Source organism: Amblyomma americanum, chromosome 8 (genome assembly GCF_052857255.1).
Source record: "Amblyomma americanum isolate KBUSLIRL-KWMA chromosome 8, ASM5285725v1, whole genome shotgun sequence".
In the NCBI taxonomy this organism is placed as follows: domain Eukaryota; kingdom Metazoa; phylum Arthropoda; class Arachnida; order Ixodida; family Ixodidae; genus Amblyomma; species Amblyomma americanum.
In genome coordinates this window covers 95,123,633-95,267,811 of record NC_135504.1, presented here as the reverse complement: position 1 = coordinate 95,267,811, position 144,179 = coordinate 95,123,633, and the positions used below count along the sequence as shown (strand labels likewise).

The following is a 144,179-nucleotide window of genomic DNA, read 5'->3' as shown; positions in this document are numbered from 1 at the left end:
ATTGAGAACAGCGCAATTGTGGCGCGCCAATGCACTAGTCACGTGATTTTTTCATATTTCGCGGGCTTTTTTGGAGCTCCGAAAAAAAAGATATACATTACGCTTTCTTTATCGCAAGTAAATGGAATGAGGGTTTATGAAGGTGCTGTCCAACTTTGCTATTCACTTTTGGTTTCTAAAGTCAATATTTACGCATTTAGAAAAATTTGCTTCATTTCTAATTCATTAATTGCAAAACAAAAATTGCCTACGATGAGCAAGCCCGTTGGTAGCTGTATGTAAGTGGTTTTCCTGACCTGCCTAAAATGTTTTATCTTTTAACCGTCGGCTAAAGTTATGCTGGACACCCTGTATATGTATATATATATATATATATATATATATATATATATATATATATATATATATATGTGTGTGTGTGTGTGTGTGTGTGTGTGTGTGTGTGTGTGTGTGTGTGTGTGTGTGTGTGTGTGTGTGTGTGTGTGTGTGTGTGTGTGTGTGTGTGTGTGTGTGTGTGTGTGTGTGTGTGTGTGTGTGTGTGTGTGTGTGTGTGTGTGTGTGTGTGTGTGTGTGTGTGTGTGTGTGTGTGTGTGTGTGTGTGTGTGTGTGTGTGTGTGTGTGTGTGTGTGTGTGTGTGTGTGTGTGTGTGTGTGTGTGTGTGTGTGTGTGTGTGTGTGTGTGTGTGTGTGTGTGTGTGTGTGTGTGTGTGTGTGTGTGTGTGTGTGTGTGTGTGTGTGTGTGTGTGTGTGTGTGTGTGTGTGTGTGTGTGTGTGTGTGTGTGTGTGTGTGTGTGTGTGTGTGTGTGTGTGTGTGTGTGTGTGTGTGTGTGTGTGTGTGTGTGTGTGTGTGTGTGTGTGTGTGTGTGGAAGCAGTCAGGGTTGCTCAACGGGCCAGTGAAAACATGCACAGTGACAAGGTGAAAAAGGTCACAACTGGTTCGATTATCTAGGTTTATTCACCAACGGTTTCAGACGGTGGACCGTCCTTCATCAGGGTTAAGTCGAATGAATACACACATGTGCGCATATCCGGTCCTAAATGCAAAGAGAGAGGAAGCACTTTCTCTCTCTCTCTGTCTGTGTCGGCGTCCACAAAGTGGAAAGGAGAATGGATGTGAAACAAGTTAAAAAAGCTAGTTAAAATACAGAGGTGACAGACATGCAGCAGAGCTTAGAGGGTTGGATTTTCGCCGATAAGACTTAAGCAAGAAAGGTTTCCTTCTGCGGAAGCGAGAAGTTCGAGCACAAGGGGAAAATAACGAAAACACGGAAAACAAGAAAAGAACAAAAAGGAAAACGCGAGAATACACTGAAACAAAATCGTGTATATATATATATATATATATATATATATATATATATATATAATATATATATATATATATATATATATATATATATATATATATATATATATATCAGCAGACAAGAGCACCGGACGCGATATTCGGAGGTCGTGGGTTCGGATCCCACCGGCGGCATGGTTGTTTTTTCTGCTGCTTTATTTATAAGTAATTTTGATTAAGCGATTTATTATTCTAAGAATTATTATCCTACTGATAAGCATAACACATTAAAAAAAAAAAAAATTAACGTTCCCCTATGCACCTTGGTTTCGGTGACTGTTGGCTCCCTTCATAAATTTGTCAAACGGGCCCCTCATTTCCTTTAACTTGTCTGCTGATAGCTCAACGAGGGTCTCGGTTCTGGCAGTCTTAATGCCAAAGGTAGTATAAGAGGGCTCTCGCACAGTTTCCAGCCTCGCCGTTAGATGACGTTCTACGTCACGCTCGCGGTATTACAGGACGTGCTACGTCCGCCGCTATGGTCGAGGGTGGCGCTGGTGAACACTCTCAAGGCTCGCTTACACCCAGTAAACATAAATACCCACGAGAGCAGCAGATTGGACAGCCGTCGCCGTAGCTCAGTTGGTAAGAGCACCGGACGCTATATTCGGAGGTCGTGGGTTCGGATCCCACCGGCGGCATGGTTGTTTTTTCTGCTGCTTTATTTATAAGTAATTTTGTTTAAGCGATTTATTAATCTAAGAATTATTATCCTACTGATAAGCATAACACATTAAAAAAAAAAATTAACGTTCCCCTATGCACCTTGGTTTCGGTGACTGTTGGCTCCCTTCATAAAAATATATATATATATATATATATATATATATATATATATATATATATATATATATATATATATATATATATATATATATATATATATATATATATATATATATATATATATATATATAAATATATGTATATATATATATATACTGAAGAAAGGGTGGCAGTTCACTGACAGACAGAAATCGGCAAGCCAGCGCAATACACCTCTACATCGTCATTTGCAAGCGGCACCTGAGAACACCACTTGGAATTACTCCCCCTCTTACAAAACAAAAACATAAAAGCGAATGGAGCACGAGCAATGGAATGGAAACAGAGAGATGAGCACCAGAACAGAATGGAAAAGAAAGAAGTTCAAGAAGTTCAATTCGTTTATTTTTCAGAGTGGTACAAACACAAATTCTGAATGGTCTCCTGGACTAAATGTTGCACTAAGCAACTTGACGACGGCCCAGGGGCCACCTTACAAGACAGCAGTCGACGCAGATTATTAAACAAAAGAAAGAAAACCGCACTCATCAAAGGTATCATTGAAAATATATATGCAATAAAGTAGGTCTCAAATGCGTATATAGGCACGAAACAAAGAGTTAGACAAAAAGAAAAAATCATGAGATGATATAGAAACACACGGTCAAAGGACAATTAGTAAGCTGAAAACCAAGGCAAGATACATCAAATGAGGGTGACGGGTAAGAGTTCAGTTGATGTTGCAGAAATAATTTTTACATTATTTCTTAGATGGAAAAAAATTCCTTTGGATATTTGTTTACAAGTGATGGAACATTATGCTTTAATGACTGAAACTTGTTTTCATTCGAAAATAGGGAACTAGCCAGTGTGGGTGTTTCTAGTGAATACATCTATTATTCACTGTTGTAATGTTGCAACAGTTTTAAGAGAACTTGCAGACTCAACGGACGAAAAATAAAGCCGGTTAAAGAGTTGATATTTATAACTGTGCAGAAAACGAATGATCCAATACTTAGGAAATAGGCTGTTTGTAGATGTTTGTGTTCCAACATTTGCCACATAGCGCAAGACTTTCTTCTGGAGCACATTATGTTATCCATATTTCTTTTTGTTGTTGAGCTCCAGACAAGACTGCAATAATTTATGTGGGGCGGAAATAACGTTTGGTACAACTGAAGTTTAACTCTTTTGGCAATGAGGTTTCTGAAGCAGGACAGAGTGCCTGCAACTGAAGATAGCTTTTTGCAGACGTGATTAAAGTGGTGATCCCAGTTTAGGTGGGAATTAAAAGTAACGCGAAGGACCTTATGCTCATCTACTATTGTTATGTCTTTATTCTTATAATTAATCTTATTATGCAGTGTGAAAACTTTTTCTTGGTCTTAATAGTAAAACCTTAGTCTTAGTGGGATTAATTACTATGCAGTTAGTGTGGAACCACCCTGATAGTGATTCAAGCGTTCGGTTGCACTGCAGAGCTAAATCGTTTGGATCTTCACCCTTAAAAAGAATCCTACTGTCATCAGCATATATAAGCCATTTAGCTGACTGAATAATAAGAACCATATAATTATTGTATAGATTGATTAGTAGCGGACCTAAAACACTACCTTGTGGTACTCCGGTTTGTAGGGGCAGCAGAGATGACTCCGGATTATGTATACGGACGCAGTGGACCCTGTCTTTCAAGTATGATATATTGAAATTGAGGGGTCCACCACGTATTCCATACTGTGATAACTTATCTAACAAGACATTGTGGTTGACGAAGTCGAAAGCTTTTCTGAAGTCAATGAACAGACAAAGAGTAAAAAGCCCAGAATCTATAGTTTGAAATATCTGTTCTTTTAGTAGAAGTAATGCTATTTCTGTCGACCGTCCTTTCCTAATCCATATTGGGAGTCAGTTATTATATTGTTTTTCTCGAGGAAGTTATTAAATCCTTGAAATGTAACCTTTTCAAGCCCTTTTAAAAAAATCGAGAGAATGGATATTGGCCTATAATTATTCACGACATTTATATGACCTCCTTTGTGCACTACAGTAATTCTAGCCTTTTTCATGTCATCATGTAAATTTGAATAATGGGCTAAAACAGGAGCAATAAATTTTTTTACGAATTTTACTGGCTTCATCTGAATATTATTGGGATCCAGCGATTTACTAATTTTCACGCTAATAAATGTGTGGTAGACCTCCTCAGTATCCGTGTGCTCAAGAAACAAATTGTGAGGAGGACTAAGGCTTACTGTGCTTATCATTGGGGGGCTTAAATTTGCTGCTTGGGCAATATTAGCAAATTCCAGTTGAAAGGATCTGCAAGTTGTACACCACACAAATCTACGCCATTATGAAGTATCGTTTTGGGGGGAGCAATCTTCCTTCTTCTGCCAAGAATATCATTTACATTGTTCCATACGGCAGATGGATTCGTAATCATAGTTTCAGTGAAAATGTTTTTGTATTATAGATGTATTGCCTGTTTAAGCGTAGATTTAGTTTGTTTCGCACATTCTTAAATTCCTTTACCTTTTCTTGAATCGCGAACATAAAAAGGTGTGATAAAGTCTGTTCTTTTCTTTGATACGTCACATATGTTCTAAGGTCACCCATGGTTTCTTACTTTTCCGGGATCGCTTTGCAGTTTTAAGCGGGAAATGTTTATTATAGATTAAAAGGAAAGTTTCAAGAAATGCAGAATGAGCTTTGTTAGCATCTGTCTGATTGAATACAAATTTCCAGTTTTGCGCAGTAACATCCTGCTTAAATTATTCCAAAGCACTTTCAGAAATAGGCTGATAGGTGAACTCACGGGTGAAATGTTTTTTGTTCGGACCAGGAAAGGTCATGAAAATTGGGCAATGATCGCTTATGTCGGACACGATTGTGCCCGCACTCCGGATATCTGTATTGAGATTGGTGGTAAGAATGTCAAGTGCTGATGAACGGGAAGGTGTAACACGCGTTGAAGTCATAATGACATTTTTTTAACCGGCTGAGAGTAGTATAACATCGAAGTCGTAATTGTTTTTTCCGTCCACGACATCATTGTTAAAATCACCGCCATAAGTAAAAGTACAACTATTTTGAGAAACGTAATCCATTAGGTTGTAAAAAACGTAAAAAAAAACCTTCCACATTGCCACACGAAATTCGGTGCACCGCACTGATGATTTCGTTACCGGCTTTTCTCGTAAGCACTTCAAAATTTGCAGTTATTGTGGAAAATTCGGTCATTTCTTCACAATGCAATCCTGTGTCAACGTAAAGTACCAAGCCACCGCCACGCCTGCCGAGGCGATTTAGAAAGAAATGTTGGTAGCTTTCAACTGCAACAATGTCAGATGCATGACTACATCATGTTTCAGATATCATCAGGATTCCAAACTTGAATGTAAAACTTCGCAACACTTCATCAATCTCGTCACGCTTGTTGCGCATGGAACGCGCATTAAGGTGCAAAACAGATATGTCAGATTGACTGGCCAGTTTAAGATCAGCTGGATAAATAAATTCAAGGTACTCCATTTTGGAAACTGTAAAGCCACACTATACAGTATTTCTTTACAGAATCTTGCACAACTCTGACTCATGCTCAATTTTGATGACCAGGTCGCCATCCGACTTCCTTGCAAAAATCTTGCCGTTCAGCGTCCAAACCGATTTCCACCCCTGTTTACGCTTCCTACCGATAGCTGCGCTGAGAAGTTTTTTTTAGGACAGGGCAAAGATGTTCGTTGACATAGATAGGGTCAGACATGTACAGATTTATGTCAGAGTTAAGAAGTCTTGCCTTTAGAGGCCCCTACCAACTCGTCATACATGAGGCGACACCAACGGCTCAACCAAAACCTCACCGAAAGCAGATAGAGCGCTGGAAAACGAGCTATTGCAAGACAGAACATAAAACCCTCGCCTCGGCAGGACACAGCTGAACCGAATAAGGCTCGACCGGGGCGGATGGGAAAGTCAGGCAAGCGCCGATTAACCTCGTCCGAGCGCATGGATGCGTAAGTGTAGTGGCTAACTCTGTGGCAATATACTGTAGCGCCTCAATGAGACGCCGACGAAGGGAAGTCGCTGTGCACCGGCAATGACATTGCTTATGCTGGCACTGCCTATTTCATGCCTTCCCCGCCTGTTTTGAGCTGTTCTAAACGGCCCGATTTCTAGGTAAAGCCGTGACTATATATACCAGGTGTCCCTGCACAATCGAACCAATCTTAAAAGAAAAACCAAGTGTGCACGCCCAGTGAGGGTCATTCAGAGTCTTGTTGTTTAGTCTGCACTATGTTTTTAATTTTTAGAAATTAATTATTAAATTAGTTAAACCTTATTAGCTTACTTTTTAAGTATTCACTTGAGGAGCAAGTGTCAATGGGTAACTTGTAGATCGTCTGGAAAAGCCACTAGCAGCGCTGTGTCCGTCTAGGTAAGATTTGCATAGCTTTATTCATTGGAATAAAAAATGCTATCAGGTTACCACCCACTTACTCACGCCTCCACCCCATAGTGCATGCAAAGGCTCATCCGGGAGAGCGCTCAAGAAAACACCGGATGTTGTTCTCTAAGACGCGTCTTAGAACTTTGAAATGACACCATTGTCACGTGGAAGCTTTTTTTATTGTGACAATTACGGTTTAAGGCCGGTGAAAACTACTTTACGTAAACGGTGCATTATACAAACGTTTCTTTCAGCTGTTTACCGAAGTGATCTACAACTATTTTTATTGACACTTCTTTCTCAAATCAATAGTTACAGAGTTAGATAATTATGTTTAACTAATCAATTATTTGTTATGAAAGAACACTACTGTATACTAGGTCACACAACTCTGAACAACTTTCAGTTGGTTTCACGCGGCTAGGCCATTCCGTGTTTTTTAACAGCTTTCTTAGTTAGCTGGGACACCTGGTACCTATGCTCACAAAGTAGACTGACACACGCTTAAAAACAGAAAAGGCTTCACTGACGACTGCAATTGGACCAGTATTATTCAGTGGTACACGATTGTTCAAGAGCACTATTCATAGAGATTGCAAAGAAGCTGCTAAAATGCACGGGAGTTAAACGCGAAAAAAGCTGATGATGATTATGGAGTTTTATGGCGCGAGTGCATCTTTGGCCAAAGAGCGCCATGGCACAAGGTATTCTGGACTTCTCAAACTGAGGTCAAAGGCCCATTTCCCAAGCATTTTACCCTAAATAAGCTGAGCACCAGACCAGGAGAAGAAAGCAAGTAAAAAGGAAAACACGGCCGTGGCCTAGCTTGGTTAAGCCTGGTGATTGCGAAGCAATAGTGTGTTATTCTCGGATCAGCTGGTAGTACGGCTGGTGGTAGTCTTGGGTTATGCTAGTGTTACGGCTTACACTGAATCATCTAAGAGGAGCGGGAGTTAGGCCGCCGTTGGTGGCTACCGCCTCGCCTCGCGACGGCGTGAGATGGGGCCCCGTTTTTACACAGCTGGTGTGACGTCACACCGACCGTAGCGCCACTGGTGAGAGGAGCGGGAGATAGGCCGCCGTTGGTGGCTACCGCCTCGCCTCGCGACGGCGTGAGATGGGGCCCCGTTTTTAAACAGCTGGTGTGACGTCACTCTAGGTCACGTGGTGTGACGTCACGCAGCGAGGTCACGCTAAATGTCAATGGTGCCTACCACCGCCTCGCCACGGAACGGGCTGAAGTGCGACCTAAAGTCGTATTGCTTCGCAATAAAATGAGGTACAAAACTCGAATGTGCACGAACACGACGAGACACAGTATACACCATGAGCCCAGCGCCGCCTGCGTCGCCAGTCGTCGCTCTTGAGAAGCAGCGACGCGGGTGCTCATGCTGGCTTGCTCCTTGCCGCTGGCCTGTTGCTGCTGTTGGCTGGCCATTTGCTTGCGCGTCCCTCTCAAGAACTCTACATAATTACATTTGCCGCGATATGCACACTTTATTGAAATAGTTCGCTCTTTACATCTGCTGTACTTAATATAGAATTGTATAAGATAGCCATGAGGCATTTTAAGAGTTTTTTGCATTGTTTCACTGCTTCGTACTATTCTCTTCTGCTGTTGTGTGCACGGTTCGGCTTGTGCTATGAAATGCAAGTGTGCATGTTTTATTGAAATATTAACCTGCCGTTACTGTATGCCATGAAAAAGGGGGCTCGAACGCAATCAAGTGAACGTGCTTCATTCTTTGCTCCAGCCTACTTCTTTGTTTCTTTCGACGGAAATAGATTGAAATTGAATTCGGATTTCCGGATTCAAGTGACAATCGGACAAGCAGTCTATTAATGACAGAGCCAGGTTTAGCTGTGGAGATAACGATTTTCCTTCCTGAGCAATTCAAGCGCGCTTTCTTGTTTACTATATAAACTTAACGAATAAAACTGCGCTTTAATCAGATGCGGCTCTTATATCAACTTGTGTTTCCTATCTTTCAGCTTGTGGACTGCCTGGATAGAGCCGCTAGAAACAAGGTATGTTCTCATTGCACAACCCGTACACACCAGAAATTTTCAACACGGCACATTAACATCAAGCATTGAGTTTAGAGGTATGCTATAAACAGCACTAAATCTGGACAGCTGTTCTCATTTCGGCTATGCTGAGACCTTTAGCACATTTCTCCGCGCTATACCTGCCGCACTTTCAGCACATTGTGCTGACGCGGCTTCTGGCACACAGGGTTTGAGCAGCCGTGATCTAAGCGTTTTAAAGAAAGTTTCTAGGAGTATATGAGCTGGACGTGGTACTGTAGCCGACATCCTCTTAAAATGCACAGTGTTTCTTTATAAGATTATGCTGCATGAATTGATGAAGCACAAGTAAATTAATCTTTAATAATAAAACGATATCATTTTAAGCATTATCGGTGAAACCGCGATGTGAAAGGTTCTGCAGGCAAAAGCAGTAGTGATTTTATGGTTGGAAGCAGCTAGTGAAAAGACATCTGGCTAGTTCGTATTTTTAGGAAACAGAAAGGAGCACGCACTTTGTGATAAGGGGAGACGGTTCCAGTTACATATCACAAGACTGCATAATAAATGAGTATGCGCGGCCAGGCTGAAGTGTGCAGTAGAGTGGTAGAATGTAGCAGTGCTTTGTTGTCAAAGAATGCAATGAGAACAAGTCATATTGCGCGTAAGAGATGCGAAAAACGCGGTAAGGTCTAGAACAACATGTTCCCATGAGTGGAAGAGGTTAGTCTGCAATCACGGACGACAGAAAAAATTCAAAAACATCGACAGTTGAAACAACAACTTCCAACCGAAGTAAATGTGCATTGCAGACACCTCCAGTGAGCATCCGTTCATAAAAGACCAAAATATGTTATTGCAACCTAGGGCGTACGCGGGCTGCATTAATAACAACATATTAAGTCCTTTCGGATAGAGACAACACGCCGATGCATTTTGGGAACAGCACTTTTATGAGCTTTTGTCCATTATCCATTCTAGTTGCGAGCTACAATCTTTATACTTCAAAAAAAAACTGACAGCTTCAAAATTAGCAGGGGGCTAAGGCGTAAATGTTCTCAATATAATTTTTTGACGGGCACATAACATTCAAACTATCTATGGTTCCTACACTCGCCTGTTTCGGAGATAAAATCCTCTTCATCTCTACTCAAATGAGAGGCAAAGTACCCTTACGCAAAGCTTCCACGCGAACGAGATTAAAAGGGCTCTGAAAGTGCTTCTCAGGAGACCAGACAAACACACTCCTTCACTAAGTCTATGTCAAATAATACACTTCTGAACGCAGCAGCAAACATCAACCCCGCCGACCCAACAAGTTGGCGAACCCTTTCCAGCTACTTTTTCATACTCGCACACTCCTCTGTCTCATGCTTTGGCCAATGACGGTTAATATATGGCTGTTGAATAGATTCTTTCAGACGTCGCACTGCTATCATGACCACGGCCATTCATGCGCGTCGATTGGGCGGGTCATAAGGCTCCACCCCGGAGAATTGCATAGTGCGTCCGCAACCAGAAATGGGGCCGAGTGAGTGGGAACGGCGGTGGAGCGCTGACATTTCACCGTACGATAAAGTGACGAGAGGAAATAGAAAAGCTCGAAGACACTGATATTGAAATTTTGACTACCGATAAGTCTGCTTCTAAACGACATATAAATTCCTGCGGGTGGTTATTCATGAAGTGGCGTCTTTAACACCACGGGCATAGCGCAACTTCTTAAAGCACCTTTCACAGCCCCTGTAAGCTGACAATTTTTTCGCTCCCAACGAACTCACCGCCAAGATATACCCAGCTAGATTGCAGATGTTATTCTGACTTCTTTTATGATGCGAAAATTTGGGATACATTTTTGACCATATTTATTCCTTGCTGTTCAGTTTTCAGTGAACAACCATTTTTCATACAGTGGAACATGTCGGCTTGAAAGAGTACCATTTTTCGCCATAAGCATGGTTACTACATAAATGTGTAATAAGGGGTAATTGCTTATTGGCATTCACCCAAGCGCAGCCATATAGCTACAAAGCAAATCTATAGAGCGCCCACAGACACTTTGTAGTTAATGAAAAATTCTTCCTGGTCCGGGGTGTGAACCCGGGAAAATCGCTTCACCGCAGGAGTCGCTCCACCAACTGAGCTAACCGTAACAGCTAGTATATGGTAGGGCAAAAGCGAATTGATCAATTACTCGGAGTCTGAACAGTGTTGGTCACATTTCGTATTCTTCCTTTCTTATTTCCGCCAGCAGCAGCTATTGTGCCCAAGATATTAGATAGCAGCGGCTGCGGGGGCACCCATCTTTTTTATTTATTTATTTTTATTTAAAAAAGGTTTCACTCTAGCAGCTAAAGGTAACCAAGATTATAGAAAAGGCAGACTCTCCTAAGCTACTAAATCACTGTTCTGCACTGAGCACATTTACTGTGGAGTGTGGATCTTTTCGGTTTGAGATGGTTCTCCATAGCAAGGTCAATCGACAAATTATGTCGTGCACACGCCGCTCATTTCTGTGAAAATATTTTGACGAAGGTGCCTTGACTGCGGGAAACATCTCCGAATAAGCAGATGGGTCAGGCGCGTGGCTTCGATTCTATGAAGTGCGCTGCAAGTCAAAAGGGAACTGTTCATGTCGCTGTTCCACAGCGAGTGGCCGCGTCAAGACCGCGACCTGGATAAGGACTGCTTCCACTCCAAAAGGATGATATATGCTTGCGACGACGAGCTTAAAGGGGTCTAACGCCTGAAACCTGCAGCTAAAGCATGCGCGGTCTTTTTGGGCTAGCATTCGCAATCGAAACGTAATCAGCGATTACAACCAAAACGGCACTCAAAAATCTCCGTAGAGCACAGCACCAAGCGGGGGCCATATGATGGCGCTATCTACAGCAGCACCACATTTTCAACTCATAAATGCTGGTTGGAAGAACAATACGTTCGCCACTAAGGACAGAGCCTGCCGAGCGGTTTTCGACTGCATCCAACGACGCACTGCTGGGTATGGTTGACGGAAGCGGAAATTCAAAATCTTACCGTCCGCGACGCCATAGAGACATTGCGCACTGCTCCCGTATTGTGAGAAGCCTTAAATTTAATCGTCGACTACGTGATCACTTTTAATGCTAAAATCCTGGCATGCTTTACGCACAGTCTACAGACATTTGGATCTTCGAATAACTCAGAATTCTCAAAACGAGGTGCACGTGACCATTCAAAACTATGGGATACAAAAGATCTAGGTAATACAGCGATCGCATAGCTAGAACAAATTTGTAGTAGAGTGCATTTATCAGTTACATTCCGGTATTGAGCAGGATTTATGACTATCCCTAATTAGAAATGGTGATAATTGTAGTATGCTGGCCTTGCTCTCCTGTGTGGTACAAACTTGGAGGCAAGCGAGACTTGAAATAAATTTAAGGACAACACAGTCAGCTGCAGAAAGGAAAATCATTAGGGCAACGTTAAGACCACGAAGGCACCACATTATGGTAGAAACGAAAATCTAGTTATTTTATGCTAGCTGAAAGCAAGATTAAGTGGACATATGTAGGGAGGTGCAGCGCGCAGAGCAACAAACGGAGGTTGCCTACAGTTACGGTGTAGATTCCAAGCGAAGATAAAAATAGTAGGGCTGATCGGAGGTCAAGCAGGCTGGAGATATTTGGAGTTCTTGTGGGATAGGTTCGCGGCATCTGGCGCAAGAGGTGGTTTACTAAACGTCAGTAGAGAGTGAATTTAGTCGTCCAATGGGCACAGGTATGCTGTTGATGATGTTGACGTGCATTAAATTAGTCTAGTTTGCGTCTGATAGCTCATAAAATGCATAAGTCTGCTGGGCCATCCTACTATTAACGACTGAGCATCGTAACCATAATCGTAATAACCACGACGTTGACAACTTTCCTGCAAAACATATAAACCTTGTCCTGGGCTGCGGCCAACTCATCTGAGCAAACTTCATAAACTCATTCGCAAACCTGACTCTCGGCCGCCCCCCGCTACGCTAGCCTTCTAAAGGCAATAATTGCGTTATATTCAAAGATCATTGGCTATGTTCTATTCGAATTACATGCAGTGCCCATACACATTCTTTATTTTACCTACTATAATTAGTTCGATTTGCACACTGCTCTCAACCTGCCTATAAAGGGTACAGTTAGCATTTTCTCTTCCGGACCAAAATTTGTTATTAAGATTTACTCAACTTCTTAGCATTTTCACCGGATAATTGATGAATATGCTTGTTTCACCGGCTTCAAGCTAGAAAAATCTATTCTTACTGTTGTAAGATCATTACTACGTTCTGGTGATAGACTAAACTAATGTTTACAAATGCAGGGGGCGCTCGCGTAAACAAGAGGTGGCTAAGGATGCCGTCTGCTACGGTGTCGAGTTCGCATTCATTCGCTTATCATGCCGTTTAAGCTGAGCTGTCTTTAATGTCTTGTTCCGACCATTGTATGATTGACCAAACCTAGCTCACGGAGCAGCATGTTTGACTCACTAAAAACTGTTGCAAGCACTTGGGTGATAGAGCACCTGATCCGATGTCGGCATGGCGGCTTGTTAGATCGGTTTGAACAAAGTGTAGGGCAAGAAAAGACGAACGACACAGAAGAGAAGAGGCAGAGCTTGGGCGAAAACGCTCGACAATGTTTGTCTTTCTCAACCACCACATATATACGCCAGACGACAACGTACTATTGAATGTACGGACAAGATCAATTTCGTAAAAACGCTACATTTTCATTAGATAGGAATAGGGATGGAGTGTCAGCGCTCATGTTTGTCCTGATTTATGCTACTTCTCAGCTTGAATTATTTCCCTCGTTATCTAACCTTTCCTCTTTCATATCACAATTGCAACACATTGCTCCATATTGTCACTTACATCAAAGAATATCCTCGATGAGCGATGTTTCTAAAACGTTGCTAAAGTTGCAAACTCGTTCATTAAACGCCCAGTCAATCTTCTCCCAGTCTTGCTGATATAACTTGGTACCGCATGTCAAAGCTGATTTGGTACACGTCACCTTCATCCCTAGCTGTGTTCCAAATCCCCTTGTCAAGCTAGTGCCAGCGTATCGAAGTTAGAATGAGTAATTACTAAACTTTTCGCTCAACATATATAATGTTTTAGAAGAATGTGCTGCTCGAGAAAAAGAAAACTAGTTTGCCTGTAACTCCCATCGAAGTTCACATTTATTGCGACCTTTATAAAAATATATCAACGTCGAAATGACGGAGCATCATTTCTGCTGTCCTTAAAAGTATTGCAAACGGTGAAGAAACGGAGGAATTAGAAGGTGTTGTGTGAGAATAAAATATTTTCTAATGCTTTGTTTAGATTGGCTTGTTTGCACTGCCTTCCTGCCCAGTACCACTACTGGCAAGAGCCCGCACAGACATATTGCGGATTTTACACTCACGTCAGTTTTGAATCGAAGTGCCTTGCTTATACGGTCTGTTCAAGGATGTAATTGGCTTTTGTAACTATGGCACAACGTTAATGGCGCACTGTGAAGTTAAAGAACTGCTCTAAACGCTTTTAAACAGGCGCACAACTACAGGGCGTGACCTTGGCTTTTAGGTAAAAATGGTGACAGCAGCGCCACTGTATAACGGTAACGTCACAGATTGGTGTTGATCTGTACAGCAAAATAAAATATTCTCATTTGTGTTCCTCATGTTCTCGGGCAGAGTGCTGATGCGTACACAGTGGGCAAGGTTCCCTATGAGCTTGGAGAAGCAGTGCTCGGCCCATTGGTGAGTGTTCGGTAATTGGTTTTTCAGTTTCTGAATATTGGTTCATGCCAATAGAATAAGTACTTTACGAAAGTTGAATTTACATCAGCTTCGAGGTTGCTCTTACTTATCCTGTGCTGTTTGTAGCCCTTGACCTTGAGGATAAAATATTGATTTCACAGTACGAAGGTGCTGATCAGGAACGCATCTATTGTTTAATGAGAAGTCACTTACATAGATGTCGCTTTGAGGACACTTCCTCCACAGAGCTTTCAATGCCATGAAAGGTGACATCAGTGAGGCTGGAGATCGAAGGAACGAATTCAGTAACCAATCCGCAAGTCCTGATAGGCAGTCTTCGCGCATACGGTAGTTCTAACTATAGTGAGTTCTTTGAACGCGTTGAGGCGGCTCAAAAATGGCTGTTTTTCTTTTCATAAGCAAACATGCATAGATCTCTGCACACTTACATGGAAACAATTTACATGCGGGCACTAACAATTGAAACGGCAGTTCTTTTGGATGTCTTCGCACCAATCATGAAATATCGAAGTTTAGAGCCTCAAAGGCAGGAAGGGGAACGCTTCTGGCTCGTGCGTGTAGCGATACACAACCTGGTCGTACAGAGTTTAATCTTAACAGGTGCGCTCATAGTTTCAAGGCCCAAATGTGGAAGTTGAAAGCATCATTGTAGGTCAAAGCGAACCTTCTCGCGATAAAATGTCATGTACAGGCCTCCTTTTTGTTGGAAGGCTATCTGTTGGAATGAAATAAGCACGAATAACTGCACGCGCCAAACTGCACTTGCTGTGAGAAATAGTAATAGTATATACCGCATGTCTTAGCGAACACTTTCAAACATAAAAATTGCATGACACATCGTTCAACCCTTGAAACCCAACACCGATGCATTTGTTGGTTAATCGTATAAATGTTTCTAAAAAACATCTCTAAGTTCATGCGCAACATGTTCACATCCTCTACCTACAACAACGGCCTCCTCAAGAATGGACCTGCACAAGCCCATTCTTAACAACCCATTCTTGGTCAGTTGCCTTCATAACATAAAACCAATTTCAACACTTTCAGAAATTTTCAAAAATAGGCTCCTTGGTGCAAAAATATGGCCTCTGCGTCATATCATTGCCAGTGTTGGCGGACACAAGAAAACTTTGTGAAACGTCCTAAGCAGTAAGCTGGTGACCTATTTTTTTTTATATCTTAGTTTTCAACTAGTAGAATTAGGCGCCTAGTTGCTATTGAAGATTTGTTGCCGCTCGTTAGTAACAGCCACACCAGTTTTCAGAATCTCGGAGACAGATTACCCTTAGTGCTGTGGCCCGACAAATTTTGGCTTTTTTTTACTAGCTACGTGCACTGGAGGGATTGCTTTGCCTGCATGCTTTCGAAAGCCATGTATTTCCGCACGAAGCAGCCAGATTTTGTTAAACGGTAGCAGCGAGCATAATCAGATTTTCGAAATTGTAAAAGCTGATATGGCTATTACTAACGACTGGCTACAAACTTGATTGCAACCAGTTGCCTATTTGTGATATTTAAAACAATTATCCAAAATTAGTTAACCAGCTTACTAAAGTCAATTCACTGCCTTTTACCGTGTCCGCCAACAGTGGTAATGCTATCTCACAAAAGACACGTTTTTACCACACAATTCCTCTTTTAGAATTTTTTGAAGTTTTCCCGAAACATCTTGTAATTCCGCAGGTGAAAAGGCCAGTGGAATGTTAAAGGCAACACAGAGATTTGCAGTCTCCGTATCGAGAATGGTTTGAGGCGTCAGCTGTAAAGTGTTCGACTATTCCTTCCTACTATCAAGATCGCGCTGAGTTGCTCTTAGAGCTAAAACGATGAAATATGCATCTTGTCATTTCCCCCTGCAAAAGTAAACAACATCCAGGTGGTTAAAGAGCGACCTTTTCAAACTGTCGCCTATGAAGTGATGGGCTGCACATACAGAACGGCAAGGGCATGTCTGCCGCTCGCAAAAGAATTTGATGACGACCACTTAGACCAACTCCTGGCAGACGAATCTTCGGAAACAATCTGCTACTTGAGATCCCGAACTACCCGTACGTCTCAGTTGAGCTCCATGATATCGTCTTTGAAAATTTTTGCTCGGCACTCGTCAGTAATTTCCGAACCAGATTCACTCACCGTCTCCAGTTCTGTACTTAGCACCGAATGTCCATAAGCCCTTCATTCTGAGCAGCAAACCTGAGGCTATATCAAACTAAAGCGTCATTTGTGTCTTCGCGTTCTTGGTCTTTAACATGTATGTCGCCCAGCTACCAAGCTCATAGCGTGCTGCAGAAAAGTGGAGTGTCAGCGTTCAAGTATCCTATATTCAAAAGCATAACATATCCCACAGAATCGTCGAGACTTCAGGGGTTTACACCTGGGCACAAGTGCACGATGAAAGTTTAAATGTGAAGGAGGAAGAGTTATGCTACGTTCTGGTCTCAACGTGAATGCAAAATGACTGCTCATCAGCGGTAGTTTCGCTCAATATTTCTGTCAAACCACTTGTCGGGGGTGACATGACGTTCATGGAGTCGCGCAGCGTTCAGCCATTAATGCACTCTCGTATGTCGGTAATGAAAGCTCTGGTACTCCGTAACAAAGAGCAATTCGTTCCAGTAAGAATTATGTGCCTGCTAACGAAATTGCGTACGGAAGACGTGTTTTGACGTAGTGTTTTAGGTAACCAGAAACAAAATAACCTTGTCGTACCTCGTGTTCGAAGTCGGGAACGGCCTAAAAGTGTGCCTAGCTTTAAAATGTTTAAATGTGCCTCGACAGTAGTTCTGCTACCTTCAGGAGATAAGCGGGTTATTTTTCTTGTGCCGAGTGGCGCTAAAAGCATTTGCATATTCTTACATGACATCAGCATCAAGTTGAGGCTTGTAATATTGCATTGGAATCTTCAACGCATACCGTCTACACACTAACGTCCTCAGCTTTGTTCGTCGTCGGAAGGTTGATCAGTTTCTCAGGCAGTTTCGCGCAGAAGCCTTGTACACCTTCCGGAGAAGTTACCTTCGCAGATATTTTTTTTGTCCCCAGATTGATGACAGCGTGCACGTGAAAAACATCACTGCTCTCGTTTTTGCACAACTGAGAATTTCAGTGATGTTATATTATGTGAATGGCGCGCTCTTGCTTGCCAAAATACACTGCCCAGACAGAATTCATGGAAACATTTCCGTTGACAGCGTGTTTGGATGCACAATTCTGAGAAGCAAGTGAGGGCCGAGCAAGTTCTAGCGTTTGGCTTCGTAAGTTACGGTTATGCTACTTTCCTGAAGGCACTGAGTTTATCTCTGCTGGCAGCTGACAGATCTTTCGGTAGCTAGGTGACGGTATGCTCGCAAATTGATAAACTTACTTCGACTCGCGCGCTACGAAGGCGTTTTCGCCGTTGGATGTGTGTATGGACTGGCGATGTATACCTAAGGTGTTGAAAATGTTTGAACTGCTTTTGGTTGCAGTGCTTGCCATGCCAAGGCCGGGTCTGCTTTTGTCACACAGGTCAAATGTCCTGCGATCCGAGAGAAGCTTTTTATGAACCGTCGGTAACCAGAATGTTATGCGCAAAATTAGCTGGCTGTTTATGTCTGTGAGGCAGCAGACAATTAGCAGTATGTGTTTTCTTCGCATCTGGCTGAACTAACTCTTCTTTTACAAACTGTCTTGCCCTAATCACACGCTCGTTATGTTCCAGTGTGGTGAAAAATTTAAAGATTGATGTGCGAATATTTGCAACCCCCTATTTTACAAATATTGCAAGAATGGCTAAATAACTAATAATTGACTCATGGAGCAAGTTCCACGCTCAAGGAATTTCAGCCCTTTTCTTTAAAAAAATTAATAGTAATTGCGCATATATGCGCGATTATTTTTTTATTCAAAGCAGCTTCTGAAACAAAAATCAGCTGTAGTTCCCGTTATAAAACATCCACCACGTGAGAAAAAAAGTTACAGTACTGGACAGCACTTCCTAGGCGCAGCGTAGAACTCCGCGACGTTCATATTTATTTCTTGTTTTAAAACGCAGTCCTTTTGACCAGACAGTATGTGGCGCAGCCATTCTGTGCAGCACGAATTTCATATCCTTTGTGAAAACAGCGCTTGACTTTGCAAGAAATGTTTAAAAAGTCGTGCTTAATCGCAGGCGTCATGCCGCAAAGAGTTAGTAACTTTAGCTTCGTTGTAAGTGCTTTACTCCTTTCTCAGGTGAAGCATAAAAGGTGATCGTTTGAAGCACCTTTTTAGACGCCGATCATAGACATCGATTATTGAGGTGAAGAACACAATGTTGTCAACGTTGACGAGACGTGAGCTGTGCTGATGTCAGAAGCTTGGGAAGTAGATATAGATATAGAGCAGGAGTAGAGAACAAGACAATGTTTTGCATTTCGGATCTGCACTGGCAATGTCCGTGACTTTCTACAATGTTGTCAGTGTAAACCATAGACTGAATATCGAAAACTTCAGCTCATGAAGTCAGTAATTAGTTATTCAATCGCCCTTACCTCAGTCGTTTCTGTTTACCCTGATTTCCCGAGGTTGCTGTTGATTTTGTGTTCTCAGTAGGCTTGTTTGTGATCGGTGTATAGTCCTAAAGAACGCTTGGGGGCACGTTTAATGTCCCTCTTATACTACTAGTTTTGTATTCTACTGCTATTTCTACAATTCTGCAACTAATTGAAAATAGTTGGCCCTAATTAATTTTGCTAAGAGGTAACGGCAAGAGCGAGAAGCCGTTTAGAAGTTGTGCCATGGCTTTGCATTTTGCACAACTTCCGCTATCAGATGACTGCGGTTCGCTTTATTGCACGCAATATTTAACTAGTCCTGCTCCTTTAATCGTACAGAACTTTGATCAGCGGTTTTAGTCAGTCTATTTTCGAAAATCATTTAAATAAGCAGAATAGCGCAAATCCAACGTTTTAGCACATCCAAGCAATATTAATTTTGTGTTACAAAATTAGAAAATAAACTAGACACCTAATGTTAGAAAACCAAACTAAATGCCGCTCGAGGCTAACTGGAAAAGCCACTGCCACCACTCCTTCCTCGAAAAGCTTGCCGATCCAAATATAAAAACCAGTCAGCGTCATTTCGTAACGCAGTCGCACTAGAAAAGGACACTGATGATCCCAAGAAAAAAAAATATAGGGAAACACAAAGCCCTTGTTTTTTCTTTGGCAACTACCGGTGTCTCTGAGCCATGGTGTTTCTTCGACTGAATATAGAGTCTAGGAGAGGTAGACCAAAATCACTGAGTGCAACAAGGTCTCTCCTCTAAAGAGGGTCACGTGTCATTCAGCACAATTGTATGTTCCACTTCTATGATTGTGTATTTGCATTTGTTCTCTGTTTTTATGATAACAGGCCTGTTTTCGGGAACGATATGGCAACACATCCTTCGAGACCGTAACAGACACAAGGGCTTACACGTTGAAGGCCATGAAGGAATTCGGTTGGATGTAAACAAACTTCCGCACTCTGACATTGACCTAATAAAATATGCAAGAAAATATCAGCTGCCACATTATGTTCGATGTAGTATGGTCTCCGGACTTCGCGTCCCGAAGAAACAAGTGGACAGTTAGAGACGCCGTCGTGGACGATTCAGGATTAATCTTGACAAGCTGGATTCTGTCAATGCGTGCTGACTGAACAAAACACGTGTGTTTTTTTGGAATTCGCCTAGATCTAAATGCGGCTTACAGCGAACATTTTTGTTCTCAGGGGAAAAATTCAGCTCCAAAACAAGACGAGTACACAAAAAAACACATGTGACACTGATATAAATATGCGTTTTCTTGTGTGCCGGGTGTTGTTTCATGAGCTTAATTCATCCCAACATACAGCACCAGCTAGTGTCATTTGTGTTTTCATGTGCTCGTAGTCAGGTTTTTGCGGGAAATTCACCCCATCATGCTGGACCAAGTGGAGTAATATGTGTTTTCTTGTGTCAGTCGTCAGGGTTTTGCTCTTAGTTCAACCAATATGCAGGACCAACTAGTGCGTTATGCAGTCAGGTTTTTGCCCCCGTCAGGTTTTTTCGCTAAATTCATGCCATTATGCGGCACCACCTTGTGTCATAATTTATCTTGTGTCCGTCGTCAGGGCTTTGTGCTAAACACAACCCATTATTCACCACCCACTAGCCCTACAGCATGTTTTCTCGAACAACAGTTTTAATTTGACAGTCGTCTGCTTGTGCCGCCGCGCAAGCCCCTCGGGAAGTCTTCGCAGTGCGACATGGCTGGAGACCGGCGAAGGAGACAAACACCAGTCGGCCGACCAGGTCTTCGCTAGATCGGCCGCCGGCAAAAAACATCCACCAAACACGAAATCGATTTACGTTCATAAGAAGCTCTGGGATAGATGAATGTGAAAAATACATCATTTGTGAAATTTCATCGTATACAGCCGCTTGCTGCTGCTGCTGCTGCTGCTGTTGCTCCTGCTGCAACTGCTTAGTGCCGCTCTCCTGGCTTCTGCTAGATCCGCTGCTGAAGGCCTCACGGAAATCGAGCACAACTTTACTTTAATATCGGAGGAGCTCGCAGTAAAGGCAAATTGACTACAGTAGTCCCTTTATTACGGCTCTGGCTAGTTCCTAAGCGCCCTCATCTACGGCATCGATGCGAATCCAGCTAGGCTTAGCCACGACCAAGGCAACCGGAAAGCAGCGCACTTCGTTGCTCGGCGCTCTCGCAGGCGGCGTCGTTGCCGAAAGCTCGGCTCTTGCGCAGGTATGCTATCGTTGCTCGAATATAGCAGACAGCCTTTCTGATAGCATGACTGTTTTGTTTTTTCTTGTGCGAACGTTATGTATCGAGCCTGCTGGCGGGCCGACTAGCCTGGATCCCATCGGCCGCGGTCATAAAAATGAGCTTAAGTGGGTTTTTTCCGCAGATCATAAACGTTGAAAAGTATCATTTTTGAGGATTGTCGATTAGTACCGAGTTGTTAGAAAAAGTAAAAACTGTGATACGGTCACATTTCTTGCCAGAATCGCCTCGCAGCTACCTCTGGCCTGCTGTTGCTGTCCGGCTCGCCTGACGCCCGCAGCTGTCCGTTAGCTCCGCTGCGGAAGGCGTCGCGGAAATTGACCATAGTTTACTGCGAGATTATGCTGTTGACAGCAAAGCGATATTATGCGTGTACCTTTTAATACAGTGCAGGCGACTTCCGAAGTGGCGTCCGCGGTGCCTTTGATCCGAAAGAAGCTATAGGCCTAGCGACGACCAGGGCAGCCAGGCAGCAGCGCAATTCGCCGGCCGGTGCGACCGCGGGCGGCGACGTTTCTGAAAGCTCGCTACTTGGGCAGGCATGCTTTGTCACTGCTCGAGTGTATATCAGGCGAGGCGGTCTTCCTGATAATATGGCTATTATGTCTTTTCTGGTGCGCCCTTCAACACCAAGCCAAGAAGCGGTCGGTCACTGCTGTGCGGTGGCAAACCGTACGCTTAGAGCTTGGGCCAAGCGGCGCATCGATGCTTGCCACACCGAGTGTCCCTGCTTGCAGTGGCGTTGCAGTTCGCAAGCGGCGACCGTTGCAGCGCGCCAGCCAGATTTTCGTAGGTTCGCAGTCTGGAGGTGCCAAGTTCGAGTCCGCGTGCTTGATCATTTCTTGCTTGCTTTTGCTTTATCATTTTTTGAGGAGCGTAATTTTTAATCGTCTATATCTTGGTTGTTATTCATAATAGCTAAAAAATCCTTGCGCTGGGGTGTCGAGTCATGGAATGCCTATCTCTCGTCTGCTTTACGTAACCTCAATTAATTTACTGCATATTCCTTTTAATGGTCATTGGTTATGTTTCCTTCAGATCATGTGCTCTGTCCAAGCCCATTTCTTCTATATTTACATTAGGATGTCATTTACCAGCATTTGTCGCCTGCCCTACTGTGCCTTGTTTTTCTCTCCTAACATTGCCCTATTTTTCTTTATTATTAATTATTCATCAGTCACTGTTCTTTCCAATCGTCCTGCGCTGTCTTTAATTGGAACACTTTTCGTTAGCCTCCACGCTTATATCCCATTGGTGAGTACGGGTAAGATAGAGAATATATGTAATTTTCCTTTGAGGGAGTGTGGTAAACTGCCATTCATGATCTGAGAGAACCTGCCATATGCGCTCCACCCCATTCTTATTCAAATATTTATTTTCTTCTCATGCTTCGAATCTGTAGTTACTACCGACCCTAAGTACAAGTATTCCGTTACCATTCCCAGTTGCTCGCTACCAACTGTAAATTTCTGTTCCCTTTCGAGAATGTTGAACGTTGCTTTTGTTTTCTATGTAATAATTTCTAGACCAAAGATATTGCTCTTCCTGCCAAAATCATTCATCTTGCTTCAGCAATTCATGCCCTGGGTGACTTACAAGGCAATACCATCAGTAAATCGCAGATTACTAACATATTCTCCATTACTCTTATCGCCAGCTCTTCCCAGTCCAGTCCTCTGTATCCCTCAAGTAAACAGGCAGTGACTGGCATTGGCGATATCGTGTCCCCAGGCCTGACACCCGTTTTTATGGGAATTTAATTGATGACTCAATGCAGGACTGTGGTGGCTATGCAGCAGTTATATATATATATATATATATATATATATATATATATATATATATATATATATATATATATATATATATTCAGTATTTATACAAAAATTCATCTACACATTGATTTCGTACTGATTCCTTAGGTTTTGACTGAGTGAAATGCATTCTCACAATCTATAAATCCTAAATACAGAGGATAGTTATATTCTGCGTTACCCCACTGTCAGTGTGATGTGTGAATTAACTTGTAGCAACACAGCAAAGTGGGCAAGTTGGTATTGCATCTTAAGGTACGAAACAGCGCAACTAACACGAAGGACCAGAAAAACAAGAAACACAGACACGCGCTGACTTACAACTGTCTGTCTTAATCGGAAAACCATATATTTATAATCACTAATCGTCGCGTCAAAGTCTTATTTCATCATCACAAACTACAACCTAAACAGAAAGAAAAATATTTGCTGAAACGTTTGCACCTACAGACTCCCACGTTGTTCAATCAGCCATATCTCGCGCTTAGACAAGGCCATCGAAGTGCTGCTCGCACACGAGCCAGCTTCTGTGACGATATTGCCACATTCTCCTCGTCGCGAGTCGCGCTCGCCTTCGCCTCGTCGCTCTTCGCCTTCTGGGCAACGGTATACCGCTGCTGTAGCAGTTTCTCCATGGTCACAGCTTCAGCCAGAAACGCCGCGACTGTGGTGGGCGGGTTCCGCACGAGGCCGGAAAAAAGCTGTTCTTTGACGCCGTGCATCAGGTGCCGCACTTTCTTCTCCTCACTCATGGACGGGTCGGCGCGATGGCAAAGGCGCGTGACGTCTTCAACGTACATTGCGACCCCTTCGTTCTGACGCTGAACTCGAGAGGTTAGGGCACGCTCGGGATTCTCTCGGCGGTCACTGTGGGCGTACGTACCGAGGAGCTGGCTTCGGAAGGCCGGCCACGTAGAGAATGTGGCCTCGCGGTTCTCGAACCATGTCCGAGCAGCGTCTTCAAGGCTGAAGTAGACGTTCCGCATTTTCGCAGCGTCGTCCCAGCCGTTAAACGTCGGGACCCTTTCGTAGTGAGCTAGCCTGTCCTCGGCGTCGTGTACCTTCCCTGTGACTTCAGTCGTGACACTGGTGGAGGTGCCATCGATGATCCCTTCTCCTGCGCACGATCCTACGCGGCCGCCTCTCGTGACCACTCCTGTTCATCGTACCAGCCGACGGCTCCGAGGCTTGCCCCCCGAGGCCTTCGCTCTTGACGAAGAGACCCTAGCTGTGACTCTCTGATCGGAACGGCAAGCCGACCTTATTCTCTGGTCCTCGGCAACGTGTACCTTCCCTGTGACTTCAGTCGTGACAATATGATACGCCTGTACTACTTCTCGTACAAGTTGCTCTTTATGACGATACAGAACCACAGTGTTGTCAAAGTACGGTGTGCACAGGCAAGATTTGCAATGTGCAACCAACTTTGATGAACAAGAGCCTCCTAAAGAATTAGCATGTTCCAACAGGGGATTATTGAGGCACCTGCCTGTTTGGCCCACGTAGAAATGGCCGCATGAGAACGGAATCCTGTAAACCACTCCAACGCTGCACTGCACAATCTGAGTGCCATGACGAACTCAACACCCTTCTTCGGTGTTACCAATTTTCTTCTTGCGTTTCACTAACGCCGGAACCTTGCTCAATTTGGCGCAGAAAACAGGATCTTGCCACCAAACTTCTCCGCTATCTTCTTCCATCTGTGCGATAGGCGATGAACATATGGGATCACCGCCCCTTTGTTCTTACTGCATTTGCGATCTTCAGCTCCCATTTCTTCTTTCTTTGCTTTCATTTTCCGTAGTAGCCTGTTGCACGCAGACACTAGTACATTTCCGGTAAACCTGCCGCTCTGCAACGAGACCATTGTGTATCAAAGCTTGAACCAACTTCATGCAAGCACGACTTCCTAATAGCCGCTCCCAGGCATGCCATGGCGACCCCATTCTTGACCAGCTTGGAATGATTGGGGTCAAAATCGAGAAGTGGCTTTTGCGCTCTTGGGGCGTTGCGCCAACAAACAGACTGCAGGCGGTCTTCAGAAGGTATCTCGTAAGTGAACCTTAGTTCAGGCGCCGTGCTTGAAAATACTTTCATGATGTCATTCACCACTTCAGGGCTAGCGTCCGTCGGTAGTGCCACAAGATAGTCACCCACATATCTAAGGATGCTCAAAGTACAATCCTTGAGTTCTTTTTCAGTGTCCTGTCTACTGCGCTTAAATATATATTGCTCAGAACAGGTGCTATGCTTGAGCCTATGCATATGCCGGACTGCTGGACGTATATACCCCCTCGTCACGCCACCAACGTACTCTGCAGATACTCGCTTAATAGCTCCAGGAATGAATCCACTGAAATTCCGCATTGCATCACAAACCGACTCTCGTCGTTGTCTCCCGTGATACATTCCTTGACATGTTCAATGAGATTTAGATGTGGCAACGAGTAATATAGATCTTCGATATCGATACTGAAGGCGGATAGAACGCCCAGTTCAGTATTCGATAACAACTTGACAACCTTGACAGAAGTTTCCACCAGGAACGGTTCCTTTATGTCCAAAGATGATAGGTGCCTTTTCAGGAATCCTGACACCAAGTATTGCCTTGTTCCGTGTTCATTCACTATTGCTCTGAAAGAGACATTCACTTTGTGGTTTTTCGCAGAGAAAACCACTTCGAGCTGAATGCCTTTTGTATATACCTACAGTTTTTTTAATACCCTCCAAGCTTAGCTCTTGGAGCAGGGCGACTGCCTGTGTTTTGCACTTCTTCGGGCTAACTTGCACTTGCTTGAAGTGTTTGTTAACTGCTTCCTCTGCTTTTTCCCCAAATAAGCTATCAGGTAAGACTACAAACTTGCCTTCTTGGTCAGCTACTATAGCTCGAAGGTTGTTGGCTAGCAGATGTTCCACGACCTTTGAAATAGGTCTATGCTTCCTATGGTCCTTTGAAGCGTCAATTGCATTCCCACAGTCAGCGCGCACCGGAACCGAATTTCTTCCTTCACTTGCCGAGAGATAGCTCTCGTAAGTGCTATTTTTTCTGAAATGCTCAGCCCTGGATCAACTGAGCACTTTGGTCCAAGGCTAATCAACTTTTCATATTTTTTGTCCAATCTTGCACATCCAAGCAGCAGGACGCCCCTTTCTTCCGTCCTCTTCTCTTTCTTTGGCTGGGTACGCAGTGTCAATTTTCAGATGCATTCAGTAAGCTGTTCAGCCATTGCACTCCAATCTCTGTACACACTCACTTGTCTACTCTTTCCTTCCCTGATGTCGCAATATACCCAGAGGCAGTCCTTGAGATATCTTGCTTGTCTCCAGCATTCCATAGAAATAATTTTGCACATCCGTCTGAGGTGTCCTGAGGAAGGTTTAACAAGTCCGCAGATAGTCTGGATGTCCGTTGGGCAGAGTAAACTTCTAGCATACAAAGACATAGTCCGGGCTCTACACATGTAGACTGCGATGAGCGGAGTCAGTACGGCGGGATTAGAAAGATCAAGGTTTTTACACATAAAAGAGCCCTGTGTACGAGAAATAACTTGTAGCAACATAGCAAAGTGGGCGAGTTGGTAATGCATCTTAAAGTAAGAAACAGCGCAACTAACACAAAGGACCAGAAAAAGAAGAAACACGGACACACGCTGACTTACAACTGTCTGTTTTATTCGGAAAAAAACATATTTATAATCCCTAATCGCCGCGTCAGAGCCTCACGTCATCAAAAACTACAATCTAAAGAGAAAGAAAAATAACAATTGCTGAAACGTAAGCACCTACAGGCTCCCACGGGGTTCCATCAGCCATATCTCGCGCTTAGACAAGGCCATCGAAGTGCTGCTCACACACGAGTCAGCTTCTGTGACGATATGATACGCCTTTACTACTTCACGTACAAGTTGCTCTTTATGACGATATGGCACCATAGTGTTGTCAAAGAATGCTGTGCACAGGCAGGATTTGCAATGTGCAACCAACTTTGATGAACAAGAGCCTCCCAAAGAATTAGCATTTTCCAACAGGCGATCATTGAGGCACCTGCCTGTTTGGCCCACGTAGAAATGACCGCACGAGAACGGAATCCTGTAAACCACTCCAACGCTGCACTGTACAAACTGAGTGCCATGATGAACCTCACACCCGCGAAAGCCACTTCTCGATTTTGACTCCATTCATTCTAAGCTGGTCCAGAATGGGATCGCCATGGCGTGCCTGGGAACGGCTATTAGGAAGTCGTGATTGCATGAAGTTGGTTCAAGCTTTGACACACAATGGTCTCCTTGCAGAGCGGCAGGTTTTCCGGAAAGTGTACTAGTGTCGTGCAACAGGCAACTTCGAAAATTGAAAGCAAAGAAAGAATAGGAGCTGAAGATCGCAAAGGCAGTAAGAACAAAGGGGCGATGATCCCATATGTTCATCGCCTAACGCACAGATGGAAGAAGATAGCGGAGAAGTTTGGTGGCAAGATCCTGTCTTCTGCGCCATACAAACTGAACAAGGTTCCGGCGTTAGTGAAACGCAAGAAGGAAATTGATAACATCAAAGAAGGGTGTGGAGTTCGTCATGGCACTCAGTTTGTGCAGTGCAGCATTGGAGTGGTTTACAGGATTGCGTTCTCGTGCGGCCATTTCTACGTGGGCCAAACAGGCAGGTGCCTCAATAATCGCCTGTTGGAACATGGTAATTCTTTGGGAGGCTGTTGTTCATCAAAGTTGGTTGCACATTGCAAATCCTGCCTAGGCACACCATACTTTGACAACACTGTGGTGCTGTATCGTCATAAAGAGCAACTTGTACGAGAAGTAGTAGAGGCGTATCATATCGTCACAGAAGCTGACTCGTGTGTGAGCAGCACTTCGATGGCCATGTGTAAGCGCAAGATATGGCAGATGAAACAACATGGGAGCCTCTAGGTGCTTAAATTTCTTTCAGTTTAGGTTGTAGTTCGTTATGATGACGTGAGGCTCTGACGCGGCGATTAGAGATTATAAATATGTCGTTTTCCGATTAAAACAGACAGTTGTAAGTCAGCGCTTGTCCGTATTTCTTCTTTTTCTGGTCCTTCGTCTTAGTTGCGCTGCTTCGTACCTTAAGATGTGTGAATATTGTCTATTGTCGAGTATACCTTATGAAAGCGAGCCTTATCATTAAATTCATAAGTCTTTGGTTGTCCTCAGTCTATTGGCAATTAGTTTACTAAATACCTTCTAGACAACGGACAGAAACGATGTGGTCGACATTTTTTCAGAATATTCGTGCCTCGTTCCTTCTGGAATAATATGGTGTTGGCATTCCGGCAAACTTCTGGTGCCCTCAAGGTCATAAGGCATTTCGTATACAAGGTGGCTAGTTTTTCTTCCACAATCTCCACAGTGTCTTTAAACAGATAAGCTATTGCCTGATTCCCACGAGCTGCCCTCCCCCTTTTGCATTGCTCCTAAGGCTTTGTTTACTTCTTCTTTTGTTACTGGCGGGATGCCCCATTGCTGTCCGCTAACTGCCTCTCTATCGTTGTGACTACATTTGGCTGCTGTATAGATTTGTGCGGAACTCTTTGGCTACTTTAACTATCTTTGTCTTTTACCCCATAGATCTGGTTTTTACCAATGGCTAATTTTCTCTTCACTGTTTTATCAGCTATCTCTATTTTTGAGAGCATGCTCGACTGTCTCTATTATTAACTCCTTGACCCTTCCGCTTCCGTTTTTAGCCTAGGCTAATTCGACATTTACCTGCCTGCGGTCGCTAGAATGACCGCTTTCGAGGACCTCCACATTCTGCATAATGCCACTATCAGCGCACATTGTGAAATCTATCTCACTTTTACTCATGGCATTGCGGCTCTTGCACATCTCCACTTCCTGTTCTCCCATTTTCGAAAGAAGATATTCATGATGCGTAAGTGATTTCTCTCTCCATACTCTGCTAATAATTCTCCCTTGCTATTCGTAGAGCGTGTGCCATAGGCGCCTACTGCCTGGTCTCCAGCCTGCTTCTTGCCTGCTTTGGCATTGAAGTCGCCCATCAGTACAGTGTACTGTCTTCTTACTTTGCGGACTGCCGATTCCATGTGTTCATAGAAGCTCTCGGCAATCAGGTCGTCGTGGCTGGATGTAGATGTGTAGGCCTGTACTAACCTCAATTTGTGCCTCCTATTAAGCTGATTTGCGACACCTACAGTTGTTCTATGTTGCCAGCTACATCATGATTGATGAAGAATCCCACCCCTATTTATCATCTGTCTGCTAAGCCACGTTAGCGTGACACGTACCCGCCCTTTAGCACTGTATACACCTCATCTGTCCTCCTAAGCTCACTGAGCCTATGATGTGCCATTTAATGCCCACTAGTTCCTGAAGCAGCACTGCTAGACTAGCCTCACTGGCTAAGGTTCTGGTGTTAAACATTGCAAGGTTTAACTTTGATTGGCAGCCTGTCCAGAGATATAGATTCATAGGACCTGCCATTCCTTTCATTTTCATTGACAAGTTGGTAGGGTAAGCGTTTTGAGTTCACAGTATTTGTAACGTCAAGTTTCAGTGGCCATAATTTGTACAGGACTTTGAAACATGGAGATGGCCTGTTCGAAAGTAATTACCTTTGGTTATTGGGTTATATGTATTCCAAACGCTTGTTGCTGTATCTAATTTCATTCTTTGTGGGTGAAGGCATTTTTTATCAATAATTATCGGTAATTTAAGGAGCATTTTATTATACGTGTTGTTTTAATATAGATAGTAACGAGAACAAACTTCGGTTGGCCCAAACAAATAAGTTTCCTATACTTTGATTGCTAGATAGCACCAGAAGGGAGAGTTGAAGCAGAATTTTCTAATTTATAGCCTGTTTTGCAGTTTCATGCTTTATGCTGCCGATGTCCCGAGCTTATGTGTCACGCATTGCCACCTGTCTCATTACAGGAGCTGTTGCCAAGCATACCATCTGTGCAGGTTCTATTGCATTTAAGGCCTCCACTACTAGTTGGTCGTAGGGTGCGGGGAACCGTAGTATGGGATTTGTCATCAAGCCTTGGGCCAAGAGCATAGTGCGATGGAACACTAATTACTCCATGCTACACCACATGAATGAATTGAAAGGATAATGCCTAATAAGATACTCACCTGCAGCTCTCAAAAATTTGTCTCATTTACACTTGACCGGTGGACAGTATGCACAGAAGCATGTCTTAATCACATTGTTTTTTTGAAACTTTTCTCACACGAATCGGTAATGGTATGGCCAAGCCACTTAATGTATTTTGCTCAGCATGTTAACGAACCATAACTGCATGCATTCATGTACTATAACCCAAAAATGTGACAGCTTTGTTTGCTTCTGTGCTACACGAACGTAATAAAAATTGTTGACCTTAGCACTCTTCCTACAATCTACGCACAGAATTCTACACAGTTCTCGGAAAATTATGGCATTCTTGTCGTGGGAATAAAACTTGTGCACCTCTCTAGATGTAGCCTATACAGCTATCATGGGCTTTTTTCAGAGATGGTGGCGATTGCATTATCCTTGAGGTTACTGCTCGACACCCAGTTTCTTTTCTTCTGATGTATCTCCGTCTTCATACCATAGCATCGAGCGAAGGCACAGCAGTAGTTGGAGAATAACTGAAACCATCGTCGTAATCACCCAGGCTGTGAAGGACAGATGCCTATCCCATGCCTGTCTAATTATTTCCCTAATCTCATCCATCGACCTTAGTCAGCTGCCACAGCTGCACTCCTCTTACAACGGTATCCAGTCCAATGCGCTTATATACAGTACATTATCTTGCATTCGGTTCACATGGCTCGTCCATGCGTGTTTATTTTTGATTTCAACTGATATGTCACTTACTCACGTTTCTTCCCTGGCCCACTCTGCTCTTTCCCCATCTCGTAGAGCAAATTATTATTGCAAATTTGTGGTTGGAAGTCAAAAAGCAACACATGAGCCATGAAAGACACTGTAACAGAGGGCTTTGGGCGTATTTAGACCAACTGTGGTTCTTTAACATACATATGTTAGAATGGGAAAGAAAGAGAAAAAGACAATAAAGCGGTAACCACATGGCAGCGTTTTTTCGGCGCCGCGTCAGCGCCTCGTCTACCGGTGTCCTCGGAGGCGAAATTCTGGCGCTCGGAACGAGGCGACGCAGGCGGGCGCAGGTATCTGGCGAGGCCAGATCTCTGCGTCGACGCCGGAAGTGCCTCGCAAGTGGGAACCAGTGAGGAACGGCGAAGCAGACTTCCGGAATCGGGCTTACCCTACTTGCCCTTCGGCGCATTTTGTTTGTGTGGTTGTCGTCTGCATCGTGCTAGCAGTGCGCTGTCGATCATCGACAACGAAACCCTGATAAGGAAGGTTGAATGCAGACCAGTGCTTTAGCAAGTGAAGCACGAAGACCACAAAAACAGGCTGAAAAAGAACATCCTGTGGGCCGAAGTTGCCGCCGCCGTGCTACCGAATGTATCTAACGCAGGTAAGCGTATTTGCATTGCTCTCCGCTTGACCGAGTGTTCGGCTTTGATGAAACTTCTGAATGACTTTATTTCAGAGAATTTAATGCAAAAGCGGTAGACATATTTTAGAGACAAGTCTCGCCGGATTCTCGTTGCGAACAAGGAGTGTCAGAAAAGTGGTGCGGGAGCCAAAGATGCCGAGGAATCGGTCAACGGCGATGTGTCGTGGGCATATTATGACCAAATGATGTTTTTGCGAGACAGCGTGGAAGGAAGCCGTAAGTCTGATGCATGTTTTAATCAGTGCCCGCAAATAAAACCTCATCGGTTTGATGCCTTTCTGTTGTTGGGCCTGATACTGCTTAGTGTTGAGAGTTGTTGTTGCCTGAAATACAGTGGCATATACCCACGGTGGTAGATTGACCAGGGTTTGGTGCAGATTCAAGCAGGGAAAGTGTTGAGAGCAATGTTGGAAGCAATGTTTGCTTCATGTAATGAAATAAGGTGTCTGTCAAACCTTCGCTACACAAGGTTAATTCCTGTCACTGGCGCGGCCTGGTTGACCGAAGTGTAGACATTAGCAGAGGCCCAAACGGGAGCACACATGCACTTGCAGCGCTTTGTTCCATGCCTCGTTGCAAATGCGGCGCCTATCACTCGCTGAAGTTTTTTTCCCCTCTGCACTTGGTCTCCTTTTTTCTTTGTGCCACTGTCACTGCTTAACTTACAAAGAGCCCATTCCAGCCTCCCTACGATAGTGGATCATGATTAACAGTTGCTTTTAGATGTACACAGTAGCACTGTAGAATTTCGCCATGGAAATAAATGAAAGTTTCAATCAGTTTGCTGCATGCTGCAAGTGCGTGCCCAAATTCTTTTTGGAAAATTTCGTAAGCCAGTATGGGGATTGGCTACTGTAGCTTATTTACATTTCTCTCGCATTACACTTACCATGGCATGGGGAATGCCTCAGGGGGAATGCCTGGAGTATTCTTGCCAACAATAGTTCTTCCTTGATTATAAAAAACAGGTTAAGTAGTTGGGCTTCTTTTACTTTGCTGAACAACACAAATGTCGCACATCTCATCAAAATTCTGAATGCACAAGTATTGCAGTTTTATTTTATATGCATAATCACAGAACATCCGGCAACATGACAGCACAGGTTCTGCTTCAGAACATTGTCACAGGCTACTTTGACATGGAGCCTGTGTCGATTCCACCAAGTGAGAACCGCCAGGGCCAGGCAGGAGGAGCCTTTACCGCTGGACAGCGGATAGCCACGGATATGGCTGTCGCGCCAAATAACCAGAGCTTGCTGGACGAGCCGCCGTCGCTAACACCACCACCTCCTCCACCAGAAGCCAGGCCACTACAGAAGAAAAGAAAACATGAGTCTTTCCATGAATACCTGGAACAAGTTTCAGCACAAATTAGAAATATTACAGCACAGGATGTGTATGAACATTTCGCTATGTCATTGGGGCACCACATGAGGAGAGTTAAGCCAGAAAGAAGGATTGAGATGCATCTGAGAGTTCTGCACGTAATGCAAGAATTTTGCCGAATAAACCCAAACTTGTCTCCTACATGAAATCATCTCCGTAATTTCATGTTTCATAATTTTCAACTTACAGAGTATGCATATCTGGGGTGCTAGATAGGCCACATGAGGATGACATTAGGTTAAATGAAAACTATAAAATCATTCTAACAATAACAATTGCTGAAACGTAAGCACCTACAGGCTCCCACGTGGTTCCATCAGCCATATCTCGCGCTTAGACAAGGCCATCGAAGTGCTGCTCACACACGAGTCAGCTTCTGTGACGATATGATACGCCTTTACTACTTCACGTACAAGTTGCTCTTTATGACGATATGGCACCATAGTGTTGTCAAAGAATGGTGTGCACAGGCAGGATTTGCAATGTGCAACCAACTTTGATGAACAAGAGCCTCCCAAAGAATTAGCATTTTCCAACAGGCGATCATTGAGGCACCTGCCTGTTTGGCCCACGTAGAAATGACCGCACGAGAACGGAATCCTGTAAACCACTCCAACGCTGCACTTACGTCGCCTTACGTCGTCTTCGCCTACAACACCGCAGTGCAGGAGACCACCCAGATGACGCCTTTTAGGCTCGTCCATGGCAGGGATGCCACGACCACGCTAGACGCCATGCTGCCCAACGTTACAGAAGAAGAGAACGTCGACGTTGCCGCCTACCTTCAACGCGCAGAAGAAGCTCGAAGGCTTGCCCGATTACGGATCAAAGATCAGCAGCGGTCCGACGCCAGACGCTACAACCTACGAAGACGCAACGCGGAATACAAGCCAGGAGACCAAGTCTGGGTGTGGACGCCCATTCGCCGCCGTGGATTGAGTGAAAAGCTTTTGCGCCGCTATTTCGGCCCGTACAAGGTTCTTCGTCGGCTGGGTGAACTGGATTATGAAGTCATCCCTGACGCAATAACTGCATCCCAGCGACGCCGCGTACGACCAGAAGTTGTCCATGTAGTCCGTCTGAAGCCGTATTATGCTCGCTAAAGGCCACTGCATTTCCATGCTCTATTTTCGCAAGATCCGTTTTTTTCCCTTACTAGTCGCATTATTTGTTTTAATGCATCGGGTCGATGCTTCTTTGAGAGGGGAGTAATGCCGCGAATATTTGCATTGTTTATTCGTTTTTCAAATCTGCCGCGGCACCACCTTATCACTTTGTTTGCGACGCAAGACGCGACTAGATTTATCTCGATTGATCGCAGCCAGGCAAAGCTGATTCTACGTTGTTCCGGAATGTTCTAGTAACTTTGCGCCCTTTATCTCGAATGTTCGCTATCAGCTTTAAATTGAGCACGGCCGACAGCGGCGGGCATTCTGTTCGACGACCGCCGAGCACGCTTGTCGCTTCGCCGCCGCCGAGTGATTCAGTCCATTTTGGGTGCAAGTCAGCCCAATAAACAGTTCTTTTAGAAGATCCTTTCGTCCGTATTCATCGCTGCTTCGACTGCCGTCACCACTACGTGACAATATCTTTGTTTTACTATGAGACGAGGTGCACAGTAAAACGATGACGAGAGCAGCACCTCAGCTATAGCCAGTTTCGAAGTGCACTCAGCTGCTGCATCGATGCGAAACCGGCTAGGCATAACGACGACTAGGGCAGCCAGGGGGTAGCGCGTAGTTCATTGCCCGGCGCGCCCGCGGGCGGCGTCGTTCCCGAAAGCTCGCCTCGCTCACTCCGGCTGGCTCACTGATTGGCTCAACAGCTTGCGACCTTCACTCGGAAGGCTGGAAAATCGAGCAGCGAGCGACTGGCGCTGCGACTGAGCTATACTTTATGCCCACGTTTGCAGTACTGGTGGACAACCTTTAACGGCCATATGCTTGGGTTATCGGCTGCGTTGCGGCGAGTCTTAGTTAAGATCGTCCGCGACGCCATCGTCACCGCCCGTGACGCACAGGCTGAGAACTTCAATTCCATTACGTGCCGAAACAGCTCATATTTATCGTAACGATACGAACTCGAAAACACGGCTGCTTCGATGCGCTAGTGGGCTCTTGCTTGTTAAACTACACGCGATCAGGATGCGGCGAGTGCTAGCCGCTGTTGCATATTAACTAAAGTGAGACGCAAGTATCGACGTAGTTTCGTAACGCAGTTGATATCAAAGCAATCCGCTTGTACTGGACACCGATTAAGCTGTTAAGTTTCATGATCTCCGGTGAGCGTGCCAGTGTCGCGCAAATTAATGCATCGCAGCTACTCTCCATCATCATGCCAATTGTGTTCAACTTATCCACGATATTCGCCACCTTGAGATACGGCGCTTTTCTTCGCTGTTTTTGTCGCAACTTAGTGATTTTATCTGGCATCAAACGAAATTGCATTCTGTCAACACCGTCGTCTGCTCCGTTGTCTGCTAGGGCATCCGAGTCACATCAGGGTATCACAGGATCGCAGCATCTACAAACGACATGCCAGAAAAAGTAACTGAAAGCGCTTTAGTATTCTTAAATATGCTAAAAATAATTTAAAATAAATGCAGTGTCTTTGTTGTGAAGATAATACAAATATTTATGGTTTAAAAACAAATTTTTTTTTGTCGGTTGCAATTTTTCACCGACACGAAAGCGCAGCCGTCGGCGCCATTGCAGCGCAACCGACGCCTCGTGTGTTGTATTATTTGCCTCTTTGAGGCATTGCTTGAGTACTTGTACGGCGGACACGTGTGAAGAACTCATTCAATAGGAAGGTGTGCAGGAGTGTGTTTTGGAAGCCAACGACCAGGATTTCGGCCTGTCAACATTGGCGAGTTTCAACGGGTAAGCCATGAAGAAAGACAGTGCTGCGACGTCTTGACATCTGTAAAGGGAACGAAGGCTCCTGCGCCGTTTTACTAAGCCTGGATGAATCGCATGACCGGTGAGTCCCGCTCTGCGTTTCTTTGCTAACGATCTGTATTCACACGCGCTATTTGTATGCGGCTATATAGGGATGTGAGTGGAGGCAGTCCGCCTTCGGTTGCCGCAGCTAAAATGCGGCGCCAAAAAAGCAGGGCCTATATCCTGCATGAAAAGTGTTGTTCTCACTGTCTTTTAGTACTCTCGTGCCGTGGTAAATAAAAATGGCACCAGATATCACAACAGAGTTACGCTTTCGCTTGCTAGCGCTTCGACACTCGGTGCAAAACCATGGATTTGCACTGCGTAGAAGACGATGAGCGAGAAGTGCCGCGCGGCGGAGCGCTCGCGCTAGGCCAGCTGCGATCAGACACCGCAATATTTTGCTCAGGGTTAGTACTCATCGAATTAGTGCTTGTGCCTTAATATGCGACATACTAAATTATTCTGAGACAGTGACCGCATGCGAAAGGCTAGTTCATATTCATCGCCTTGTCATTTGTAAACTTGTCTGTGTTTCCCCAGTGGAACAGGATTTGAGGCAGTGTTATGTCAAAGATCAATCTTGCGTCTCGTGAGCTGTAAACGTTGATGCTTCCTCTCCTTCTGAGCACTGCGAGCTGTCGGAGATGCAACTGCACACTTATTTAGGATTTCTACCTTTTTGCTATATCCCTCGCTTTTGCGGCCCGCATTCAAGTCGTTCGCCATTGTCGATGGTTTTTTGTTACTTATTTTCACTGTTATTTATTCTTGGTTGCGTGGCATCAGCTGTGGTGCCGGCGATTCTCCGAGATCGGAACTCTTCCCAGACACGGGATCCTACCCACAGGCCTCCCTTCGCCGCACGAGTGTTCTTTGGTATTTTTTTGTTTCTGTTGCCCTTACTTGCATTGCCAGTCGACAAATTTGTGCAGCTTTTAATTGTATGCAGATTTGTTAAATGCGCTAGCAATTTTTCTATGATGCTAAGCTGTGCTGTGAGATATCAAGCTTCTTGCTAGTGAAAGCATGCTTTTTTCCATTCTCTCTTCTCATTTCACCAAGGCAGACTGGTTGCAACTTTCAATTTAACACCTAGACATTGGTGCAAGGCACCAAGGTAGGAATTAATGAAAACCTGCACATCCTATATTCATATTGGTGCGCGGTATTTCAGCCAGCTCATCTTTCACTGTGGTTATAAAAGTCACTGTGACTCTTCTCATAGAATATATATGGGTGCATTACATAAAACCTGTTCATTTCTTTTGTCACGGGCTAGCTCATTGGTTTTTTATTTACTTATATTACGTCTAAGTTTAGTTTTTAAAGCAGTAGACGATTTCCTCTCTTGTCATTCATGACATGGCTACAGCCACTGACAGCTGTTGCTCTGGATGTATTTATTTGCCGTTGCCAGCGGCCAGCATCTATTGGGCCATGCGTGCTTCCTGCTTTCGGCTGTGTCATCCCTCCTGATCCGTTCATGGTAGTTATTCTTTTTCAGTGATGCATATCTTAGCTGCCTATTTAGAAAAATATTTTCAATATAGGCTTGCAGCTAGGTTTAGAAATGCATGAAACTCTACATGCACTTCACAGCAGTACCTCAGCTTATAATTACCGGAACTGTAGACTTGTACAAAATATAATCGCTGATGTAGCTCTTGACGCAGCTGCTGTTAACATAAACGTGCTTTGACATTGCACACCTGTTGCCTGGTATGCATATGTGTCCTCGAAAAGGACATATATGTTCATTTATCTCTTTAAAAACGTTGTGCTCTACAATGATGGTTTACCAGTATTTCTGATACAGAGACCAAATTGTCAATCAGTAATGTAACATTGCACGATGACATCAATCCTTGCATGTCATGGCATCCTTGCAATGCACTGGGCAAGCTGCTGTCAGCACAGATTTATTGCTGGTTTATTGCCATAGCATATGGTTATAGTGCAGTTTTTACCTCTACCTTTTTAAAGCTGCATACTTGAAAAATTTAAAATTAGTTGAAGGAAAATTCAAGGAAATGTAACAGTAACTGTCTCACATTTTGGTGGACACTTGAACCGTTATATAAGGGAGGGATATAGGAGGGAAGTAATGAAGAGCAGATGCCCATGTTAGATTCCCCCTCTTTAGTTAAACATACCTCGCAATTAACACATTTGGTGCAAAACAAACACGGGACTTGCACGCTCACAAGCACCCTCATGTCAGTAAAAGAAAGTGCCAATGTTACCGTACTTTAAAGCTTTGCTCTTAAAAGCGCAGCTGACTGCTGCTCAAAGTTGAGAGCAAAACTATGTCTACTTTTCCTCATGTGCAGTCCGCGGTGCTGGTGCCATTTGCAATGATGATTGACATTGAGTCGCATGATGTGCAGTCCGTTCCTGGAGTTAGTGATTTTGTCTGTCGTGCTAATGTGCTGTTAAAATTAGTGCAGAACAATGGTTCTCCAGTTCATTTTAGGTAACTGTATCCTGTGCCACATGCTACCACGCTTTTTCCTCAAATTTCCTAATCTCATTTACCCATCTGATTGCCACCCATTCATGCATTCACCTACTCTTGAAATCCTCCCACTGTTTTAGTGTGGTATTGCTTATATCTTCTCTGCATTAAACATGCATTGCACTTCCTCTTTTTTTATTTTGTCAAGATATCTCTGTTACTGTTTCTTGCATAAGCGTAAGAGGCAACTCAAGTGCACCATCTGGGCTTGTGATCCAATGTGTAGGGCCCTTAGTTTTTGAGTAAATCCTGGTTTCTCCCTACTAATGCACCAATAAAGATTCTTAAAGATCAGGTTCAACGCACTTTCTGTGCAAATGTGCCTGTAAGAAAGTGTGGTTTTAAGGTACACAAAGCCGAACTGCTGGAGTGTAGTGGATGTCACATAATTCTTCTGACAGATTTTTTAAAAATTATGGTTATTTTATTTCCCTTTAATGTTTATTGTTTGTCGGTTGCTTATTAATTTTGGATAAATTGAAAACTACATGTACTGACTGGTATCTCATTCCAATAATTATACCCATTATTATAAAGCTGTGTTCGAAGGTAGGTGTGCATTTAGTATGCGTGCTTTAAATTTCAGTGATTGTTTCTGCAATGCAAAATGGAGGACAGGCCTCTGCTGTGCGAGTTTTTTGCAATGGAGTGAAAGTAGCTGGAGCAGAATTTGCTACTGTGTCACCCAGCCAAAAGTTCTCCCACAGACCACTGAGCTTCTGAATACCTATGGCTTAAAGCTCGAAGCTCTGGTTGCCCTTTCCGAGGTTTTCTGCATTAACGAGTGCAAGCCCAAGGGCTCAGAGCTAACAAGCATTTGAAACCATAGAGTAGTAGTGCTGGGGCCGTGCAGCAAGTCAGTGTAAAATAGGTCGGGATAAACGTGGTTTACTGTAGAAAGCCAGTGTGAAAAACTAGTTGCGCTCACAGAAACCGCTGTTTTTTCTTAGTCGGTCATTGAAACAAAGCAATGCATGTAAAATTTGATATCTCACTGATCCCTCAATTTTTTCCAGCTAAAGACCAAGAGTTGCATGGAAGTTGTGCAAGCCACCAAGTGGCGTGTGATTTTTGCCAGGGACCTGGAGTAGGCTGGGAAATTAGTGGATGGCCAGTGGTATTCACTCAGTAAGGCAAGCTTTTTCTGTAAGTACAGTTTTTGGCATGGCATTGCTTAGGGATGCATGCACTAATCTGACTTCTCTACGCCCGCCCATACTTCAGGAATAATGAAGTACATGAAAAAAAATTGATTGCCGAAAAAAAAGCCGTTCTGTTAGGTTTTTTCAGGAAAGTATTTGCCATTTAAAGGGCTGTGAAAACCTTATGTGCTTGTTGTGGCTTTTTTTTTCAAATTTCTCCTTCCACGTCTATGTTGGCCTGACCTTGTAGCTTGTCTGCATGAGATTGCCTGCTACCTACAGTTCGCTTTTTTGTTGCTCCCTTATTGCCTGTCACAATCTTTACTTTGCGTGGCAGTGTCATGCAGTTTGGGAAGTAATCTGATCTTATTTCTGCATTGGCCTGAAGTGCAAGCTTTTGCATGTGGGGCAGGTTTATGGTGTCCTTTTGTTTGCTGTAACTGCAGTTTGGCCATGCGGGTTAGAGGCATAGTCCTTTTTTTATTTTGATGCAGTGTCATATACTTCATGCATAAATTCATGAAGTAAGCACTATTTTTGTAATAAATGAACATTCATTATAGCTGTGGCTATTATAAGTGCACTTGACTCTAAAATGGCTGTCTTCCAGCATTCAGTATTACATCTTAAAACCAGCCGGAAGACACAACAAAGGAGAAGAGATGAGCACAAGATGAGGCTGGTCTAACAACTGAAATTTTATTGAAGGAAAGTGGCAAAAGAAGACCTGCAAAGAGATTCAAGCACGCAAAACCCCAAAGCAGTGAGAGGGCAAAAAACAATCGAAAGGCACTGACGTACTAGTAAACCATCTAAAAAACTAATTCCTTACAGTGAAGGTTCACCGACGGTTTAGCCAGGTACTTGTTTTTAGCCTTACTGACGTAGTAAGCCTCGACTATATCAGGACAGATTTACCACTTCCCTAAACCACTGATGTGCCACGGAAATCAGGCGTGCAAAGAGAAAGGTCGTCCTCCGATTGCATTCACGAGATTGAACATGCAGTGTCAGGTGAAAATTCGCCTTCCTCTCTATACAGTGAAAGTGCTCTCAGCCAGGCGCACATTCAGATATCTGCTTATCTGCCCATAGTAATTTCAGCTACGAGGCAGTGGAATGCAAAAAGCCCATTTACTTTTGCAAGTGGTGAACATTTTTTATCTGCCACTGTGCATAGCGGACGATTGCCCGTAGTTGTATCAAGCCTAGTTTGAACGAAGAAGCAAAGCGCTCCTACCTTACTTTTAGCGGTCAAGACAACAGCAACATAATACTTTGGTGCAACTTTCTTGGGAAGGTGCGAAATGGCGTGGAGGTAAGGTATAGAGCTCATCTTTTTGTGCTGCTCAACTACGTCAGCATCATGCGAGAGAGAGTAAAAACACACTCTGACAGGTGCGCGAGTTGGGCAAGTGGGAACCCAGGTGCCATTGGCTTGGAAACCTGCTCCGAGAATGCATTATAAGTACTATGATGGCATGACTTCCATAAAGTGGTCGTGATGCATGTGATTGCCAACCTGTCCTTCACCAGCCTCAAGCGGTTCGACTCATAGCTAAGAGGCTTCCCGATCTTGGGCTGTGGCGCCAACATATGTGGTCGTCCGCAAAGCGCAGGTCTAAGTCAAGAAGCTACAAACGGTTATGCTTAGTGAAAATCAGGTGTAGAAGATAGGCTTTGACCACATGCCTAAAGATTTCTAAAACGTCTTGTGCCAACTTATCTGAGCCCTCCTTGTGCAAAAAAAAATTAGGTAGCTATCAACATAACAAAGTGCTACTATGCCGAGGTCTTCCAAACAGGGCTTTGATGCGGTATGGACCCTGGACAGAAGAATGTTGCGGAGGAACAGTGCAACCTGGGACCCTCTGCATATGCCTTTTTTCTGATGTAAATACCGCCTTGCCAACTCACAAAAGTGGAGTTCTGTGGAGTTCTAGTTTCTTGTGGACAGCAACCTGGGCAGGTGCTCTGCAGTGAGCATCGACATGGAGGGCCTGCACTATTCATTGTCCCATGATAGACCTCTGAGCCATGTGCAAACTGCATCAGGGTGAACAATGAACATGCTTTTAAAGATTATTGCGTGATTTCGGTTGCTGGCTTCATGGCGCTGTTGTCCTTTTACTGCAAATCCGCATTTGTCAGTTGGCAGGGCGGTATTTACACGCAGGTCGTACCTTTGCTTAGCAACATTTTTTTGTCTAAAGTCAATAAGGCATTAGAGCCCGGTTTGGAAGACCTTGGCATAGTAGCATTTCGTTATGTTCATGACTATCTAATCTTTCTGGACATAGAAGGCTCAGATAACTTGGCACAAGATGTTTTAGGAGCCTTTAAGGCATGCGGTCAAGGCCTATCTTTTACATCAGAATTGTCTAAGCAGAACCGTTAGCAGTTTCTTGATGCAGACCTGCGCTCTGTGGACGAATGTTTGTCGGGGCTACAGCTAAAGATCGGGGAAGGCTCTTTTTAGCTACGAGTCGGACCACTCGTTGCTGGGGAAGGATGGTGAACAGGTGTATTTGTCGCTGGTTAAGGTCAGTAAAGATGGAAACACTTGATTGGTGTGCAATCGTGTGCATGACATCAGCTTTACATAAGTCATGCCATCACTGCTGAGGACGCATTCTTGTAGCAGGTTTCCAAGCAGCTGGGTTCCCACTTGCCCATCTCAACAACCTGTCATAGTATGTTTTCACTCGCTCGAGTCATGCCATCACTGCTGAGGACGCATTCTTGTAGCAGGTTTCCAAGCAGCTGGGTTCCCACTTGCCCATCTCAACAACCTGTCATAGTATGTTTTCACTTGCTCGAGGGTAAAGAACACATACTCCGATGATGCTGATACACCTTACCTCCACAGTATTTCACAGTCTCAAGAAAGTCGCAGGAAAGCGTAATGCTGCAGTTGTCTTATCAGCGAAGTGTAAGACAGGAGGCCTTTGCGCCGCCATTAAAAGACTTGATAAAACTGGGTACTTGTCCACAATGGACAGTGTCACAAAAAAAGATTCACCACATGCAAAAGTAATGGAGTTTATTGCGTTCCACTGCCTTATGGCTGCAACTAATATGGGCAGACAGGCAGATATCTGAATTTGCACCTGACTTAGCACTTTCACTCTATAGTGGCAAGGAAAATTCTAATCTGGCACTGCACGCTCAATCTTGTGAATGAAAATCTGAGGATGACCTGTCTCTTTGCACGCCTAATTCACACGACACATCAGTGGTTTATGGAAGGGATAAATCTGTCGGTAGATAGTTGAGCCTCACTACATTGGTAAGGCTAAGGACACGTGTAGCTAAGCCGTCGGTAAACCTTCACCGTAAGGAATTTGCTTTTTTAGATGATTCATTAGTATGCCAGTGACCTTTGATTGCACATCGCCCTTTCACTGCTTTGGGTTATTGTGCACCCGTATCTCTTCGCGGGTCTTCTTTTGTGGCTTTCCTTCAATGATGCCGCCGCGGTGGCTCAGTGGTTATGGCGCTCGGCTGCTGTCCCAAAAAGACGCCGGTTCGATCCTGGCCGCGCCAGTCAAATTTCAATGGAGGCGAAATTCTAGAGGCCCGTGTACTGTGCGTTGTCAGTGCACGCTAAAGAACCCCAGGTGGTCGAAATTTCTGGAGCCCTCCACTACGGCGTCCCTCAGAGCCTGAGTCGTTTTTGGACGTGAAACCCTCACAAATCAAATTAAATAATCAAAATCTTCAATTAAATTTTTGTTAGTCCAGCCTCTTGAGCTCATGTCTTCTTGTGTGTTCTGTCTTCTGGCTGGTTTTAAGGTGAGTCAGTACTAAATCGGCCAGTCATAAGCCTTGTTCAGTATTACAATATTTTGAATAAAGTGAGAAGTTTACTAGGCTATGTTGCCGGGGATCGTGTCCGCAGCAGCTGTGGGCAACTCAGAAGAGGTAGCGTCATACGATTGGTTTTGCAATTGACAGAGGATGATGTGAGGATTCTGCGCAAAAAGAAAATTTCATAATCGGATAATTATTTACAACCAAAAATGTCCAAAAAGTGGCTGGGCCAGAGAAAAAGTGCCGCAAAATTTGAAAACGCTTAAAGTAGGTGGAGCTACAGCGTAGTGCCAAGTTTGAAAAACTGGAAGTATGGACAAAGCCAAAGCTTGGCGCCAATTTTTAGAACTCGAAATGAGCAATCACATGACCAGTGATAAGTGTCCTATACTTACCCAGGAGATAGGAAAAATAATGATAAATTAGAAGCAATTAGGTAATTATTGAGAAGCAAAAGGGAATGAACGGGTGATTAGACCGGGCGGGTATTCAGTGAGTGGGCAGTAACGATCAATGGAGGAAAATTTGAAAACTCGAAATCGTTGCTGGGATGAAATGAGGGTAAAATAAGAGTTAATTGATAACCGATCAAGTCAATGAGAAAACAACCATGGCGCCAAATTTGAAAGGCCAGTGTCGAGGAGACGTCAACGCTTTCACATTGTTTTTGCGCAGGTAGGAGCGGTGATCTCTTTTTCTTTTTTCAGCCAAGAAAAAAAACATTTTTCTTGGCTCATGGGCGATGTATCTAGGAACCTGCGGCCAGGACAACGCTGAACAGCATGCATTAGCAAGCTCGAAAAAAAGCACGAAACAGTAAATAAAAATTGATCATTTTCATTTCATTTCTAGTGGTTTTGTGCACGAATTACTCTGGAATGCACAAAGCTTGTGTTAATTGACAGGCGACCATTAACAAGCTGTGCATTTTTGTGCATTGCCTACTGCGGAACACAAATCCTGTGTTAATTGACAGGTGACACAGTAACGACTGTTACACAGTGTACGAGCGCTACACAAGACACACTACAGAAGACAAGGCAAACTACAGAAGACAAGACAGACTACAGAAGTCAAGACAGACTACAAAATAGAGGACAAACTACAGAAGACTGACTATAAAAGACAAGACAGACTACAGAAGACAGGACAGACTACAAAAGACAAGACAGACTACAAAAGATATGCCCAAAATACAACAAGACTACAGACTACAGAAATTTTCTGTCTTAGAATCCTGTAGCTTGTTTTGACTGGGTTGCCTTGACTTTTGCATGTTTTGTCTCCCTGGAACTACATTCCTTACACAATGCCTGCACTCATCACATTTGTGAGAACATGAAGGGAATGTTCAGCAGTTGTACCCTTCAAATTAGACACATATTGTGTAAACACCATGCAAAAAGTCAGGAACCCACAGTATTGAAAGCACAAGATTAAGTAGCAATTTTTTTACTACTGCAGGCAATCTGCCCACTTCCATAGATAATTATGACAGAAAAAGTCTCAGTTCTCACAAGCCATTTTTAAGATTGGTTCATAAAAAAAAATTATGCACTGTTTCTTGACGCCTGCAACATTACTGCACACATCTAGAACATATTAAATTGACATCATCCAAAACAAATGAGATTACATACATTGCTCTACTCAGCCTTTAATTGAAAATACTCTTCTCATCCTGAAGCTGCTTAGCAGGGAATGGCCGCATGAAGTCCTTCCGCAGCTGGAAAGCCTCTTCTCCAACGAAGGCGTATAGAGCAATCATTCCTGTTCCGGGTAGCTGGGAGCCCAGTGGAAGATTAAGCTCGCCAGCAACCAGACCTTTTCCAAAGTCTGAATTCTTGAGGATGACACCATCGCTCTGGCGGCCTTTGACACCAACATCGATGAGGACGTTCTTACAGCAACTATCTACGATGGCCATTAGGACAATAGAGAATGTGTGCTAAAATACAGAGAAGTAGACTTACCACAACCATGTAATCCAGATGCAATGAGTGCAGTTTTAGCTGCTAAAATAATGAATGCTGCCTATACTCGCCTTAGTACAGCATTAAATTTAAAATTAGTTACAGTGGATTTATGTTGAAAGTGAGCCTGTATTAAAGCCATCCGCGATCATGCAAGCAAAAAGCAGGTGTACGGCAACCTTTCTGAGATAGTTATTACAATAACATCACAAGCCCTCTAAGTGTGTTTACAGGCAGCAAGAATTTTCAGACACTTCAGGTATATTATAGTTCAGTACAACTCTAGAATAAAGCAGCAAGCACTTCTAAAAGGGTCGTCAGGAGTCATGGGGTCTGTGTTCATCCCATTCATCTATCTATGTTCATCTATGTTCATCCCACCTGCTAGCCACCCGTGATGCCATGCTAGGGGAATAAACGCGACATGTCAAATGGTCGACACCACTGGCTGGAGGGCCTGCTCTGATGGGCGTTTGCCACTTTGTTCTAAAGTTGTACCTGTCTACAGTGCAAAAAAAGACAAATAGAAAGGAGGTGGGCAGGAGATATGCCCCCTCCCCCAGTTACTACACCCAGAATGTCGACGCACCAAAAGTGCAGATTAATTTTAAGACAAAATCAAATATGTGAACGATAGTGTAAATGTCATGGTCATCCTCTGGTTCTAAAATATCGTTTTTTTAACACCGAGTACTGCAACAATTTTGCAAATACATATAGTAAATATCTTATTGTCAGGTTTAGTGAAAAAAGTACCGGTAAAGAGTGTGTTTCTTTCATTCTAATGATGTATATCACATTAGTAAAGAAATTGATACAAAGAATTTACCTACACTGGGCAAAATAATTTATAACTGAATTTCCTTTCTCATCCTGTTCTATTCTCAGTAATAAGAGCTGACCCATCGCAGCAGCTTAGGAGTCAGGGCAGTCAGATACTGAGCCAGGGCACTGCAGGTTCAATGTCTCTGTCAGCGCACGTTAAAGAAGCTCAGGTGGTCTATATTAATCTACAGCCCTTCACCACTGCATGCCTCAAAGCTCAAGTGTCGCTTCAGGACATTAAACCCCTTCATTTAGTTCCAAGAATGGCTATAATGTCCTACTGGGCCACAAGGCTTTAAATAAACTGCAATAATATAGTCGCTTGTTTATTTTATGTCATTCATGATTTTGTTTTCAAGATGGAAAACCAGTGAAAACAATGAAGTTCCATTATATTGCAGGCTTTTTTGCAACACCTCAGGTGACCTGGAATACAATTTGCCATAGCCACCGCTCGGGTGTTAAAGCTGAAACTGCATAAGACTAGAAATTGAATTATAAACTATTTACTAGGCATGTAATTCCACATGGTGCTCCATCAACGATTTTGTCTTACATGCCTAGCCAAAGAAAACATGGCACATAAAATTATGTATCCTTTTAAGTGGTTCATATCATAGCGTAAGTGTTATTTAATGGTTGACTAAATAAATCACTGCATTTATGGCAATGCCATCCCATCCGGGTAGCCCCTTACCAATGTGCATGTACCACAAAGGTACTCTTGTGACCAGCAGTTCTAATATAATACCTATCGCACTGACACGTGAAACTATTTGGTCTGCTGCATTAGAGAACCACACTGCACGCCTCAGATACACCTGACCAATTTAAGCTATCACAGCTTTGCTCACAGGTGCAACACTAAAACATGACGATTCACACTCGTGACAGAATGTAAAACCTGTAACTTGTCAACGCACTGCACTGCTCCCCAATATTCCAATCATAAAATAAACTTAATTTCGCACCACTAAACAGCTAGCTGCTTGAAACATTGTCATTGGCAAATCTCTTGAACGCATATCACGGGTATGCTTTCATAACTTTCACTGGTTAGGGAATAAGCTATACATATAATTATATGCAGCTTGCCAACAGTCCTTATGCTGATTGTAAAAAAGGTAAGTTGATTAAATGCACAACGCACTTAAATTTGCTTAAAGCAATATGTTTACCTTGTAGTTGAAGTAAGCACTTCCAGAATTAGCAGGCGCCGTGATCGCAACATGTTTACCATCAACGGCCCCCAAACAGTTCGGAAACTGCTTTCGCTTCTTGAAGCCTTCGGCAATCTCCACCCAATCACCTTCTGATGGCACCTGTGAACAGCACAAACAAAACAGTCTCATTACTGTTGTAAGTGGCTCAACCGTTCCCAAGCCAACTGTAGGCAATGGTAAAAATATTGAATCAGATAGTACCTGCATGCTTTTTTTGCCAAGTAAATTGCAACAGGTACGAGAGGTATGCTACAGTACTAGGACTGCAATGCAAAGAAGCTGTTCCCAGCTCAACCACACGCTCCTTCAGCACATGAGCCATTCACAATGAGCACAGGTTTGCTTGCACTGCTAATGCGTAATGGAAAGTGTGGAAACTGTGCACATGTTGTTACGGCAGTAAGGGCTTCTACACATAAAGCTGACAATGAAACGGGTGTGTATATGCCGGATGGCTGTGCTTGGGTGGACGCCAATGAGTGACGAGTAATTACTCCCTTATTACAAATCTACTCTACCTGGCGGATACCCAAAACATTTGACCAACACTGTTCCCATTTCGAGTTACTGATCAATTCTCTCTCGCCCTACCATAAGCTTGGCATCCCGGTTAGCTTGGTTGGCAGAGCAACTGCTCTGATGAAGCATGGCCTCGGGATAAATTTTTGCTTTAACTACAAAGTTTCTGAGAAAGCTGTATAGCTTTCGTGTCTAGTCATATTGGTGCACTTGGGTGGATGCCAATGAGTACTTGCTCCCTTATTATGCACCAAACAACAATAACAATATACTATTCAAGATAATGAAATCAGAATTTATCCAGATAGTGAAAAAGATGACACCAGTATGCCTATTGCCTGTTATTAATTAGTCACCACAACAACAGCTTCATTACTAAACAGGTTTAATGCTACTAGATGATTCTCTCGTTCATGAACTCGTCCTTGAGTCAGCCCTGATTATCCAACAACAGAAGTGGATGGTGACACGAGCTGTATCAATGCCAACACTGTAGGCCAGGGCAATATCCTTGATGTCTTGTCCTGTCGCTAAGTAGCTAAGTAACAAGGATAAGTTTCACAATATGAATCCTCTTCATTCATTTTTCAGTTTTCTTTTTAAAGTGTTAAAGTGTTTTAAAGTGGCAATGTGCCAATCTCCTGTGCAATTTGCGATGTGACAACAGCGGTCAGGTTTTTTTTCAAAGCCATTTATTGTACGCTGTATACCACAATGCAGCACTAATTTTGGCATACAGTTTTTACATTGCTGTGCATGTGGCCTGTAGGATTTTCACGAAGGCTGCACAAAGCTTGTTTTGCAGTACTGAAGCCGTAGAGGGAATTGTGCTACTGCATCCAGATGACCTTGCGCCACTTAGTGGACAAAAATAAACTAGTCTTTAATTGATTAATACACAAGGACTTCTTTGAGTATCCCTAAAAGGAGAATTAGTCTACTGTGAGCATAAACACTTAATAACATCAGTATGATGTGTACTTTATATTTGCAACTAGGAGTGCTACCAAGCTGCACCACCCTCCTTCTCAGCATATGGGCGTAATCATAACTTCATTAGACAAAACGGTACTTCATTTTTAAGAAATTTTCACTGAAAGATTTTGTGGGTTTATGCACTGTATGTCTTGCATTTTTAAGAGTCAGAGGAAGGTGAGGTGGAGAGGATCATGAATGCCAACCACTGCTATACAATAGGTGTGGGGTGGACATCTCAGGAAAATAGCAAATATTTCAGAGCACTACCAGGGTAGGCACTGCAGTTAGGTGGTGCTTTGTAAATGTTTGGCACAGGTCATATAACACTTTAAAGTGCTGGGAGCATTATAACGCTGCCTTGGCATACTCATGAATTACCTATCAACTAATTTGTACCGTGCATATTGCAAAATACAAACACAAGTCATGTGGGTAGCAGGAAGGGTCACGCTGTGTTCTAGGAGAAAAAGCCCTGTTTTAGACTTAAAAATACCACGCAAGTTAACAGACACCTGTTTGCGCCACGTAAAGCACATTGTCCTCAATATATTCCCCTACTATCACCATTTTTACATGTCAAGCCAGTTGTGAAAATGTGAAGACAGTGTGTTTTGGCCGTTCACTAACCTCAAGGTGATTGCGAGCCGTTTACCCGGCTCAAGCGGCTTCCTCACGACGTACTGCCGCGTTAAGTCATCGGTCAAGAATGACAACAGGGTGTCAAACATCTCCGGTGACATTCTGTAGTATTTAAAAAACAGTCATGGTCCCCTTCCCTCATCCGTTGCATCTGCAATAAAAAGACAGCAGCTTATGAAAAGCATACAACTCCAATGCAAATTGACACTTCTATATATACAAACTAAAAACTTAGAAATGAAAAGTTGGTTTTAATGAAAAAAGGCACAGTAACTCTAATTCAAAAAGTTGGTTTTAATGGAAGAAAAGGCACAGTAACTCTAATTGAAGAGAAACACTTCAAGTTTGTCATGAAGGAAGGGACGAAAAAGTGAAAGATGGAAGAGGCGCCTTAGCGGCTCTTTGTTAATAAAAAAAAGTAATACTGGAAATAAAAGATGTTGCTAACAGCGGCAAGCAATCGAGACCTGAAACACCTGAGCTGCGGCTAGCGTGATAGAAAGGACAGGGAGAGGGGAAAAAAGAAAGAGCGATAGAATGAAAGGATAGGGGTTCGGCGGCAATATGCATCAAGTACAAAAAAATATACAAAACCTCGAATTTCGAATAATGCGAAATTCGAGGCTTATCTGATTATTAAATTCGCCGCAGCCTTGATTTAATACCGCGTCCTCGATGTCAGCAGATGAACGCTACAGAGGGGATTTCATTCACACAGCGCGAAGACGAACACGGACAAAGGGGAGACAACACGCGCTGTGCGAATGAAAGCATGAAATACCAACTGGCCCAGCAACTGATATTGAGCAACAGTTGAGAGCAGGCTTGTCTACAGCACGTTTGCGGTGTGCTGCGGGAGAAATAACGTGAAATCTTATGCCGGTTGATAGCCTTGTTGCGGGCACTGCGCTTCCGATTTTATAATTCGTCCACCTACGTGAAAAGCGCTAACTGCGTTAAAATTTCGCATCTTTGCTCCGCCAGCCGCAGCTCGAGCGCTCTAGGTAAACCCCCTCATGTCTGTACATGTTATCTCCGCCGGCCACAGCTCGAGCGATCAATAAAGTGTGGTCATATATATACTTAATAGAGAAAAGCACCGCATCTATTGGCCGTTTTGCGCACGAGAAAACGCGACTGCAAGTGAAATAGACGAAATCAGTCACTTACCGCCGTAAAATACAGGCCTTCCTGCTTGCGATGCTGAAAGACCGGTCACACCCACCAGCGTCTACGCTGCCGTTGCTTTTTCTGCAGTATAATAAGAAGCAGTACCTTCTTTTTCAAAAGCAACGACTCTAGTTTTCTGTCCATCGTGCGTCTCGAAAAAGAGGGAAGAAGCTCCAAGGCGACTCGCCGAAGCCTGCTGTCTGGTGACTGTGTCGATGGTGCTGCCGATGTCATTCAGCCGGTGTACATAAAAAATAAAGTTTTTTGAAGCAAACTTCAAACAATCTTCTGTTTTAAATCAAGAAGTTTAAAAATTGACATTTTCCGCTTTGCAAAAATTTGTTTTAACTCTTTATTGTGACTTGTTGCAGTATGCGGCATTTGAACGGTTTAGCCAAAAATCGTCAGGGGACACTGCGCTCGACCGGATCGGCGCCAGCCACGCCAATCCGTACGCTCTTATGTGTTTTGCTGCCAACTCCAGCCGGCCCTTGAGGTTGCGGCTTAAAAGTGCCCAGCCCGCGTTGCCGGTTATTACGACGGGCTACTTTGAAGTTGCACAGCAAAGAGGGGCATTGTACAATTTGCCATCATCGAAAGGCAGTCACGTCAGGTGGAATTCAAGCTGGTACCACTGGCTCAGGAGCTGAGTGCTCTAACCGCTTTGCCACCACTAAGAGTTTTCTCTCAACGGGACACCTTTCATTTGCCTTTCCACAGTTTGTGTTGTGTTACTCTGAATTTAAGCTCAGCCATTTTCGTTAGCCTCCATGTTTCCAATCCATGCGGAAATACCCGGTAAAAAGTGTGTACCAAAGGTTAGCACTGCAATTAGATGTATTGCTATACCCTCAATTGTGAAGTTTGGCCGTAACAGCTTTTACTTATGGTGCTCTAGCAGGCAAAGAATAAAGGAAACAGTTGTGTGTTGCTTGGCATGCGTTTGTTTATTGGTTAAAGGAGAACTACTTGTTGGACGAGACGAAGCCTTTCGGTGCAAATAATTCAAAGCTGCAAAAAACTTACACACAAGAGAAGAAGCACTGTTTCCCACTGTCTTATCTTGTGTGGGAGTTTTTGGCACCTTTAGCTATATACACAGAGGACGAAGGACCAGAACAAACAGCGCTTTGTTAGTTCTCACTCTTCGTGCCCCGTGTGTGTTTCTCAGATCGAGCTGTTCACTTCAGGAGCAATGCTGTTCTGTGAAAAGCGAACGCATACACAGGGTCTGGAACCACAGTGGCGCTTACGTTAACCGCTGACCTGTTTATCTTAAGGGGTTACTGAGAACAGATGCGAGTCGTCCTACAGCGAGTGGGTTCCACAGTGTAATCCCAAAGCGATCCCTCTCCCCGAAACGGAGCCTTCGTAAACCAAAAAAGACCAAAAACCAAAATGCAGGTGTCGCCGTCACCGGGTCATTTCGCATGCAAAATGCGAGCGCCGACACCATTCCCTGAGCGCGAAACGGTGGTAACTTGTTCTTTTCTGAAAGGCACCGCGGATTTGAATCGATTGCCGGTAAGATGTGTAATTGTTATCTTCTCACCGCAAAAAAGGGCATTTTACCGCCTGGCAGCCGTAAACATAATCAAAAAGAGAAAGACGACCAATATTGCTCAGGACACTTATTCCAGGAAGTTGTCTTCAGTGAGCGTTTAAGAAATGTTGCCTTCGTTCTTTTCACATGCGTCGCTTAACATTATTCAAGGTACCTTGTAATAACAGATGCCAAAATACAAGTTCGACAGATTTGCTGCACATTTTACCACAGAACAGAAATCGGTCGATGAAATCAAGGTGCGTACACAAATGTATACGCCGTGACTGAATGCCCTATAGAGATATCCAAGTCGATAGCCCTGTGCAAAGCATGCACAGGGTCGTTGCGCTTATTGAACTGCCACACGGTTCCCTCTGTGTACCCAAGGGACCTAATCTGCAATCGCAGTGGTAAATTAAATGTCATGCCATGAGCTATTTATCGTATTAACTCGCGTAATTTGCGCACTTTTTTCTTTCACTTAGGGCGTCAAAAAGAGGGTGCGCAAATAACGCGAAATTTTCACATGTCCTCAATATCTTGACAAATGTCATAACGCGCAATATATACGGCATATTACCGCCTACACATATACTCCCCCTCTCTCACCCCTCATCGCCTACAAAAAAGTTTACTTCTAATAAAAGACACCCACAACCGGCCCACCTCACGCTATGTAGTTCCCCACGGGATGGCACGACGGAACGCGCACAGCCCAAAGCAGTAAACAGGCAACAATACAATCTTGCAATCAGCAGTAGAAGGCAAAAGACATAACGTGTGAAAAAACGGGGCCCCCGCGTGCGGCTCGGCTGTCTATACTCGGGGACAGCTTTCTGTGGCTCTGCACTGGACGCTTCGAGTGCGCGCCGCCAGCTTGAACGCTTCTCGCCCTCGTGAGCGCGTGATAAGAGCTCACTTGTGAAAGCCTTGCGCCTCGCACTCGTAGCTTTCACTTTATAGCCACAGAAAGCTGTCTCCGGGCGTAGCGGCACAAAGAGCATAAAACCGTTCGGTAGCTTCAGTATCGGACACACGTGCAACTGTTCGTCCGGGAATGCGGCCGCCAGCACAACAGAACCGTTCGATCTGCGCAATACTTGCGCTCTTGCCCATCGCACTTTTCGCAACTGCACGCGGGGAGGCGGCCGCACCTATCTTCCCAAATCTGCCTTGCGAGCATCCGTGTAAGTACTAAGTACAAGCTGCTGCTCTGGCGCAGCAGAGAGTACAAAATATTCGTTTTGTTTTGTTCTCAGAATTTGGTTAGCATGTTGGGGGTGGACAAATTATGCACCGGCGCAAATTACGAAAATAAATACGGTAGATTCTTTTTCGAGATAAGTGGACAGATCAGACTACCTCCATCCCAAGGCGGCCAGCATGTCTGGATCTGGCTCAATCTTGACGATGTTTATTTTTTAGAGCGATTAATCTGGAACTCGAGAACCGAGCAAAATATCCTCTTGCGAATACGTGCCTTGTATGTCTAGCGCGAGCGCTCTGCCCGGCTGAACTGCCCCCTCATTGTCTATCGTCTTCTACGTAGCACTAGGCCGGTGTTCTGACCCGAGCAAAATCGTCTTTTGCGCGCCTTCTAGAAAAAAGATAGCAAATGTAATCAGGCATCATGTGTGCCATTCGTGTATGTTAAATCAGTAAAAACAGTTCTCGCCAAAAAATACATATATAGCGTGCTTTTGCACTGAATTAACTGTTGGGAACATTCTCTGTCATTTTTTTTCTAGTGGGTTCTGCAATGCGGATCGCCAGGGTAATGACGATCACGGCAAACAGGCTGCAGCACAACAGCAACAACATGTACACTGTACAGTAGTTGATAGTGAAGTTGTGCAGATTAGATTTCATTTTTTAAAATTCTCGGTCATTTTCACTGTAACAGCTTGATAGCCGACCGCACGTGTTATTTTGTTTCCATAATCAGACCTTATGCCAAAATTATGTGCTTCATGTTCACATGAGATATTTCACCGATCACAATACTACATCAGTAATTTTTTCTGAATACTTTTGGAAACATTTGTGAGAGGCTTAAGCACGCGTAAAGAGTGAAACGCGATAACGTTCGGTCGTCGAGCACCCGCTGATTCAGATGGCACACCAGCATTCAGAGAAGGCGCAGACTCAGAAGATGCGCGCGCTATCTTCCGGGCCAGCGCTGTGCGTGATAAAGGGGCGTTGTAGCAGGTGCCTGCAGAATAGTGCTACAAATATCGCACGCGAAGCTTGGAGGAATTGTACCGGAAGCGCATGGTGCTCGCTTAATTGCGCTATCTAATTTCCGTACTCATAATTACTCATGTATGCCTCAGTACAGATCTGGAAGATACGTTTCTAAGAAATCCGTGATTTCACTAGACGCGCATTTATTCATGATCAAATTCCCGGCCTTCGTGGCGGAGTGGACGCGCCGCTCTCGAACGTTAAAGCCCTGGTTCGATTCTTGGCTTTGATATCGAAGTTTTGTTCACTGAATGTGCCTGCCCTCTGATTTTTACGCAGCCCCCGAATATTTAAGCGCATGCGTAGTACTATATAGGCTGTGCCAGGTACTGCGAAATCGGCTTTACATGGTGTATGAAGCTATCGCTTCAAAAAAAATTGTCAACTGAAGATCCTTCGGTCTTGGTGTATTTACAACCGCTATGAATCCGCGTATACGAATTATCGTGCGCTGGCAATGCCTCGAACGCAGCCCATTCGTGTTTACCATTGTGCTGACAGAGATACATAGTGGGCGGCGCGAAGAAAAATTCACTGGAGGTTTAGCATCGCTGAGACGAAAGATTCCGTGAAAGCACTTTTTTTTTTGCTGGCGCACCGCACCTCCGCTGTTCTAAAAGCATGATTGAGAATGTATCGGTTCTTGCTATCACGCAAGACGACAGCGTTATGACGATAACGAGCCAACGCCTCTTTTTCTATCCCTTGCTGCAGCCGAAGGTTTAAATCGCAGTGTAACATGGCGTTGCTGATGCTAGGCGACAGCAAACGAGCGGTCCAAGTAACAAGATTCTTGGTCGGTCTTTGTGAGTGCGTGAGTGGTTTGCACTAAAGGTCATGACAGATTTGTTTATGGTTTGGTTTATGGGGTATTAACGTCCCAGAAAAACTCAGGCTATGAGGGACGCAGCAGTGAAGGGCTCCGGAAATTTCGACAAACTGCGGGTCTTTTACGTGCACTGACATCGCACACTACACGGGCCTCTAAAAATTTTCCTCCATCGAAATTCGACCGTCGCGGCCGGGATTGAACCCGCGTCTTTCGGGTCAGCGCAGTCGAGTGCCATAACCACGGACCCACTGCGGCGGCACAAAGTCATGGCAAAGTCACGCCACACTGTTATTCACACTCTGCTTCCGACATTGTTACGAGTACTTCATGCTATTAAGATAATTGCGTTTTATGACTCCACAGACACTATATATTCTGGCGCGAATACAAGGTGGTCACTTCAAGCTTAATCTAATCTGATTAAGCTGCTCTGCGCAGCCAAACTGCGGAAGAAGGCCGACAGCAATCTGGCACCCTTCACAGTTATTTTTATCGTGGACTATACATCACCAAAACAACGCGTAAATTGGCCTGTTGAAATTGAAACAGTCGCGGTAACCTTCACGTTTTGCTATGCTGGTCCATATTTAACGCAGAGTTGTAGCCAAGCGGTTGAGACGAAATGCCAGCAGTTAGGAAATGAGCGTAACACCAACAAAGGTGTTGGTCGATTTTGTGCTCGCAATAACTCGGCGGCGGTGATAGCGGAAAGTGAGCTTGGCAGTGGCGGAAGAGCGGAATCAACGCCGCTCTTGGCCGCGCGTAGTGCAAACGCGACGAAAAACTTTTGGAGATAAGGTGCGCACATCCTGAACAATCCTATGGCAATCCTGAACATCGCAGAAGTAGTAGCGTGTGGCTGCAATCGTGCCAGGGGAACTTAGCCGCCTTAATCCGAAATCCCTCAGTAATCTCAAATCGCGAAATTATTCTAGTGTTTTCTTGTCTCCAGCGGACCATATAGTGAAATAGTGAAACTGAAAGCTGTTTTCATATTCTCTCTAACCCTTCAAACATTCTATCGACCCCATTTGCCCCGTCTTAGAATACATTTTCAATCTTTGCTTTCTCCAGGAAGTTTTCAGGAAAGCGATGCAAGGTGCTAGGGTGGCAGTCATTTTTAAAGTAGGCGAAAACAATATTTTTTTCAAACTACCGACCTTTATCGATTCTCTCGTTCTTTTTTCAAAATGTCTCGAGAAACTGCTGTACATAAAGAATTGTGAATATTTGTAATAAGCCTAGCTTACTGACACCTCAACAACACGTGTTTAGAACAGCCCTTTCGACAGATACTGCGCTTTTAACTCAAAAAGAACTAATTTTAAAATCTTTTGAACAACAGCAATTAACTGTTGGGTCGGTGTTGCCCTCACACCTGCCGTCATTCCGAAGTGGCCCCTGTACCGAGATTTCTGACGCCTACCAGTGTCCCAAATCCCACAGGACGCTTGGAGGAGGCCGTGGGTTTCAATCTTATCTCCAAAACCAGCAGCTCGTCATCCGCCGGCTCCCCACCTCTGTGACAAACTCCGGCAGCACCAGCTCTGGCCCAGTGTCCTCAGCCCCTTCTGTTGCTTGTTCCAGAATGCTTCGCCACTGGGACCCGCTAAATGTCACATTGCGCAAGCTACCGTTATCCCACCTTCGTCTTGTGTCCTTGTTTCTATCACCTGCGCCTCTTTTCCTGAGTGTACAGTCACCTTCACAGTCTTCTCTTTTAGTCTTTTAAAGATTGAAGATATATTTCATTCTCCTTATAGTTCAAAGTGGCCACGCCGAACCAACCATCAGCAAGGGCTCTTTCTGCTCACTCACTCTGCACTGTTGTGAATGCATTGGATACGCCGAGCCTGTTCGTCCCAATGACATTGTTCTAGTGCCGCCTCTATACCCCAGTGCCGCCACAGTCTCCGAAAGCCTCAATGCCATCAGCCTGCCTTGTCCGTTTCCCGCCGCGAATCGATAGCCTTGAGCACTTGTTTTTGTTCACAGTATATATGTCACCTTTTACCCACTAAAGTTCATCTGCAAGTTTGCGCGTGTCCTGTCCACTTATGCTTCTGTTACCCGTGTTTAGCGCAGTCATCCTATTCTAAAGGAGAACATTCATGAGCACCAACTACCCCAGCATGCCAGTCTATTATGGGATGACTGTTGGTGGAGCGAATGACAGCAACGTTAGACAGCAATAAACACAAAGGAAAAATTTGTGTGGAAAGTAGAAACACTGTATTAATGTCAGTAATCTGACGAAGACAATAATAAGGAGGCTAACCCACCACCAGTTGCTGCGAGAACTTCGACTAAAGCAGCTTGTTTGTAGCAAGGGTACTGGCGAGGATAAGGCGACTACGCTGGAGACCTTAATCGCAAGTGTTGTAGTTTGAATACGCACAAGCGCATAATGGACATTTTACGGCAAAACCAGTGCTACTGCCAGCCAGAAATCCAGTGTCTGTTGAAGTGAAGCCTCCAGCCAATACTTAGAGGTACTAAGGTATAAATGAAACATCTGTGGTAAACATGCTGCAGTCACGATACCTTCTCCTTGTCATTTCCCTTCTTTTTAGTGCATAAGGGAAGCACAGCTCTTCTGCGCCTGTTTTCAGAGGTGTGGCCTTTAATTTCTTCTGTTTCTGCAAGAGAAAAAGGGTTAGAGATGACAAAACATTGCAGCACTTCCACTGTATTTTTTTTCAAACGACTACGACATATTTTGCACTGATTTAAGATATAATCTAACGGTGACTTCTAAAGTCACTCGCCAAGGTCTCAGAATTGTACTACAGTAATGTAAAGGCGTTCTCTATCGTGCACTGACATCACACAGAACACGGGCGCTTGCGCTTCGCCTCCATAGAAACGCGGCCGCCGTGGCCGAGACTGAACCAGCATCCCGACGATCTGGCTCGGCAGTCGAGAACCGTAACTACTGAGCCACCGCGGCGCAGCTGTGATCAAGGAATCTTGGCACCAAAATACAGCTAGCTGAGGTCATTGAATCTGCACACAACAAAGCCAGAAGGGTAACAGATTAAAAAGTATGCGCTACTGACCGGTCATATGAAGACCCTTCGCGGCGTACTACCCTCCCTCGGTTGTCTCGTTGCCTTGCCAGTACGCCTAGGAAATAGCGGCGGCATCGAAATCAGCCACATTCTGCGGATTAAAATTCTGTACATCGCTGTGCTGCAGCACAGCAGCCGTTGAATCACACACGTATTCGATTAAGATACACATTTTTCGCACTTGTATGCGACAAAGAAACACGATCGAGGAACAGAGGAGAGCAGCTAGTGTGCCAGGGGGATAGTGGAGAGATCAAGGCTAGTAAGGCTCACAGTGCGTAGACCGCAGCAGCCGACACAAGTTTCAGTCGCTAGCATCACTAGCGTGACTTTAACGTAGCTATAACGAAATGATTATTTTATTGATTTTGACCATTTCAGTAACAGCAAGTATGAGCTCAGCTGATGTTTTGTTTTGTGGTTATCACGGTGGCGAGTTGTGTGCATACGCAGTGCATACGTGAAGGCAAACACAGCGATGACAACGCTATAGTAAAGGGCGCGGTTCGGTATGCGCCGTTTACCCCATGAGGACAACAACGCCAACGACACACCACAGCAGCCGTCACGTGCCAATGTCGCCAGCATCGTTAGCATGACTAAAAACAGACCGTTCGTATTCCTTTTGATAGTTTTCGTACCAGTAGGTTTAAACTCCGCTGGTGGTACATTTGCATTCTGATGTCAGTCGCTGTTCCAGAGATTACATCATAGCCTCGAGATACTCTAACCAAAACCTGCTTAACATTGCAGCAATACATGCTGCCAGGCTGCTAGCGTGGAGAGCAGCTGAACAGCTCAGTCATTTACTCATTTTTGCTTCAGATCTCTATTTGCGGACCGAAGCCCCATTCCTCGGTACAACCCGCTTTTGTCTGCCTCTGTCAGAGCTCATACTTAAGAGTTTCTTTGCGCGAATGTGGTTCAAGGCTCGTATTTTGCGACTAAAGCCCTGCATTGCAACTAAAGAACATACATGAAGACAGCTTGCAAGCTGCTGTAGTCGGACACACTGTGCTGTTGCTTGCAAACGGCTTCAGTCGATATATCCATGCCGTATATAATTGGAGTATAGCAGGAAATAAGCGCGCTGATGCAGATCGAGCTAGCATACATATGCATATATGCTGACACTGCAGCTAGGATTCGAAAAAGATAACTGAAGTGCGTACGTCCAAAGCTCTGGCTGCGCATTCCACGATAGCTGCCATACGCGCAGTACGTAGCCATCAACGGGACCGCATCTCTATTCAGCTTGATACGATTTTGCCTTAAGGTCTTGCATGCGGCGCAAAGGGACCTCTGGGTTAGAACTTGGCGTCGCGTACACCACATGTTGCCTGCACAAGATTGCAGTTGCAACAGTCCGAATTGCTGTCAATATATATAATCCACTAGGTACGTGACAGCGACAGGCCTGCAGTGTATTCTTGCTTTGTTCACACATATATGCCTCGTACGCCAGGGAGATGGAGCGGCTGCCGTGGCACCAGCACATTTATCCCACTACTTTTGTACATCGTCTCCGCGCTCAGGAGTAAGCGCGCGCCCACTAAAGCAGCAGTGGCCGATGGCCTATCATTGAGGAAGGCTTGGAATGCTCTCGATGGCCATCATACTTGGCCAGCACCCTGCTTCCTTGACAGGAACTAGCTTGGGTACCATGCTGAATGGAACTTAACAGGACGATCATTGGTCAGGTGGCGAGCCGCCGCGGTGGTTGAGTGGTTATGGTGCTCAGCTGCCGGCCCGAAAGACGCGGGTTTGATCCCAGCCGCGGCTGTCGAATTTCGATGGAGGCGAAATTCTAGAGGCCCGTGTACTGCGTGATGTCGGTGCACGCTAAACAACCCCAGTTGGTCAAAATTTCCGGATGCCTTCACTACGGCGTCTCATAACCTGAGTCGCTTTGGGACGTTAAACCCCCAAAAACCATAAACGAAACCATTGGTCAGATGGCTTGCCAACTCCTTGGCCACCATGCACGATCACACATATATGTTCCATTTCCTGAATACGTAACATACCCGGGCTAAATATAAATGTACGCTGTGAGCGATTGCCTGTCTTGTGTCGTTTTTATTTCGTCGCTCCTTTCGCGCAAGTTCTTCTGTTGCCTGCTTCGAGTTGATTGGACGGCCGCGTTACACAAGGCCTGCGAAGTACATCGATGAAAGAAAAAGTTCTCCAAAAAGATTCAGACCTAATTATCATGAAATCACCTGTGTCTGAACCAAAATTGAGTAAATAAAACATCCACATCATTCCCACGGATAGGTGTAATTTGTGCATGTAAAGTTGGCCTACAAAAGTTTGTTGTCAGGATGATTTTGTTTCCATCCGCCCAGTCCGCCGCACGTGTTGCTTCTGTCACTGCGGTACGTTGCAGCGGTTGCAGTGCTGCAGTCTTTAGTAGCTTCGTTGAATTGCTTTCGTCCTTGTGATAATCTGCAAATTTCAACGTATTGGGACAGTTCTGCGCGGTTGCAATACTTTAGTTGCTCACGATCAACGTGCCTCCGACGACGTCTTTCGCGGCAGATTTGTTGGCCGAATCACCAAGTCGTCTGCGGTTGAGAAAGGTAAGCCTAAAATTTTACTTAGTGTAAGCACGCCATGTGCTGATACTAAACTTATTTTAAGCTTGGGGACAGTCAGTTGGAAGCTGCAACAAGCTTATTTTCCATTCTTCTGGGCTGGCGGTGTTTACAATTGCCACTGTGCAGTTGGCGGGTATGGATTAATGCATTCGAAGTAGTTTTTGATGTTGCGAAGTTGCAAGCGCTCTTTAAGAAAAAACGAAGTGATTGCGGCACGACCACTATAGGTCTAGCGCTTGCATGTCTTTGGTCGTACAGTAATTTAATGGTAGTGTTGTCATGCCATATGTATATATAAAAAAAACAGATATAGCCCTAGAAAAAAATTAGGTGTGCCGAATTGTAATGTGAAAAAATGTTTTCGGATTATCACCGCACTCACGGGGTACTGAAGGAACTATTAATATTAGCGTGTGTGCCAGTGAACAAATTGAAAGCTAGGCCTGCACGTTGGTTTTCTGGACCTCGCATTTAACCTCCGCACTCGGAAGACTGAAAGCTAGTGAAATAACACTTGCATGTAGCAATGCATGCAGCAGAGGGAAGGTGTAGCGTTTGGGACGCTAAACATAACCCACATCCACGTGAGGCCAGAGGACGCTACTGTGTGGCGAGGGTATGGAGGATGAATGCGCTTTAAACAAGATCGCCATATATTTTGATAGAACTGTATGTGTTGCCAATTTAGAGACAAAAAGACACAGTCTCATTCAGCACTGCATGCTGCTGAAGCTGTTGCTGAAGCTTGCACTGAAGGTGATTACTGTCCTGAGAGTTTTTTAAGGAAGAAGCCTTATAATTTTTTACCCAAAAGGTAGGTCTGAAAATAATATGAATTTCAAGCAGAAAAATTGCAAATTGGATGCAATGAATATTTATTGTATTGCTAATTTTCATGGCGGGTGCATGAATGTGTTGTACTTAGATGTGACGTTACAGAACAGAACAAGGAAGTGGAAAAAACTCCAAAGATGTAGCAGTTATGTCTTCGGGCTTTTTGGCCTCTTCCTTAATTTCCATTTCTGCAACGTGCAGGCTAACCTACCTCAGATGTCACTCTCAGTGCTGTGGCATCAAGTGTATCTCCATGTTGAAGTACCTGCTTACTGGTTTAGTGGCATTAATTAGTAAAAGATCAAGTATTGTGTATGCAGAGCCTCCTGACAAAAATATACAAGTGCATTGTTGTGCAGATATTTAGAGTGGGTATTGAACAATTTTTTCAGAATGTGCAGCACAAAATCCTCTGCCTTTGTGAAAGCGGCTGCAATGCTTAGCGTGATGGTATAGGCACGGTGAGTATACATGGCGCCAGCACAACCAGCCCCATGGCATTCTAATTACTGCATGATCTCGTCTAAGGGCCACAGCCATAAATGAGGTGCACTCGTTTTGAACTAGATAATTGAGAAAAACATGGTGAAACTTTTTTGTAATTCATGTATCGACCACACATTCGAAATTCCCACTCAAATTTAAAAACAAAAGTGCCGCCCTTACATGAGTTTCTACAGTATCACAACTAAATTTTATGTAAATGTTTAACACTGACACACTTCATTTTTTTTTCATCGCCTTACATGAACAACAGTTCATCTTGTGTTCTGCAGCCACAGTTTGTGTTCGCAGCTTTTATCTTCAGTGAAGCATTTTGTACAATTTGCAATGTATCTGTTTCTTCTGAAGGGTTAATTATTTCCAATTGGTTTTGATGCCTGTATTTCTTCATTTTATGACATTGGTGCCCATGTACTCTGTTTTGGCAGGTGCTGCGCACAGTCTCTTTGACCTGAGAGAAGCCTGCGTCGCAAGTGCCACCAAAAGGTGGCTTATGTTCGCGGCAGATCAGCAAGGAGACCGGACTTCAAGGCTTCGCGCAGCCGGGCTGGTTGCGTCCAGCGTGCAAAATGACTGTGAATTATAGAGAAATAGATGCATGAAGAGAATGTTTCACCAGAATGTAGCTGTGTATTTTGTAGTGCTCATCTTTTGTGTCTACAGTAAAAAACAATATTAATGACAGATAAATCATCAGACACTGCTTTCTAAACTCCAGCTATATGGCTTCCGTGGCTTTTTTTCTTTTTGGCATACTGAAATCCTATTATCACCTCGCAAACAACAAGATATAATAAACGACAAATTGTCTGATACACATTCAGTCTCAGCGGGAGTTTCGCATGGAAGCATATTCGGGCCTTCGCTTTTCATCATTTACATCAACAACATCGTTTTCATTGATTCACGCCCAACTTGCATAATATATGTCGATGATACGAGCCTTTTTTTCACCTCTAGCAGTACTAATGCCCTTACTGAAGAAGCAAACAGGACACTACGTCTTTTAAGTAACAGTTCAACTATAAATTCACTACCGATTACAAGAAAAAAAACGAAAGTCGTGCTTCTTAGAGCAAGAAATAAAGTGGTGTAGCATACTGCCATTTCACTTCCCATTGGGTCTGTCCCGTTGCAAGTTGTCCCTGTCGTAAAAAGCTGAGGAGACTTTTTCGAAGAGTATTTATAGTGGTCAATACATGCTGACATCACAGCTGACAAGTTATCGAAATAGTCCGCATCGTGAGTAAGCTGCGCTATTTTCTCCCACAACTCATGAAACTGATTCTCTATGAGTCCATGTTAGCTTCTGTATTAAACTAAGATTTTACTGTCTGGGGAACTGCAGCACTCTCCAACCTAAACCTGGCTTCATATAATTCAAAAAGGGCAAAAAGAAGCATTGCTAACATTCCCCGCGACGTCACCCCTAAGCCTCTATTTCATTATTCCAACATGACGCAAATATCTGAACTGCGTAGTAACAGCCTAATAAAGCGGTATAAGAGAGTTAATGCACACAAAAATTTTCTTGAAATTCAGCCTCACCCTAACCGCAGAGAACACACTTATGCCATACGAAATAATGACGAGTGGTTTATTCCACTGATACCTACCAGTTACGGATGTCATATGCTCAGTCATTACTTGCCATCATTACTAAATTCCATGAGTTCGTCATGAAATATTTAGTTTCTTATTTCTGTATTTTTAATGCTTTCATGTGCTTTTTTTCTACACTTTCGTTTATCTTTCCTGAAATGCAATTTGTTTGTTATATGGTTACGAATAAATTATATTTAACAATATCTCTAATCTTGTACGGGGTGGAGGCGAGCAATCAATCCTTTGGGGGAGTTTGCCTGCTGCTCTGTCGTCTGGATGATGGAAATAAAATTTGAATAATTGAATTTCCCCACTCCAAATTGCTTAGAAAACTGGCTAACACACTCTGCTAAGATCGTAAAGGTTTCTCTAGGGCAACTCAGGTTTCAAAAATGGAAAACATTTGCTGCCATTGTTTGATTATCAGGCCTCTGTCTTAGCTTAAGACTGAAGCAGAAAGGTGTGGCATGGTTCACTTCTTCAGGTTCCCCTAAATTAGTGCCTTGCTATTGCCTGCTAGAAAGTGGCGATGCGCTTTTTCTTGCCTTGAAAAGAAATTCAAGGCAGAGTTTTTCTTTCTACCAGACCACTACGCATCCGCTATGTCCAAACAAGAGTTTCGAAATGGGGAAACGTGTGCTTAGAAGCAGTTCGGTGTGTTTGATATATCAGGCGCTGTTATACCTGCAATGACAGCAGACTGATAACGAGGACCAGACGCTGCTATTGCAAACAGCGCGCTAGTCTAGAAAGCGCATTAATAAAAGCACCTCAGCGCGTCCAGCCCCATGCTACACACCCGGCATCGTTTGTCATGAAGCGCTGCGCAAAAAAAAATTGGCACACCATTCCAATAAGTCATGGAAGCGCGGAAATATTCTCTGCCTTTCCTCAATGCTTTTCACGGAGACAGCGTTTCGCTAAACTTAACAAATTTTCTTCACCGAGACTCTTTGCAGTTCAGGGTCTTTGCGATGGCACCACATTGAGTTACTCGGAAGTTATAATGGGCACTAGAAAGACCGACAAAGCTTAAGAACAACGATAAAAAGGAGCGCATATGAAGAAACAAAGATATATTATAGGAATCGCTTATTTAGCGACGCTTGCATCAATGGTAGCAGCGGTCAAACGGGCGTTTCCCTGTGTCGTCGACGTTACTCTTCGCCTTGAGAGGTGGTTGGTTCAAAACCCACCGGTAGAAATGGGTCCCTCTGCCTGGCGACCGGCCGTATTCGGTAGTGTGTGCTTGAGAGAAGCGTCGTAATGCCCGCTGCACCGCTTGAGGGCCAAGCCTAGTTTCGAACGAGCTCAGAGCCTGCTAAAGGCGGTAACCTTCTGCCAGCACGGTTCGAGTGCGAGCACAATCTCGGTAGCTTTCAACGGGTGCGCACACACCCTAGCGCAATGGCCTCTCCTCCTCTGCGATGACAAAGCAGGCCCTTCGGAAGTGCAGAGAAGGTGGCGACCAGAGCATCAGCTATCCTGCTCCCCTCAGCGCAACGGTATCTCCGCACCGATGCCTCCCCTCCTGCGAGACGCACGCACCTTGGCCCGCAGTTCTTAGAGAAAACTCCAAACTCTCGCCTATTAACACCAGCATTAACAGCAGTAATAAAAAGGGCCACGAGTGGGCTTTACAGCAGGCGGAGAATTTAAGTTGTTAGACTGCCGGACAACACCATTGACTGGTCCAAGCTACGGTCTTGAGGTAGCCGGCTGCGCTGGGAATCGAACCCAGCACCTACAGAAAGTGACGCGGGTACTGTTACACAAAGCCACTGTCTCAGTCTTGGAGCTAACCGTTGCGTTCACGGGTCAGTTATTCGTGTCGCCGTCCAAGATTTCAAAACGGCCTCGTGAGGTACAGCGAAGTTGTGGCTCTTTTTTTGTTACTGCTGCTGATGGTGCTGCGTGCCAGCGCATTAACGTTCGTCGAGAATTGTGCGTTCTTTCTCAGAACTGCCGGCCACGGTGCGTGCGTCACGCGAGAAGGGAGCCGCAATCGCGGAGACACCCTGATGCTGAAAGGGTGCTGGTTCATTGATTCTCCGGTTGCCACCTTCTCTGCAATTGTGAAGGGCATGCTTTGTCATCGCAGATGAGGAGAGGCCATTGCGCTGGGGTGCGCGTGAACCCAGTGGCAGTTATCGAGGCTTTGCTCGGATTCGAACCGCATTGGCCGAACGTTACCGCCTTTAGCAGGCTCTGATGTCGTTCGGTAATGCGCTAGGCCCGCGAGGGGTGCAGCAGAATTTACGAAGCTTCTCTAAAGTACACTCCCCCAAGAAAGCGGGCCACAATGCAGAGGGACTCATTTTTACCGGTGGGATTTGAACGAAGGCCAAGATTAGCGGCGAAGACACTAGGCGACGGCCATTTCCCCGGTGTTACCATCGGCCCAAGCGTTGCCAATTAAACCACTGCTATATTATATATTTGTTTTGTAACATGCGCTGCTTTTTCACCATTGATTTTAAGGTGTGTTGGTTTTTCTAGTGCAAACTAAACGCACCAAAATGCTACTCCCGAATATTCCCGCTCCTCAGCGGCTTGTGAGCCATTTATAAACTTTCCGAGTAATTCACAGCGTTGCCGTCAAAAAGCCCCTGAACTCTGGGAAAGAACTTCGCTGAAGAAAGTGTGTTGAGTTCTGCGAAGTGCGGCCTCCGTGAAAAGCAATGCGGAAAGCAGGGAAATATTTCCGCGTCTCTGTGACTGACCCGGGAGTTAGTGGAGCGGCGTGCAAAATTCGTTTTTTTGCAGAGAGCTCAGTGACAAATGATTCCGTGTTTTCAGCAAGGGGCTGGATGAGCTAGGAGCTTTTTATTAATGCGTCTTCTAGACTAGCGCTATATTTGCAATTGCAGCGTCGGTTCCTCGCTAGCACTCTGCTTCCATTTCAGGCTAAATAGCGGCTGCGATGCGATACACACAGAAGTGCATCGAAACACGCAAACACATTTGAAAACTTTCGTTTGGACGGAGTGGATGAGAAGGGGTGTGTTAGAACGGAAAGCTCCTGCTTGAATTTCTTTCCCTGGAAAGGAAGAGCGAATCGCCACTTTCTTGCAGGTAAGAGCAAGGCATTAATATAGGGGAACATGAAGAGCAGAAATATGGCACTCCTTTCTACTTGAAGCTTTAGCTGATAGAGAGGCCTGCTAATGAAATGTTGATGGCGAATGTTTTCCGTTTTGAAAACGGCAGTTGTCCTAAGGAAACCTTACCGATTTTCGCGGAGTGTATCAGCTGCGTGTCATAGCAAATTGTAGAGGGGTCAAAAATAGGTAAAGCGGATAAATAATATATCGATAGGTTAACGACGCTGTCTGTTGTACGAAAACTGTGTACGCGAAAGGAAGAATCAGAATACCAGCGACGGTGTTGCGAATGTGTCGCTCTGCCGCTCACAAACTTTCACTGCCTGTGGGAAGATGCGGAAGCTTTTGGAAGGGGCCCCGTATTGATAAAGGTGGTGATGAGTGATAGGTTTGCTCGGCTATAGAACTGACTGTCTGTGAGGTGAGCGCTGACTTTTTTCTAGCGACCGGATGAGGAACTTCCATTTTTCCACAAGATAAACTAGCTTCACAATTCACCCAATATGCACCTGCTTTCGTGTTTTGTGTAAGAAGAGACTTTAAGGCTCACTCAGGTGTTCGGGGGAACGCAAAAGAGAGAGCATGACTTTTTAAGCTCCCAGTAATGCTGGGATGCATATTGGGGGGAGTGGCTCTGATGAAATACGGCGTGCGTAATGTCCCACACTTGGAGTGGACGTGGGAGTGTCAATCAGTGCCTGATGAGGACGAGCACTGGGTTAAGATTATGACATACCACAACGGCTCTACCACGAGAGCCGGAAAATCAACAAGCAGTAAAGTAGACGGGTTCTCTCTTTGAGGCAGATGAAATCTCTGCGCACAACTTCACTGTAGGACTGAGAAAGTGGATGTCCCCTTCTAATAACGCCAAAATTTAAATGACTGAAAAACAATGGCCAATGTTTCGTCAATAATAGAGGATGTTTAGAACCTCTTTTGAAGCGAAAAGCTTCACTACACTAGCTTTTCGAGCCGTCAACGGGGCCACAATTTTGACCTTCATTTTAGCTATAGGTCAAACCATGCGCAAAACTGGTTGTAGCCAGATTCGACACATGACCTCAGCTATAGCAGCGACACCAGCGGCTGTTACACCATCTCGACTTTGACCTTAACCGTCGGTCAAGCGGGAAAGCATCTGCCGGTATCGCATGCACAATTCATGAAAGTGGGTTCAGCATAAGACGCTGGTGCACTTTGATGCGTTCAGCCTAACTCTAGGTGCGTTCGATGCGAAGCCTGCCGTGGAGACCGCCAGTCGCTCAACCACACACTTACCCAGGGGAGATGTAGCTTTTCGCGTTCGACCAGGGTAACCAGAGCTAAACCACCAAGAATTTTTTCCATGTTTTCACAACGATGTACCTGAACATTGCTTAAGTAATCGGGGCTGCACTTTGTGGCCTGGATTTCTTTTTCTCCACACGTCTGATTTGAATACAACATATTTTTCTGGAAGCGTAACAAAGAACAATTACGGTTAGACGAAATTTATTTTTAAAAAATGAAAATTACCAACGGGTCTTATTGCTATCAGAGCGCAGTCATGTGCCCAATTACGTGTTTCTTATCTACAGTCGCGGAACGTTGTCACTGTGTTTTGCCCGTTTCTTTTCAAAACTTGAAAATTTTTATTGCATCTTTACAGGAATGGAAAACCTTCCCCGCAGATCATTGTTCCTGAAAGTCAATCTTGGCTTACTGTTCTTAGTGGCGGCACTGATAACGCACAATAGCTTTGCTTGCTACTCGCCGATACCAAGTAAGTCCACCACTTTTTTTTTTTGTTGCTCCTGCTTGACTTTCACCTGTAGACAAGTGTACATAGTTGGGTGCTCTAGTTTTTCCTGTGTTTCGTGTGCTTTGTTTTGATGGTATCTTCCCCTGTGAGCAGCCTAAGAGCAAGTTGCTAGAACTATAAAGCTTAAATTTCATGCGCATAGGCTCTTAAACAGCCACCTATGCTCGTGCGTATGACATATTAGATAATGGGCAAAATTGCTTCACAGCAAGGTGCCGGCGCTGCTTGAGCGCCGTCGTAACCATCCTGGTACCAACTCTAGCATCCGCAAGCTCCAGTTGGCATTGGCTAGTTTCCTCGCCATATATATGGGCCGCTTTTACGTTTAACGTGCTCTCAAATAAGTTACAGGAGACCTATGATAGCAAACTCAAGCGTGCAAGATTTTCAACAAGATAGGTTTTGATCCTATACATTCGAATTTTTACGAGGCTCAAGATGTGCGCTACTTGGTGTAACATAACATGAGGGGGAAGAGCGCAAAAACAGGAGGAAGTAAAACGAAGGACACAGGCGCTGGCCAAAAACTGAAGCTTAATCGAAGATTTACTGAGAAGAAGTATTCCTGAGACCAGTTATGACCTGAGTCAACGTCAACATCATATCAGTGAAGCATCTACGACGTTTGGGACCGAAATGTTCGGCTTATTGTTTGGATCTGAGATCGTTTATTAAACAAAACGACTATATTTGAATAAGAAGCTGGTTGGAATAGTATAGAAGAGTCGATACCATTTTTTTTTCAGTCTGCAGATACCTTGGTGATTCTGAACGGTTTTTCTTTCTGAGCCCTTTTGGCTAGTTTTTGGAGATGTTTATAGGTCCTCAAGAAGTCTATTCTACAAATTTATTCTGCATAAATAAACTGCAGAATACATGTCACCTGGAAGCAAATTTTTGATGTTGTGTCCATTGATGTGTCATTCAATATATTTGAGGTGACTCTGTGGAGTAGTATATCGATCTCACGTAATCCTATTAATGCAAACGACCCATAGGTTGTGGTGCCTTACCTTAAAACAGCCCCTTTTTTGCCTTAAATACAAACTGACGAACTTTAAAAACGTAATAAATTTTACCCTCTACATATATGTACAAATTAAAGCCAAGTTTGATCAGAGGCACGGCATGAACGCTTACTTTGCAACTAATTACACATTTACTCAAGATCCATTTGTATGATAGAAAAGACTCACGCGAGACAAGGACTGCCATTTAGTTCAGTATTCAATCTATATCTACTGAAATATTCATATAAATAATAGGAATGAATGATCTTAAAACTGAAACCTGAGGTAAGCAATGTAAAAGTGGTTTCAAACCACGGAACTAAGCATTCACTCTCTTCAGCTGAACACTATGTGAAGGTAGTTACAGAAAATCATTTGATGATGCCCGCACGATATTTTTTGTGGTGTTAGTGAAATATGCAATGACCGTTCATGACGGAAGCGTAAAATTAATCAAAGAAAGTGTAAAAAAATTCGAATGCAAAGGACGTTTCTATTATATCCAAGTTAATCCTACCGCCGCTATCTTCAAGACTACCTAGAGCTAATAATCATATCAGAAGCAATATTGTATGGTACTTATTACAGCGAATCCACCATAGAAAGACCCTATACACAACGCCATCATGTATAGTTTTATTAATTGAAACTATTGCCTGCCTACATGGCGAATAGTCGATTGTTTACTTTTTTATCGAACTTTTTCTCTTACCTCTGCATGGGCCTTAACATAAATACTTTCCTCCCTTGTAGTATATATACTGTTATTGAAAACCCTTCACAATACATAAAGACACATATTAGTTGCCCTTACTTAGTTTTTGAATAATGTTATGTGATCTTGTCTTGTATTCGATGTTTGTTATTTGGAAGTGTTTTGACATTATTTCATCGCTTAATATCGACGACCGTGGTGATTAGGCGTAGCGGCCCATCATGCTGGCACCTCTAGAGACTAAACAGTCCCAGCAATATAAATAGATCAGATGGCACAACAGAGTTCGATGGAGGCGAAACGCAAAGGCGCCCGTGTGCTGTGCGATGTCTGCGCACGTTAAAGATCCCCAGGTTGTCGAAATTATTTTGGAGCCCTCCATGTGCACTGCGACACGTCTTTCTTCGTTTGTTCTCTCAGTCCCTCATTTAGCCCTTCACTTAAGGCGGGGTTCAAGTGTCCGCCGATATGTGGGAAAGATAGTGCGCCATTTCCTTTCTTCAGAAACGAATTTTCATTTTCATTCTTTCCCTCCACTGGCAACAGAAAACATACTGTAGACTGTGGTGGTAATGTACTTCCTAATTGTTCGTTGCAATATGTCCGACAAGAACATAGCATTATCGCATAAAAAAACAGAATGGTCAATAGTCTCTGCCGCATCCCACAGGAGGCAAATCACTGTACATGGCACAAACATTCTCTTTGCATGAAGCCATGCCTTCACAGGCAGCGTCGATATGTGCAGGTTAAAGAATGTTTTTGCAGCAGAAGAAATGCACATTAGCCTAACACGTTTTAAAATACTGGTGCCAAGGAACTCCGCAAAAGGTAGTGTATACAACGATACAGGAAGCAAATACTCTGTAAGTGCCTGAGTCATCTGATTTCTGGAGAGGCTGTACAGGCAGTCTGAAGAAAAGCGCACAGTGAGGGAATTGAAGGTGTCAGTAACTTTTTTCAGGAAACCCCATAAAGACCTCTCACGAATGTGCCCATTTTGTGCGAATAAGAAATGCAAATGAGCACTAAGACCTCCAATAAGCACAGCTGCTAAAAAAGGTTGGTTTGCAGATTTGAACACGATAACACACGAAACAAGCCAATGCAAGAATATGTGAACGATGCCTATTCCACCACTCTAGAGAATGAAGTATGTTATCGCGATGCATGGTTTCCCAATTAAGAGCGCCATGCCAAGGTAGCAAATATTCCGGCGCATCATCTGCACTTTCTTTTTCGCAAAGTGGAGAGCCTGCAAAATATAGGCAAGATTTGCAAATAAAAAAAACGTTGCATACCTGAGTCCGAGCAAAAAATCACCGGTCCCTGACCATCTAAGCCTTGGTTTAACCCCTCATAAAGCTTATCTGTGAATCCCAGTAGGCTCCACTCTTGCGAATGTCGTGAAGAGGAAACGCTAGATGCTGAAGGGTACCGCAGTCCCAGCATATGCTGCCCAACCACAACCCCTTGGATTTAACAAATTTAGAGCCGCACTTGATACCTCATAAAACTGTTCAGTCAAAGTTAACGCCTCAAGCACAACCTTTTCGTCAGAACAAAAGAGGGTAACACGATCTTGATAGGCTAAAATCTTAATTTCACATTGCGCCAGAGAGAAACTACGGATAGTTGCACTGATAATAATACTGAGGCAAAGGGGCTCAAGATATAGGGTAAACAAAAAGGTGATAATGAGCAGCCTTGGCGAGCAAATAATTTCAACCGGAGAGGTCTTTTTAGCGCTTGATTAACAATTAGCCTTGTGCAGGACTCTTTCTACCAGTCTTAAGCCCCTATGCAAAACATCTCCAATATTTGCACGCTCTAAGACAGCGTACAAGAAAGCGTGGCGAACATTATCAAATCCCTTGGCGAGGTGAGTCCGAATGAGAGCTACTTGACCTATGTACCCTCAATATTACGTATTTACGAATCTTTATATGAACATTGTGGCTCAATCGTTTCCCGCAGTGTTCGGAATGGTGGCATACGATTTCGAATTTTGTGCAGCATAAACTCACTAGTTAATTTCTAGCTCGTAGCAGGGATTCGAAACAGCGATCTATGATAGGCGTGTTCACCCTCCATATTGGATGGCCGCCTCTGCATCGGCTTATTTTTTTTCTTCCACATTGCCTCTTTAAAAAAATTAAAGGAAAGTGTACGATAACCATTTTATGCAAGATTTTACGTCAAATCCAAATTACTGAATCCCTGAGAAGCATGTGACTATAAAATATGTGTTTGACGCGGCGATTTATCATGTGTCTAAATAATACTGGGCTCTGCACATAATTACCATAGCTACTGTCCAATGCATTTCTTTCTTGTCTGTACAGGTCATGGACCGAGACTTCTTCGGGCTAAGGCGTTGTTTGGAGCTGTTGTGAGGGACTGTCACAAAGAAATCTTGTATATCTGTCAAAAACTACCCCCCACAATGTTGAAACAGGTGAGCAGCCTCTTTTTCTTCTCTATTTCTCTTTAACATTTTGATCCAAAATATATAACAATCACATAGGCGCAAATAATTTCAGTGTATATGAATTAACTGATAACCTGAGATATTTCCGTAAAGGATTTCTTGCAATTTACTCTTTTACTGATTTTCGCCCGATATGATAAACACCTCTTATTCACTCCAACATTCCATATATACCGCTAGAATCAATGTGGAGCATGGAAAGATGGTCATTTCTTCAACGTTGTATTTATTTAGCAAGAGAACTAAGCCACTATAACATAAACAGAATTAATACAGCTAATGGCCATGTTTTCGCCTGACCGATAGCTTTCAGGGACCAGGACGAACACGGTGCGCCGATTTTTAATGCCCCAAATCATAGGTACTCACATATGGGGAAGAAACGCAGAGGCTAACGAAAAGTGTCCAGCTTAAGCTAAGGGAAACGCTATGAGCTATGAAAAAAAATGATAGGTGTAACGTTAAGATACCGGGAGCGGGCAGAGTGGGTGAGGGAACAAACGTGGGTTAATGACATCCTTATCGAAATCAAGAGGAAGAAATGGACTTTCGCAGGGCATGTAATGCGGAGGCAAGATATCGCTGGTTCTTAAGGACATTGGAGTGGGATCCAAGAGAAGGCAAGCGTAGCAGGGGTCGGCAGAAGGTTAGGTGGGCGGATAAAATTAAGAAGTATGCGGGCATACCGTGGTCGCACCTGAAAAAGGACAGGAGACGCATTTGCCATGCAGTGGGAGTAGTAAGGCTGAAGAGTTTAAGATGAAATGACGCTTATGATAAGAACTTTAGGCAATGAACCTTAGAGACACTGGGAGCTCTGCCTCATTTTCTGGTTCACCACGGGGCCAATAATTTTGTTTTGCACGTCTGTCTTACCGAATCCTGTGACGCGCTTGTCCATCCAAGCAGCAGTCTTTACTTTTTATGAAACACAAATGTGTTGCCTCAGTTCATGAACTGTGGCGCCTAGTGCTCATAGTTTGCAAGCAATGCATACTAGGTTCGAAAATCTGTGTAACCATTTATGAGATAAGCATGAGGTGAAAGAGAAAAATGTTCACGCAGTACCTCCAGTACACCTGCGCAATAATTGAGAGCTGCATGGACACCATACCAGAGAAGACTACACTGGTGGCAAGTACATCATATATTTTTCACTGATGATCGAATTTCTACGACCTGAATTTGCAAAAAGAAACAGTGATCGGGTTTTATTGTAGTTAATCTAATTAATCCGGGCAGACGTGTGAACGTACGTGTTTAGCCTTGTTGGGTAATTTTTTTGCAAGGTCATTGCCATGTATAGCGGCGATATTAGACTGGCGTTAAGCTTTAAAAGAGGTTAAGCTGATCTGATCTGTTCGCACCACAGATGCAACTTCATGAAAACAAAGATCTGCTTTGCACAGTGCGAGATTGCATTGCAGTTTAACACGAGTTGTGGTCGGCTGTGTTACATGAGGTGAAAGACAAAGACGGCGTACCTTTCGGTAGCGCTCCTAGAAGTCCTCCGCAACGAAGGTTCAATCGGTCTATGGCCGAGGAGCTGCTCAAGATAACGCCGGCAGTAATCATTATGATAACGTGCTCCCGTGTATTCCAACAGGTAAGCTCGTTATTGACCACGTTTTCGTGCCTGCCGTCCTCCCTGAACGCCTACACCATGCTCAGGACTTCAAGAATGCCTTGGGAACTGTTGTGTATCTATAGGAGATTACTTCCATCGGAGAATTCCAGATGTCTCATGTCTGAATGGCGTTCCTGCAAATCGGTACAGCCTAAAGAAAAGGTCGTCTCATGTGGCGGATTGTTCGACAAGAAGCGTCGCTGCGGTGTGGTTGGCGCGGAACCGAAGGAACTTGACATCAAACTCCTGCGGGTTCCTGAGCCCATTAAACACAGTTTTACTAACTGCAGGTATGCTATTTTGTTTTTAGATATGCTGCAAATGACGCTAAAGAAACGGGTTTTAACCTTAACCTGACTACGATTTTTATGACATGTTTTTTTCGTGGACTTCATAGCGTGGGGAAAACGCTCATAATGTACCGCCAGGCTGAACCGCTTTTTTTTCACCCAGGAGCCATTGCTTTCGAATGATGCTCCAACCCAGGGTCGTTTGTGAAGAAAGCGACTTTCTACCGGAGTGGTTTCTGCTGCTAATGCGGTATTTTCCTTTGCCGCTTATAGTTGTGTTGATTTTCGTGAAGCTAGTGCAGTCAGCCGCTGAGTGGTTTTTAATTAATCTGTATATAGTTCCTTTCTCTACATACATAACCTACTGTAGTAATACCATGTTGAAAAAATAGCCTAGTGCTCTCGTGCAGTTGCCAGCGAAGCTGGCCTGACTCAGCCCCGCAACATCCCCTTGTGGTTTACTTTCGCGCGGTGCACCCTCCCACGAATTCGGCGCAGGAGGGGCGAGCTACGCGACTTTCCCTGGTTAGGTACCTTAACTAACTAGGGAGGGCGACACGGACGGCGTGATTGCAGAGCCGGCAGTAGAGCGCTCTCTCTTTAGCTGGGATCGTCGGCGCGAGCGAACGAGTCGCGCGCGGATTCGCTCTTCGCCAGCGGGGCGAGAAGCGGCGGGGAAACTTGCTCCCGCCTCTCGTCCCGTCCGGCTTCGGAGTATCCCTTGCCCTAACTTGGCGAACATTTGCTCGTAACAAATTTCCTGGTGACTCCGACGATCTCAATTCCTTAGCACATTTTGTTGCTAGCTGCCGTTATTGTTGTTGTCGCAATAAGTGACAGTTTATGTCAGCCAGTCTGTCGTTCTTTGTTCCTTCAAAGCAAGGCCCGCTTTGTGGTCGGCATGCGCTCGGTAGCGTAGGCGATCACGGTCCGGCGGTTTTGAACTGTCAGCCGCTATTAAGTGGGGAGTACACATTCATCTCCCTTACTCAAAATCCCACAATATATATATATATATATATATATATATATATATATATATATATATATATATGTATATATATATATATATATATACAAAGTTAAGGAAATGAGGGGCTCGTTTGATAAACTTATGAAGGTAGCCAACAGTCACCGAAACCAAGGTGCATAGGGGAATGCTTAATTTATTTCTATGTGTAGCGCTAACCAGTGGGATAATATTATTTAATTAATCAATAGCTCAAAAAAGATTACTTATAAAGGAGCAGGAAAAACAACCATGCCGCCGGTGGGATCCGAACCCGCGACCTCCGAATATCGCGTCCGGTGCTCTACCAACTGAGCTACGGCGACGGCTATCCGATCTGCTGCTCTCGTGGGTATTTATGTTTATTGGGTGTAAGCGAACCTTGAGAGTGTTCACCAGCGCCACCCTCGTCCGTAGCGGCGGACGTACACGTCCTGTATAACCGCGAGTGTGACGTAGAACGTCATCTAACGGCGAGGGCGGAAACTGTGCGAGAGCCCTCTTATGCTACCTATGGCATCAAGACTGCCAGAACCGAGACCCTCGTAAAGCTAATAGCATACAAAGTTAAGGAAATGAGGGGCTCGTTTTGATAAACTTATGAAGGGAACCAAGAGTCAACGAAACCAAGGTGAATAGGGGGTTGTTTTATTTTTTTATATGTAGCGCTAACCAGTGGGATAACAATACTTCGATTAATCTATCGCTTAAAGAAAACTAATTATAAAGCAGCAGATAAAGCACCCATGCCGCTTAGTGATCCGAACCCACGGCCTCCGAATATCGCGTCCGGTGCTCTATCAACTGTGCTACGGTGACGGCTGTCCAATCTGCGGCTCTCGTGGCTATTTATGTTTATTGGGTGTAAGCGAACCTTGAGAGTGTTCACCAACGCCATCCTCGTCCATAGCGGCGGACGTAGCACGTCCTATATTACCTCGAGTGTGACGTGGGACATCATCTAACGGCGAGGGCGGAAACTGTGCGAGCCCTCTAATGCTACCTATGGCATCAAGACTGAGAACCGAGACCCTCAAAAAGCTAATAGCATACAAAGTTAAGTAAATGAGGGACTCGTTTTTGACAAACATGTGAAGGGAGCCAACAGTCACCGAAACCAAGGTGAATAGAGGAATGTTTTAATTTTTTTTATGTGTAGCGCTAACCAGTGGGATAATAATACTTAAATTAATCTATCGCTTAAAGAAGATTACTTAAAAAGCAGCAGAAAAAACAACCATGCCGCCAATGGGATCCGAACACACGGCCTCCGAATATCGCGTCCGGTGCTCTTACCAACTGAGCTATGGCGACGACTGTCCAATCTGCTGCTCTCGTGGGTATTTATATTTATTGTGTGTAAGCGAACATTGAGAGTGTTCACCAGCGCCACCCTCGTCCATAGCGGCGGACGTAGCACGTCCTGTTATACCGCAAATGTGACGTGGATCGTCATCTAACGGTGAGGGCGGACACTGTGCGAAAGCCCTCTTATGCTACCTATCTCATCAAGACTGCCAGAACCGAGACCCTCGTTAAGCAATTAGCAAACAAGGTTAAGGAAATGAGGGACTCGTTTTTGACAAACATATGAAGGGAGCCAACACTCACCGATACCAAGGTGCATAGGGGAATGTGTTAAATTTTTTTTTATGTGTAGCGCTAATCAGAGGGATACTAATACTTAAATTAATTTATCGCTTAAAAAAGATTACTTATAAAGCAGCAGAAAAACAACCATCTCCTTTGCTCTCCTTTGAGCAAACAAACAGATCACGAAAGAGACAAAGAGCGAGCGACCAGACTCCTCCCGTCGACAGAGAGAAAAGAAGGGTGGTCAAATGAACAGACGAAAAAATTGAAAAAAAGAAGGGGAAAAAGTGAAAGCGTAGGTTAGCGCAAGGAAAAAACGCCGCCAAGTATTATTATTGAGGGAAGCTTAATTCGGCGGAAGCAAGACGTTCGAACACGAGGAAAAAAAAGTTGCATAAACAAGAAAAAAGAAAAAGAAATCAGCAAGAAAAGAACAACGAAACGGTAAACACCATTGCGCGCATATGCATCACTGTGCGACCCCCCCCCCCCCCCCCCCGGGTGCAGCTGTTAACAGTGCGGGTTTATGTGCCTCGAAAGCTTCAATGATGTCTCGCTGTATTGCTTTTATATACATACCCATAGGCTTCTCCCTGCCAGATCTTGGTGTCTATTGTTCCTGGAAAGGAGGGAATGAGTTAATGTTTTGGTTCGGCTTCTCGTACAAGTATTCCCGGAGTCTCAGATTGCGAGAAAAGTCGAAATTCTCAGCAATTTGTATTAATTATATCGGACTGTATATGGACAGACTTTCAGTCCACATGACAAGGCTGATTTTTCCTTCTTGAGACGAGCGTCTGAGAGGTTAATAATATTCACCTGAAGGTCTGTACCTCTTAATGAGTGAATACTTCTTGCAGGCTTTAGAGTGTAGTCAGGCTGCATTATATCCTTTCGTGAATGTGATGCCCCGGCGTACCCTATTTTTTCATCAAGCTGGATGTTATCTCACGAGAACTTTTAGCATTTTTAGCCCAGATTTGTGCTATTTTCCTGGGCTGGAAAACCTCAAGCTCGTCCGTCTCTATTGTTGAAAGTATCACGTTGTGGCGAGCCCGTCTCTGCTCAAAACCGACTGATGCCAACGCCTCTTCGAAGTTGTTTATAGTTATTGTGAACAGATTTATGAATGCGTTTAGCAGTTCTTGAGTCCAAGCTAGGCTATGGGCTTTCGGGAAATTATTTATTGACGGAGTTAAAGACACAAAAGACCTTTGGGAACCGCACCTGTTTCGAGGTGTATCTTGAGGGACTTTACGTGACGCTCGTGCCTGATTGGTTTGTACATTATTTTTCTTAACATTTAGAAATTCCGATAGTGTACAGCATCAGCTGAGGGGAGGAGGCGGAGGGGTAGGCTGGTTAGTTCGTCCATCAGCCCGTCAAACCTGTTTCACCTGCTGGGCGGAGCCGCAGCGTCGCCTGAGGTCATGCCTTGGTTTCAGAGTAGCAGGGCTTTTCGCACGCTTGTCACCAATGACAGGCGTTTGTTGACGTCTTTCCGTCGGTTTAACCGGAGTTTTTGTGGGAGTCATTAATGAAATGGCAGTCGAAATAGAGGTCGTCAGGGCGGAATCTATTGGCGCTTCCTTGGGTTCGCATAGATTTTTTTTGGCCGGGACTTTGGTGGAACGGAGCATTCCAGATTGGTGGCCACTGGCGATCAAATTGGCTGGTGACGGTGCCGAATTCAATGGCGCTTCCATAGGTTCGCTGGAATTGATTGCTGACAAGATATTTTGGCGTAGCTGAGAGATTGGCATGTTTGTCCATATTGTGGGGTGGTTACTGTTGTGCTGAAGTGGATGCTCCAGGAGCGGAGTGGGAGCTTTTCAGAGTTTTGGACCTCATTCGATTGTTATAATGTAGGTTTGACGCTGGCAGACTGCTTGCGCTGTCCGCTATGGCGTCCGTCGGAAGATTCGTGCGTAAGGCCTCTGAGTAGCACCCTATCTCGTGCCTCGGCGATGGTGGAAAAACAGTGACTTACTAGGGTGTTGGTTATGTTCCAGTCATTGACAACCCCGGCGTAGGTGGGAGTATTGGTGCGCTGTTTTCTGAGGCGGGAAGGTGGTCCAGCCATGGTGTCATGATGCGAGGCCGGATTGCGAGCACAATATTACGGATAGTCCATGCTAGTAAGAAGCCCCCCCCCCCCCCCCCCCGAAACTTGTGGGGGTCTAATCCGCAGCCACGATCATACAAGGGTGGAATGTCTCCAGTGAGTGGTGCAAATAGAACACATTATTAAATTTTGCACAGAGCTGGGCGATAGTGAATTAAACCTCCCAGTTCTCCTGTTGAACTGCTGCACCTCTCGCCAGTTGCCGAGCTGTCGCAAGCAGTTTGCGGCTCTCGAAAGGACTAGTGTGGCAAATAAAGCTTCAATGTAAGGTCGTTGGGTCCGAGTAATGTTCATTACTTCCTCATACCGCGGAAAGCGAGCATCCTGGTGGCGAGTTAGAGGGATGACGTGCAAAGGGCGTGAGGCGCGGCGACAAGTGCACGATCTCGATGCACGACAGTGACGATCCGCAACGCAGAAGCGGGTGCGACGCGACAGTTAACGAGGGACGTTTGTTCAGGCACTGTATTGGGACCAATATAGCACCTCATAAATTTTTCACATAACCTTGGAGTGCCCGCGGGTGTCCAGAGCAGAACCTCATCACCAAGGGAAAAAGGGACTGCGCGATGGGTATGGACACGACCTCTTCTACCTCTCCGACGGATGAAACTTGTTGCTGCAAAAGCCAATACCGTGCCCTTGCCGTCGGTGTGCAGAACTGTTGAAGCAAATTCTTCAAAATGGAAGAGGACATGATCGGATGGCAAGGCTTGTTTAATTACCGCAAATGTCGCCTCGCATTCGGCAGACCAAACGTAGTTTGTTCCAACAGTAAGAAGCGTGTGCAGAGGCGACGCGATAGACGTGAAGTTGCGGCTGACCCGACGAAAGTAGCATGCCAGAACAATGTAACTGCGAACATAACGTTGAATTCGTACAATCCATCTTTGGTGTAACAGCTGTCTGTTCTTTGTAAATGATGCATACGAATTTTCCACTAACCGTGTCTCTGGTGTAGGCCGGAGAAAAATTCGGCTCCTTGTAAGCAGTCAAGTGCATCGTCAATGCAAGGAATTTAATATACATCCTTGCGAGTTATCTTGTGCAGATCACAATAACTGACGCAAAAACGTACCGAAGCATCCTTCTTCTCCAGTAGCATGACTGGTAAGTACCACGGATTGGAAGATGGACGTATGATGTGACGATTGAGCCTGTCAGTGACATTGGCCTGCATAATCTAGCATTCGGAACCAGACCGTCGATACGGGCGGCAACGAACGATCCCGGAGCCCTCAGTGATGATGCGATATGTGGGTAACACGTTTTGGCTTAAAACTGAAGAATGTACGTCTGTCAAAGCAAGATCCGTGCTTCTTCAAGACTGCAGCCAAGGCTTGTGCCTGGTCTGAGGTGAGGTCAGGGTTGATGGTAGCGGTGTCTCACCAAACGAGGCAGATGAGAAAGCTGGTTGCGTGGGTTTGGAAAGAGAGAGAAGCATCATGGGCTGAGAATTTGTGATAGAAGCGACAGTAGGTTCTTGGCGAAGAAGAATAGGCTCAAGCGTAGTGTTTGAAGTGGCCAGTAGAGAAGACCCATGGCAAACACAAACAAGCAAGGATACAGTAAAACCTCCTCGGAGCAGACAGCTCGGACACGGAACTACCATGGCGTCCCCATCGGCAATGTGGTCGAAGACAATTGTAACGACATCGGCGCCGCCAGTATTGATGACATGGTCAGCGGCTGTAATCAAGGGGCAATGCGTCCATACAGATAGGTCACAGACGACGGTTCCGCAACCTCGAGGGATGGTTGGCCGCACGTTTAACAGTTCACACTGTTGTAAGAAAATTCCAGCGGCGAATAAGTTGATGAGCACAGGAAGAGAGCACAACAAGTTCGACGTGATGGCGGATGTCTTTGATAGTGATCGTTGCTTTACGCTGTCCAGTAGGGAGTATCGGAGCCTCATTAGCAGCAAGCAAACGCGGACCGGAGTAGGGTGTACAGACTTTCTTCAAATGTAAACATAGGTCAGAGCCGACGACGGAAAGGGCGGCGCCGGTATCAATTAACGATCCCATAAGGGCTCCTTTAACGTCTACAAACAACACATTCCACGGGGCCAGAGGAGGACTTGTAGGATGTGGTGGCGGTGCGAAATTATCTCCGTAAACTGCACAAGTCACTTTTCCGGGCGGCGTTCCGAGGGCTGAGGAGGTGTGTGAACGGTCGATGAAGAGCGACGGAAAGGTAATTGGGTGTGGCGGCGCAATGCACCGATGTTCGAAGCTGGGTCACTAGGTGTCGGCGGGGAAAGGAAGCTACTATGATCGGCATATGAAAGACAATGGGAGTTGAAAATGTAGCAGTTAAACGCATTCCTGCATTAAAATACTGGTGCCAAGGCGCACAACTCCCAGCAGAATTTAATTGGTTACACTCATTCGAGGTAACTTTTTTTAAGAAAGATGGTGCAGTAATTGCCTCAAAAATCTCAATGGACATCTGAACCGCGCCATAAGGAAGGAATAACGAAGGGAGTGAAAGAAGAAAGGAGGAGGTGCCGTAGTGGAGGGCTCGGGATAGTTTGAACCACCTGGGGATCTTTAATGTGCACTCACATTGCACAGCACACGGGCGCCTTAGCGTTTCGCCTCACGGAAACGCTGCTGCCGCGGCCGGGGTAGCACCCGGAAACTCCGGATCAGCACCCGAGCGCCCTAACCAATGAGCCACCGCGGTGGGTCAATCCGTAATTTGTTTATGGGTGGGGGGTGCGGGGGAGGGGGATTGGGGTACGCTGGTACACAAAACAAATCAATGATGTTGAAGTTAAAGCTTCCCTTGACTACATTTTCTATGTTCTTTTAGTTCTTGTTTCTTAAGTTTGCTTAGAATTATCTAGCAACAAGCCCTGCTACCCAATCTTTTAGGGGGCGTTGATTTTATGCCCCTTATATTGTGCTCTTCTGGTTGCAGTACGCCAGTCGAAATTTTCCATTATTTTTCTGGCGCCCATCAAGGCTCCACCTTCAGTTGAGCGGTTACGAAGAGGAAGTGATATAGTTAGATGCAGTTCATATATATACTACACAAATGAAATGAAAAACTGCGGTTTAATAAGATGCGGTTTCTATATTAACTTGTGCTTCTTATCTTTCAGTATTTGGACTGCCTCCAGAGAGCTTTAACTAACAAGGTATGTTTTTACTGCACAACCCGTGCACTCTAGACATTTTCGAAACGACACCTTGGAATGAAGAAATTTCATTTTTAATTTTGCTATAAATGGCTACAAATCTGCACGGCTCTGCTCAAACCGGCAATGTCGAGAACTTCAGCAGATCTCCCAGCGCTATACTTTCAGCACTGTCAGCACATTGCGCTCATAAGACTTCTGACATACAAAATTAGTGCCACCATAATCTAAGCGCTTTAAAGACAGTTTCTAGGTGTCTATAGGCTCGATGAGGAGTGTGGCCGCCATCCTATTAAAATTCATAATATGTTTCTATAAGAGTATGGTGTGTAAAATAATGAAGTACAAAAAATAACTATTTACAATAAAAAAAAACCATTTTGAATGAAATCGACGAAACCTGCGATGTGACAGGTTCTGCAGGCGAAAGCAACATAGATTTTATGGCTCGCAGCTGCTCTTGAAACGACATCGAGATAGTTCGTGTTTCTATGAAACAGAAAGGAGCGTGCGCTTTGTGGTAGGGGGAGACGCTCCTGGCTATATATGACACCGCTACGTTGGAATAATAAATGAGTATATGCGGCCAGGCTGAAGTATACAGTTGAGTGGTAGAATTCAGGGGTCCTTAGTCGTGAAATATTACAATGAGAAAAAACTGTATAGCGCTTATCCGCACTTCCTTACTCCAGGTTCCATGCGAATAACGAACAGGCGAGAAATATGCGGTACGGTCTAGAACAACGAGTTCCCAAGAGTGAAAACTTTTGAGTGAAAGTATAGACGACAGAAAAACTTGCAAAACGTCGACCGTTCGAATAACGACTGCAAACCTAAGTACCCGTACATTGCAGCCACCTGCACTGAGCATTCAGTCATACAAGGCCAAAAGAAATTGTACCAACCTAGGTCATATGCAGGCAGCAGTAATGACAACATATTCCGTCCCTCCAGATAGGCAGAACACGCTGATGCATTTTGCACCATTTTCTTCGATCCAGGACGGTTTTACGAACTTTTGCGCATTATCCATCCTAGTGCTCAGCTATAATCTCTATGCTGTAAAAAAGAAAACTCGCAGATCAGAAATTTCTATAGGAATAAGGCGTAGATGTTCTAAATATAACATTTTGGCACATAACGGTCAAACTTTTTATTCCTCCTCACTTGAATGTTTCGGATATGGAAGTCTCTTCATTTCTACTCACATGAGGGGCGAAGTGTCCCCATGCAAGGCTCGCAAGTGAACGAAATAAAATAGCTCTGAAACACCTTCTGAGCAAAGCAGATAAACTCGCTCCTTCACTACACTGTGGTGTCAGTGAACACCTCTGCGAAATAATACACTTCTGCACGCAGCAGGAAACCCACAAGTTGGCGAGCCCTTTCCGGCTACATTTTCCTACTCGCACACTCCTTCGTTTTATGTGTCGGCGAATGTGGTTAAGAGATTGCTATGGGATAGATTATTTCACACGTTACACCGCTACCATGACCGCGGCCAATCAGCCGCACCCCTTCGACTGATCAGGAAGATTTAACCGCGGTGAATTGCCCCACGCTTCGGCCACCAGCTGAGGAGCCGAGTGCGGGGAGACGGTGGCAGGGCGCTGAACTTTCACCCCACGAAAAAGTAATGAGAGAAAATGGAAAGGCCCGACGAAAGTTAAATTGAAATTTTGACTGCGAATAACTCACTTTTTTTCAAAACACACTAAAAAAATTCCTGCAGGAGGATAGTTGCGAAGTGGCGTCTTTAACATCCCGTATACACCAAAATAATACTGAGAGGCACTTTCAGAGCCACTCTAAGCAGCCAATTATTTCGCTGCTAACGGCCTTACCGCCAGAACATCGTCAGCTAGGTTACAAATGTTATTCAGATTTTGACCATTTCTATGATGCAAAACTTTAGGTTAACTTTCATCGAACATATTCTTTGCCTTTAGTGTTCAGGGAACAACCATTTTTCACGCTGTGCGACATGCCGGTTGTGAAGGAGTACCATATTTAGCCGATAAACATGGTTACTACACAAATGTGTAATAAGGAATTAATTACCCATTGGTGTTTACCCAAACGCAGCCATACAGCTACAAAGTAAAACAATACAAGTTCCAGAGAATCTTCACTAAGAGAAATTCGTCCTGGCCAGGGGTTCGCACCCGAGACCATCGCTTCACCGGAGCAGTCGCTCCTCCAACTGCGCTAACCGGGGCGGCTAGTACATGGTAGGGCGAAAGCGAATTGATCGATAACGCGGAGTGGGAACAGTGTTGGTCAAATCTCGCCCTCTTTCTCTTATTTCCGTATGCCGCAGCTACTGTGCACAAGATACTAGTACACGATGCAGAGACACTCACCTTTTTCTTCCATTTTGATGTATTTTTATTTCAGTAAATCTTTTACGCATTCAGTGAACAGTAACGAAAAAAAATAGCAGAATCTCCTTAGCTACTAAAGCTATAGACTGTTGTGCTCCCTGCGGTCGGGGAAACCGGATTTGTAAATTGAAAATCCGTGTCTAGCAGCTCGTGAAGTGACATTTTCTCTTAATCAGTGGAAGCCTTATCTTTAGCAGAAGTTGTCTTGTCATATTGATGAACATTATACTTGTCTCGAAGACATGCCTGTATTTAGATACGTCTAGGATAGCATGTGTTGACTAGTAAGACTGAAAAAAACGGCCAAACACCGCGTCCGCTTCTCTGACGTGGTCACGCATGTCAAAGCGGCAGCTTTTATTTCGTCAATGGTGCTTTTACAGCTCTGAAAACCCATTTTTTGTATACCTTTCAAAATTAAAATATGAAACAGAACTTTCACCTCATGCCGCTACCTTCCTATTTGCATCCCTGGAATGGAGTTGGCAGTAATATTGGAGAATAATTTTGTGACCTTCCTTCCAAGATATCTCAGTAGCAAAGAAAAAATGACCAGTTTTCAAACACTTCATACGAGTGCCAAGTTATTCATCCCGAGCTTTTCTGGGCATCTGCAACTAGCGCCATCTGTCGGCTGCCAGTAGCCAAATGACTATTTTATGTGAGGATATTTAAATCCTCCAAATATAAAAAATAGGACTCGAAAAGACTCTGTGCAAACTTGTTGATTTTCACGGCATACTTTTAGTCCGCGCTGCAAAATCTTATCAACTAAATGCTTCCATCACTCGCGCCGACTACTTCAGACGGCCATTTAAGATCAATGGGATCTACAGAACCTTCGAAATCCCCGCGCTGCTTTTGTGCGGTCAGCGCCACTCGTCATGTTGTTACAGCCGTGCAGAGTACATGCGCTGGTAGAGATTTCCTGAGCTTGTATTCACTCCTTGTTCTTCCTACTTTATTCATTCTTTGCTGTGGCGAAAATCCTATTATTTCGGCAGCGCTCGCGCTACTGTGGAAACAGGCTGCAGTAGCTTGCTAATATATGCAGAGGATCTTCACATTTCTTACGTAAAGAGGCTTCCCTAACATAATTGAAAAAAGCAAGCCCACAAACCGCAACTAAAAAATGTCGGGCAACTGAGGCCTAAGTATTGTTAATGCGGCTAAGTGATATCAAAAGACTGCTAAAACTTCACAAATGTTCCCTTAAATCTGGCCCAAGCCATGAAATCAATTTACAATAGCATCGAGAAAGACAGATGGGAACCACGAAAGAAGCAGACATATCCTTTTGACTTATAACTGATCTTAACTGGCAAAAAAGTCTTCCACAGCGCTTACTGAGATTCTGCAAGCGTTCTAACCAGAATGCAACCGCGCGTGGTCATGTCATGCCCAAAACGTGAAGCTTAGTCTATTTAAAATATAATATTCAAGCGACGAGCCTGGCCAGCACCAGCAAAGTGCCTAACAGAGCGACGGGGGCATTTTTGGAATTTTTTAATGCCGGAAGGCTTCAATAGGCGTAATAAAAACTTACAGGGACGCATAATTAACAACTGCGCAGTAAACACGGTAAAAAGGACGCCAGGCAAATGGGAAGGAAAAATATATATATCAAGAATTCTACAGTAAGCCAACGGAACCGGCATACAAGCCGCGAACTATGTGCGCCTGTGTCCAAGAACAAATGAAGCCCTCTGGCCAGAGGAAGATAACCCTTATTCATGCCATCATTTGAGATAGGCACCCTTGAGGATATCAAGTTCATTTTGTGTCTCCAGAATTACGCATGCAATACTCTTCCACTGCTTCTCTCGCTAATTGGTCCTGATGCCTAAATAGAATGACTGTAGCAGAAAAAACCGGGGTGCAACCACACGAACGATGGTGCAGGGCGAGGACAATGAGTGACTTTGACGAGCTAATGACGCTGAAGATGATGAATTTTTATGACGCAAGGGCAGCCTTGGCCAAAGAGCGCCATGACACAAGTTAGTTTTTCATTGCGCAAGGTGGAGTCACAGACCCATTTCCCAAGCTTTTCACCCTAACGCAGCCGAGCACCAGGCAGGGGAAAGCTTGCACCCATTGTATCACCGGTGTACGCCCGTCGGCACTGGGGATCGAACCGCGAACCTCCCGCATGCCAGGTGGATGCTAGAACCACTAGGCCACCGCTGCGGAACGTTGACAAGTTATTATCGCAGTAGCTGGAGTGTTCCTGAAGCCTTTTAATAATGCATCGTAAGGTGTGACCAATATACAGAGCACCGCAAGAAAACGGAAACCTCTAAACAACTCCAACCCTGCACGAAATGAACTTTGAACGATGCTTGACGTGACATGCACTACTTCTACCACGCAGGCTGATGTCAGATCGCCTTGTCTGTTGTGAACAAATGCCACTCTACTTATTGGGTGTCGAAAAAAAAACAACCTGCACGCCGTATTTGCTCCCTATCATCTTTAACCAAAATGAAAACCTATGGACTTTCGGTACAACAGCAACCTTTTTAGGATCACCGGGTATCTGTTGCTGTGTTGCGCACCCTTTCACCAATTTCATTGCCGTTTCACGCGTTCTGGTTATAAGGGCATCAGGATAGAGCCTTTTCCGGCCTAGCCAATTCTTCAGAGAAGCTATCTTTGATCAGGTGGGCGCATAACCTGTAACCGGCTGACCGGACATAATGCAGCACAATACTATCCTTTACTAGCTTTCACTGACCTTGAATGGAAGTCTGAAATTTGCTCGCAAGATTAGCAATGTGTTAGAAGAATGTTCTGCTTCAGAAAAGCAAAACTATTTTGGCTATGACTGCCAACAAAGTGCACATTTACAGTAACATTATCAACAAAAAAACATCTAATTCCAATGGCTTTGCGCAGTTTTGGTTGTTCTTCTTAAGCGTTTTGCCAACGGTGAAGAAATGGCGGCTTTAATAGGTGCATTGTGTGAGGAGAAATAGTTTAGAAAGCCTGCAAGCACATTTTGTGGATTTTAAATTCACGTCAACTTTGAAACGATGTCCCATGCTTGTACGTTCTTTTCAAGAATGCAATTGGCTTTTTAACTAAGGCACTACATGAACGGTTCCTTGCTAATTGAGGAAACTCATTAAAAGATATTAATTTCATGCATTCCTATAGGGCGTGACCCCGGCTGTTAGGCAACAACGGTGACAGCAGCGCCGCTGTATCTCGGTAACGTTACAGATTGGTACTGATCCGTACAGCAGTACAGCAGTATAAACACTCTTTTTTGTATTGCTCATTTTCTCCGACAGAGTGCTGATGCGTACATAGTGGACGAGATTCCCTATGTCCCTGGAAAAGGAACGCTCGGCCTATTGGTGAGTGTTCTGTAAAGGGTTTTGCTGTTTCCGTAGATTTGTATCATCCTCTACAATTAGTGCTTTACGGAAGTCGAAGACAAAAAATTTCCATCAGCTTCGATGTAGTTCTAAATCTTCCAATGTTTTTTATAGCCGTCGATCTTGAGGCTAAAATATGGACGCCAGAGTATGAAGGTGCGGATCGGGAACAGATCTATGGTTTCATGAAAAATTGTTTACATAGATGTAGCTTTCAAGCCGCTTTCTGCACATAGCCTCCAATGCCACGAAAGGGGACATTAGTGAGGCTGGAGATCGAAGGAACGAATTCAGTAACAAATCATTACGTGCTGGTAGGCAGTCATCACGCATCCAGTGGTTCTTTAACGTATCGAGTTCTTTGAAGCCATTGAGTCTTCTCGATAATAGTTTTTATAACCTTAGATGGAAGCAGCTTACCTGCGGGCACTAAAAATTGAAAAGCAATTTTTTGAAGTCTTCGCACCAATCATGAAATATCAAAGTTTAGCGCCTCAAAGGCAGGAAGGGGAAAGCTTCTGGCTCGTGCGCAAGCGGTACACAACCTGGTGGCATGGGGCCTAAACTTAACAGGTGCGCTCATAGTTTCAAAGCCCAAACGTGGAATTTGAAACCATGATTCTAGGTCAAAACGACCTTTCTCGCGATAAAATGTCATGTACAGGCCTCCTTTCGGTGGGAAGACTATTTGTATTCAACCGAATAAGCACGTATCACCGCAGGTGCACGAATCACCGCAGGCTGTAATAAATAGTGATTGTATACGTCGGCTGTTTCAGCGAACACTTTACATATAAAAACTGCATGACACGTCGTTCACCCCTTGAAATTAGTTTCATGCAATGAAGGCAAAAAGACCAAAGCAGAAAAAAACCAACACCAATACATTTGTTGCTTACTCATGTAAATCTTTCTAAAAAGCTTATTTATTACTTATACAGAAAGACGTGATAAGGAACGTCTTGCAAAGCACAGCGTCGCGAACAACCAGCGGTACAGTCGAGGCACAGACCAGAGGCTGTGGTCAGTCCAGAGCCCGCACGAGGGATGGAGCGTTCGGCGCTTCTCCTCGTCTTCTTCGTTAGGCGCAAGCCTCTGAAGATTCCAAATCCGAAGGTCCGTCTTACAATTCCCTCCGGGCGAAAGCGCGCCATCCTGGTAGCCTAGGTCGATGTGACGACGGTGAGGTCGTAGTATCTTTGAGGCGGATCGTGTGGACAATGGCGCGGCCTCGGCGACGATGATCAGGGGATGGCGTAAGGTGTACGATGAGGTAATTGACGGGGGATGTCAGCTGAAGAATACGGTAGGTTCCCTGGTACTTGCTAACAAGTTTGGAGGAAATGCTGGAACCTGAGGAGGGTACCCAGAGCCAGACCAAACAGTCAGAAAGGTAAGCGGGAAGAGGTGCAGGGGGTCACGGGTGCTTTTCTGCTGCTGCTGGGCGTGAAAAGTGAAGGACCGGACAAGCTTTCGGCATTATTCGGCATAAGTTGCAGCTTGAGAAAGAGTTGTCAGTTCGGAAGCATCAGGGTGGTAAGGTAGAATGGTGTCCAATGTGCAAGAAGGCACACGACCGTACAGGAGAAAGTACGGAGAGAATCCGGTGGTGGCTTGAGCAGCGCAGTTACAAGTGTATGTGACAAAAGGGAGAACCTGGTCCCAGTTACAAAGGTCGGAAGCAACATACATGGCCAGAATGTCGCCGAGGGTGCGGTTAAAACGCTCAACTGTGCCACTTGTCTGGGGATGGTAGGCGGAGCTGGTGCGGTGAGCGGTGTTGCATTCCTGAAGGAGAGCTTCTACAACTTCTAAGAGGAAGGCCGGCCCTCTATTACTGAGCCGCTCTTTGGGCGCACCATGGGGAAGAATGATGCGATGGAGAATGAAGGATGCAATGTCGTGGGCTTTAGCGGATGGTAAAGGCGACGTTTCAGCGTAGCGTGTAAGGTGGTCGATGGCAACGATGACCCAGCGGTTCCCGGTTGGTGTGCTGGGAAGACGGCCGTAGAGGTCGATGTCAACACGCTCGAAGGGCTGCGCTGGGCAATGCAACGTATGCATAGGAGCGGCGGGTCGGCGAGGCGCATGTTTTCGTCGCTAGCATGCTGTGCAGGACAGAACGAACTGGCGGACATAACGGGCCATCCCACGCCAGTAGTACCGCTGTCGTAGACGGGTGAAGGTCTTCAAGAATCCGGCATGGGCACAGTGGGGATCATCGTGGTAGGAAGAGCAAATGAAGGAACGCAGATGTGTTGGAACGACGAGAAGCCAATTGCGACCATCCGGGAGGTAGTTGCGGCGGTAAAGAAGCTCGTCTAGGATGGAGAAATGGTGTAAATGGCGACGGAGAGCACGGGAAGGAGGTCGAGACGATTGGCCAGATAAGAGATCTAAGAGGCAAGTGATCCATAGGTTTTGCGTTGCTCGGAAGCCATATCAGCGGACACAAACGTCAAAGAAGGATATACAAGGCACTGCCTCAGATGGCACAGGGGAACGTGAGAGGGCATCAGCATCGGCATGTTTGCCGCCGGAACGATAGATAACGCGAATGTTGTACTCGTGGAGTCGCAGAGCCCTGCGCGCCGGTCGACCAGAGGGATCTTTCACAGAGGACAACCAGTAGAGGGCGTGGTGATCGGTGACAACGTCAAAAGGATGCCCGTACAAGTAGGGGCGAAATTTGACGATCGCCCAAAGGATGGCTAAACACTCCTCGGTGACAGAATAGCTGGCTTTAAGTTTTATGAGTGTCCGGCTAGCGTAAGGGAAAACGTATTCATCAAAGCCTTGCATGCGCTGACCGAGTACTGCACCGAGGCCGACGCCGCTGGCCTCACTGTGGAGTTCCGTCGGAGAACGAGGGGTCGAAGGGACGCAGAATTGGTGGAGTGGTTAGGAGGCGACAGAGTGTCGTAAACGCTTAATCACAGGCTGTCGACCAGGCCGACAGGTCGTGGCTGGAAAGGAGCTCGGCCAGGGGTCGGTGATAGTGGCGAAATTGCAGACAAAGCGGCGGAATTAGGAGCAGAGGCCGACGAAGCTGCGGAGGTCTTTTACAGAAGTGGACTTCGGAAATTGGGCCACACCTCGCAACCTGGCCGGGTCTGGGAGAACGCCATCCTTCGACACATGTGCAAAAATAGTGAGCTGCCGAGCTCCGAAGCGGCACTTTTTCAAATTGAGTTGGTGGCCAGCGCCGGCCAGGCACCGGAGAACAGTCGCAGGGCGCTGGAGGTGAGACGAAAAGTCCTTTGAAAAGATCACAACGTTGTCTAGGTAAAAAAGGCATGTGTGCCATTTGAGTCCTCGGAGCATGTTGTCCATCATACGCTCGAATTGGCGGGTGCATTGCAGAGGTCGAAGGGCATGAAGTTAAATTCATAGAGCCCGTCAGGTGTGACGAGTGCAGTTTTTGGGCGATCGGCCTCCACCATCGGCACCCGCCAGTAACCGGAGCGCAAGTCCAGTGAAGAACTCATCGACCTGCAGGCAGTCGAGGGCATCGTCGATACGGGGGGAGAGGGTAAACGTCCTTGCGTGTAATCTTGTTCAGACGAAGGTAGTCCACGCGGAACCGGATGAAACCGTCTTTTATCTTGAACAGGACCACTGGCGATGCACACGGGCTGTGCGATGGCTGTATCACGTGGCGCTTGAGCATATCGGTGACCTTATCGTCAATGATGTCGCGCTCAGCGGCTGACACTCGGTACGGACGTTGGCGCAAAGGGGCATGGGTGCCAGTGTCAATACAGTAAGTAACTGTGGTGGTGCGGCCAAAGGAAGGTTGCTGGTTGTCAAACGATGCTTGAAAACGGTGCAGAACGACGACAAGCTGGTCTCGTTGATTAGACGTCAGGGCGGTGTCGACGGAACGGTGAAAAATGTCAACAGAAAACTGATTGGTGATGGGAACAGGCGTAATGGCGCTGATGTGAAGGCCGGCCGTGCTATCGACGAGGGTGTATGCTGTGGCGGGATCGAGAAAGGCAACACTATGAAGCGATTGGCCACGGAGTAAAGTGGAAGGACAGGGATCGGGGGCGGGCAACCAGATGGTAAGATGGGGTCGCAGGTCGCTGGGGTTCTAACTGCCGGGATTTTGGCCTGCAGACCGGGGCAGCAGGTGAGGGCCGCGACCGCACCACGGCCTCGGCGCACGTCAAAGGAGGCATGATCAGGGGTAGCTGAGGAGGAGGTGGCAAGACTTCAGCGACCTGATCCTCGATAACACGCTGTAGGTTGGGAGTGAGCGACGGCGCAGGCATAGGCGGGCAGGTAGACAAAGATAGCAGGCGTGCGACTTCCTCACGCACAAACTCCTGGATGCGTTGGATGAGTGACTGTCGGGCCAGAGCACCGTCCCCTGGGAGAGCCAAGCTGGAAAGTGTGGCCTCCTGAAAGCCTGCACGTCGGCTAGAAAGGCGCTGTCGGCGCCGCTCATCGAAACGTTGCGAATAGCCAATGACACTCGAGACAGTCTGGAGATGTTTGGCGACAAGCATCTGGAAGGCATCATCCTCAACGCCTTTAATAATATATCTGATCTTGTCGCCCTCATAGAAGGGTTGACACGCTTGTAGGGGTCGACGACATCTTCTATATAACTGGTGAAGTTTTCACTGGTTTGCTGGGCCCGTCTTCGCAAGCGCCGCTCGGCGCGAAGCTTTCGCACTGCGGGACGGCCAAAGACTTCTGTAAGACTCCTTTTTAGAGCTCCCCAGCTTGAGATGTCAGCCTCGTGGTTTCGAAACCAGAGACCGGCTACGTCGCTCAAATAAAAGATAACGTTGGTGAGGTTGACGCTATCGTCCCACATATTGTATGCGCTTACGCGTTCATAGGAGGCTAACCAATCCTCCACATCCGTGTCATCTGTGCCGCTGAAGGTTGGTCGGGTCACGCTGCCGCACGGCGCCGAAACAGAAGACAGCCGGCGGAAGCGGTGAAGCGACTTGGAAGACGGTCTCAGGCATTGCAGAGGCGGTAGGCTGCGCGCGGGTGCGAAGCTCCAGGGCGAGGGAATCGTTGGCGCCTCCACCACTTGTAATAAGGAACGTCTTGCAAAGCAGAGCGTCGCGAACAACCAGCGGTACAGTCCAGGCACAGACTAGAGGCAGCGGTCTGTCCACAGCACGCACGTGGGACGGAGCGTTCGGCGCTTCTCGTCGTCTTCTTCGTTACGCGCCAGCCTCTGAAGACTCCAAAGCCGAAGGCCAGTCTTAGAGTAGCATCACTCACAAATTTCAGGTCCTTTTTCCTAATAAAAATGGCTGCTCTAAGTTCCTGCTCAACATGTTCAAGTCCTCTACCTACAAGAACTGTCTCCTCAAGAATGGGCCTGCAGGAGCGCATTCCTTACGACCCATTCTTAGTCAGCTATCTGCATTGCAAAAAATAAATTTCAACACTACCAAAAATTTTTCAACGTAAGCTGTTTGGTGCAAAATTATGGCTTTAGCGTCATAGTATTACCAGTGTTGTCGGACACCAGAAAACTTTGTGAAACGTCCAAAGTAGTAAGCTTGTTACCTATTTTTGAATAGTTAACTTTTTATCTAGTTGAGTTGGGCGCCCATTTGCCATTAGATATTTGTAGCCGGTTTTAGTAGTAGCCATATCTGTTTTTAGAATTTCGGAGCCAGATTACTCTTGATGCTGTGCCCCGACAAATTTTGGCTTTTGAAATGTGGGAAGAGCTATGAAGGACAAAGCGGTAGATGTCTGAACAACCGCCTCTGAGAGCGTTGCAATAATGTGTCTGAACGGCGAGAAGGGTTTCTGGACGCACACTGTAGGAAATGTAAGAAAAACAGTAAAGATGAAAATGATAGCGATTCAGATTAAGAGTTTGTGGGTCGGTCTGCTTATCAAGACTGCTCTGTTAACGCCAAAAACTGTTGCCAACTCCCTCGAGAGATAACAGAGGCTCAAATGATATACCAGTTGGATGGGTCCTCCTTGGCCAAGCCATCTATTGCTCTTACTTGTAAGAAGCGGTTATATTTGCGCCAACATAAGAATGGGTCACCTACTGCGCATGTGTGATAATTTCCTAGTTTTTCAGTTATAAACACTGGTCCGAATTTCGAAACAAACTGTTGCAAGTCAGCGCTCGTGAGTTTCATACGTCTTCCTTGTGTCCACGTCTTTATTTGCGCTGTATATTCCCATCATTTTTCGAGTAGTTACGTGCACTGGAAGAGTTTACAAGGGGGGAAAGTTGGCCGAGTTGGTATCGATTCATGAAAAATGGAGCGCGAAAACAAGACGGTGGACGAAGACAACACACAGCACGACCACAACCTTTGCTGGAAGGGTTGCTTTGCCTGCATGCTTTCGAAAGCCATGTATTTTTGCGCGATGCAGCCAAATTCTTCAAACTGCAGTGGCAAGCGTAATCGGGATTTCGAAGTTGTAAAACTGATACGGCTTTTACTAACGACTGGCTACAATCTTGATTGCAACCAGTTGTCTATTTGTGATATTTAAAAAAATTATCAGAGATTAGTTAACCAGCTTGCTACTCAAGACAACCCACTGCCTTTTACGGTGTCCGCCAACAGTGGTAATGCTATGTCACAAAAGACATATTTTTACCCCAAAATTCCTCTTTTGAATTTTTGAACTTTTCCCAAAAACATCTTGTAATTCCGCAGGTGAAAAGGCCAGTCGCATGTTAAAGGCAACACAGAGATTTGCAGTCTCCGGATGGAGAATGCTTTGAGGCGTCAGCTAAAAAGTGTTCTATTCCTCACTACTATAAAGGGCGCACTGAGTTGCTCTTAGAGCTAGAACGATGAAATATGCATCTTGTCATTTGTCCCTGCAAAAGTAAACAACATCCAGGTGGTTAAAGAGCCACCTTCACAATCTGTCGCCTACGAAGTGATGGGCTGCACATACAGAACGGCAAGGTCAAGTCTGCCGCTCGCAATAGGATTTTATGACGACCACTTACACCAACTCCTGGCAGATGAATCTTCGGAAACTATCTTTTACTCGAGATCACAAACTACCCGTACGGCTCAGTGAGCTCCATGATATTGTCTTAGTAATATTTTGCTCGGCACTCGTCAGCAATTTCCAAACCAGACTATCACACCGTCTCTAATTCTGTACTGAGCGCCATATGTCCATAAGCCCTTCGTTCTAAATAGTAAACCGGAGTCTATACCAGACTAAAGTGTCATATGTGTCTTGGCGTTTTTGGTCTTTAACCTGTATGTCGCCCAGCTGCCAAGCTCTTCTTCAGCGTGCTGCTGAAAAAGCCTATTCAAATGCATAACATGGACAACGGCATCGTACAGACTTCACGGATGTAGAGCTGGGCACAAGTACACATTCTCTTTTTCAATGTGAAGGAAAAAGGTCACGTTATGCTCTGGTCTCAACGTCGATGTAAAATGAGAGCACATTAGCAGAAGTTTCGCTCAATCATTCTGTCAAACCAGTTGTCGGGGGCGGTATGACGTTCATGGAGTAGCACGGTGTTCAGCCATGAATGCACTCTCCCTGTAGATACTGAAAGCCCTGGTAATTCATAACATAGAGCTATATGGTCTACGAAGAATTATGTGCCTGCTAACGAAATTGCGTCCAGAGGACGTGTTTTGACGTAGTGTTTTAGGTAGCTAGCATCAAAATAACCTTCTCGTACCTCGTGTTAAAAGTCGGGAACGGCCACAAGGTGTCCCTTCATATTGGTTGAATGGGTCGGGACAGTAGTTCTGCTACCTTCAGAAGATAAGAGGGTTCTGTTTCTCGTGCCGAGTGGCGCTAAAAGCATTGTCATATTCTTATATGATGTTCGCATCAAGTTGAGGCCTGCAATATTGCACTGGAATCTTCAACGCATACGGTCTGCACCGTAACGTCCATAGTTTGGTCCGTCGTGGGAAGGTTCATGAGTTTCTATGGCAGATTCGCCCCTGCGATGATCAGAAGCCTCGTGCAGCTTCCAGAAAAGTGGTATTCGCCAGAATTTTGTTCCGGCTCCAGAGTGATGACAGCTTGCACGTGAAAAAGATCACTGCTCTCGTGTTTGCACCACTGAGAATTTCCTTCAGTTATATTATGTGAATTCCGCGTTCTTGATTGGCGAATTACACTGCCCAGACAGAATTCACGGACACATTGCCGTTGAGAGCGTGTTTTGATGCAAGATTCTGAGATGCAAGGTTCATGAGTTTCTATGGCAGATTCGCCCCTGCGATGATCAGAAGCCTCGTGCAGCTTCCAGAAAAGTTGTATTCGCCAGAATTTTGTTCCTGCTCCAGAGTGATGACAGCTTGCACGTGAAAAAGATCACTGCTCTCGTGTTTGCACCACTGAGAATTTCCTTCAGTTATATTATGTGAATTCCGCGTTCTTGATTGGCGAATTACACTGCCCAGACAGAATTCACGGACACATTGCCGTTGAGAGCGTGTTTTGATGCAAGATTCTGAGAAACGAGTGAGGTCCAAGCAAGTGCTAGCGTTTGGTTTCGTAAGTTACGGTTATGCTACTTTCCTGAAGACGCAGAGTTTATCTCCGCTGGTAGCTGACGGATGTTTCGGTAGCTAGGTGAAGGTATGCTCGCAAATTGAGAAGCTTACTTCGACTCACAAGCTACGAAGGTGTTTTCGTCGATGTGTGTGAGGAATGGCGCCGTGTACATAAGGTGTTGAGAATTTTTAACTGAATTTGGTTGCAGTGCCTGACACTCAAAGGTATGGTCTGCCTTTCTCACAGAGGTCAAAGGTTATGCGATCCGAGAGAAGCCTTTTACGAAGCGCCAGTAACCAGAACGTTATCCGTGAAATCAGCTGGCTGCTTTTGTCTGTGCGGCAGCAGACTACTGGCAGCATGTGTTTCCTTCGCATCTGGCTAAACTAACTCTTCATTTACAACATGCCTTGCACTAATTACGTGCCCGTTATGTTATTCTGTGGCAAAATATTTAAAGATTTGTGTGCGAACACTTCCAACCTCCTGTTTAACAAAAATAGCATAAATGGCTAAATAAGTAAGAATTCACGCAAAGTGCTGACTTCCACGCTCTAGAAATTTAATCCATTTTCTTTAAAAAATTATACATGTGCGATTGTGTTTGTTTTCATCCAAAGCAGCTTCCGAAATAAAAAATCACATGTTGTCACCTTTAGAAAATGTTCCATCGTGTGAGAAAAAAAAAGGGTTAAAGCACCAGACAGCAGTTCCTAGGCGCAGCGTAGAACTTTGCGACGTCAATATTTTTTTCTTGTTTCTAAAAGCTTTCATTCTGTCCATCATGAATTTCATATTCTTCGCAAAAACATCATTTCGTGAGACTTTGTGAAAACAGCGCTATACTCGTCTAAGAAATGTTTAAAAAGTCGTGCTCAACAGCAGGCACCAGGACGCAAAGGGTTATGGCTTCAGCTTCGTTGTAAGTGCATTTATAATTTCTCAGGTGAAGCAGGAAAGCTAACTGTTTGAAGCACCTTTTCCAGACGCCGGTTATAGATTTCGAATATTGAGGTGAAGAGCACAACGTTGTCAACATACACTAGGCTTGAGTTGTGCTGATGTGAGGAGCTTGGGAAACAGACGTAGATCTAAAGCAGGAGTAGAGACCAAAACCATGTTTTGCATTTCGGATCTGCACTGCCAGTGTTCGTGAGTGTCTGCAATGTTTGCAGTGCCAGCAACTAGTTATTAATTCGCTCCTGCCTCAGAGTTTTTCGCTTACCTCGATTTCCTGTGGTTGTTGTCGATGTTGTATTTCTACTAGGTTCGTTTGTGATCGATGTAAAATCCTAATAAACACTTTAGAGCACTTTTGCTTGTGCCTTTTATACTACCAGTTTTTTAATCTACTACTATGTCTAAATGTTTGCTACTAAATGCAAATAGCGCTCATATGTGTCGTGTCGTCGTTCTCTCGCCTTGTGCTCGTCGTCCTTTAGTGCTAATTTCTTTCAAAGAAATGTGTAACGAACTAGCAAAGCAGCAAGTTTTACAAATAGTTGGCATCAATGAATTTTGCTAAGAGGTAATGGCAAGAGTGAAAAGCAGTTTGGAGGTTGCGCCGTGGCTTTTAGTGGTTGGATCGGCCGGTGGCATAAACCAAATGCCATGCGGTTCTTTACTACCGCGATATTGATTAGGCATATGTTAAGAAGCAGTCTAGGGTTTGCATTTTGCGCAACTTCCGCTATCGTCTAACGGCGGTTCGCTTAATTGCACGCAATATTTAAGTAGTCCTACTCATTTATGTCCTCCAAAACTTCGATCGACGGTTTCATCTAGTCGATTTTTTGAGAATCATTCAAATAAGCAGAATAGCGCAAGTCCAATTTTTCAGCCCATTCCAACAATATCATTTCTTGTTGTGTTACAAAATTACGAATTAAACTACCCACCTAAAGTTAGAAAACCAAACTAAATACCGCTAAGAGCTAAACAGAAAAGCCACTGCCACCACTCGCTCCTTGAAATTCTTGCCGATCCAACTATGCAAGGCAGTGTCTTTTCCTAATGCAGCCGCACTAGCAAATGACACTGATGGTCTCAAGAAAACAAAATTGACAGTAACTCAAAGCCCTTCTTTTTTCGTTGGCAAGTACGTAGTGTCTGAGCCATGGTGTTTCTTCGATTGAATACACTGTTTAGGAGAGATAGATCAAAATCATTGAGGAGAACAGGGTCTCCCCTCTGAAGAAGGGCCCATGTCAATCAGCACACTTGTTTGTTTCACTTCTATATTTTTAATTGGCCTTTTTTCTTTGTTTTTATCATAACAGACCTGTTTTCGAGAACGATACGGCAACACATCCTTGGAGACCGTAACAGACAGCAGGGCTTACATGATGAAGGTCATCAATGAATTCGGTTGGATGTAAACCGCGTTCTGCACTCTGACATTGACCTAATAAAATATGCATGAAATATCAGCTGCCACATTACATTTGATGTGGTATTGTCTGTGGTGTTGCCGTCCCGAAGCAACAAATGGACTGTGAGAGACGCTGTTGGGGACTACTCTGGATTAATCTTCACAAGTTGAACTTTGCCAATGCGTAAGGGGTTTTTGGGTTTCGCCTTGATCTAAATGCGGCTTGCAGCGAACACTTTTGCTCTAATGGGATGAAATATGCGCCAAAAGCCAGACGAGTACACAAGCGGACACATGTGACACTGATATAAATAAGCATTTTCTTGTGTGCCGGGTCTTGCTTTATGCATATGTATCAGCAGCGCGAACACAAAAAGGAAGAAGGAGAAGATAGTGCAGAGCGCTGAACTTCCAACTTTTATTTGAACGAAAACTGAACCGGCATTTATATACACACACCAAGAAAAGCCCACCTGAGGGAGTGGTCAAGCCACGCGAACAAACTGGGACCCACACGATTTACAGGGCATCAAAAGATAACAGGAATCACAATAAACGAAGAGATCAAAGATATGGAGCATGAATGACATGTGTAAACAAAATGGAAAAACAGGGTTGAGTATGCGCGAGTGACAAAACAAAGTTGAGGGCGCGATTTTGCTAAAAAAACCAAAAACATGAGACGACGAGAATACGAAAAAAATAGCGAATATTTTTTTCGTATTATCGCCGTCTCATGTTTTTGTTTTTTTTAGCAAAATCGCGCCCTCAACTCTGTTTTGTCACTCGCGCATACTCAACCCTGTTTTTCCATTTTGTTTACACATGTCATTCATGCTCCATATCTTTGATCTCTTCGTTCAGTGTGATTCCTGTTATCTTTTGATGCCCAGTAAATCGTGTGAGTCCCAGTTTGTTCGCGTGGCTTGACCACTCCCTCTGGTGGGCATTTCTTGGTGTGTGTATATAAGTGCGGGTTGAGTTTTCGTTCAAATAAAAGTTGGAAGTTCAGCGCTCTGTACTATCTTCTCCTTCTTCTTCCTTTTTTTTGTGTTCGCGCTGCTGATACATATGGATCGCAACCAACTAGCCCGGCAGATGGCGTTAATCAAGTGTTTTGTGCGCTGAATTTATCCCAATATACAGCACGAGCTAGTGTCATTTGTGTTTACACGTGCTCGTAGTCAAGTTTTTGCGTGAGATTCACCCAATTATGCTGCACCAATTAGAGTAATATGTGTTGTCTTGTGTCCATATTCAGCGTCTCGGGTTTAGTTCAACCATTATGCAGCACCAAGTTTTGTCTTATGTTTCTTTGTGACCCTCGTCTGGATTTTTCGATATATTTATGCCATTACGCGGCACACCTTCTTGTCATTGTTTTTCTTGCGTCCGTAGTCAGGTCATGGCGCTGTTGAATTCAGTGCATTATGCAACACCCACTAGCCCGACAGCATGTTTTCTTCAACAGCAATTTTGATCTCGCGTCCTTAATACAAGCAGCTGAACGCGCTGGCCAGTAATGCATTGCGGCTAGTGTCACTGTGTCTACGGAAGATCTTTAGAGCGAGGACGCTTCTGACCGCAATCACTTCCCAGTTAAAGGCCCTCACACTATTCCTCATGGCAATGAGGCACTCTGGTCACGTTTACTAACGAAACATTCTAGAAAAACTAGGGGCCATGTTGTTAAAAACACTCGGGAGGGAGCGTCCGGAGACAATCTTGAAGCCTCGTCCTAAAAAGTAAAAAGCAGAGTGGGCTCCGCGCGCGACCACTCCACATGATAGCGTGCGTAGATAGATTCTAGAAATAAAGAGCGTTGCATGCACAGACCGACCACATCTGTTTACCAAGCGGGCCAAGAGAGTGGGGTATGGGGCGTTCCAAATGTGACAGCCCTTAAGCGGCCAGTGAGGAGAACGCTATCTATTTTTTTTTGTTAACAAAATCTGATAGTTAGGCTTTGTCGCCGCTTGTCTGGGAGCGAAAGATGCATTAGTTTCAAAGGAATGTGGATTCTAAGCTGAAAAAGTTTTTCCCGTCGCTAAGATTCATACTCGGCGCCCTCTTATGACGTCACAGGACTGAGTGGCGTGAAACGTGACGTAAACGCAGACTCCGAAATTTTTGGCGGCTAGCGGTGTGGTCTAGCAGCAGCCAAAATGAAAACTACCGCCGCCACACGTTGAAGGCGTCTACCAGATGTCCCTACCGTCGCTTCATTTACGTTTGCACCGGCGTCTTGCCAGCGTTACGATGAATCCCGTTCCTGAACCCGATAATGAAGTTCTCTCAAAAACTCCGGCCTGCATTTCAGCGACCTCAGGCCCACAGACCATGCAATGCTTTTGAGGAAGCATTTTTAGGTTAGGCGCAGGCGGGTTCTTTGCCACTTCCGAATTCGTTGCTAGTTAAATATCGTAACCGCAGTGCGGAGACTCGCGAGGGGCGAGGACAAGGTTGGCGCGTCGCGCGCACCGGAGGCTGTCCGAGGCTTTGGGGCCCATGGATTGTGATTCATTGAACGGCGTCATTGTACGGTGCAGCAGGCGGAGTTAAGGAGGTCTGGCACGGTTGCAATGGCCAGTTTTTATTGCCACAAAAAACAGGTGGGTGGTCAAGGGCGCTCGCGTTTAAAGTTGGCGGCTTGAAAGTAAAGCCGACGCACGACGCTTCAACGGGTTCCGCGCATTTCCGGAGGTACAGGGTCCACTGGATCGGGCTCTGTCGCTCACTTGCATGTACCTTCAGATATGTACTCTGAAAAGATTAAATTAGCCGAGAGCTCGAATAGAAGTGCTCCGCCCAACTGCCGAAGCTATTGAATGAAGCCGCAAACAGTCAAGTTGGAGGAGAGCGGAGTCAAGGTCTCTGCAGGTTTGATTGATTGATTTGATTTATTGATCTTTGTTGCTTTACAATTGTACGCAAACACTGCTCGGACCCATAGCCAACGGCTAGTAACGGGTCCAATAGAGAAAATGTATACAAGCATGCAGGCAACAATATACCAAAATAAAGTAAGCAAGTTAGTAAAAAAAAGGCTATACATCACTCTCAACACTTGTAAGAGTATCAACAAAAGAAACACATATATTACAGATTATATAAACTAAAAACTTACAGATCAAACAAAACGCATAGAACTTACACAAAAATTAAGGCATCACAAAAAGCTAGAGGAAAATAGTTGTTAACTATTTACAAAACATCACAAGGGTACAACACACGAGAGGAGGATAAAATGATTTCAGTGCACACTTTTTAATCACAAAACACTTTTAGAATAGACGCAAATTTATAAATCTATAAATAAATCAAGGTATCAGGTTTCTGCTACATGCAAATAATATCAGACGACTAGAAAAAAAAAGAATGAAAGTATGAATTCAAAGTGTGTCATTCTTTATAAGGTAATAATTTTTTATTCCAATGGAAAAGTTGTAGGCAGTTTTTAGGTCATGTGGTAGATTATTCCAAATTTTTGCGCCCGTGAACTCTAGGAGACGCTCTCCATATACATTTCTTTTCACTGGCAAATTAAAATTGCCGTACGTGCGGCTTCGTGTTGAAAGTGGCGGGATGTTAAAGATTGATATATCAAACGGAAGGTTGTTTGTTACTATTTTATAAACACATTCAGCAGTTCTTTTCTCACGAAGTAAATTGAGTGGTAAGACGCGTAGTTTAGTAAATAGTGCCTTACTGTGTGAAGTGTAACTAGAAAATGAAATTATTCTAAGTGCTCTCTTTTGTAACTTTTTAATAGGCTCTAGGTATGTACTATACGTCCAGCCCCACGACTCGATGCAATATGAAAGGTGAGTATGTATTAATGTGAAGTATAGGACGCGCAGGATATTGGCATCAAAGTATTCGCGCGTCTGGAGAAGAGCATAACAACCGGATGCCATCTTAGTGCAAGTCGCCTCAATATGATGTTGCCAGTGTAAATGTTTATCCAGTGTGACTCCAAGGTAAGTAAAAGTATTTGTTGAGTCAAGCTGGGTCTGGTTAATAGTTAATGTAATATCACTTGAAAGAATTGATTTTTTCTTTGAGTGGAACAGTATGTATTTAGTTTTCTTAGCATTGATTGTTAATTTGTTTGTGAGAAACCAGTCGGAGATTTTTTCCAGTTCTGTATTTGCTATGTTTTCAAGTTCGACCGTATGATGAGCAGTAACAACAATGGCAGTGTCATCAGCATACATGATGGCTTTGGATGAAGTTAATACTTTGGGCAGATCATTTACGTACAGTAAAAAGAGCAGCGGACCAAGAGTAGACCCCTGTGGTACCCCTGTGAGTAGGCGCTGAATGGATGACGATAAAGATTTCATTGAAACAATTTGTTGGCGGTTTGTGAGGTAGCTAGAGAAAAAGTCAAGCACCTTATCGCGAAGTCCATATATTTTTAGTTTATTTAGCATAATGTCATGGTTAACTGTGTCGAAGGCTTTTTTAATGTCCAGAAATATAACTGCTGCGAGTCTGTTATTGTGTAAAGCATCATTAATTGCCTGGGTAAGAGTCATGACTGCTGAGCTGGTGGAGTACTCAGGGCGAAATCCGTGCTGCTCTGGGCATATAATGTTATATTTCTGAAGAAACTGATGAATACGTTTGTTAAGAATTTTTTCGAATATGGTATTAATAACACTAAGTACAGAGATAGGTCTGTAACTGGAAGGGTCAGAGGAGTCGCCGTCCTTGAATACAGGAGTAACACGTGCTATCTTTAGGGATGATGGGTATGTGCTGTTGAGTATTGAATGGTTGAATAAATGGCATAATGTGGGTCCTAGAACATCAATATTTTCTTTAATTACCTTCACAGGAATGCCATCGTAGCCTGCCGCCTTGTTTGTAACTAAATCCATAACAACACACATCACTTCAGTTAATTCGACTTCGTGCAGAAAGAAAGAGTTTAAAACTGGCCGCGGAAGATCACTGCTAGTACTTATATCAGGAAGTTTCGATGCTAGATCAGGGCCAACTTTGGTGAAAAATGTATTAAAGTCTTCTACTGTCTGCTCAGTTATATTGGAGGGAAGTACAGAACGTTTTTTAAAGTTATGTGTCGCCTCATTTACAATTTGCCACATTTCCTTTGAATTCCCAGTGGCGGCTTTAATTCGGCGTGCAAAATATTCCTTTTTGCGGGCTCTCATTAACGACACTGATTTATTACGTGCGCATTTGAACTGGTACAAGTAGTACTGGTTACTTCTATGATGTAGCCATTTGTGATACCAATAGTCCTTCTTCTTTAATACGTTCAAAATTTCTTCTGTCATCCACGGACAAATTGGCTTGTAACGCCTCGAGGCTGTTGTACTTCGGCTACTGTTTTTTATTAGATCCACAAGGGTTGTAATCAGGTTAGAGAATTCTATATTAACATCTTCATGATAGATTAGGTCAGTATTGAGTAATAACAACTTTTTGCGGAATGATTCATAATCTAGCTTAATGTCAGTTCTCGATTTATTCTCTTTTATTGCAGGAGGTGTGTCTACGTTAACGAAAATCGGCAGGTGATCCGAAATTGGGGTTTGATATACACCTGCGTGTGCGCCTGTGTCAATATTTGTCAGTGCATGATCGATAGATGTTGCCGAAAAAGTGGTTATACGCGTCGGAGAATTAATCAAATTGCGAAAGTTGTATGACTGAAGTAGATATGTATAATCCATGGTGTTCCTAGAAAGTGTGTCAATATTAACGTCCCCAACGATTATAACTTCATTTTTGTAGTTCTTGGCTAAAGATGACAAGATTATTTCCAATTTGTCAAAAACATGGTAAGACTTGAGCTCGGGGGTCGGTAAACTACGCCCACTACTAGTCCCCATTCAAGTTTCAGAAATAGTGCTTCAAGTTCGGGCGAACAAGATGAAACTGATGATAAGATAGTGTAATGCAGGCTATCTGTAGCAAACATCGCCACACCGCCACCACGAAACTGCGAGTTCCGTGGTTGTGATAATGTCGTGTAACCAGGAATTGTTATATTTTCGTTCTTTTTCAGCCACGTTTCCGTGGTCGCTATGATTTCAAAAGACTTCCCCTGCTCAACGATAAACGAAAGTAGGGGGCTCAGGTTTTTGTTCAGACTGCGAACATTACTATGAAGTATGGATATGTTTGTTCTGGAAGCCATTATGAGCTCAAGTCAGGGTTATTATCGCTTTGTGCTTGTGTCCCTTGGGCCCGGGTTATTCTTTCTAGATCTGCTTCGCAGGTCACATGAACCACCTTCGATTTTTCTGCTTTCCTCATTAATATTTTTCCTTCAGACACCCAAGCAAACTTCCAGCCGACATCGCGTTTGGTTTGGATTGCTTTCCCCAAAAGTATCTTATTTTCTGGGCACAAGTGTTCATTGACGAATATAGGATCAGTTCCTTCAAACCCAAGCATTGATACGTTTAGTCGTGACTTTTTCGCAGCAGCAAGGAATTTGTCTCGGTTGGTCCTTGAGGCAAACCGTACAATCACATTTGGTGGTCCTTTAGCCTTAGTAGCTACACGATGTGCAACCTCGATGGCATGGCTGGGTAGTTCTGTAGACAAGCATGAAGCGACTGTTTCAACAACCTTGTTAAGGTCCTCACTGTCAGCAACAGGTATGCCCTTCAGTTCGAGGTTGTTATTCCTACTGTACTGCTTTAGTTCAATTAGTTGCTTCTTGGTTTCAGCGAGTTCCTTACTTAGAATCCGGTTCTCTTTCTGACACTCAAGGCCCAGTTTTTTCGCATCGTCAAGTTCTTTACGGAGAGTCTGAACTTCAGTTTTGAATTCTTCGAAGTTTTCATTCATGAAGTCCATTCCTGTTCTGACCGAGGTAAGTTCCGTCTGAATGGCAGTATTTGATGACTGCAACTGTTTTACTTCATCCTTTAGTTCAGTCATGACTTCCACGAACCTAGAAGTCATATCTGTTAGAACTCTGACTATTTCTTTTATACTGTTTGGTGTTTTTTCAGCGAAAGTGTTGGCAAATTCGGCTAAAGGATCACTTTTGCCTTCCATTATGACAGGGTGTATCTCTCCCGGCCAATTCAAACAAGGGCAATAACACTTGGAATTTCAGAGCAGCCCGGCAGCCATAGAAACATAACAGATAATAGATTTGTGCGCCCACCTGCAACAAGTGAAGACAGCGATTTAGCAGAAGTGGTAGCCACGGCTGCCGGAACCGCTCTGAATGTCCCTTGACTGGCGCTCAGTCCCTTTATATTGGCGAAGAAGACGCCCCCAGTCGCTGAACTGCCGTAGCACAATGACACCTTCCGTTGCGATGGTGTCCGATGCGCATGCGCATAGCTCCTGATGATTGGGCTGCTGCAGACGACCGCTTTTTATCACATGCCTGCAACAAGTGAAGACAGCGATTTAGCAGAAGTGGTAGCCACGCCTGCCGAAACCGCTCTGAATGTCCCTTGACTGGCGCTCAGTCCCTTTATATTCGCGAAGATGACGCCCCCAGTCGCTGAACTGCCGTAGCACAATGACACCTTCCGTTGCGATGGTGTCCGATGCGCATGCGCATAGCTCCTGATGATTGGGCTGCTGCAGACGACCGCTTTTTATCACATGCCTGCAACAAGTGAAGACAGCGATTTAGCAGAAGTGGTAGCCACGGCTGCCGGAACCGCTCTGAATCCAAATCTCTTTTTCTTAACTGCCTTGTATCTTGTCTCCCGCCTTTAATAAACAATTTCCGTTTAGCAGTTTGAAGTCTACTGGCAGAAACGGGGACGTTTTGCCGGGCGAGCGTACGAATACACAAGCGCTCTTTATACTGCTAACTGCCTCATACGATCACCGACAATCGTGCTATCATAGTTTTTCATCGCCCGTGGCGATAAACTGACCAGCCTTAACAGGTGCGTTCAAAGGATAACTAGCACTTGAAGTTGAACTTGGAGTTCCTCTCTTGTTTGGCGCTTGTAAGTCGAGGCGTGTAAAAAAAAAACATGGGGCACGTAAAGCTCATCGACGCGAAGCGCCATAACAAACCGAAACTGTCCTGGCCGCCTGTGGCGCCGCCAAGCATCGGTTTTCTTTGCTTCAACATTCAGGTTGTCTTTTGTCTGTCTTCCTTACGGGATAAAAGTGCACTATCGGTTTCAAAACAAAACTTACTTCAATATTGATCCGCGCAGCTTTTTTTTGTCAGCCTCAGAGATTGTTGGCCCCATGGATGAAGGAAGGAAAATTCCTCCAAGGTGGAGTCTGTTGTCCTATGACGTGATCACGCTTGTACTTGAGATTGGCCTGTGGCGGCGACACCTGTATTTTCTTTGTTGTTTTTTCTACTTTAAAAAGCTTTGTTTTTATTAAGAGTGGCATTTTTGTGATCAGAAGCTGCTATTCTATCGATTCAAGCCAACTTCATTTTCTCCTCAGTGTCCCTTTGATGTGTTGTGTTGGTCACTTTACATGAATTCAACTAGATGCAATACCCTGCACCTGCACGTCATCCTCTTTGAACTGGTTCTGTCTGAGCAATGTTGGGAGGCTGCGGAAATCTTTTTCTTCAAACAGGTCACTAATATGTTAACGCGCCTTCGAAACGGGAGAAGTTCAACGGTTGGACGGATCGGCAGAGGAGAAAGAGGAGGAAGGGCGGAAGGACGCTTGTGGGCTTCGTCGCGGTCCTGCTTCGATCGATCCCTCTGTAACTAAACACCCGTGCGTAACAGTTTTCGTGGAGGGGCTTGGTGTCGACCACGGAGTGTTCCATCTATCGGAGGAGCCGTAGACTCGCTTGCTTCCCATTAATGCCATCGGACATGACTGGAGACGAAAATAGCGAGCAACCAAGACCACTAACAACAGGCCACTTTATCGAGAACCGCGCACATTCTTTGGAAAACCTGAGGAGGACGTTGACGAGTGGCTGAAACACTACAAAATAGAGAGCAAATATAATCGCTGGAGCGCTATTACAAAACTGGCGAACGTGGTGTTCTTCCTTGCCGCCACTGCCTCTGACTGGTTCGGGAATCATGAGAATCCAGTAAAGACGTAGGCTACCTTTACAAGCGATACAACAAAAATTTCGGGGACCAATCGGCCATGATTAAGCGTGCGGAACAGAGGTTAATTCATCTGGCGCAAGCACCCGGACCAACTTGCCCTGCATGCATCGAAACTATCTTAAAGCTGTGCAAGCTAGTGAATTCCAGTATTCTTGAAGATGACAATGTCGGCCGCCTCCTAAACGGAATTGCGGAAGGCGTTTATAATTTTCTGATAAGCAAAGAGAGCCTGAGCATCACCGCCGACGTTAGAAACCATTGCAGAACATTTGAAGCTCTGAAGGTGCGTCGAATCACTCCTAAATTCGGAAGACTGGCCAATGTCACCTCTGTAGCCAATGTTGAAGCCTGTCCCCCTCATTCAATTGCTGATATGATACTTGACATTATGCGCGATGAATTGTCCAGATCCAGGGACACCTTCCGCCGTGCAGAATATCTGCAGCAGAGTTGCGCTCGGCAATGAGATGTCGCCGCTCTGTCCACTCCGTGGGCCCAACCTAGCGGCGGTTGGCATATGGACGATCGGTGCAACTATGCCCAACGTTCTGCCCACCAGCCGACGAGATGGAGGCCCGCCTACCCTGAACACGTGGTCCGTCAGCAGCGAGAGCCTGTCTACAACCAACGTCGCGATTTTGTTCGCCAGGACCCTTATGGCGATCGCTGGCGCTCTCAACCTTTGTGGTTCCGGTGTGACATTGCAGGGCATATCGCTAGATATTACCGCCGCCATTTTCCGACTACTCAAGAGTACCGACCCCTGGCGGACATCCACGGACAACTGCACATCGAACAGCAGCAATCCCCCACTATGTCCGCTTAGGGACACGTACCATTCGACACATTTCGGGAGTTTATCGCCTCCATCTGACAGCAGAGTGACGTTGCAACCTCACCGCCAACGGCGGTACCTTCCCCTCGATGTCGTGCGTGCCTCCCCTCCGCCTCCGGGATACTAGGAGGCGCGGCCGATGGAGGTGAGGCTGCCGGCGAGTCGATGACGTCCATCCTTCTACCCGTGTTTATGTTGAAGAACAAATTGGAAGTGTTTATTGATGGTGTGAAAACAATAATTCGTGTAGACACTGCCGCTACTGCATCCGTTATGAGTTTGACGTTTAAGAACCGTTTAGGCAGGAAAGTGATGATTTGTGGTCACCGTCCAGCGTTATTTTGTGGTGTCGTTGGTGAACCTTTGGTCCCACTTGGTGTGTGTGTGCTTCGGATGTTGTTATTGGTGGCCTAACATTTCGAACAAAATTCTGTCAACGCATGATGTGATTCTTGGGATTGATTTTCTGCAAGAGTGTGGTGCAACTTTAGACTGTCGTACGGAAGAGATTTCTTTGAATTCTTCATTGTTTTCGGCTCTTGTGGATAACTCGACACCTGATTCTAGAGCATTTGCGGTGGAAGAAGACACTATTGTACTAGCTTTATCTGCGGCATTCATGCGCGTTTTATCTCTTCGCAATCAGTGCGAATGTTTTGAAGCAGTAGTAGAACCTATGACACTCGCCTGTTCTAAGAATATCATCCTCGTGTCTCGTAGCGTCGTTCTCGTGGCCAGAGGTCGCACCGAGCTGTGGACAGACAACCACTCTGAAGAGCCAGCTGTGTTGTCTCGGGGCCTAACCCCCGTATTCTTAAACAGACCTCCACTTGAAATTTCCCTAGAGTTGCTCGTCGAAGCCTGTTGCATGCTTTTTAAAGCTTCCTCCACTCCTAGCGGCCCTCGAACGGAGGAAATCCTCCACGCGTTCCACCAAAATCTCGAGGTGGCGCTACTGCTACAATGAACGCCTTCTTGACCGAAGCGTCCCTCCTCGACCGTGTTAAGATGACAGCCGGCTCGCTAGCTGAGATCGCCGAATATGTATTACGTGCGGACGAACTGTTCCACGACGGCGCCGACGACAAGGAGCCTGCAGTTTTGCCACGACGGGCGTTGCGGGACAGTATAAACCCGCTGGAGCATTTCAGCCATAAGGAGTTCCTATCACGGTACCGGTTTTCCATGGACACCGTACGAGATCTCCTGAAGTGCTTGCCTATGGAAGAAAGCGTCAGCAATCGCGGTCACCCGCTACCACCAATACTATAGCTGGTCATTGCACTTCGATTTTATGGAAGTGAAAGTTTTCGAGTCGTCACCGGTGACTTAGTGAATGTGTCGCAACCGACGGTGTGCCGTGCAATGGAACGAGTATGCACGTTGAGCGCGGCACATCTGTTCCCTCGAACTGTGAAGTTCCCCGTTACTGCGGCCGAGCTTCAAGCGGACACGACGGACTTCTACCACCTTGGCCGATTCCTTGGTGTGACTGGGTGCTCAGACTGAACCCATATTAGAATCAAATCTCCTGGCGGGCAGCTCGGAGAGGTATACCGCAAGCGGAAAGGCTACTTTTTGATAAATGTGCAGATGAGCTCATTTTTTTTCAAAACTTTATCGCGATCTAGGTGACATAATATCGTACCAACGCTCGTTGATATTTATAACCAACATGAAGGCCACTTTTTTTCGCATTGCCCATCATAGCTGTCGTCTTATACAAAGAATGTTCATGTAAACATCGAGTAAAAGAGATAATCGATCTCTTGCAGTGCTGAACCTGCACTGCATCACTTTTCAAGACTAGAGGGTCCGGTTTAATTGTTGAATTATTGTTTATACGTATAGGCAAACCATTTGTATTTCCAAAGCGACTTGCGCTATCAATTAATCAGTGGTGCAGATATTTATTGTACAATATCTTAGGTACACCTCAAAATTTTGGCTTCCGTTTTATAAGCACCGACAATTCTGTATCCGCGAATAAATTTATTCTCTATTTCTTAGCTAACATTATATATATATAGGAGCGATAATTTTTTTTCACATTGATTGTTTTACATTCATTTCTGCCTGCACCCTCCTGAAATGTCTGTATGACCATGAGGTAAAAATAAATAAATACCATGTATATCGCCTAGCATTCCTGTTACACGATGCACCAAATTTTGCTCTCGTTGCTAGTAAACAATTTGCACCTTTTCAATGAAAGCGCTAATTTTTCTGGCTCTTGTTGCCTATAAAACATAGAATCTACGCTATATAAATACATATTAATTGCTGAAGAGCAACGAGTCAAGAGTGATCTGACTGTAGCCACAAATTTAATTAATTTGCTGAGAATATCTTCAAGACATAGACATACTATTTTATCATCAGGCAATCATGGGGCCAAGACTGGAACTTTACGACATGGTCGTCAGCTGGCCTGGATTACTCCATGACAGCAGAATTTTCGTAACAGCCGTGTACGGGTCCTCTACGAGACGAAGCGAGTTCCCGGGTTTCTGATGGGAGACGCAGGTTATCGCTGCTTGTCAGTTTTAATGACACCTCTGGTAGGTGCCAGCCTGCCAAATACCCCAGAGGGAAGGTAAGCACAAGAGGGAACGGAGCACCATATTTATCTCTTTGATTGAAGGCAACACAAATGTACGAATCTCATCTCCTTTTTCTTGCTGTAATGCTCCGTAAACTCTTTACATCAAAGAGTGGATCCTCAATTTTTATTTGTTACAAAACACATAATTTCCCATGCTTTTCTCATTCTTCTTCTCAAAGTCAACAAGAATTGAACATTCAGATTCAGTATACAATTGCCACGAGTTGACGGACAAAGCCCCTGAAGCTGTCTTGCTAGTTCCCGAGGCGTGCAAATGTAAATAAAGCTTTATTGGTAGCTGCAATGGGGCCACTACGAAAGTAATGCGTAGAATGCTGTGCTCTTCAGTTAAGCACGTCTATGCAAGTTTTTACATCGAACTGTTCGTCGTTCACGCAGGTATCAGGCGGCCCACATCAAAACAAGGAACAGTGTGGAGAGGGCTTTTGGAGTTCGCAAGCGCCGCTTCCCATGCTTATATATGGACTCGCAAAACCGCCGTGAGCGCTCAGCCGTTAAAAATGTTTGCGGAGCCCTTCACAATATCGCCGTTCAACGGAAGGACCCAAAGCCACCTGCTGTGGCCTTCCCCGTTATCCAGCAACCACTGCCCAGTGTGCAACCACAGCAGCTTCATGTGCCACCGCAGCTTTCTGCCGACACAGGGAAATAGCTCTCGTGTTCGGGTGGGACTTATAGCGATATTGTCCTGTTGGGTGCTCTAATTACCTTCTCGGAAAATGTACATGATACTTTTCTGGTGTTAGAGAACCGATATTTTTATGGTATTTGCATTGTTTTTGTCTATTTCTTTGAACTGTGTTCTCTTATAGCATGTAAAGTCATTATCAGCTGGACTTTGTCCACGGGAGAACGAAAGCCTCTTCCGTATCTTTCCAATTAACTCTGTCCTGTGCCAGCTGCGGGCACCTTGTTCTTGCAGAATTCCTAATCTCCTCAACCCACCTTACTTTCTGCCGCCTTCTGCTATGCTTGCCTTGTTTTGGTATCAATTCTGTTACCAATGGCCCAACATTTGTCTTGATTTCACATCACATGCCCTGTCCATGCCCATTTCTTCTTGATTCCTGCTAGGATATTACTAACTCGCATTTATTCCTTCATTCATTCTGCACTTTAACCGCTACATCTTCAATTTTCCTTTTTGTAGTTGACCGCACTGCTACATCTATCATTTTGCTTTTTGTATAGTTCGCTTCACTATATCGGCCCCATAGGTTATAGGCTTTGCCCCACAAGCTATGCCCGTTGAGGCATACTAGTAAACTGTCATTAATGGCTGGTGAGTGCCTGCCAAATGCGCTGCACGATCGTTCTTATTCTCCTAGCTAGTTTACACATGTGGTGCGGATCTGTGGTCACTATGCTCTAAATAGATGCATTTACCTTACAAATTTCAATGCTTTACTGCCTGTCGCAGGTTCTTCAGTTCCAATGGTGTTGACATTAGCGAAGATCACAATATTCATTTTTACACCTACTGTTTTGCTTTCTGTGTTTGTCTTCGATCTTGCAAGGAAGTTTATTCTCTGCTACTCAGCAGTTAAATATTTTAGAATATCTGAGATTATTAAGGCATTCGCCATTTAATTTCATCCACAGTTGTTTCTTCTCCAGTTCTTTGACAATATCCTGGAGGCACGTGGCGGAAAGTACTGGAGAGGACGCTCCTCCCTGCGTGACACCCTTCACAACTGGTATTTTGTCACTTTCCTTCTGAACGACTATGGCGCCTTCCGATTTCTGCCAACGACGGATTTCCCTTTGGCAGCTTTTAGACTACCTCCCTTTTCTACTGCTTGATTCTTTCCATATTATATTTCGTTGTACTGTTTATATATGTGCAGTGTGTTAAATAAAGAACATTGTTTTCAAGAAACTGAAGGAATGAGCAAATAATGTATACGACTGCATCAAAATGACGACAGTGTTCGTAATTATACACAGAAGTGTTCCGGCACAAATATGTACGACATAATTTAATTTCTCTATTTAGCGCTACATTGCTTCCAACTCCCGTTGCCTAATCTCAATATCAAGAGAAAGCAGCTTGCGCTGCATATTGGTTTTTCGCCGCTGTTTGGCCAGCTGGGTCCTGCAAAGTTGTACGTTCAGATGGTGCAGCTCTTCTTTGCGCCGCTCCTCAGCTTCTACGGCCTTGATTCTGGCGGCTACCTCTGGAGCCAGCGTCCTCTCTACCACAGCAACATGGTGGCCACCTGCCCTCGTGTGAGCAGTTTGGGTTGGCACAATGTCATCAGACACACACTGACTTGGCACGAGCACTGTTGGTCTGCCTGCAGTGAGGCACTCTTCCTGAGGAGGAAGTGCATCGTCATTTAATGGTTGGCTGTTCAGTCATGGCGACGGTGCTGCCTGCCTTGAGATGGGTGCAGGAATCTCAGCTGCAAAAACATGCACACACATACAGTGCCTTCATGAGAACTATGCAATGCTGTGACAAAATTAGTGTGCTCTTATGCTTACATACACACTCTTGTGTTATGACACGCAAAGAACAAATACGTCCATAAAGAGAGGCCATCCAGACCATAACAGAGAACCAAAAACACATCATTTACATAGTCAAGACTAGTTTAGACATTTAAAGCAAACTTCTCAACATATCTTTGTGCGTAAAGTTTCGAGACTGATTTATTTTCTTGTCTAGAAATGATTTCCCAAAACAAATGATGGTCCATATGAGTAGCGCCATTTTTTTGGGCTAACCTGAGCTATTTATGTTAATTCCTGTGGCAACCTCTAGATGGCATTATATGTAGAAAAACATTGTCAGTAGCCATTTGCGCATTCTACCGTGAGTGAATGTGAAGAGATGGACGTCCACCTCGAACAGCGCCTGAAAATAAAATTCTCTGTGAAGCTTGGCATGACAGCCACACAGACGTATGAGCTCCTACGCGACGCTTACGGTAACGAGGCATTAGAGAGTTATAGCATATCGTTGCCGTGTTTGCGTTACCGTTTACCGTGTTACCGCACGCCGGACTTTCCGGTTAGTGCGGCGCACGCCATAATACGTTTAGCCTACCGTCTCTCCCGTAACAAGTTTCCGTAAGGCTAAAACGAGTCATGATGATGGCAGATGCCCAAATTTTAACGAAAAAGAAAATACGAACGCATTGCAATCATTTCTATGCAGTGAGATGCTACACTTTAATAATCATTTTCTCTGCATATAAAGACGTACCGACTACACATCAGCAAACAGCCGACTCAGCATCATTTCAAATGTGCCCGTGAAGCTAGACACCTTTGCCTACCCTGGCCAGTCGACGGATTCACTACGTATACCTCAGTAAGCTTGCATACACAGCACACGTTGCGTTTCGAGCGCTTAAAAAACACAACTACGACACCTGTTTGCCTTGCCGCATCGTCGCTTCTTGGTGCGTTTGGATGTAGACACAGTGGCGCCATCTAGTGGCAATAAGTTAAAGCGCGTCAACTATGGGCCGGAGAAACTTTTTAGTTTCTGCAATAACTGATGAATATAGTAAGAGAATTACGAGTCTTTTTTTTCTTGAGGAAAAAAATCATAAAAATGTAGAAAAAATGTTGCATCGGGCAAGAAACTGAAGAGCTGCAGTGTAGTCGCTGCTATTTGGCTATGTACACGACATACAGTTAGGCTTAACTCTTTAAAATTCGGCAAATAATCTCAAAAACGTTGCCTAGTTGTTGCTCAAACCTCAAGGTATGAGTGAGAGTTTGCAAATTAAAAGCGAATGCCTTCATTTATAGTGAGAAATGGCGCCAAAGAACGCGGCGGCGGTGCTGCATTTGGTTCGAAGCAGCCGTGCAGGGCGCTGCCATGTTTGTTTACGAGCGAACTCTTCGCAACACTAAAAGAGATTCCGTAAGGTGCTAGCGAAACGATAAGTGACGGCGCATGCGCAGGTGTCGCTAACAGGGTCCGGTAAACGGTAACGTAAACACGGGAACGATATGCTATAATTCTATTATCGCGGGGGCGAGTGTTCGATTGGCACAAGATTTTCGTTTCGGGGACAGCGTCGGTGGAAGACGACACAAGGCAGGGGCGCCCTTCAACCTCACGGAATGAAAACAACGTGGCTCGGATCAGGGACATCGTGCAGTAAGACCGCATTATTAAAGTCCGCATGCTATCAGATGCTCTCGACATTAGAAAGACATGTCTCCAAATTTTGCGTGAGAACTTGGGGAAACGAAGGCTGAATGCGAGACTTGTTCCGCACTCCCTCACACGGGAGCAGAAGGGCACGCGGGCATCAGTGAGCGCTGATTTGCTCTCCGGGGCAGAGAAGGATGCTGCATTCGTCGACAGCATGATTGCTGAAGACGAAACATGGTGTTTTTTATATGATCCTCAAAGAGGCAGAGCGCCGAATGGCGGTCCACAAGCTCCCTAGCGTCGAGAAAGGTGCGGCGACAGAAGACCGAAACAAAGACGATGCTGATAGTTTTCTTCGATGCCAGGGGTGTCATACGCCAAGAGTTTGTCCCACAAGGGCAGACAATCAGGATTTTTATATCCGCGTGCTCCAACACATGCGTGATGCACTGCGTCGCCGTCGCCCTGACTTATGAGCATCTGGACAACGGAGCCTTCTCCACAATAACGCAAGGCCGCACATCGCTCTCAGCATGACAAAATTTCTCGCTAAGCACAGCATTACTGCACTTCCCCATCCGCCATACTCGCCTGACCTCTCTCCATGCGATTTTTTCCTGTTTCCTTGCGTGAAGAGAACCCTAAAAGTCACTGGATGAAGAGCGTGGAGGCCATTCAAGACGCCACGACATCGGTGCTGACAGCCCTGCCGAAAGAAGTGTTTTCCAATTGTTTCCAAGACCTCAAGAAGCGCTGGAAGCTGTGCACAGATTGAAAGTGAGGCTGTTTCGAAGGGGTGCTGCACCAAATGTTTTCAAAGTTAAACGCGTTTTTTAATGGACTCAGTCTCGGAACTTTACGGGAAAACGTTGTATATGTGACATGATGAAAAATGGACCCAGTACGAGCCCGCCAAGAAGTACTAATAAATATGCGGCCCCGCCTGCTTGAGCACATGCACATACAACAAGCGCAAAATAACTAAAGCCTGCTGCATTGCCACTTGATCGCCGAGCACCAGTTGCGGATTGAAACCATGATGCTGCGGCCACATATCGATAGGTGCGAGATGTTTAAACACCCGTGTACTGTGGCAAGTAAGCGGGCGCTAAAGTATCCCTTGCCGTTTAAATTAATCCATAGCCCTCCCAGACAGCGTCTTTCTCAGCCAACGTGCAGGTTTTGGACGTTATGCAATAAGAAAACTAACCATGGCAGTTGTAACTAGTATTTAAAGAAGGCAGCTTTATTTACTAGAAACGTCGCCTTGGCTGGTTGCGTTGCCGTTCACCATGGCCACTATTAATGCAGCAGGTGGCAGGGACAGCACTGTCTCGCTGACATGGACCCCATCCCTGTCAAATGGATTTGGTGGTATTGTCGCCATATGGTCAGCGACTGCACCAACCAGTGCCGTTGCCGGACTCATTGGCCGGCACACAAGAGTACCACCACCAGCACCAAAACTCTTACTTATGCATCTCCTACAGCGCCATCCGTGGGTTTAAACACACTGAAGTGAAGCGAATTCTGTGCGCAGCACGCAGTGTTTGAAAACAAAGCGCTAACCAGAACAGCACACACCTTAAAAGTAGTACGGAGAAGATTTTTACAAAAAGAAAAAATCGAAAATTGCGCTTACGTCTGGTCAAAAGCGGAAATGTGAAAGCCTTTCTCTTTTCCCTCTTTCTCCCTCCGTTCATTTATAATTTTTTGTGGTTTGTTATTTCAAATTTTGTTTTATCTCATTTAATTTTCTTGTTGTTTTTTATTCCTCGATTTGCATTTTTTTATTTCAGGTTTTTATACTAAGTAAACCTTGTCGTGCATTTGCGCCGTCTTTCAACGAATCGGACAAACAAAACCTGCTTCAAACACAGCGTTTATGTTCATTATTTCCACTTATAAACTAGTTAAAATTCATCAACCAAACTTTTACCATTTCAAGATCTACTCGCGCACTGCCTAACTCAAACTTTTGCACATTTATCTCCGCGGAACGGCATAATCGTTCGGACAACATTTGCGGACACTTTTTGCGGACGCAACATTACCATATAATTGTTTAGAATTAATAAGAAATAACGCCTAGGATTAAAATGATGCCTGGAAATCAAACGTGTGAGCATGCAGGAAAATGTATGGGCCAGTTTTTGAATGTAAAATTGTTTCGCTCACCTGTCCGAAAGATTTCCCTCGTTTCGTCAGACTTCTTTTTCCAGCGGCACTTGATATTGTACCACAGTTTTTGTAACTGTGCTACACACACAGTGCGTGTGCCGGTCATGCTATTCTATTCTTCGCAAAGCTGAGCCCAGGCTTCGTTTTTGGCCTTTTTCGAGGTACTGTCCGTTCGCTTGTTCTCTGTCACCTCACTATACTTCACCATAAAGTTTCTGAACACCTGGCGTTCAACTTCGGTAAAGATGAACTGCCGACCTGCGGGTCGTTTCTTTGCGCGCTGGGAAGCGTCCGAAGCGAATGCCGACGGTGTCGTGCTGAAGTCTGGAATGTCTTCGAGATCAGACATTGTTCACGCAAAACAAAAAGACACACACACACGCACGCACGCACGCACACGCACGCACACGCACACACGCACAGTCGAAATCGCGCAAGGACAGACTGCAACACTGCAACACTGCACAAAGCATGCCAAGAGCACAGCGAACGGAACAGAAACACGCGGCGAGCAAGCAGAAAAAGGAAAGAGGGACCGTAACAAAAATTCCGCGCCGGCCACCTGCAACTGCGGCGGATGCCAGACAGGCATAGAAAACCGGTTATTTCTTCAAAAAGTATACGTTTTTTTATGAAGAAGGTCAAATATCAGCATATTAATTATTTTAACCTTGCAGTCTACCGCTAAAATAGAGAAATATCTTCTATATTATCAATTAGGTTGTGTTTTATTTGCATAAATTACTGTACTCGCTTCATGAGCAGTTTCTTTCTCGTCCTCCAATGCACTGGAGTGGAGGACGGCTACACGGCCAGCTAGCTCCGTGGTGTGTTCAAGAAGCCCGATTGCTCCTCGGGCCGAGGACGACCGCTCTCCTCCACTCCCAGGAGTAGAGGCGCAGCTTAGAGTTGACTGTTTCGAGGAAGGCGTGTCAGGTTCCGTCGCGGCGCTATCCAGCGCTGTCATTGAGGAGCCCTTCCATCAACCCAAGTAAAGGCTATGATTAACAGACTCTTTTTACAACCGGGTGTCAAATTCTAGTGGAACTGCTTCTGAAACACGTGATCATGTTCGACTTCGTCGAGAATGACACAACACCGCTGCCCACCAGTCGTATTCACGACACGGTCAACACCGGGTCCGCACCTCCGGTACGCCAAATGCGCTATCGAGTCCCAGCAACTGAACGTAGCTTAATACATGACCAAGTTCAAGACATGCTAAAACGCAGCATTATTCCAGAATCTTTGAGACCTTGGGAAGCTCCAGTTATCCTTGTTAGGAAAAAAGATGGCACGAGGTTTTGCGTTGGCTACCATCGCATAAATACAGCCACGAAGAAAGACGTCTACCCGCTTCCACGTATAGATGACGCAATTGACTGTTTTCACTCAGCTTCATAATTTTCTTCCTTTGATTTGAGATCAGGCTACTGGCAAATCCCCATGCACATTGCAGATAAAGAAAAAATGGCATTTACAACACGAGACGCCCTTTATGAATTTAACATTCTGCCTTTTGGATTATGCGATGCGCCTGTAATATTCGAGTGGTTCATGGATACAATCCTGCGTGGACTAAAGTGGCAAATTTGTTTATGTTATTTTGATGAAGTTAAAATTTTTCGCAAAACATTTAGTGACCACAACAGCCGTCTGGGCAACGTGCTTGATTGCATGGAACGAACTGGTGCTGTCCTGAATTCAAAGAAATATCAATTTGAGAAACCTGTAACAATCTTCCTTGGTCACTTAGTTGATGGAAAAGGTTTTCGACCAGATCCTATGAAAGTTGAAGCTGTCGAATGTTTTACGGTGCCACAATCAGTAAAAGCGCTGCAGAGCAATTTAGAGCCCCGCTCTTACTTTCGGCCTTTATACCATGGTTTGCGGACATCGCTAACCCACTCGCGTGTCTGTTGCATAAAGATGCACCATTCAAGTGGGCCAGCAAATGAGATGCAGATTTTTGTCATCTGAAACTCCTTTTGACCTCGGGCCCCATCCTAAGCCGCTTCTGCCCATCATCACCAATTGAAGTGCACACTGATGCAAGTGCTATGGGTGTTGGCGCTGTATTTTACGCCATGGTCATGATCAGCACATGAGCGCATATGCAGTCGCTCGTTGAGTAAGTGCGAAAGGAATTACGCGGTCACCGAGCAACAATGTCTCGCCATTGTTTTAGTTGTACAGCGCTTCCGCTCCTATCTGTACGGTAATGCTTTCACTGTCGTGATCGACCACCAGTCGCTTTGCTGGCTCACTAGTGTTCTTGACCCCTGTGGATGGCTCGCTCGATGGGCTTTTAATTTAACTTTGGAGCATAGAAGCGGCTGTAAACACTCAGATGCTGATTGTCTTTCGCGTTTTCCGCTTCAAACCAGTGACGACGACGCAGACGACTTCGATGATTACTTGGCTTCACTTTCACAGGCCTTCAACGACCTTCGAGTTTTCCGAACTGAACAACGCAAAAACCAAGCATTAACCTCATTGTTTGATACCGCCAAACATTCTGTGAAGAACACTTGTTGCATTCGCGAGAGATTGCTTTATAACAAGAATTTTACTTCTGGGGGAGCGCGCATGCTTCTCGTCGTGCCACAAAGCCAAGGCGTCACAGCTCTTGAAATGACGCACGACGACGCCATGTCTGGTCACTTGGGAGTGGCCCGAACACCCCACCGCACATTACAACAATTTTACTGGCCTAAGATGCGTTCAACTATTCAGCGCAATGTACCCAGCTGTGTGCAATGCCAGCGCTTTAAGCTGCCGACTTCAAGTCAACCGGGAAAACTGCGGCCAGTCACACCTCCAACAGCCCCGTTTGAGCAAGTTGGCATCGACCTTTTTGCACCTTTCCTAAGGTCCTCCAAAAAAAACCGATGGATTCTTGTGTGCGTAGATTACTTAAACCGTTATTGTGAGACAGCCGCGATACCAGCCGCTACTGTGTCTGAAGTATTTCATTTCCTACTTCGATTCGTCATTCTTCGCCAAGGCCGTCCTGCAGTTGTCATAGTGACCGTGGACGCCAATTCATAGAGGACGTTGACCAAGAACTTCTCCGCCTCAGCGCCTTCAGTTTTTGCCAATCGACGCCATATTTCATTTCATTTCATTTCATTTATTGGTTTTGTTTGGCACTAAACGGACGCTTACCGCCATGCTGGCTATGTACGTGGCTGCAGATCATAACGACTGGGATGGCGTCCTCCCGTTCATTACTCACGCATACAACACAGCGGGACATGAGACAACTGGCTACAGCCCTTTCCGTTTGTTTTGTTAGAGAGCATAAACGACCTGTATTACGTTATAACACGGCTAACTTCAAGTCATCGACGGTCATGCCAGTCTCAGTTGGTGCGTGTGGCCCGCCTCAAGTGATTTCATCCGAGGGGATTTATTTAGCTCGCCCGACGGCCTTTGTCTGCGTGGAAGAAAATGTCACACGCCTTCGTAGACGCAAGAAAAATAGGATCAACGGTCGGATGGATCGGTAGAGGTAAAAGCGGAGGAAGGGCTGAAGGACGCTCGTAGGCTTCGTCGCGGTCCTACTTCGATTGATCCCTCTGTAAATGAGATTCATGTGTGCTAAGCACGTGACAATATTGAAGCCCTTGCCAGCCATGACAGTGCGTGCAAAAGAAACTGTCAGGTGCAAAAATGTTCTTCCATCGCTGCTTCTCTTTCGGGCAGTGACACCATGAAATGTTCCGAAGCGAAAGTCAGCAGACCATGTGGTGATGCACCACTGAGTACGTTGAAAATGTTAGCCGATTTTTAGTTTGAATATGGTCTTGAGTGCATACAACAGAGCTAGGTACCTGCCACCTAATCTCTCTGGTATGGATGATCACCCTTGCAGAGGAGTAGATCCCGCTGAAAGCAGCAGGCATACGGCGATTGATCACATAGCGGGGTGCCACAAACGTAGTTGCCCTAGGTGGAGATACATAGACTTCACCCAACTGGAGGGTATGCTGGTCACTGTACAAGGACAGACACCAAAAATGTGCTCAAAGGGCGGGTGAAAGAATCCCGTCTGAACTTCAACGGGGTAACAAATAGCTCATACTCTGATGAAAGCTAGTGAGGACTACCCCTGGCATCATCATTAGGCTGGCATTGTTTCTTGCTATGCACATTGCACGCATTTGCTACTGGCTTTATGAGCAGCAGCAGCTTCTGTAAATCCTGGCAGTTAAGTATTCCCGTGTAAGACTGCACGCGGCTGCTGTTGTCATTCTGGAATCTGTCGAGTGAATGCCCTCTTGTTTTTGTTTTTTCATGGAGGGCTTGTAGTTGTTGCAACTGCTTATTGGGTACTTCAAGGTTGTTGTTGGAGGTTCTGTGCCGGGAGTTCAGAACTTTTTATCTACTTCCAGGTCATCTATTTACTTGCTTAGGCAACTTCTCAGATTTGATACGTAAGCATCGAGGCTTTTAAGCTGTACATGCTGGGCCTCAATCTCTACCTTCATCTCGGGCACACACAACAAACATGAGGCTCCAGATGCTACTCAATACGTCAGTCCGGCTGGCCTGTTAACTCCATGGATTGGTAGCCGCAATATGCAATGTTGTGGCTTTCAGGAGGCTGAAAATTGTGCATGCCATATTAAACAAATGTTACTACAGACCATGCTGCGCAGGTAGTGGTTGCTGCAGCACTCTTAATGCAGTGAGGTAATCGTTGCTTTGGTGGCCGCCGTTTGGTCACTGCTTTCAAACGTGAAAACTCCGCGGGAATAGCATTTTCCTCCAGAAAACGTCGTCTACTTGCTGCATTACTCACGAAATCATCTGCCTTTAAAAGTATGGGACATAGCTTTGTTGATTGCTCAATTTCAAAATTAGGCCCTGGATCTCTCTTTATAGTAACAATTCACTTCTTCGGCAGTAGAGAGTCTCCAGGGAACTTGTGATAGGACTCCGGAAAAGACGTTGTGCACGGCATTGAGAAAGATGTGGCTTTTTTTTTTCCTGTCTAGTGAATTATCTTCCATCCAGAAATGTCTACACAACTAATTTTCCTTAACTCAACTCCACAAATATAAATGACATAAACACATAGCATTGCGCTTTCTTTGGTCTCAATTATTGTCGGCTTCCTTCAGGAAACAAAAAAGGTTTGGTGTTACATTCCTCTGCGGTTTCTTTGGTTTCAGCTAACATTTGCTTCCCTCACAAAAATAAAAATGGTCCGCTGTGCTAGGCAAGTGAAATTGATAGCTCAGGCCAGCAAAAGCACGCCAATGAAATTGAGTGCGCGATCCCATGACGCAAGAGTGCCGGAGCGATGTTGTGGGCAAAGCGTCCAGCTGCAGATCGCGAGTTGGCTTGAGTAATATTTCCTGCGGCGACCGCATTTATATGCGGGACCGACAAATAGGCGTGCTGTGCGAAGCCAGTGCAGAAACATTAATCCAGGGTGTGCTAAAATTGTATCGCAAACATAAGGCATCTTTTAAAGCCCGAATGCAGCTCCAGGACAAGCCGCCGCAGTGGCTCAGTGGTTATGGCACTCGTCTGCTCACCTGAAAGACGCGGGTTCGATCCCGGCCGCGGCGGTCGAATTTGAATGGGGGTGAAATTCTAGAGGTCCATGTACTGTGCGATGTGAGTGCAGGTTAAAGAACCGCAGGTGGCCGAAATTTCCGGAGCCCTTCACTACGGCGTCCCCATAGCGTTCGTCTCTTTAAGACGTTAAATCCCTTAAATCAAAATAAAAAAGCAGCTTCAGAACACTAAAACATCGCCAATATGAACGCTCACAGCCTACGTATGCGCATACTCCTGCTGCTTACGATATGCGAAGTTCACGAGTTGTAAAGTGTACACGCAGCTTCAATTCTACCGCCTCCACCAACACTGTCGATCCCTCGGTGGCTTATGCACGAGCAAGCAAACGAGTGGCACCTTACGTCGGCGCATTTTTCATAAAATCTAAATGATCTATGACAAGCTGCGAAGTTGGTAATAGTCACACAGGGTTCATTCTAAATAAATAGTTTATGATTAATAAGAGTTTAACGTCCCAAGGCGATTCAGGTTATGAGGGACGCTGTAGTGAAGGGCTTCGGAAATTTCGACCACATGGTATTCCTTACCGTGAATGACGTCGCACAGTACACGAGACTGTAGAATTTCGCCTGCATCGAAATTCTATCGCCGCGGCCGCAATCGAACCCACGCCTTTCGGGTCAGCAGCCGAGCAGCATAGCCACTGAACTACAGCAGCGGCTCATTACAAATAAATAACGCTCGTGCTTGGTCAGGTTATCTTTTGCTTCGGCGCTCTCCATTCGACGCCTTCGCGAAACAGGGGCAGTAGACGAAGCACTTCGTCAACCTGCGATTAGTGCAATGTATGTCGTTTTCAGAATACATAGAACTCAGTAAGCTCAAGGCTGCAGTTGATTCAATAAAAACGACAACAGATTAAACCATGATCCGCGACGAAGCGCGATACCTGAAAACTTGCATTGGGTGTCTACGGAACGGGACGGAGCAAACTCGGACGCAGATTGTCGCCATTGCTGTCGCGATATCTGTACTGGTGACATTGTGGAACACATCAGGAGTTGACTATCCTGAAGTGCTCAGATGATGCCAGAATCAAGGGTGCCGGCGCTTCATGCCGACAAACACGGCATTGCACGGTTTATCCGTGTGGTGACCAATTCGGGCGATTTTGCGGCGTTCCCTAACGTGCGACGGAGCTCTAGGACTCCAGTGGCCGTCCCAAGTGGCATATTTCGTATGGGGTACCAGAGCAGGATTTGGCCACCCTGGTGTAGTACTTGGCCACAACCTTCTATGATCAAACCAATTAACCCTCGGCCCTAAGTCCCCAGCGGCTGCGGAGCAACTGACCACGGCGGCGGTCAGACCTGTGACGCAGCGGAGGGTGCTAAGAATCGCTGGCTCCGGACAGGCCGCCATTGGAATCTGAACCTGGCAACGTTTAACGCTAGAACTTTAGCTAGTGAGGCTAGCCTAGCAGTGCCGTTTGAGGAACTAGCGGGAATTAAATGGGATGTGACAGGGCTTAGCGAAGTTAGGAGGACAGGTGAGGCGTATACAGTACTAAAGGAAGGACACATACTGTGCTATCGCGGGTTAGAGGATAGACGAGAACTAGGTGTGGGATTCCTCATTAATAAATATATAGCTGGCAACGTAGAGGAGTTCTACAGTATTAACGAGAGGGTAGCAGCTATAGTAATTAGGCTGAATAGGAGGTGCAAGCTGAAAGTGGTGCAGGCCTACGCACCCACATCCAGCCATGATGACCAGACCGTTGAAAGTTTCTATGAGGACGTAGAATCAGCAATGAATAAAGTAAAATCGCAGTACACTGTACTGATGGGCGACTTCAATGCGAAGGTGGGCAAGAAGCAGGCAGACGACCACGCGGTAGGTTACTATGGGATAGGCTCTAGAAATAGCAGGGGAGAGTTATTAGTCGAATTCGCGGATAGAAAGAATTTACGGATCATGAATACCTTCTTCCGCAAACGAGAAAACATGAAGTGGACCTGGAAGAGCCCCAATGGTGAGATTAAAAATGAAATCAACTTCAGACTATGCGCTAAACCTGGCATCATTCAGGATGTGGCCGTCCTCGGAAAGGTGCGTTGCAGCGACCACAGAATGGTAAGGTCTAGACTTAGCTTAGACTTGAAGAGGGAACGGAAGAAGCTAGTGAAGAAGAAGACCATTAACGAGTTAGCCATAAGAGGGAAAGCACAGGAGTTTAGGATAGCGCTGCAAAACAGATATTCGGCTTTAACTGAGGAAGATGATCTTGATGTTCATCCAATGCACGATAATCTGACATCAATAATTACGGAGTGCGCAGTAGAAGTAGGCGGTAGGATAGTTCGAAAGGATACCGGGAAGCTATCTCATGTGACGAAAGATCTGATTAAGGAGCGCCAAAACATGAGGGCATCTAACACTACCGATAGAATAGAACTAACGGAGGTATCAAAGTTAATAAATAAGCGCAAGGTAGCCGACATAAGGAAGTTTAATATGGAGAGAATCGAGCATGCTATAAAGAACGGAGGTAGCCTAAAAACAGTGAAGAGGAAACTCTAGGCATAGGTAAAAACCAGATGTATGCATTAGGAGACAAGCAGGGCAATGTCATTAGCAATATGGATAATATAGTTAACGTAGCCGAAGAGTTCTACACAGACCTGTACAGTAGCCAATGTAATCAGAGCGTTAATGAGAAAGACAACAGTGGACAGCAATGCGTCATCCCGCCAGTAACGAAAGATGAAGTAAAGAAAGCCTTAGAAGCGATGAAAAGGGGAAAAGCAGCTGGGGAGGATCAGGTAACAGCAGATCTGTTGAAGGATGGAGGGGACGTCGTGCGAGAAAAACTAGCCACCCTGTATACGCAAGGCCTTATGACCTCGACTGTACCAGAAGCTTGGAAGAATGCAAACATTATCTTAATTCATAAGAAGGGAGACGCCAAGGACATGAAAAATTACAGGCCGATCAGCTTACTATCCGTTGCCTACAAAGTATTTACTAAGGTAATCGCTAATAGAGTTCGGGCAACGTTAGACTTTAATCAACCAAATGATCAGGCAGGCTTTCGTAAAGGATATTCCACAATAGATCATATTCACACTATCAATCAGGTGACAGAAATATGCGCAGAATACAACCAACCTTTATATATAGCTTTCATTGATTACGTGAAAGCATTCGACTCAGTGGAAACCTCAGCAGTGATACAGGCATTGCGTAATCAGGTGGTAGAAGAGCCTTATGTCAAAATACTGGAAGATATATATAGCAACTGCACAGCTACTATAGTCCTCCATAAAGTCAGCAATAAAATTCCAATAAGGAAGGGCGTCAGGCAAGGAGACACGATTTCGCCAATGCTGTTCACCGCGTGTTTACAGGAGGTATTTCGAGGCCTGAATTGGGAACAGTTGGGAATAAGAATAAATGGAGAATACCTAAATAATCTGCGATTTGCAGATGACATTGCCTTGCTGAGTCATTCAGGAGGTGAACTGCAAATCATGATCAATGAGTTAGACAGGCAGAGTAGATCGATGGGTCTAAAAATTAACATGCAGAAAACCAAGGTAATATTCAACAGCCTAGCAAGGGAACAACAGTTCCCAATTGGCAGCGAGAGCCTAGAAATTGTGACGGAATACGTCTACTTAGGGCAGGTAGTGACAGCTGATCCGGATCATGAGAGGGAGATAACTAGAAGGATAAGAATGGGGTGGAGCGCATATGGCAAATTCTCGCAGATCATGAGTGGCCGTTTACCAATTTCCCTCAAGAGGAAAGTGTACAACAGCATAATCTTACCGGTATTCACCTACGGGGCAGAAACGTGGAGGCTAACGAAAAGAGTTCAGCTTAAGTTAAGGACAACGCAGCGAGCCATGGAAAGAAAAATGATAGGTGTAACGCTAAGAGATCGGAAGCGGGCAGAGTGGGTGAGGGAACAAACACGGGTTAATGACATCCTAGTCGAAATCAAGAGAAAGAAATGGGCTTGGGCAGGGCATGTAATGCGAAGGCAAGATAACCGCTGGTCCTTAAGGGTAACGGAGTGGATTCCAAGAGAAAGTAAGCGTAGCAGGGGGCGGCAGAAGGTTAGGTGGGCGGATGAGATTAAGAAGTTTGCAGGCAAAGGGTGGATGCAGCTGGCAAAGGATAGGGTTAATTGGAGAGACATGGGAGAGGCCTTTGCCCTGCAGTGGGTGTAGTAAGGCTGATGATGATTATGATGATGATGATGATGATGATGATGATGACTCATATAAAGCGTTACATAGATGAAAAACCACGCCGCCAAACCTGCGCAACTGCTTAACTCTTAGCCTACAGTAGACGTGTGGATCGCTTCTCGGAGCTGTTTTCGCCATTGCCTTATTTGATCGAATGTTAAGTACCGCATGCATGTGTACAAACGCCATTTCAGTGTTTTCGACGAAGAACACCTCTCAGCAAGAGAAGGAAGCAGTCTGCAATGCGGCGGTACACGGCGAAGGCAGACAGCGGAGCACTTCGGTTGTGAGTGGTTACTCAGGAGAACAAACTGAATGAAAGTGGGTCCATTTGCGGTAACCGCATCTCCAGAGTCGATCAAGCCGTTTTAACTACCTGGAGAGTAATATTGGCTGGTTAAAAAGAAATTGAAGGTAGAAAAAAAAAAGAGACAGGTCGGCAAGTAGCGTCGGCGCATGTTTGTACGCCTAGGTTCTCGTCTCGCGCAGAACTCGTGTGCAGTGCGCGACAGAAGAGTACCGAGGGATTGTTGTGAAGGCGGCTGCTATACGGTGTACATTTGCAATGTGTGTGTATGATGTGTCGCGCTTCTCGCTTCCGTAAGAGCCAGGGAAAATTTTCTCCCTTGCGACGATGTCGAGAAGATGGTGTGCGCCCTGTTTGTCGGTTCGACGGGTGATGAGTGTCCGTGTCGCATATTGTGTGTGCTTTCCGTGGGCATGCTCACATGATTCTCCCGTGTGCAGGAGACGTGTGTAAATTTTATCGCCGCAGTTATTCTTTTTCTTTTTTTCTTAAGGGAAGGCAGGCGAAGATCTTCACTTGCTTGGTTTCAAATGTATTCATGGTGTAAACAAGCTGTCAGTGTATTTCAGTTTTAACTCTTCGTAGCCAGCGCCATCCGCAACTTTTGTGTGTGCATGTCCTGCTTGCGCCTCGCCGGTTGCACCGACAGGCACGCTGGAAAGGACATTCAAAGGTTCAAAAGGGCTTATTGATGAGAGCTACTTGTGAAGAAGGCGAGTGCAGGCGCTATTCAGGAGGTTTTGAGCAGAGCTGCGACATTTTGTTTTAATCAATATTTCTCTGCTCACGAGGCAGTGCATGGTAATTTCAAGTTTTCATCTCTACTGATGCAAGCAGCTGCTATATTAATGGAGTGTCCTCTCGTCAAGTTGGCTGTAAAGAAGTTTTTTGTCATTGGTTTGCTGCATTTTTTGTGTGTGTGTGATCAGAGAAATTTAAGAATTTGTTTTCTCCCTGCACTCTTTGACTTTGAAATAATTGTTGTGCATTTATCTTTGAGAGCATCCTCTTGCTCAAGCTCTCGATAAATACTTCAACTGCATGACCTGCCGTGACGCTGTCTTCTTTGTGCGCAGTTGCACGAAAAGTGTTCGATGCAAACATCATTTCCGGTTTTATGGTAGTATATTTCAAGATGGTTAATGCTCTGCACTATTGTACTTGCATACATTATACAGCATGTTGCAGTGGAATGCCTAGAGGATAATTACTGAAGTCTAGATTTCAAACATATAGACTGCATTGACTGTAGTTTAAGAGCACATATAGAGTGGATTTGGTTGGTGGCATAATTTTTTGCAAACACTTCTGAATGAGGCCGTCATAGAGACTTGTCACGCAGATGTAACTCACACTTGTAGTACCATCAAGGATTGTATGCTATGCATAATTGAACTTCGCAAACTAATGCATTTAAGAGGCCGTAATGAAGAGGCACAGGTAGACGTCACGTACTTGCGTTCCTTAATTGTCTGCCCACATTGCACAGCACACAGGCAGGGTCAGTTGACTGAGATGACTCTCATTGCAGTACATTGACAGCATAAAACGTTGTCAGTCTCCCAGTCATGCATATGTATTTTATGTCAAGTAGCACAAGTTCTTTTCTCAACCGAATGGCCAAAGTGCCTCTCTGCCAGTCGCATGTTCGAGAACACATATTTTCAATTCTGATGGCGAAATGACAGTGCAAATTGGCATAGATGGGCACTATAATCAAAGGTTTAGACAGATAATAGTGGCTGTCTTTTCCAGTGTGCGAAATGGACTGCGTTATTTTTGCCGATATCTTTACTTGTGGAAGTGCACCTACAGCTAGCTGAAAAGATCGCAAGCAGATCACCTTTATTCTTGCTGGCAGTTGGTTACAGCAGTGACAAGCCTTTTCGGTTTGGGAACCTCGCACTTGCATGACGTACAACTTGTTCAGTACTTTGTTAACAGTGGAAGGCAGAATGTATTCAAGCACCTTTGATTCACTGCGGCCGATAGCACATTTGCTTCTCTGTGCTGAGTCCAAATAGTTTCTGTGCACCCAGTAGTTTCATTTCTCTGATATTTTTTGTGGTAGAACAACTGCCCATTTTCTATGGCAATCAGTTTCTTGTAGAATGACCTTAGCACCCATCACAGTGTTTCTTTCCAACAGGATAGAAATTTTGAAGCCGCTTCTTAGGTGTTCCATCCAGGAGCACTCTTAGACTAGAGGCTTGGATGAAGGTAGCTGAATACATTGTCTTGCCTTGTTTTGCAAGAAGTATTTTACTGCTACAAGAAAGGAGTAAACAGCAGTGTGTGATATATGGCCGGCGAGTAATTCCTTTCTTGACATGATCTGTAGTGGCATCAGCCTAATATTAAAATGCTTTTTCAAGTTCGCTGAGTGTGTCTGTGTCTTTTGCGATAAGGTAGGCAGGCTAAAGGTTTCTTTCCCATTTCTACTGCTGATCGTTACATACATAGCACTGAGAACGGGAAGGCTGCCGGCATTCTCCAGTGTGGTCGTGTTAAGAGTCGGTGTCAAACTCTCCTGCTGACATATTGAAAACTGCAGCTCTTAACAATAGTGCATACAAAGCCATATCGAAGCATAACGGGCAAGCTAATGTGTGCTATTTTATGTGCGTTTTTGCAACGATTTCCAGTACTTTAGATTGGTCTAGCTAGCCCACTATGTCTTACAAGTCACGCCCCCTTTTTCCCAGAAATATTGAAAACATTGTAAATTTAAGGATTTCTAGTGGAGTGATTCTGTGAGGAACTTTATTTTCCCTGGCGAAGGTAGGGCCCCCAGTCCGGACCCCAATGACGTTTGCCGTCTTTGTGCGCTCTGTCAATCAGTTTGATCTGTATTGCAGGTTTCAAGCAAGACAATCTAGCCTCCTACTTCTTCAGTGTTGGTGTGCTGTTTATAGGCACTGCCTCTGTTTTTTGACAGGCTCATGTAGCGTGGTAAAGTGCTGGGTGTCCCCCACGTATCGGACATTTATTCTCATATCTCCTATTGATTTTACAAACTAGACTCAGATTGGAATGTGCATAAGTCTGCAGTTGTTACCAGACTGCTCCCTACAAATGGCTTCCTTAGGGCTCTTTTTGGCGCTCTAAGGTGGCTCCGTATCATCTAGTGACTGGGCCCACTTCCCCATTGTAGATCGCCTTCTGATTGGCATCCGCTCGGTATTTGGCGTCGGCACATAACTGTTTGCCGACCCTTGGTATGGTTACCTTCTCTTCGGATTCAGTCCATTACCCTTAAGGGCAACTGGTTATGTTGCGTTCGGATTACGTGCTCTGCCCCAGCCCATATATTCTCTATTTTCATTAGGATGTCATTAACCAGCATCTGTTAACTGCGCTACTGTGCCTCGTTATTGTCTCCCAACATTGCACCTGTCATTTTTCTTTACATACCTCGTGCGCTCTCCTTAAGTTGAACCCTTTTCGTTAGCCTCCTCTTTTATATCTCCCAGGTGAATATGGGTAAGATATAGAAGTTATATAATTTTTCCTTGAGGGATTCTGGGAAACCGCCATTCACGATCAGAGAGAGCCTGCCGTATGCGTTCCAGCCCATCCTTAGGCTTATGGTTATTTCCTTCTCATGCTTCGGATCTGTTGTCACTACCTACCCTAAGCGCAAGTATTCCGTTACAATTTGTAGTTCCTCGCTACCAACTGAAAATTGCTGTTTGCTTTCGAGACTGCTGAAGATTGCTTTGGTTTTCTGCGTATTAATTTTTAGATCAAAAATATTGCTTCGAAAGGAGCAATATTCCTGTGGCAACAATATAGCTCTAGCTCTCCAGGTCACAAAGAAAACACCATGCAACGTGGCCTATGTCTAATCGACTCTTTTTTCGCCACCGCCGGTCTCTCTCCTGCTCCGGAGAAATCCGAGCTTCTCCTTCTCAACTACTCCTCATACTTCGTCTCTCTCCAGCTTTCTGGCTGTCCCATTCCTGTCGTCACCCAGTGCAAAGTTCTTGGCTTCCCTTTGCATGCGGCCAGGAATGTGCAAGCCCTCCACCACGCCGTCACCACCTGCCACTCTGTAACTCACCTCCTGTGGCGCGTGGTCACTCGGCGCTCAGCTCTCCACGAGGCCCATGCCACCCGCGTTGTCCACGCGTTCGCCTCCAACAAGGTATTGTACTTTGCACCCTATGTTTCATATAACTTCACCCGTCGTGGTGCAGTGGCAGCGGCTCCGCCTTAAACGCCAAAGGCCCTGGTTCGATTCCCATCCTCGACACTGTTTTTTTTATTCAGTGAGTGTGCGGGGGATTCAGTGGCTCCCGCCACCGACCGCGTGGTTGGTCACGTGATGTCACGTTGTGCGGAGCAGCTGCCGGGGGCGCGGCGCCGTGGCTGGTCACGCGGTTGGTCACGTGACCAGTCACGTGGTAGGTCACGTGGTGCGGCGCCACCACGATGGGACTGCGAACACAGCGAAACTCCGAGTTCGTGACCAATGTAGATTTGTTACAAAAATTAAACAAATAATTCGCGAATTCGATATCAAACGAAGAGCGTTACCTAAGCTCTTTTCAAACCTATGCTTTCCAAAAATTCGTCACTAACGTGTACATCACGAAACGATGATTCGTTTGGTACCACGGTGCCACCCGCATCCATCTGCGACCACTGAATCGCTCGCCACGGCCCTCCAAAGGTCGCCTCATTATGGTTTCAAGAAACAAAGGTCGTCGATACAAATCCCTCACACGCACCAGGTTTCAACCCGACTAACAACCTTGTGAGCCTCATTGTGCCAATTCGTTTGCCTCCACTCCGAACAGTCTGCGCCAAGTGGGTGGGCCCCAATTTTCTCAACAACGTCGGCGCCCAAGTGGCACCACTTTCGGCACCCGCTCAGACGATATATATATATATATATATATATATATATATGAAGGAAGCCAACAGTCACAGAAACCAAGGTGCATTGGGGAATGTCTTTTTATTAATTTATAGTGCGGATTAGTGGGAGAAAAATACTTCAATTAAGCTTTGATGTAAAGAAAACTACTATATATATATATATATATATATATATATATATATATATATATATATATATATATATATATATATATATATATATATATATATATATATATATATATATATATATATATATATATATATATATATATATAACGGAACGCTAGCATTGGGTGTAATCTGACTGCTATGCCGGCGTTATGACTGCGCGCGCGCGTGAGGTCATGTAATGTCGTGTCACATTTTGCTGACCTGAGGTGTTACGGTTAGGATCAGGTGATTTAGCCGCCATCTTGAAGTCTGAGAGTGGACGGAGAAACAGACGCGGAACGAGGAAATGTATGTAGTAAGAGCTAACGGTGGTAAAAACTTTTTCATGCGGCATGACAGTGGTGTAGAAGAAAAATTAGCACTTCGAAACAGGTTGGTTTTGGTTTATGGTTGGGTTATGGGGGTTTAACGTCCCAAAGCGACTCAGGCTATGAGAGACGCCGTAGTGAAGGGCTCCGGAAATTTCGACCACCTGGGGTTCTTTAACGTGCACTGACATCGCACAGTACACGGGCCCCTAGAATTTCGCCTCCATCAAAATTCGACCGCCGCGGCCGGAATCGAACCCACGTATTTCGGGCCGGCAGCCGAGCGCCATAACCACTCAGCCACCGCGGCGGCTACTTCGAAACAGCTTAAACTGCCTAAGGGCACTTCATAGCAGTCCTAAAATTGCAGTATAAATATAACATCATCTCCACATTATGTATACCGAGTGTGTCGCATTATAAGTTGTCACAAACGGCAGTGCTCGCAAGCGTGGAAGCCCACCTCGCCATGAGCAAAATTTTTCTCCATCATAGCGCCAGATTGGTCACTAGAGATAAATTCCATGTGAAAAGAGAAACCTCATGGAAAGCGGCAGCGCGAACGAAAAAGCACGAAAGAGGCGAGAACACATGACAAGCGCTGACTAGTGTCTCCGCTTCGTCCTTGGGTTTTCGCCGTTTTCCATGATGATTCACCAACTAGCCCGCACCAAGAAAATAATCAGAGAGTAACTTTGGCAAGCTCGAAAGAGTGTCGTGCCAGGCTGTTGGCAATAGGAGGAAGCTTAGATAAGCTCGGAGGATCCAGCTGAAGCCAAAGAGAGGACGGCTTTGAGCCTGGTGCAACCTAGTGGAGAGAATGTGTGGATATCAAGAGCGAGAAATGTGGTTGCGTACACATGCACACGCTAGAAAGGAGAGGCGAACGATGAAGTCGCCATGCAGAGGAACATGCACTGACACAAACGTTATATCATGAATGAAGCTCGACTTTGGACATTTTCCGAAGCCGAACGACCTGCACGACCAGATGAAAAGGAAGAACCAACGTGAGTCAGCCGATCCAGTGAATGTAGCGAGGGTAGTGGTGGTGGTAAAAACTTTTTTCTGAAGCAGAAAATAAAGGTCCGTCAGGGTGGGCGCCTACTTGTGCAAGAGTCGTCGGGCCTGGTTTCACGGAGAACTCTGTCCACTATAGCCGTGTTTGGGCAGCTGGTTGAGTAACTCCCAGAGCGGCCTCTGATAAGGAGGCTAGAGTCAGAGAAGCAGGGTCGGAACCCAAACCGCGGCGGCTACGTTTCAAACGAGGCGAAACGCAAACGGCGCCACTGTGCTTCGCGAGGTCGGTGCCCACTATAGACCCCCGGTGGTGCAAGTTATTCCGCAGCTCTCCACTACGGCACCCCTTTCTCTCTTTCGCTCCCACCTTCGTCACTTAAGTTACTGCTCAACTGAGGCATCCACCGAGAACTGAGGAAGTTACTGCGCGATTTCCTTTCCTCCAGAAACCACTAATTATTGGCGATGGAGATGGGTTTAGTATGGGGATGCTGGCATGGGTTGGCGGCATTCCACAGGTAGTGTATGTTGACGACCCTGGCCGCCCCACATGTTGAGCAGAATGGGAGGGTTAACGTATTTTCGTAGTGATGGCTGTGGTCGGGTGAGATGGAGCAGTTTGTCTGCAATTACCGCCAGGTCGCACAGTGACGACTCCCCATTCTGCGCGGGTCCACATGGGACGGAGAGGCAAAGCGACACGCGCTAGACTTCGTTGGAACAAAACAGATATATTCAAGAATTACATATTATTGAGAACATGATGCAGAGGCTAGGGTGCCCAAGATTACATGCAGCTGCATTGGCGCCGGAGTCTTCGCCTGGACGAACGGAAAAGCCTCAGTGTTGTCCTTGTCGTTCGCCGAGTCTCGTCTTCTTCCTCATGGCTTGGGTGCCGGGGAATCGACTGCCCAGCGGTGTCGTCTCAGACCTGCTCTCTGTTTTCTATGTTTCCCCGTGCATTCGGGCGAGCACTCTTTCCAGGCATAAGTGTCTGCCTCGCGCCTTTGTCATCGCCGGTGCCGGCGTCATTCCCCGTCTTCCCCTGACCTCCAGCCGGCTGGGGTCTTTTTTGTCTTCTTCCAGTGCCCCGGTCACTTTTTTGTGGTTGTGCTTGACCGGTTGAAAGCTTGTCGGCGTGCGAATAAAGATGACGGCCAGGCTGTCTGCAATGAGCATTGACCCCAGACACCCGACGATTCCTGGTGCCATATAGTCTCTTGCTCAAGCGCCTCCGTGATCCCTCAAAGTGAAGATGCGGCCGGAGATGGCGGCCCTCCGGAGACGTGCAGCGCACTGTCGCGATTTATTTTGAATCTAGTGCATGGTGACCTGGTTGGAGGGTAAAGTGGCTGTTTATCTAATGAGCGGAGATTTGGTGGTATGCGAGTAGAGCTGATTTTCCGGGACCCGAACGGATAGTTCTCGGGCCAGTGCATGAACGCGCTGATTACAGGGGATCGATCGGAACCTACGTGAAAATTATCTCTTGTGTAAGCGTTTGTCCTTATGAGAAAATGCGTCGGGCTGTTCTGATAATGCTGGTCTGATATGGACGGTACACTGCTTAGTAGTCTGTATGGAGAGGGAGGGAACAGCTCCTCGGATCGCAACGAGCAGCTCAGGTGGAGATTTATCGCGAGAGGAAAACTGAGGAAAAGCTGCTAGAGCCTTGGGGTGCGACTCGAATTTTCAGGCTTACAAAAAGGTCATCATCATCGAAAACAACGCGACTACGCCTACTGCAGAAGAAAGTCCTCTCCAATATATCTCCAACTAACCCTGACTTGTGCCAGCTGCAGCCCCCATCCTCCCAAAAAGCAAACAAAGATAAATCTGAACAAGGGCAAACGCGCTAGCGCATCTAAATCGCATTTAGCTTGATCATATAATCACTGGCCAATTTGTTTTCGAAACACTTTTCTGCAAAAAGGTAATGCAGATCTTTTCTTTCCGGGCATCGGCCAGGGATATGTAAGGATAATGAGAAAATCCAAGCTGTCTCACAAACAATCTGCACTGTACCTCATCTGAAGTCAGCCTGGTGTCAAATGCACTCGTTTTGATAGATTTCTGCTGGGATAAGTTACTACGTGACAAAAGAAGTTAATTATGGGGTTTTTGAAATATAAGAATAATGGTAATAATAACTGGTTTTCGGGGAAAAGAAATGGCGCAGTTTCTGTCGCATATATCATTGGACACATGAACGGCGCCGTAAGGGAAGTGATAAAGGAGGGAGTGAAAGAAGAAAGGAAGAAAGAGGTGCCGTAGTGGAGGGCTCCGGAATAATTTCTACGACCTGCGGATCTTTAACGTGCACTGACATCGCACAGCACACGGGCGTCTTAGCGTTTTGTCTCCATAAAAACGCAGTCGCAGTCGGGTTCGAGCCCGGGAACTCCGGATCAGTAGCCGAGCGCACTAACCGCTGAGCCACCACGGAGGGTGGTTTTGAAATTTGCTTTAAGACGTTTTGGCGGCTGAGAACGAACAGCGCTGTTAGTTCTCATTCTTCATCGCCTGTGAGTGTTTCTCAGATCGAGCTGTTCACTTCATGTACAATGCTGTTTCGTGAAAAGCAAACGCCTACACACGGTCTGGAACCACACTGGCGCTTACGTTAACCGCTCAGGTGTATATCCTAAATGGTCACTCAGAACAGCGGCGAGTCGGCCTACACCGACTGGGTTCCGCGGTGCCATCCCAAAGCGATCCCTCTCGCTGAAACGGAGCCTTCGTGAACTAGCAGAGTAAAAACAAAGGCACAATACAGGTGTCGCCGTCACCGGCTCGTTTCGCATGAAGAATGCGTGCGCCGACACCGTTTCCTGAGCGCGGTCCACAGTGGCTACTGTACACTTCGAAACGGCGGAAACTGGTTCTTTTCTGAAAGGCACCACGGGTTTGAATCGATGGCAGTAAGATGTGTAATTGCTATCTTCTCACGGAGAAAAAAAAATGCAGTTTACCGCCGGACAGACGTCAAAATAATGAAGAAGAGAAATGCGATCAATTTTGCTGAGGACAGCTGTTCCGTGAAGTTGTCTTAAGTGAGCGTTTAAGAAATGTTAATTTTGCTTATTTCACAACCGTCGCTTAAAATCATTCTGCGTACTTTGTAAGCAAAGACGCTAACATATGAGGTCAACAAACTTGCTGTACATTTTACACGAGCCATGAAACAGCTGATGAAGTCAAGGTGCGTACACAAATGTGTACGCCGTGACTGGATGATCTACAGAGTTATCCAAGTCGATAGCCCTCTGCGAAACATGCACAGGGCCGTTGCGCTTATTGGAGCCCCACAGGTTTCCGTCTGTGTACCCAAGAGGCGTACTCTGCAATCCCAGTGCTAAACTAAATGTCATGCCATCAGCTATTTATCGTATTAACTCGGGTAATTTGCGCACTTTTTTTCTATAACTTCGGGCTTCCAAAAGTGGGTGCGAAAATCACGCGAAATTTTCTCAACATGTCCTAAAAATCTCGCCAAAGGTCTTAACGCGCAATATATACGGTATATTGCCGCCTATACAAATACTCCCCCTCTCGCACCCCTCATGGCCAAAAAAGTTTACTTCAAATAAAAGACACATACCCACTACCGCCCCGCCTCACGCTATGTAGTTCCCCACGGGATGGCACGACGACGCACGCACAGCTCAAAGCAGTAAACCGGCAATAATGCAATCGGGAAACCAGCAGTAGAGGGCAAAGGAGATAACGTGAGAAAAAAACGGGGCCCTCGCGTGCGGCCAGGCTTACTATACTCGCGGACAGCTTTCTGTGGCTCTGCACTGGAAGCTTCGATTGCGCGCCGCCAACTACAACACCTCTCGCCCTGGTGAGCGCGAGATAAAAGCGCACATGTGAAAGTCTTGCGCCTCACCCTCGTAGCTTTCACTGCATAGCCACAGAAAGATGTCGTCTCCGAGTGTAGCGGCACACCTAACAGCAAACACTTCGGTAGTTTCGGATTCGGACGCGCGTGCAACTGTTCGTCCAGGAATGCTGCCGCCAGCACCAGAGAACCGTTCGAACGGCGCACAACTTGGGCTCGTGCCTATCGCACCTTTCGCAACCGCACACGGGGAGCCGGCCGTACGTATCTTCCCAAATCTGCCTTGCGAGCACCCGTGTAGATATTGATGGTCTGGCACAGTGTCACCGCTTCGTGCACTTTTGCGTGCGCTCCCGACACCCTTAGAGCGTGTGGGGGTAGTGGTCTCGGTCACAAAGGCGATGCCCCCGACTTCGCGAGACAAGCTCAGCCGGAGTCCAGCTAAAATGTGACAAGGGGGTTGGTCGTTTAGGGCCTACCTTTCGCTAGTCTCAAGCCAGAAAATGAGTCGGAGCCGGAGGTTCAAAAAACAAAACAATGTTTATGCAGCGAAGAGACGATACAGAGGATTTCACTATCACTCGTACAAGCGGATACGAAGTGATTTACAAATAGAATGCAACTCACGCAAACTAACCATGGAGATAGATTACAATTGAAGAGAATCCCTGCCCCCAAATTGCACGAACACAGGGAGAGAAAAACAAATTAAACATAATTTGTTCAGCGGGCACTGCGACAGTCCGACGAACTGAGGAGCACGACGGGGCCGATCCGCAGACTGGCGCGCATTGCCTCGCTGGTCCGTGGCTGGTCGAGTGGTGTTCTCCCGGGATTCGAGCGGGCGCCCTTCTCGAAAGCTTAAACTGTGGCTCGGGCTAACCGACAGCGGTTGAAGCCCCTCGTTTATAGGCGCAGTCCACGTCTGTTTGCTCTTCGCGGCAAGGCAGGCGCGCACATACACGCAGTATCAACTGCACAAGTTCCCTCTCTTTCTCGCGCCGGGCGCGCGACCCCATTGGTCGAGCGCGGAAACCGCCTTCCAGAAGAATCTGGGTCCTTCTCGCGATGTGAAGTCATCAGCCCAAGAGCGAAGGGGAGAGGGTATCACTTTAGTGCGGTCAATGTTACGGCCTGTCCGTCGACAATGAGTAGAAACGACGCGGATATTCTAGAGAAATCGACGGCGCGCGCGGCCATGTTTCCTTGGGCGTCGCGCCGGCAAGCTGAGTGGAAAGGGCAGCAGCACACTCAAAGCTACGCGCTCTCCGGGTATTCTTCTCCGCCGTTCTTGATTTATTTTACCGTCGTGGGCGCTATTGCTTACGCGTAGCGCCGTTTTTTTTTTCGAATATGCGCCGAATTTTGAGACATTGTCCCTTCCTTTAAGAATATTGTGCAGCAATATTCACAAAACACAAAATTCACGAGCACATGTCTGCGCTCAAAAACTGAATGGCAAATGCCAAGATACATCGATACAATCATGTCTGCAAGTACATAACATTTCACAACTGTCAAGATTCACTTGAACACATGCCGCAATCCGGCAACACATTAACATAACATTACACAGGAAGCACACAAGTGCGATGCATACTTTCCCCTGTACTTCCACGTTGGGCGTGCATGAGCGTGTGACGGGACGGTTTTCCTCAAGTTTTCGGCCGCGCTGTTGATTCTCTTTCGCACGCGACTCTGGCCGTTCCTCCAGTCGCGAGCTCTGCTATTCTTCCGCCTTTTACTGAGGCTTCTCTTCCGAACGTGGTTCTGGCTCCGCTTTCTACTCGTACTCTTCTTTGTGTTTCTGCTCGGACTTCGAGCCCTTCCTCTTTTTTCTGCGGCTAGCGCGTCTGTTGCGAACAGATTTTACTCCAGTTCGCTCATGACGGCTTCGCTTCTCGTTGTTTCCCTCTCGGAGTGCGCTCTTGTGTTTGCGCTTGCGCCTCCAGAGCGAGTCCTTGCTCAACGCTGGGCTCGTTGGTCTGAACTTTTTTCTCACTTTGTTGCGCTGTTCGTGCCGCTCTCTTGCACCCAATTCAGCTGTACTCAGCTTAGCTCTCTTTCTTCCAATTTTCTTCCTGAATTTTCTCCTGGGCTTCTGCTGTTCGGGTTCACCCGCTTCGGTGGAGTTCGAATCGCTTCTCTTTCTTTTTACTTTCTTCCACATTTTTCGGGGCAAGCCAAGCTCGTTTCCACATGCATCATCCGAGCTACTATCTCGTGATGAAGTCACTGTTTCAGCCGCCTTTTGTTCTTCATGGACTGAACTTCCTCTTCCCGATTCCTCCTTTTTCTCTTGTTGGCTTTTCCTCATGCCAAGCGCTCAGAGCACAACTCTTTAACCATTGGAGACGCATTCTCTTTTGTTTTCAATTCAGCTTCCGGTGATTTATTCTTGGGCTCGTCGGTTTCAGTGCAGTCGTGCTTCACTGCTTGTACTGCACTTTCGCCTTTCTCACAGGCAAAATTTTTATGACCTTCCTCATCGGAAAAGTCCTCCTGGCTGCTTGAGGGTTCACTCGGAGCAGATTCCGGTTCTTCACTGAGGGTGCTCTCCTCACCGGCAAGTGCGCCGGAGCTTTCGACCTCTTTAACATTTGACCACTCTTTCTCACAGTCACTACTCCAACAATCAGGCGTGCAGCACTCTGACTTCTCGGTGCAGCTCCTGCTTTCTTCCCCATCTTCAGACGACTGCCCTACGGTGCCCTCTGACTGAAGCTCCAGGCTGACCTTCTGTTCATTGCCTAATACCTTGGTAGTAGCTACACTATTACTTTCTTGAGAAAGCGACACTCAGGTCTGGTCCTCACCCTCTTCAATCTCAGCGGAAGGAACTGGCGGTTTCTCAACCAAACTCTCACTTGTGGAGCTAGTTACAACTTCTTCCGTGGTTGCTGACAAGTCAGACTCGTTAGTCTTCCGCCCGGCCTCTCCGGGAATAAGCTCCACTGGCTCCTGGATGTTGTTCAAACGCCGAAACTCAGCAAGCTTCCTAGCAAGAATTGCATATTGCCACAGTGTTAGCCATTTACTGGCGCCGCCTTGCGGTGGGACAGCACCCGCTGGTTTTCTTTGTCTTCCCCGGCTCCTGCGTTCATCCGCTGTGTGTGTCTGCCTGGCTAGTCCTAGTGTGCCCTTTTGCCCTTTCTGCCGGCTTTCGGTGACAATATTCTATTTGAAACACTTTTTCTTTTTCTTCTCGTTGTCTTTGTCTCTCTTTCTCGGCGGCTTGTCTGGCGCGCGGTCTCTCTCTCAGCGGCTTCTCTAGCGCGCTGTCTCTCTCGCTCAGCGGCTTCTCTAGCGCGCTGCCCTTCTGTCTCTCTTCTTGTTTTCTCTGCCATTCTCTTTCTCTCTTCTCTAACCTCGGTTCATTTCTGGTGCATCCACCGAGCAAGTTCAGCTCCCTTCAGACCTTTCTGAATGCCTAGCTCGGCTATCTCCTTGATAATCATTCTGAGCCGGAACTCTTCAGATGCAGCACATAACCTCTGCTCTCTGAACCTCTCCAACCGCTTCAGCGCGGCACCTCACAATATCGCTCTGCTGCTAAACACTCGTTTATGACCAGTTCGCAAACTCCTTTCGACTCTTTCTCCCTTCTCTGAGCTCACAAAGCACCAAACGTCCTGTCGCGGACGCCAGAATATGTCACCGCTTCGCGCACTTTTGCGTGCGCTCCCAGACACACTTAGAGCATGTGGGGGTAGCGGTCTCGGTCACAAAAGAGATGGCCCCGACTCAGCATGGCAAGCCCAGCCACAGACCAGCAACCAAGTGCCAATGGGGTTGGTCGTTTGGTGCCCAGCTTTCGCTGGTCGCAAGCCAGAGAATGGGTCGGAGCCAGAAGCTCGAAAAAGAAAACAATGTTTATACAGTGAAGAGACGATACAAAGGATTGCACTATCACTCGTACGAGCACATACCAAGTGATTTACAAATACAATGCAACTCGTGCAAACTAACAATCGAGAGAGATTACACTACAACAACATCTTTGCACCTAAAGTGCACTAACCCAGAGAGAGAGACAAATAAACAAAACACAATTTGTTCAACGGGCACTGCGACAATCCGACGAACTGAGGAGCATGACGGGGCCGATTCGCAGACCGGCGCACATTGCCTCGCTGGTCCGTGGCTGGGCGGTGGTGTTATCCCGGGATTCGAGCGGGCGCGCTTCTCGGAAGCTTGAACGGCGGCTCGGGCTAACAGACAGCTGTTGAAGCCCCTCATTTATAGGCGTCGTCCGGGTCTGTTTGTTCTTCGCGCCAAGGCACGCGCGCATATACACGCAGTATCAACTGCACAAGCTCCTTCTTTTCGCGCCGGGCGCGCGACCCCTTTGGTCGAGCGCGGAAACCGCCTTTCAGAAGAATCGGGGTCCTTCTCGCGATGCGAAGTCATCGGCCCAAGAGTGAAGGGGACAGGGTATCACTTTAGTGCGGTCAATGTAACGCCCTCACCGTCGACAATGAGTAGAAACTACTCGGATGTTCCAGAGAAATCGACGGCGCGCACGGCCATGTTTCCTTGGGCGCCGCGCCGGCGAACTCAGTGGAAAGGGCAGCCGCATACGCAAAGCTATGCGCTCTCGGGGGTTCCGTCTCCGCCGTTTTTGTTTTATTTTTGCGTGCGCGCAGTTGCGCGCAGCGCCGTTTTTTAAAGCGAAAGCTTTATTTGCCGCAAACAAGCGATTTCGCCGTGGCGGTACTCCATCGAGGCACGTGAAGTCACAACGCACGCCTCGCCGCGGAAGGTTACTGTGCTTCTTCGCGCTCTCGCCGCGCCATCTGGAATGACGTCACGCCGACCCGCTCGCCGCTGCCGCCGTTTGGAAGGACGTGACACCGCGCTCCTCGTCGTTGCGCTCGCCTCCGCTCGCTTTCGCAGCTGCGTCGCATGCGTGATAAGATGCCACAGGATTGAAAAGGAGAGCTGGCTTGCGCCGCAATCACAGTTGAGGCGACAGTATGGACAGAGACAAATGTAATAAGCCGGAGGAATTCTGGAATCGACAGCGGATCGAAATGAAGAGGAAACGAATCGCCCAGGAAACAGACGAACAGCGCGCCGAACGACTGGTTAAACGCCGCCGTGAATATGCCGCCGCGAGACAGGCACGTTTAACGTCCGGTGTCTCGACCACTAGCAGCAGCGACAGCAGCCGGAGGAGAGACCAGAGTTCTGCTTCACTGAAGACGGCCCGTGATGAACGATGGAATGCGACCAAGAGACTTCAGCGGCGGACTCACGAAACCGAAGAAGAACGCGCTGTTAGCCTAGAGAATAGCGTAAGAGTGACACGACCCCTTCAGTCCTTGGATATCCTCGGTGCTGAAATCAAACATGGACCTACAGGCCATACTGGACGTTTATGCCTGTGCTTCATACGTTGTGGAATATGTGAACAAGGCCAACCGGGGAGTTTCACACTTGCTTTCGCTACATATATCCTAGCATAGCCGAGCTAATCCACTGCCATTTTTCGAACATGCGCTGAGTTTTGTGACGCCGCAGAGAGTGCGAAATATTCGTTTTTTTTAATTGGGGCTAAAAGTTGGTGGCGGGCAAATAATGCGCGGGCGCAAATTACGAGAACAAATACG

At 45.4% G+C, this 144,179-nt stretch overlaps 4 long non-coding RNA genes across 4 annotated transcripts; all 4 read left to right on the top strand.

Annotated features, from left to right (window-relative positions):
- The first annotated feature begins 8,548 nt into the window (after positions 1 to 8,548).
- LOC144100902 (uncharacterized) lies at positions 8,549 to 19,888 on the top strand. Its single transcript, XR_013307887.1, has 3 exons — positions 8,549 to 8,585; positions 14,292 to 14,357; positions 19,752 to 19,888. It is a non-coding gene; the product is annotated as an uncharacterized LOC144100902 (long non-coding RNA).
- A 17,225-nt stretch (positions 19,889 to 37,113) lies between these two features.
- Positions 37,114 to 39,496, top strand: LOC144100699 (uncharacterized). Its single transcript, XR_013307807.1, has 2 exons — positions 37,114 to 37,318; positions 39,364 to 39,496. It is a non-coding gene; the product is annotated as an uncharacterized LOC144100699 (long non-coding RNA).
- Positions 39,497 to 53,253: 13,757 nt separating this feature from the next.
- LOC144100559 (uncharacterized) lies at positions 53,254 to 74,123 on the top strand. The gene is made up of 4 exons (XR_013307730.1): positions 53,254 to 53,362; positions 68,621 to 68,734; positions 72,844 to 72,956; positions 74,055 to 74,123. It is a non-coding gene; the product is annotated as an uncharacterized LOC144100559 (long non-coding RNA).
- Positions 74,124 to 74,523: 400 nt separating this feature from the next.
- LOC144102624 (uncharacterized) lies at positions 74,524 to 99,439 on the top strand. The gene is made up of 4 exons (XR_013308224.1): positions 74,524 to 74,595; positions 82,746 to 82,781; positions 88,462 to 88,527; positions 99,327 to 99,439. It is a non-coding gene; the product is annotated as an uncharacterized LOC144102624 (long non-coding RNA).
- The last annotated feature ends 44,740 nt before the right edge of the window (positions 99,440 to 144,179 follow it).